This window comes from Oncorhynchus gorbuscha, linkage group LG21 (assembly GCF_021184085.1).
Source record: "Oncorhynchus gorbuscha isolate QuinsamMale2020 ecotype Even-year linkage group LG21, OgorEven_v1.0, whole genome shotgun sequence".
Classification (NCBI taxonomy): Eukaryota; Metazoa; Chordata; class Actinopteri; order Salmoniformes; family Salmonidae; genus Oncorhynchus; species Oncorhynchus gorbuscha.
Window position 1 is genome coordinate 40853258 of NC_060193.1, and position 144179 is coordinate 40997436.

The 144179-nt window shown below is 43.2% G+C and overlaps 2 protein-coding genes across 2 annotated transcripts; both read left to right on the forward strand.

Annotated features, from left to right (window-relative positions):
- The first annotated feature begins 3528 nt into the window (after positions 1-3528).
- On the forward strand, positions 3529-7887 carry lig4 (ligase IV, DNA, ATP-dependent). The gene is made up of 3 exons (XM_046320094.1): positions 3529-3688; positions 4038-4153; positions 4556-7887. The coding sequence occupies exon 3, from the start codon at positions 4574-4576 to the stop codon at positions 7316-7318; it is 2745 nt and encodes a 914-aa protein (XP_046176050.1). The 5' UTR covers positions 3529-3688; positions 4038-4153; positions 4556-4573; the 3' UTR covers positions 7319-7887.
- An 11295-nt stretch (positions 7888-19182) lies between these two features.
- nalf1 (NALCN channel auxiliary factor 1) lies at positions 19183-105259 on the forward strand. Its single transcript, XM_046318380.1, has 3 exons — positions 19183-20613; positions 99716-99887; positions 101891-105259. Exons 1-3 carry the CDS (start codon positions 19909-19911, stop codon positions 102217-102219), a joined length of 1206 nt encoding a protein of 401 aa, XP_046174336.1. The 5' UTR covers positions 19183-19908; the 3' UTR covers positions 102220-105259.
- Positions 105260-144179: the final 38920 nt, after the last annotated feature.

Consider the following 144179-nt stretch of genomic DNA (forward strand, 5'->3'; position numbering starts at 1 on the left):
GTGAATTATTATGTTGATTATAATTAATGTACAGTTTTGTAGGGGTTGATACATTTCTTGTAAGGGAACATTTTAAAGTGGAAATTGCAAACTTCAGAAGCCTTTTTAAACCTCAAATACACTGCATTGCAGAACAGTTATCCTGCAACAGGGTGCTCAAATTAAGATCCTACATCTGTAGATGATCTGGTGGAATGACAAGGAGATCAAAAGTGATGCTGACACGCATGGGCAAACACACACACAGAAAGAGAGATTGTGTGGAGGTCAGTCTAAATTTAGTAGAAGTATGCTCTGCACTGTCTGGCTCTCGCTGCCAGTAGAATAAAGCAAATGTAACAGTATAACTTTAGACCATCCCCTCACCCATACCCGGGCCCGAACCAGGGACCCTCTGCACACATCAACAACAGTCACCCACGAAGCATCGTTACCACAAAAGCCACGGCCCTTGCAAGGCAAGGGGAACCACTACTTCAAGGTCTCAGAGCAAGTGACGTCACCGATTGAAACGCTATTTAGTGCACACCACCGCTAACTAGCTAGCCGTTTCACATCTGTTGCACAAACACAGAAGGACTACACACACTACTGGCATACCACACACCCTCACAATACACTATACACTCACTATGACCTCTTGGGAGCCTCCAACCCAATAATGTTTTTAGGGGGTTGGGGTCCAGGGGCCCTTTCCCTCCAGATAGCATATGAACACCTCATAAGCCATGTTCCTTGCTCAGACCTTGCAAGGGGGCCTCACAAAACTGTAGCATGCCAATGACACACACACAAACGGTATAATGTGTGTATTACATGAACTGACCCTGCCCGTTGTATAATGTGAGACAGAATAAATCAAACCTGCCTTGGCACTATGTTTGTTTACACAACTACTGCCAGCAGCACATACCTGTAGGTGTCTCATTCTGAGAACTGGGAGCCTCCATCTGTGAGGCTTGGTATTTTTGCCGTAGTCAACACAATTTTGTACCAGACCATATTTAAGCCCCAAATAAGGCTAGAAGAAAATACGCCCGAAAGTGGGCCCCAAAATGTCATTCTTAGATGCTACTGTGAAAATAATGCCATGTGGTTTGATGGGATTTTTGTCTTAGGACTTTTGTGTTTGTCTGTGACTTTGCTTTGTTTAACTTGCCTGTGGCACTTGTTTCCTGCAACCGTTTTAATGAGGGATGGATCATCATCACTGTTTCTGGGATATAATTACTGCAGCAGGGCCGTATTCATAAAGTGTCTAAGAGTAGGAGTGCTGATCTACAATTAATAAATACCGCCCCTGGTATTGGAACCATAACAGTCACAGTAGAAGCTTAATTACAGTTAAGTTAAAATCCAAATATGTTCCATATCCATACACTGTACCTCTATGAAGGATGAGCAGTACAAACCTGCCAGTCCCAGATGATACTACTACCCCCCCCCCTCCAAATCCTATCCTGCATTCTCCCCTCTCACCCTGAAGCGAGCAGAAGCAGGCCACGACATCGGCAGCAGCAGCTGACGTCACTTGTTTACCATCTTCTAGGTCGGCGCTCGCTCTACCTCGCTCTCTGACTGTGGCACATAGAGCACTGTTACGCAACCGCTGTTATGAACCTGGCTAACTCTGCAGTCCTACTGTGTAAAGTGAGACCTATGCTATGGCTGACTGTGGATGTTGGTTTGACTTTTCATGACAGCAGACCATTGTATAGGCCTTTATCCCTGTCAGGCATCTGCTCTACTGTATAAATGAACCATGTGCCCCTACGATAAACCAGCGTGGAGTGTGTGTTTGTGTTCTCTGTCCTGCGGGCTCCATCTCTTCCTGGCTTTCTCCACTACTGCAGCAGCAGAACTGGATTTAAACAACTCTGGCTGTGAGGTGACTCAGGATGTGCGGATCTCTCTCTCTCTCTCTCTCTCTCTCTCTCTCTCTCTCTCTCTCTCTCTCTCTCTCTCTCTCTCTCTCTCTCTCTCTCTCTCTCTCCCTCTCTCCTCTCTTCCTCTCTCTCTCTCTCTCTCTCTCTCTCTCTCTCTCTCTCTCTCTCTCTCTCCCCCCCTCTCTTCCTCTCTCGAGCATGTAGAGGGAGAGGAGGCCCCCTAGTGGGCAAAGATTATAGCAAACCGGACGACCTACTTCAGAGGTAGACGTTGCCCCCTAAGCACAGGTCTAGGACCAGATTGCCCTACCCTGAATAATCATCTTAACCATTAGGAGTATCTGACTTTCTATCAGTGGCAGGGTATTTTACCTACGAGTGCCTCTGCATCCACTGCAAGCCCTATAATTATTATTATATTATAATTAAAAGAGGTGAAGACCATGTTCGTCTCTTTATAGATATATTGGTCGCTGGTTAAACTACAGTACCAGTCAAAAGTTTGGACACACCTACTCATTCAAGGGTTTTTCTTACTTTTTTACTATTTTCTACATTGTAGAATAATAATGAAGACATCAAAACTATGAAATAACACATATGGAATCATGTAGTAACCAAAAACGTGTTAAACAAACCAAAATATATTTTCTATTTTAGATTCTTCAAAGTAGCCACCCTTTGCCTTACTGACAGCTTTGCACACTCTTGGCATTACAGTACTTGACTAGCATGGCTGGAGTCTTTGACAATTTTTAGGGCCTTCTTCTGACACTTTCTGGTATAGAGGTCCTGGATGGCAGGAACTTGTCCCTAGTGATGTACTGGGCCGTACGCACTGCCCTCTATAAAAAGAAAAAACTTGAATGAGTAGATATGTCCAAACCTTTGACTGGTACTGTATATAGAATTCACTGTAAAGAGTAAGCAAGAAAAAAACGTTTTTTTGGTGTGCACACAATTTTCAGTCTACAATACTTTCATTGATCTGTGGTGTACAATACTTTCTTGAGGAACTAAAGCACCACAGTTCATATACATCTTTATCTTCATGTTTTGCTTGGTGCAGGGACTCTTGACCTCGAGTAAATCTGTTGGTTGACATGTGGCAAGGTTGTTTGTAGGCCTACATTGTGTGTTATGTTTAGGGCAGTCAGGGCAGTGCACAGTGAGGAATTTGTATGAATTTCCAGACTATAAAGTTTAATACAGCCGTGAGGCATGTGTGTGTGTGTTGCATACTGTGTCAAGACTTAAATGACTTAACCCATTCTTATGGACATTGGAACATGAATTTGATCAAATTCAAAGCTATTATAGAGGTGTGTTTACAAAATGAATATTGCTTAATGATAATTTTTCTGCATGCAACCTAAGGTATTGTGACCATGTGCTGTATATGCATCAATTAATATGTATCGAAATTACATGTTTTACAGAAACATTGATAAAATGAATGTTATCCTATCACCTTTTTATATATATATAAAAAAAGTTGGACACAAAATAAAGGGCATTCTAATTAGCAGTGCGCTAACATCTAATTTATGCCACTCTTTCATCCAGCTGTGGTTTGACACAGTATTATTATTATTTTTACATGTATCTGCCGCCCTCTCCTGACGTATGAAAGAATTGCTTTTCCATTATGTCTCTTATTTAGTTTCCGACTGGATGTTTTACGCGGCTGACGGTTTCCGCTTTGTGAACAAGGAAGTGTTTTTTTAGAAACTCATATAACAGTTTGTAAATAATAATAAAAAAAGGCTGTTTATGTTTTGAGACCGAAAAGAAGTAATCAGGTAATTTGACACGTTATTTGTTGAATTTGAAATCGCATCATACAACATTAATGTATCTAACGTTAGTATCTGAGCTGAGGTAAAAATCTGTCGTTCTGCCCCTGAACAAGGCAGTTAAACCACTGTTCCTAGGCCGTCATTGAAAATAAGAATTTGTTCTTAACTGACTTGCCTAGGTAAATAAATGTATAATAAAACAGCTGTGCCTATAGATTGCATGCTAGCTAGCATAGCTTACCGAAGTGGCCCCAACTGCATAACCATGCACCATTGTACAACCTCTGGCACAACAACGCTAATTAGCTGTGTTTAGCATTCTAGTGCTCAACTACTGTCTGGTTTGTTTCAGTTTCGTCAGGACACGTATGATGGATGCAGTCATAACCCGGGCATGTCACAGCATGTTGTAGAGGAGCGATCCCCAAAGAGTTGCAAGACACTGACGAGTTGGCTGGTTGCTTTGAGGTAAGATAGTTAGCTAACTTGAGATGTTGTTTTCAATAAGTATTCAGGCTATGCATTGTAAAGTGTACATTCTCTAGTTTCTAAACATGTGGCTGATGTGATGGATTAGGTCATACAGATTTTTTAAAAACACGTTCTCAAGTTATGTTTTGTTTATTGAGTAGTCATTAGCTACGGAACTGTGAGTAATTTGGGAAATGTTGTTATACTCAATGTACTGTGCTGCATATAATGGACAGGCTCCAGCCCTGCATGTTGCAAATGAAGTAGTCACTGTAGAACACTACTTACTAAAGTACAGGATCATATTTTTCTATCAATACAGCAATTACATAAACACCTGGATGAAAACTAAGAGCATCCCTTAGAATCTATGGGTCATTAACGTTTGTTCTTTTTTAGTTTTTTTTAGCTTTTACAATGGAGGGAACCTCAAAAAGCGAATCTGCTGCTCCCCAGAGCTCTGTCGCTGCTCAAGTTCCATTTCTTCACCTGTGCACCACGCTTGAAAAAATACAGAAGACCAAACTCCGACCAGACAAATCAAAGTTTCTCCGTGACTTCATAGACTCCTGGAGGAAGTTCCATGCGGCCCTCCACAAAGACAACCCTACCACCACAGACTCCTTCTACCCGGCCATGCGTCTCATAGTCCCCTCGTTCGAAAGGGAGCGTGTGGCCTATGGCATTAAAGAGAGTATGTTAGCCAAGCTCTACATAGACGTCTTGGGTCTCCCCAAGAATGGACCGGAAGCCAACAAACTGTTGAATTACCGCACCCCCACCACATCTCAGGGGGAGGCGGGAGACTTCGCTCTTATGACCTACTTTGTGTTAAAGAAACGCTGCACAAGCCAGGGAAACCTCACCATCAGAGAAGTCAACGACTTTCTGGACTCGGTGGCCATCAACAATGCTGGTAAGCAGAAGGACCTGGTGAAGAAGAGCCTGCTGCACCTTATCACCCAGAGCACGGCACTGGAGCAGAAGTGGCTTATCCGCATGATCCTGAAGGACATGAAGCTGGGGGTCAGCAAAGAGACCGTGCTCCAGGTGTTCCACTTAGATGCGGCCGAGCTCTACAACGTCACCACAGACCTAAACAAGGTGTGCCGGCAGCTCCACGACCCCTTTATGTCCCTCAGCGAAGTGTCCATTGGCCTCTTCTTTGCCTTCAAACCTATGCTGGCCGCCGTGGCCAACATGCGCCAGGTGGAGAAGCAGATGGGCAACAGCACCTTCTTCATAGAGACCAAGCTGGATGGAGAGCGCATCCAGCTGCACAAGGATGGCGACGTCTACAAGTACTTCACACGGAACTCCTTCGAGTACACCCAGCAGTTTGGTGCATCGCCGCTAGAGGGCTCCCTGACGCCTTTCATCCACAATGTCTTCAAGCCCCATGTAGTCAAATGCATCCTGGATGGGGAGATGATGGCGTACAACCCCACTACCGACACCTTCATGCAAAAAGGAAGCAAGTTTGACATCAAGAGGCTAGTGGATGACTCTGAGCTGCAGACGTGCTTTTGCGTTTTCGATGTACTTCTTGTGAACGACCACAAGTTTGGCAACGAGACGTTGAAGGTGCGCCACGACAACCTTCAGACTGTCTTCACTCCTGTTAAAGGGAGGATACACGTGGTGCCGAAAACGGAGGCCAAAACTATGCAAGAGGTGGTAAACGCCCTCAACGAAGCCATTGACAACAGGGAAGAGGGCATCATGGTGAAAGATCCCTCATCCGTCTACAAGCCCGATAAGCGAGGTGAGGGCTGGCTCAAGATAAAGCCGGAGTACGTTGATGGCTTGATGGATGAGCTCGACCTGTTGATTGTCGGAGGCTACTGGGGAAAAGGAAGGCGAGGTGGCATGATGTCTCATTTCCTCGTCGCGGTGGCCGAAGCTCCGAAGCCTGGAGAGAAACCCTCCGTTTTCCACACGCTCTGTCGCATCGGTTCCGGCTACACCATGAAGGAGCTGTATGACTTGGGGTTGAAGCTGGCCAAGCACTGGAAAGTCTACCGGAAGAACGACCCTCCGGCCTCTATTCTGTGTGGGACGGAGAGACCGGAAGTCTTCATTGACCCGTGCAACTCGGTCATCATCCAGGTGAAGGCAGCAGAAATAGTCAGTAGTGAAATGTACAAAACCAACTGCACGCTACGCTTCCCCAGGATCGAGAAGATCCGGGAGGACAAAGAGTGGCACCAGTGCATGACCCTAGCTGAGCTCGATCAGTTTCGCAACAAGGCGTCCGGGAAGTTGTTCTCGCGCCACCTCCGCATCAATGACAATGACGAGCCTGAAAAGAAGAAGCGCAAGTCGCCGGCAGCGGCCAAGCCCAAGAAAGCTGTCGGCATCATCGACCACTTCAAGTCCCAGGACCTATCTGGCGTTACCAAGGAGACGGACATGTTCGAGGACGTGGAGTTTTGCGTTATGAATGGCAATGAGGCTCACCCCAAGGCGGAGCTGGAGAAAGCAGTGGCCCGATGTGGCGGTATTGTAGTCCAGAACCCGGGACCGGACACTTACTGTGTGATCGCCGCTGTGGAGAACATGCGCGTGAAGAACCTGATCTCTTCAGACCAGCACGACGTAGTGTGGGCTCCCTGGCTGCTGGAGTGCCTAGACAGGAAGCAGGTGGTGCCATGGCAACCGCGTCACATGATACACATTTCACCCTCCACCAAGGAGCACTTTGCCAAGGAATACGACTGCTACGGAGACAGCTACTTTGTGGACACAGACGAGCAGCAGCTGAGGGAAGTCTTTGGTCGGATTGGTAGAGTGGACACTTTGACGGCACAGTGCATCGCTAAGTTGGAGGAACGCTTCAGCTGGGACGACCTCCCCACTAGCATGTTCAGACCTTTCAGGGTCTACATGGACAGATACGCAGACATAGGAGACCCTAAAAGCATCGTACCGGCAACTTGTCTGGACACGCGGGCTCTGGAATTCCGCTTCTACGGAGGGACAGTAGTGCAGAAGCTTGAGGAAGGGGTCTCTCATGTCATAGTGGTGGAGGAAACAAGAGTGTTGGCTTTAAGAACCCTCAGACGACTCTTTACCAAAAAGTTTAAGATTGTTAGAGAGTCATGGGTAACAGAATCTATCAAAGCAGGGTTTTTGCGGAATGACAATGACTACCTAGTGTAATGCAAGCACTGGACAATAAGCACGTTATGATTGACATATCTCTGGGATTGTAATATTTTGTTTTAATCCATTTTAGAGTGTAAATAAATGTTTGTTTTAAAGGATTTTCTGAATCAGAAGGTAAAGTTATCCAGTGTTTTAATACACATTTCAATATGGATATAGTGTAGGCCTATATGTAATGGTGTATCTACTTTAATTGAGGTAAGCTATTTTAATGTCCTTACCAATGCAGACTATTGTGTTGAGATATTTGAGACTGTCTATCCCATAATTTCCCAAACTGTCAGTGAGACACCAAAGGGTGAATGTTTTGGTTTTTGCCTTAACAATACACAGCTTGATGATTAGTTGATTATTTGAATCAGCTGTGTAGTGCTAAGGCAAAAAACAAAAGTTTTACCCTTGGGGTCCCGAGGCTGAGGTTGGGAAACCCTGGTCTATCCACTAAACTATTTGTTTCATTTAATGCAAATTATATTATATTGTATGTTTTTCTTTTAATCTTTTCAATTCTCATGTTTTGGAACTGAAATAAATATTTTGAATAAATATGGGAATTGGTATTAGAAGATTGTCTTCATGTATTGTCCAGGTATCGAAATATTTAAACTGTTGTTGCAATGTTAACTTCAGTAGATTAATTGACTTTAATGAAAGAAAAAGTGACTTTATAAAGCTTTTAATTTGAGATAAAAAAATAAGAAACCTGCACACTGCTCTTCCTATTATCACTGCGCTTTATTAAGCTTTAAGCCTTCTTCAGAGTTGGTAATTAAATTACATCTATGCCAAACAAAAATATAAACACAACAATTTCTACCATTTTGCGTAGTAACATATCATATAAGAAAATGAGTCAATTGAAATAAATTCATTAGGCCCTAATCTATGGATTTTGCATGAGGTGATGGGGTGGATGAATGGGCCTCAGGATCTCGTCACCTTATCTCTGCATTCAAATAGCCATCAATAAAATGCAATTGTGTTCTTTGTCCATCGCTTATGCCTGCTCATACCATAACCCCACCGCCACCATGGAGCACTCTGTTCACAACTTTGACAGTTGACATCAGCAAACCGCTCGCCAAAATGATGTCAAACACGTGGTCTGCGGTTGTGAGGCTGGTTGGACGTACTGACAAAGTCTCCTAAATGACGATGAGGGTGGGTTATGGTAGAAAAATTACCATTAAATTATTTGGCAACAGCTCTGGTGTACATTCCTGCAGTCAGCATGCCAATAGCATGCTCCATCAACATTTGAAGCATCAGTGGCATTGTGTTGCGTGACAAAACAGCAGTCTTTTATTGTACTCAGCACAAGGTGCACCTGTGTAATGATCATGCGGTTTAATCAGCGTCTTGATATGCCACACCTGTCAGGTGGCTGGATTATTTTGGCCAAGGAGAAATGCTCACTAACAGATGGAAAATAAAATTGTGCAGAACATTTTAAAGAAATACGTTTTTTGTGTGTGTGAAACATTTCTGCGATCTTTTATTTCAGCTCATGAAACATGGGACCAACACTTTACATTTACATGTTGTTGTTTATATTTTTGTTCAGTAAAAGTCAAACGTTTGGACACACCTACTCATTCAAGGGTTTTTATTTATTTGTACTGTTTTCTACATTATAAAATAATAGTGAAGACATCAAAACTATGAAATAACGCATGGAATCATGTAGTAACCAAAAAAGTGTTAAACAAATCACAATATATTTTATATTTCATATTCTTCATAGCCACCCTTTGCCTTGATGACAGCTTTGCACATCCTTGGCATTCTCTCAACCAGCTTCATGAGGTAGTCACCTGGAATGCATTTCAATTAACAGGTGTGCCTTGTTAAAAGTTAATTTGTGGAATTTGTTTCCGTCTTAATGGATTTCAACCAATCAGTTGTGTTGTGACAAGGTAGGGGTGGTATACAGAACATAGCCCTATTTGGTCAAATATCAAGTTCACATTATGGCAAGAACAGCTCAAATAAGCAAAGAGAAATGACAGTCCATCATTACTTTAAGACATAAAGGGTAGTGAGGCAAGAGAATTTCAAGAACTTTGAAAGTTTCTTCAAGTGCAGTCGCAAAAACCATCAAGCGCTATGATGAAACTGGCTCTCAGGAGGACTGCCACAGGAAAGAATGAACCAGAGTTACCTCTGCTGCAGAGAATAAGTTCATTAGAGTTACAAGCTTCAGAAATTGCAGCCCAAATAAATGCGTAACAGACACATCTCAACATCAACTGTTCAGAGGAGACTGTGTGAATCAAGCCTTTATGGTCAAATTGCTGCAAAGAAACCACTACTATAGTATACCAATAAGAAGAACAGACTTGCTTGGGCCAAGACAAACAAGAAATGGACATTAGACCGGTGGAAATCTGTCCTTTGGTCTGATGAGGAGAATGACCCAACACACCTCCAGGCTGTGTAAGGGCTATTTGACCAAGAAGGAGAGTGATGGAGTGCTGCATCAGATGACCTGGCCTCCACAATCACCCGACCTCAACCCAATTTAAATAGTTTGGGATGAATTGGACCGCAGCGTGAAGGTAAAGCAGCCCACAAGTGCTCAGCATATGTGGGAACTCCTTCAAGACTGTTGGAAAAGCATTCCAGGTGAAGCTGGTTGAGAGAATGCCACGAGTGTGCAAAGCTGTCATCTAGGTAAAGGGTGGCTACATTGAAGAATCTCAAATCTAACATATTTTGATTTATAAAAAAATAAAATAAAAATTGTACATGATTCCATGTGTTATTTCATAGTTTTGATGTCTTCACTATTATTCTACAATGTAGAAAATAGTTTTAAAAAATTAAGAAAAACCCTGGAATGAGTAGGTGTGTCCAAACTGATTGGTACAGTACATAACATGAAACAGCACATTAGTAAGGCAACCAAATGACCCTGAACGAAGCCAAGAATGGTTGTCTGTCTTTGCTGGTAAGCTGTTTTTTTTCCATGTTTGTACCTTCCAATCCACCTCCAGTTGCCATGCCTGTTGAGTGAGAGGAGAAAGAGTGCACTGCCTGGCCCTGCTTTGAGTAGAGTGAATCAGTGAGCAGTGGGGGGTTATTGATGGGTCCAGAAGGGAACGATGTGTCTGTCAGAGAGATGGGCAAGCCACAGGAGTCCTCCAAAACAGGATCCTCCTGGGGCTCTCTGCAAAGATGTTCCCTCTTGAGAAAAGGTCATAGAGGTACCGTGGGACTGAATGTCTGTTGTTGTTCCCTTCCCAACCAGTCCCTGTTGAGTGTATGGATTTGTCTCAAATGGCACTCTACTCCATATAAAGTGCACTGCTTTTGACCAGGACCCAGAAGGCTCTGGTCAAAAGTAGTGCACTATATAGGAAATAAGGTTCCATTTGAGATGCAGGCCATGTGTTTCTTTTTTTTTTCTCAACCAAGTAAACAGTGTGGTGGGATTAAATTGAGTCTTATTTGGGGGTCCACATCGACAGCAAACAGTAAACTAGTTGGAACATTTTATTTGAATAAGTGCCACATACAGTGCCTTCGGAAAGTATTCAGACCCCTTGACTTTTTTCACATTTTGTTACATTACAGCCTTATTCTAAAATTGATTAAATCGTTTTCCCCCCTCATCAATCTACACACAATACCCCACAATGACAAAGCAAAAACAGGTTTTAGAAAATTTAGCCCCCCCAAAAAATAATGAAGTATTAAATATACATAAGTATTCAGACCCGTTATTCAGTACTTTGTTGAAGCACCTTTGGCAGTGATTACAGCATCGAGTCTTCTTGGGTATGATGCTACAAGCTTGACACCTGTATTTGTGGAGATACTCCCATTCTCTGCAGATCCTCTCAAGCTCTGTCAGGTTGGATGGGCTATATTATGGATGAGCTATTTTCAGGTCTCTCGAGAGATGTTTGATCGAGTTCAAGTCCGAGCTCTGGCTGGGCTACTCAAGGACATTCAGAGACTTGTCCCGAAGCCACTCCTGCTTTGTCTTGGCTGTGCTTAGGGTCGTTGTCCTGTTGGAAGGTGAACCTCCACCCCAGTCTGAGGTCCTGAGCGCTCTGGAGCAGGTTTTCATCAAGGATCTCTCTGTACTTTGCTCTGTTTATCTTTGCATTTATCCTGACTAGTCTCCCATTCCCTGCTGCTGAAAAACATCCCCAAGCATGATGCTGCCACCACCATTTTCCACCGTAGGGATGGTGCCAGGTTTCCTCCAGATGTGATGCTTGGCATTGGGCCAAATAGTTAAATCTTGGTATCATCTGACCAGAAAATCTTGTTTCTCATGGTCTGAGAGTCTTAAACTGCGGCAAATTCCAAGTGGAGAAACTCTAGAGCTCTGTCAGTGACCAACAGGTTCTTGGTCACCTCCCTGACCAAGGCCCTTCTCCCCCGATTGCTCAGTTTGGCCGGACGGTCAGCTCTAGGAAGAGTCTTGGTGGTTCCAAACTTCTTCCATTTAAGAATGATGGAGGCCACTGTGTTCTTGAGGACCTTCAATGCTGCAGAAATATTTTGGTACCCTTCCCCAGATCTGTGCCTCGACACAATCCTGTCTCAGCGCTCTACAGATAATTTCTTCAACCTCATGGCTTGTTTTTCTTCTCTGACATGCACAGTCAACTATAGACTGGTGTTTGCCTTTCTAAATCATGTCCAATCAATGGAATTTACCACAGGTGGACTCTAATCACGCTGTAGAAACATCTCAAGGATGATCAATGGAAACAGGATGCACCTGAGCTCATTTATGAATCTCATAGCAAAGGGTCTGAATACTTACAGTACCAGTTAAACGTTTGGACACACCTAATCATTGAAGGGTTTTTCTTTATTTTTACTATTTTCTACATTGTAAAAATAATAGTGAAGACATCAAAACTACAAAATAACACATATGGAATCATGTAGTAACCAATAAAGTGTTAAACAAATCAAAATGTTTTATATTTGAGATGCTTCAAAGTAGCTACCCTTTGCCTTGATAAGAAATTTGCACACTCTTGGCATTCTCTCAAGCAATTTCACCTGGAATGCTTTTCCAACAGTCTTGAAGGAGTTCCCACATATGCTGAGCACTTGTTGGCTGCTTTTCCGGTCCAACTCATCCCAAACCATCTCAATTGGGTTGAGGTCAGGTGATTGTGGAGGCCAGGTCATCTTATGCAGCCTGGAGGTGTGTTGGGTCATTGTCCTGTTGAAAAACAAATGATAGTCCCACTAAGCGCAAAGCAGATCTGATTGCAATATTGCTGCAGAATGCTGTGGTAGCCATGCTAGTTACGTGTGTTTTAGTAGTGTAGTTCTTAAATGACCTGATTTGTAACTTTGAAAATCATTTAGTCAAACAGATAGTGAACTGAAACATTTAAATTTGATTCTAGAGGAGGGACAATAAAAATACATATAATTTGTTTAGGGTGTAGGGGCAGATTTCTGTAATCTTGTCTTTTGATTGTCCATTTACTTCAGTGGAACAATCAGTGGAACAATTCTCATTATTAACATTGGTCTAAAATAAACAGTAATTAGTGTGCTTGTCATCAAGAACACTACCGTTATTCCTCACACTTATTTTATTATTCCACTTCTTCCCAACTTTGCCAGTGTAATCTGATATGCCTACTTGTATCTTTTAAAATGTATTATATGAAGCTATGTAATATTGCAGCCATTCATGGACAGTTTTGAATGTCATACAAATAAGCATTGGATATTAAATGCGCCAAGAATCAAATGTAATTTTTCACATTTTAGTATTGTGTCCATGCTTGGCAGAGATGGTAAGGGGACTCACAACTCATCAACACATATTTTGTCTATCTAGAGTAAGATGATGGCAAGGATCTTCAACTAATAGACATAAACCACCTGAATAGTGATATTTATTATGTTTTTCTAGAAGGTTGGGTGATTGAGAAATTATTGTTACAACAAGAACATTTTCAAACACCCAGCACTTGGGAAACATAGATCAGGGATGGCCAACCCTCCTGGGGAGCAAGCAGGACCTTCTTCGAGACCTATTTTGAAGATAGAGTTCACCCAAATTACAAAATGTTTGTGTCCTTACCTTGAAAGCAGTCTATGGACAAGGAGACTGCAATCTATGATTTGGTTACCCACTACCATCAACCATTACTATTATTATTTCCTGTGCAGAGCCTTGGTGTAGTGGTAACACACCCCTGCACATACAACTTTCCACCTGAGAACAGAATCAATCCCTGTTTCCAACTGTTTCTAGCATTTGCCTTTCTCCCCACGTCATTACTGTCTGAAATAAAGTGTCAAACCACCTAAAGGAATATGTTAGCATTCTTAAAGTTTCATCCCACCAGTCTCAACATCAACAGTGAAGAGGCGACTGCGGGATGCTGGCCTTCTACGCAGAGTTGCAAACAAAAAGCCATATCTCAGACTGGCCAATAAAAATAAAAGATTAAGATGGACAAAAGAGCACAGACACTGGACAGAGGAACTCTGCCTAGATGGTCAGCATCCCAGAGTAGCCTCTTCACTGTTGACGTTGAGACTGGTGTTTTGTGGGTACTATTTAATGAAGCTGCCAGTTGAGGACTTGTGAGGCGTCTGTTTCTCAATCTAGACACTCTAATTTACTTGTCCTCTTGCTCAGTTGTGCACCGGGGCCTCCCAATCCTCTTTCTAGTCTGGTTAGGGCCAGTTTGCACTACTCTGTGAAGGGAGTAGTACACGGCGCTGTACGCAATCTTCAATTTCTCACATAGAATAGCCTTCATTTCTCAGAACAAGAATAGAATGATGAGTTTCAGAAGAAAGTTCTTTGTTTCTGGCCACTTTGAGCATGTACTCGAACCCACAAATGCTGATGCTCCAGATACTGAACTAGTCTAATACTCAACTAGCTTCTTTAAATCAGCACAACAGTTTTCAGCTGTGCTAACATAATTGCGAAAGGGTTTTCTAATGATCAATTAGCCTTTTTAAATTATAAACTTGGATTATCTAACACAACGTGCAATTGGAACACAGGAGTGATGGTTGCTGATAATGGGCCTCTGTATGCCTATGTAGAAATTCCATTAAAAAATCTGCCGTTTCCAGCTACAATAGTCATTTACAACATTAACAATGTCTACACTGTATTTCTGATAAATTTGAAGTTATTTTAATTGACCAATATATTGCTTTTCTTTCAAACACAAGGACATTTCTTAGTGAACCCAAACATTTGAACGGTAGTGTAAGTAGGACACGTGACATCCGGACAACTTTGAGAAAAAACACTTTATATCGGAGTTGTCTCGAGATGGCTTTGGATATTCATTGAATGAGGCTTGTAGCATAGAATCTCTCTCCATTGAATACAGGCGGTGGACGTCAACAACCCTAATCTAATATTCAAAAAGAGATTACAATAAATACATATTTCCACCAATCCAAAGAAAGGATAGGTGGGAGGTAGTCTTGCTGCATTGTGGACAACGACTCCCATTGTTGGAGCGGAGAGACATGTACCTTGTCAGTATATACATCATCTTTGACTGCACTCACCTATTCCGCATGTGTTTCTTCTGGTGCTCATTAAGAAATGCAGCAGCCATTACTGAAGCCCAAATAAGAGTTGTCTTTGGGGTGTGGTTTAATGTGGGTATTTCTTAGGTGTGTCTTTGCCATTTAATCACAGCAAACAAACAAGAGCAGTAGTGAGTAAGTAACTTTGTGACAGCGAGGCTAGCTTTGCTACCAAGAGAAGTTTTGAAGTTGAGGACTTCTCCCCTCCTGAATTCTGACTGACTCTCCATCTCAAGATGATCTGCTAATTGAGTTCTATGTGTGGGCTAAAGCCTGAGCTGACCTTTAGCCAACTTGACAGCAGCTAGCTAGCTTAGCTTGGAGATAGCTACAGCTGTCAAATCACAGTTATGCCAAGATAGCAAGAAGTACCAGTGTCTGGAATGTATTTCATGAGCTTGCATTATCACGTAAAGACATGTTACCATGGAAACTATATCAACAACTGGTAGTTGAATGCCTAGTCTTCAGTCAGCTCAGCATGATATTCTATAACTGGCTAGTTTTGTCTTGTCTCGTCATTCTTTATGTCTGCTGGCTAGATCTTCCCTGAGGGACAAATCCTAGAACTACAGGTGTAGCTACATGTGGATATTGCACAAACACAGCCAGCTTGATTGTAGATAAATTGCAGTACATGTCCAGGCCCGTCTGAAGTTTGCTAGAGAGCTTTTGGATGATCCAGAAGAAGATTGGGAGAATGTCATATGGTCAGATGAAACCAAAATATAACTTTTTGGTAAAAACTCAACTCGTCGTGTTTGGAGGACAAAGAATGCTGAGTTGCATCCAAAGAACACCATATCTACTGTGAAGCATGGGGGTGGAAACATCATGCTATGGGGCTGTTTTTCTGCAAAGGGACCAGGACGACTGATCCATGTAAAGGAAAGAATGAATGGGGTCATGTATCGTGAGATTTTGAGTGAAAACCTCCTTCCAGCAACAAGGGCATTGAAGATGAAACGTGGCTGGGTCTTTCAGCATGACAATGATCCCAAACACACCGCACGGGCAACGAAGGAGTGGCTTCGTAAGAAGCATTTCAAGGTCCTGGAGTGGCCTAGCCAGTCTCCAGATCTCAACCCCATAGAAAATCTTTGGAGGGAGTTGAAAGTCTGTGTTGCCTAGCAACAGCCCCAAAACATCACTGCTCTAGAGGAGATCTGCATGGAGGAATGGTCCAAAATACCAGCAACAGTGTGTGAAAACCTTGTGAAGACTTACAGAAAACGTTTGACCTCTGTCATTGCCAACAAAGGTTATATAACAAAGTATTGAGATAAACTTTTGTCATTGACCAAATACTTACTTTTCACCATAATTTGCAAATATATTCATTAAAAATCCTACAACGTGATTTCTTTTCTCATTTTGTCTGTAATAGTTGAAGTGTACCTATGATGAAAATTACAGGCCTCTCATCTTTTTAAGTGGGAGAACTTGCACAATTGGTGGCTAACTAAATACTTTTTTTGCCCCTGTTATGCTGGTGAATGAGGACCCAAAAGCGACTTAACGAAAACAGAGTCTTTATTCCAGTATATGACAAAAGTAATAATCCTGGATATATCAAGGAGAAAACAAAACAGGAAAAACTGAAATCCACTCGTAGTTGCGAGGACTGACTGGAGACTCGACCATAGACTGCAGGTTGCTTCGGGAAGGCACCGACCGTAGCAGACTAAGACACCTGCTCATACACAGCATCTGAAGAAGATAAAACACGACAGGGCGAGACAAGGACACAGAACAGCGAACATCATACAAGGATCCGACAAGGACAGAAGCGGAAAACAGAGGGAGAAATAGTGGCTCTAATCAGAGGGCAAAATAGGGGACAGGTGTGAAAAGAGTAAATGAGGAACAGCTGGGAGCAGGAACGGATCGATAAGGAGAGAGAGCAAGAGAGGAAGAGAGGGAGGGGAAGAGAGGGATAGAAAGAGGGAAAGAACCTAATAAGACCAGCAGAGGGAAACGAATAGAAGGGAAGCACAGAGACAAGACATGATAACCAATGACAAAACATGACAGCCCCACTGTACATATTCTTATTCATCCCTTTACATTTGTGTGTATAAGGTAGTTGTTGTGAATTTGTTAGATTACTTGTTAGATTTTACTCCGTAGTCGAAACTAGAAGCACAAGCATTTCGCTACACTCTCATTAACATCTGCTAACAATGTGTATGTGACCAATAAAATGTGGGACATTTCCATCAAAGTGTGTTGGTTTCACTTCCTTGTCAAACCACCACTAGGAAAACTGGTTTGCGATATAAATGAATAGCTCAGATTTGCTTTGGATTGCAAAATCATTTTTCTACAGGCAAGTCAAAAGTGCACCTGTCCATTTAATATTCAAGCAGTCCACATGCACTGCAAACAAAGGTGGCTGCCAGATCTCACAACGCTTGGGTAGGTGTCAAGTCAGTTGTATTTGTCACATGCGCAAAATACAACACTGAAATGCTAACTTTACAAGCCCTTAACGAACAATGCAGATTCAAGAAAAATGCGTGTTAAGTGAAAAATAGATGAGTAAAACGTTTAAATAAAAACAACAAATAGTTTGTATTTGTTTATATTGTGGATCCCCATTAGCTGCTTCCAAAGCAGCAGCTACTCTTCCTGGGTTCCAGCAAATTAAGACAGTCTACACAATTTTAAAAACATTACAATACATGCACAGATTTCACAACACACTGTGTGCCCTCAGGCTCCACCTCCACCACATATCTACAGTACTAAATCCATGTGTATGTATAGTGCGTATGATTGTGTGTGTGTGTGTGTGTGCGCGTGCTTGTGTGTGTGTGTGACAATGTTTGTGTTGCTTCACAGTCCCCGTTGTTCCCCGCTGTTTTTTAAAATATTTTAAAAAAAAATCTAATTTTACTGCTTGCGTCAATTACTTGATGTGGAATAGAGTTCCATGTAGTCATGGCTCTATGTAGTACTGTGTACCTTCCATAGTCTGTTCTGGACTGTTCTGACCCCTGACCTCAGTTCAGTTTCTCGTCTGTGGTAAATTACCTTTAGATTGCAGTCATCAATGTCAAGGACACAAAGTGATGCGGAAGACTACCAAATTTGTATTTCTTTCTTTTATTTTATTTCACCTTTATTTAACCAGGTAGGCTAGTTGAGAACAAGTTCTCATTTGCAACTGCGACCTGGCCAAGATAAAGCATAGCAGTGTGAACAGACAACACAGAGTTACACATGGAGTAAACAATTAACAAGTCAATAACACAGTAGAAAAAAAGGGGAGTCTATATACATTGTGTGCAAAAGGCATGAGGAGGTAGGCGAATAATTACAATTTTGCAGCTTAACACTGGAGTGATAAATGATCAGATGGTCATGTACAGGTGGAGATATTGGTGCATGATGGGTTGTTTCTTTCCACTGATCTTCTCTCATGCTTTACTTTGTGTCAACTGGGTATTTACAACAACAAAGAAACAAAGCATTTGTGAATGAGTAATAAACTAATTTGTGTGGAGAATAGAGAAGGAACTAAGAAGTATTCTACAGGAGAGAAGAGAGCGAGTGCATTGGTGGACAGCACCTGGTGCTGAAATTAGTTCAAGGAGATTTGTTTCCAGGAATCTTTACCAAAGCTCATCTAGTTATTCACCTGTTTTATGCAACCTACACCACTCTGGAGTGTCAGTTATTTAACTGTGTAAATGAGAAAGAAAAACTTTTTTTTTTTAATGGTGTATTTCAAATGTATATTTGGTTTTATTGTAGTTGTTTAGGCTACACTAGTGATGTCTTTGAAGGACTGCTGAAAGATACGCCTGTGGGATAAAAGAGAAACAAACCAACACAAAAACAAACACTATGCCACTCTGAAAAAACAGGTCCACAGCCAAACAAACCACACAATACATGATCAGTTTCCTTGGATACAATCCTGAACCCATATCACCCTGAATGATTGATTGTGTTCTATCTTTGTGCTAGAACATGACAACACCCTGGATGTTTTATGCCATGATTAAATGTTATGTTGTTATGATGATTGTAATAATGAGGTGCACCTGATGAACATGACAAAGCAAATGAAAGGAGTCTGTGTATTTTTCTTCCTTTAGACCTTGATGGTATTTACATGGCCATAATGCGGTAATATTTCTAAAATAATGCATGCATGCTTTACATACAGATCACACATCAACCCCTATGGGTCACATCAACTAAGCCTTTACACCAGGTGCAACGTTTGAATCGTTAATTTGATTTTTTTTGCATTCAACTCCACTAGTGGGGGAACGCTTACAGAAATGAAACCATTCCCGGTTTCAGGGTCATGGACAGCTATCACTCGAACGCTATGGCTGCGTTTTGTGACTGAGGTTAAATATTTCATATTCTATTTTGTCATCCATTAGGCTACTTGTTGAGCTGATCCTACTGATCCTGCACCTTCTGAAAACAGACCATTCAGGTGCGTCAGAATGGAACGGTCGCAACTCTAAAGATGTCGCGCACGACACAGCACCTCAAAAAAGTGTTCCAAGAAGAACACGATGGCGACAACTAACCCAGGACCAAGATGACAGTGGACATCAAAAGATAACATCTCTGGCACTTTGCCGCCTAGCAGACACGTAAGCGAAAATCACTGGGCTGACATAGAACCCAGCACTCATCCGAGAGCCACCACCGGCGGATTCAAGGCGAACGTATGCAGCTTGCCGTAAAACGGGTCTACACAAAGGACCAGTGAGCGCAGGCTAGAGCAGAGGAGGGGGAAGCGAGACATGTTGCTACAGAAAACTAGCATCTTCATCGGAGAGCCATGGAGAACGCGGCCCCATCAAATCACGGCTTAATCTCCTCCAACACATTAATTGAATGTGAATTACAGATAATCGCGGAGGTAAACCAGCAGCACCACCCACGACACAACATTTAAGAGGTGAAAAACGCAAATTAGACCCCAAGTCAATGCATGTTGTGGCAGAGAAACCCTCACGGTGGAGTCGGCCGGTGAAGAAGCGCGTTACCAAAATATGACCAGGGGTGCTTGGACGTGTCTGCAGCAAGAAGACGGCTTCAAAATCTGGCTAGAACCCCGCGAGAACGAAAAGCCATTCACCGACTCAGAGCGGGCCCAGAGATGGCGACTGTCCTTGGCTTCACTCTTGTTTGTAACCATTCTGCTCTCTGATCACTTATGGTTCTGCGCCGAGGCGAAATTGACAAGGACCCGTGATAAGTTTGCATTGACGGACATGGGAGTTTACCCATCTGCAAACCCAATCCCATCATCCAACCTCCATTTAGCACACAGCAGCCTCCGAGAAAACGAATATGCTATTTTTGTAGGGAATTCTACCAAACCTTTGTGGCGAATTGAAACTTGCCATCGCGATAGTTTATCTAAAAACTGCTTTACTTTTGATGACGCCGACCATTTGTGCAAGGACCTTTCGGGAAAAGAAGGGACACGGACTGTAAATATAAGTGATTTGTACCTTTCCTTTTGTAATTCTTATTCCCTTTTGGATTTGTTTTACGGGTCTACGAGTCCGGACAATTTGAACTGCAGTCTTGACGTGATTATTGATGGCGATGTGGCGAGGTGCAGCCTGTGCGTCCAGGCGTACCAGCGCTACGACCAACACGCCCTGGAGAAATATGAGGAATTTGAGCTTATGACTCAGAAATATGAAACGGATGCATATTCAGTGAGAACATGCATGGATGAATGTAAGGTAGGCTGACGGGGATCGTCCCCCAATCTGTTGGTTTTGCCTAAATAGATGCAGTTTGGTCTCATACAGTCGTCGATCGTCATGGTAACTGATGTCAGATTCAAGGAGATCCTCTGCTCTCTTACCCGAAGGCTCAAACAGGATGAGAAGCATATGGCCTTATAGTCTAAGGTCTTGCATGTGTGTCTTTGGTGGCTTTTTCCACAATCGAGGAGTTTTAAATCGGTTGTGGAATGGGAAAAGTGCAAGGCCATGAGGTGTCCTAACTTTTCTTCCACAGGCTCCACAATTTCACTAGAAATAGGCTATTATTTCCAAGCAAATATCAGCCAGATTTACATGTTAATTATTTCTGTAAAATATTGATTTCGATATTTTATTTTGTGCTAGGCTAGTATATGGCAAAGATTACAATAGCTACTACTATTTTCCTATGCATGCATCATCCCGCACCGCACCACACGCAGGTGGTGGTCTTTTTTCAGTATTGAGCTGCGCATGCGGTGTAGCGGCCACTCGGTGCCAGGTGTTCCGCCATGGCCACCCCACTCCACATTGAGTACATTTCAATAACGTTAACAGGGCACCGGTGGCTTCCATTCCTAATCCGCTGGAAGGGCCTTTCCCCCCGTCGCATTTGGCACAGCTCGTAATTCGCCTGCTGTATGTAGCCCAGGGCAGTCTTATCAGTCGTAAACTCGACAATGGCGTTGAGACAGAATTACGACAGCTGCTCTCTTTTTTATCACATAATTTATACCTCAAATATGACTATGTGGCCTGGAGGAAGCTCCGAACCTGTAGTATTGTTTTACACTCCACCGACTGGTTGGTCAAGGGCCATTAAAATTAGAGGTCTATGTTTCAGTGTGCCTTTGCCATCTCTATCCGGTAATTGTATGCAAGATTCACGAGTAGCCTGCTTGGAAAACATCGTTTATAGTGCATTCAGGGTTTTTGGTGTGAGACTTCCTGTGCCTTTAGAGTTTCAGTATAGAATTGTTGTTTAGTTTTAATCTTATTTTTTTAATAGTCGACAGCCAGACAGCCACCATGGACGTGTGTGAGAGCTGTCCATGGTGCTGAGATCCATCTATAGAAAGGCGAGCTCCAAGCGAATGGCAGCCAGGCGGTCAGTATTCATGAATCAGTCAGTGACAACAAACAAACAAATCATGATACATCATCAATTAAATAAATGCATTTGCTTGAATATGACTAGGATTCTGTATGCACAAATAGGCTACAGTAGCGCACCTCATCTTATTCATTCACGTGAAAGATCAACACAACAGAGGGAGATCGATTCAAAATGTTTTATTCAGCATTGTGGAAATCGTAAAGTAGGCCTATATTGTTGTTGGTTGACTGTTGAAGTGTAATGCTCTTTATACTGATGATGCACCAGTAGATTAGATAGGCCTAGCCTACATGATATCCAAAGCCACACAGAGAGGGGGGGGGGCACAGTGTGGGATCGAGCTTCTCCTAGACACTGATCTTGGGTCAGTTTCACCTGAAGTGCTCTATGAAAACAGGTGTCTGTAAACCCAACATATGAGTAATGATAATAGTGTGTGTGTGTGTGTGTGTGTGTGTGTGTGTGTGTGTGTGTGTGTGTGTGTGTGTGTGTGTGTGTGTGTGTGTGTGTGTGTGTGTGTGTGTGTGTGGTGCTGAAAAGACAGCTCCCAGCCCCCCACCAATAGGCCAGGAATCACTGTGATGAGGATGCAGTAACAGCCACACTATTTATGATGATTTTGGCAGGTTACTTTTGGCAGGATGCTTTCGTCCTTGTGGAGCTTACTGTGGTTCGACAATGATGAGGTAACACAACCAAAACATTGGCCTACATGCTCATATTTGTTTGATAATTATCAAGGGGTATCTCCATCACTACCAAATGTTGGTTAAGATTAGTTCTCTCTTATCAGTATTTTCAGTTAATTTGGAAAAAAATATATTTTGAATTTCATCCTCTTTTTCTCTCTCATGGTGTCTCAACCACTCCTCCAGTACTACCTTCATTCCTGGTTTTGACAGGCAGATGATGGATGTTGAGGACATCACTCTAAACCCCAAAGCATTTTTAACTCAAATACATCTAGTAAGTTGTACTCAAAGTCAATGAAAAGTCATTATCACTTAAAAATGTTAATGTGGCACTGACTCAAAACTAAATGAGAAGTCACACCAGGATTTTTTTTAAAGATACAGTATGATAACAAATTAACTTTTTTTCCCAGCATACTCTACTGCAGGTAGATTGTTTGGAATTGTTTTTAATATCTGTGTTTATGCATGTACATTGATTGATTGATTCAATCATTGAATTTTTGCATCGATAAGGGAAATGGTTCTTAACCCTAGCAGTCATTATGATTGCAGGTTGTGGGTGAATACAATTCTCAACCAGCATAATGTCATTTACAGTTAGTGTTTCAAAATTCTAGTAAATTTCCCAGGTTTTCCAGAAATCCTGGTTAGAAGAGTACTGGAAAAATGTTTGCGAAAGTTTGCAACCCTACTTGTAAACTATGAGTTTCAGGCCACTATATAAGGCCTTCTGATATATGTAGTGGTTCAATTACAATGATAATATTCACCTAGGAACTCAGTCCAAAGGACTGAAAATGGATGAATTCAACAACCATGTCTCAGTCACTAACAAATACAGTCATGGGTGGAAACTATACAAATGGATCAAAAAAAGGCAAGGCACACTGGGAAATTGTTCAAATCAAATCAAACTGTATTTGTCGACTACAACAAGTGTAGACATTACTGTGAAATGCTTACTTACAAGCGCTTCACCAACAGTAAAGTTCAAGAAGAGAAGAAAATATTTACCAAGTAGACTAAAATAAAAAGTAATAATAAAAAGTAACACAATATCGAGGCTATAAACAGGGGGCAGGGTACCGAGTTAGTGTGTGGGGTACAAGTTAGTTGAGGTAATCTGTACATGTAGGTGGGGGTGAAGTGACTTTGCATAGATAATAAACAGTGAGTAGCAGCAGTGCCCCCCACTGCTGCTACTCACTGTTTATTATATATGCATATTCAATGTCAATTGTCTTGTGGCTATTTTATTCATTGTTCCGCAGTCTCATGGCTTGGGGGTAGAAGCTGTTGAGGAGTCATTTGGTCCTAGACTTGATGCTCTGGTACCGCTTGCCGTGCGGTAGCAGAAAAAACATTTCTATAACTTGGGTAACTGGAGTCTCTGACAATTTTATGGGCTTTGCTCTGACACCGCCTATTATATAGGTCCTGGATGGCAGGAAGCTTGGCCCCAGTGATGTATCGGGCCGTTCTCACTACCCTCTGTAGCGCCTTATAGTCAGATGCCGAGCAGTTGCCATACCAGGCGGTGATGCAGCCGTTCAGGATGCTCTCGACGGTGCAGCTGTAGAACCTTTTGATGATCTGGGGACCCATGCCAAATATTTTCAGTCTCCTGAGGGGGAAAGGTTTGGTATGTTTGGACCATGATAGTTCATTGGGGATGTGGAAACCAAGGAACTTGAAACTCTCGACCCACTCCACTACAGACCCGTCGATGTTAATGGGGGCCTGTTGGGCCCACCTTTTCCTGTAGTCCACGATCATCACCTTTGTCTTGCTCACACTGAGAGAGAGGTTGTTGTCCTGGCATCACACTGCCAGTTCTCTGACCTCCTCCCTATAGGCCGTCTCATAGTTGTCAGTGATCAGGCCTACCACTGTTGTGTCATCAGCTAACTTAATGATGGGAGGATGCTGTTGATGTGAGCCATGACCTGCCTATCAAAGCACTTCATGGCTATTGATGTGAGTGCCACGGGGTGGTAATCATGTAGGCAGGTTACCTTTGCTTCCTTGGGCACAGGGACTATGGTGGTCTGCTTGAAACATGTAGGTATTACAGACTCGGTCAGGGGCAGGTTGAAAATGTCAGTGAAGTTACTTGACAGTTGGTCCGCACATGCTTTGAGTACACGTCCTGGTAATCCGTCTCACCCAGCGGCTTTGTGAATGTTGACCTATTAAAAGATTTTGTTCACATCAGCTACCGAAAGCGTTATCACACAGTCATCCAAAACAGCTGGTGCTCTTATGCATGCTTCAGTGTTGCTTGCCTTGAAGCGAGCATAAAAGGCTGGTAAGCTTGCATCACTGGGGAGCTCGCGTCTGGGTTTCCCGTGGTAGTCCGTTATAGTTTTCAAGCCCTGCCACATGTGATGAGCGTCAGAGCCGGTGTAGTAGGATTCAATCTTTATCCTGTGTTGATGCTTTGCTTGTTTGATGGGTCATCTGAGGGCATAGTAGGATTTCTTATAAGTGTACGGATTAGTCTCTCGCTCCTTGAAAGCAGCAGCTCTAGCCTTTAGCTCGATGAGAATGTTGCCTGTAATCCATGGCTTCTGGTTTAGATATGTACGTACAGTCACTGTGGGGACAATGTCGTCAATGCAGTTATTGATGAAGCCAATGCCATTGGATGAAATCCGGAACATATTCCTGTCTGTGCTAGCAAAATGGTCCTGTAGCCCATTATCCGCGTCATCTGACCACTTCTGTGTTGAGCAAGTCACTGGTACTTCCTGCTTTAGTTTTTGCTTGTAAGCAGGAATCAGGAATATATAATTATGGTCAGATGTGCCAAATGGAAGGTGGGGGAGAGCTTTGTGTGCATCTCTGTGTGTGGAGTAAAGGTGGTCTAGGATTTATTTTTCTCTGGTTGCATGTGACATGTTGGTAAAAATTTGGTAAAACTGATTTAAGTTTTCCTGCATAAAAGTCCCCTTCCTCCACTAGGAGTGCCATTTCTGGGTGAGCATTTTCTTCTTTGCTTATGGCCTTACAGAGTTGGTTGAGAGCAGTCTTAGTGCCAGATTCATTCTGTGGTGGTAAATAGATGGCTACGATGAGAACTCTCTTGGTAGATAGTGTGGTCTATAGCTTATCATAAAGTTACTTTACCTCAGGCTAGCAATACCTCGAGACTTCTTTAATATTAGACATCGCGCACCAGCTGTTATTGACAAATAGACACACACCCCCACCCCTCGTCTTACCAGAGGTAGCGTTTCTGTTCTGCCGGTGCATGGAAAATCCTGCTAGCTCTATATTGTCCATATCGTCGTTCAGGCACGTCTCGATGAAACATAAGATGTTACAGTTTTTGATGTCCCATTGGTAGGATAATCTTAATCGTAGGTCATCAATTTTATTTTCCAATGATTGCACGTTAGCAAGAAAAGCAGATGTCAGTGGGAGTTTACTCGCCTACGGATTCTCAGAAGGCAGCCCGATCTGCGGCGCCTTGTCCTGCATCTTTTCTTCACGCAAAAGGCAGGTACCTTGGCCGGTTCCAGTGAAAGCATGATATCCTTCTCGTCGGACTCGTTAAAGGAAAAAGTTTCTTCCAGTCCACGGTGAGTAATCGCTGTTTTGATGTCCAGAAGTTATTTTCGGCCATAAGAGACGGTAGCAGCAACATTATGTACACAATAAGTTTTAAAAATTGTTATACAAAACACACCATTTAAAAAAAAATAGCACGTTTGAGTAGCCAGCACTTATCCGGTTTTAAAGTGTAAAGGGTGTGTTTCTCTCTCTCTCATTGATGAGACATGGACAGGGAGTCTTGTCCCAGTGGTGTGTATATGAACTCAGAGGTGTTAGCACGGTCACACACACTTTATTAACTTCGGCATATATCTCACTGTCCAATTACTGTAAAGTATTACAGAGCTTCAGTATTGGAACAGTTATTCCAACCCCAACAATCATGCTTGCATTCCAAATGGCATCCTATTCCATATATAGTGCACTGCTTTTGATCAGAGCCCTCAAAAGTAGTGCACTAATAGGGTGATGTTTGTGTTGTTTCTATCTTTACTACATGCTTTTGCCATAGATTCACTATGTCAGGCTGGTCCTATATCTGTTTGTGCTGGCTTGCCAATTCCTATTGTCAATGTTTGGTGTGACAATGAGAATAGGAGTTGACAAGATAGAGCAAATAGATCGTGCCTGATGCAGTGCGTTCTGTTGGCCAATTGACTGCTGTCACAAGGGGCAGGTTCAAAGAGAGGTCACTCTTCAGGTCACTCTTCAGAGAGTTGTATGGAAACATCTGGACATAGATACTTGTGGCACAGTTGGTAGAGCATGGCGCTTGTGGGTGTGTGTGTCTGTGTGTGCATGTGTATGTGTGTATTTAAGTAGTGGCTGGAACAGAATTAATGGAATGGTATCAGCCATTACTATGAATCATCCTTCCCTCACCACAAGTGAGTGAGTGATCCCTCTGGATTCCCCCCCTTGTCAGACAAACAGGTCATGTACAATCAGGGTTGGGTAGGTTACTTTCTAAATGTAATCGATTACAGTTACTAGTTACCTGTCCGATATTGTAATCAGTAATGTAACTTTTGGATTACCCAAACTCAGTAACATAATCTGAATACATTCCGTTACTTTTAGATTACTTTCCCTTTTAGAGGCATTAGAAGAACACAAACATCTATGTTACCAATTGAACGACATCTATTGCAGGATAAATCAGTGTTAAAGTTTACATAACTGGCCATATATGAATGTTACATTTTACTTTATGGATTGGTGATATAGGCTTCTTCTAACCCATCGCTTTCTACTTGCGAAAGTATTCACCCCTTTTGGCATTTTTCCTATTTTGTTGCCTCACTTCCTGGAATTAAAATAGATTTTTGGGGGGGTTGTATCATTTGATTTACACAACATGTCTACCACTTTGAAGATGCAAAATAAATTTTGTTGTGAAACAAACAAGAAATACAACAAAGAAACAGAAATCTTGAGCGTGCATAACTATTCACCCTCCAAGTTAATACTTTCTCCTGGGGTATGTCTCTATAAGCTTGGCACATCTAGCCACTGATATTTTTGCCCATTCTTCAAGGCAGAACTGCTCCAGCTCCTTCAAGTTGGATGGGTTCTGCTGGTGTACCGCAATCTTTAAGTCATACCACACATTTTCAATTGGATTGAGGTCTGGGCTTTGACTAGGCCATTCCAAGACATTTACATGTTTCACCTTAAACCACTCAAGTGTTGCTTTAGCAATATGCATTGTCCTGCTGGAAGGTGAACCTCCATCCCAGTCTCAAATCTCTGGAAGACTGAAACAGGTTTCCCTTAAAAAAATCCTTGTATTTAGCACCATCCATCATTCCTTTAATTCTGACCGGTTTCCCAGTCCCTGGCGATGAAACACATCCCCACAGCATGATGCTGCCGCTATCATGCTTCACTATGGGGATGTTGTTCTCGGGGTGATGAGAAGTGTTGGGTTTGCGCCAGACATAGCGTTTTCCTTAATGGCCAAAAAGCTCAATTTTAGTCACATCTGACCTTCTTCCATATGTTTGGGGAGTCTCCCACATGCCTTTTGGCGGAAATTTGTTTTGCTTATTATTTTCTGGCCACTCTTCCGCGAAGCCCATCTCTGTGGATTGTACAGCTTAAAGTGGTCCTATGGACAGATACTCCAATCTCTGCTGTGGAGCTTTGCAGCTCCTTCAGGGTTATCTTTGGTCTCTTTGTTGCCTCTCTAACGCCCTCCATTTTAAATATTTTTTTATTTCACCTTTATTTAGCCAGGTAGGAAAGTTGAGAACAAGAGAGGGTTCAGATTGTCTAGTCTGGCTATTTTGTAGGGGTCCAGATTTTGCAGCTCTTTCAGAACATCAGCTATCTGGATTTCGGTGAAGGAGAAATAATAATAATAACTCCTGACCCCTTCTGTCTCAGCCTCCAGTATTTATGCTGCAGTAGTTTATGTGTCGGGGGGCTAGGGTCAGTTTGTTATATCTGGAGTACTTCTCCTGTCCCATTCGGTGTCCTGTATGAATTCAAGTGTGCTCTCTCTTTTTCTTTTTCTTTCTCTCTCTCGGAGGACCTGAGCCCTAGGACCATGCCTCAGGACTACCTGACATGATGACTCCTTGCTGTCCCCAGTCCACCTGGCCATGCTGCTGCTCCAGTTTCAACTGTTCTGCCTTATTATTTATGAACATTTGAACATATTGACCATGTTCTGTTATAATCTCCACCCGGCACAGCCAGAAGAGGACTGGCCACCCCACATAGCCTGGTTCCTCTCTAGGTTTCTTCCTAGGTTTTGGCCTTTCTAGGGAGTTTTTCCTAGCCACCGTGCTTCTACACCTGCATTGCTTGCTGTTTGGGGTTTTAAGCTGAGTTTCTGTACAGCACTTTGAGATATCAGCTGATGTAAGAAGGGCTATATAAATACATTTGATTTGATTCGATTTGATTTGCTTGGGCGGGTTGCTGTGGAGGGTGCCGGGCAGTTGACCGGGTTAGGGGTAGACAGGTGGAAAGCATAGCCAGCCTTCGAAAAATGCTTATTGAAATTCTCAATTATCGCAGATTTATCGGTGGTGACAGTGTTTCCTAGCCTCGGTGCAGTGGGCAGCTGGGAGGAGGTGCTGTTATTCTCCATGGACTTTACAGTGTCACATAACTTTTTTGAGTTTGTGCTACAGGATGCAAAATGCAGATCCTTGTCTGGTCTATGAGTTTTGGTAGGCGGCCCTCTCTTGGCAGGTTTGTTGTGGTGCCATATTCTTTCCATTTTTTAATAATGGATATAATGGTGCTCCGTGGGATGCTCAAAGTTGAGGACATTTTTTTATAACCCAACCCTGATCTGTACTTCTCCACATATTTGTCCCTGACCTGTTTAGAAAGCTCATTGGTCTTCATAGTGCCCCTTGCTTAGTGGTGTTGCAGACTCTGGGGCCTTTCAGAACAGGTGTATATATACTGAGATCATGTGACAGATCATATGACACTTAAATAATGTCCACCTGTGTGCAATGTAACTAATTATGTGTCTTCTGAAGGTAATTGGTTGCACCAGATCTTACTTTGGGGCTTCACAGCAAAGGGGGTGAATTCATATGCACGCACCACTTTTCCATTAAAAAAAAAGTTAAACAAGTAATTCTTTCATTTCACTGAAACCAATGCAACAAAATAGGAAAAACGCCAAGGGGGTGAATACTTTTGCAAGGAACAGTATATGGCTCCTATTGCAGGCTGGTCACTAGAAACACACAACAATTTCAGATATTTGAAAAGGTCCCGAGGACTTCCGATATATGCCGTCCTCGGCGCTCACCATAAAAATAACCCTTCAATTATTTTTTGTTTATTATTTAGTTTGATACTTTCACCAAACCATAGCCCTAACCTTAACCATTCTGAATTAATACCTAAACGTAACCCTTTGAGATGTTTCTGTTTTGACCCTGTAACCACGCGGAATTAATGGGTCAAAAAACGACGTTCATCCAAATACGTCAAATCCTGAAGTGAAACTATGAGATCAAGTTGACTACTCACTCTTATAGGCCCCGTTCACACTCAAATTGTACAACTGACGTACAAAATGTTTGACAAAATAGTTAAAACAAAGATCTTCTCTGTAACGGTTTCCTCCAGCATCTTCACAAGGTCCTTTGCTGTTCTGGGATTGATTTGCACTTTTCTCTCCAAAGTACGTTCATCTTTAGGAGACAGAACACGTCTCCTTCCTGAGCGGTATGATGGCTGCGTGGTCCCATGGTGTTTATACTTGCATAATATTGTTTGTACAGATGAACGTGGTACATTCAGGCGTTTGGAAATTGCTCCCAAGGATGAACCAGACTTGTGGAGGTCTACAATATATTTTCTGAGGTCTTGGCTGATTTCTTTTGATTTTCCCATGATGTCAAGCAAAGAAGCACTGAGTTTGAAGATAAGCCTTGAAATACATCCACATATGGCATATTAAATATATTGTGCTATTGTTATCATATAGAAACATAATGGAATTGTTATGCAGGTGAATGAGGACCCAAAAGCGACTTAGCGAAAACAGAGTCTTTATTCCAGTAACTGGCAAAAGTATACTCCTGGACAATATAAGAAGAAAACAAAACATGAAAAACTAAAATCCACTCGTAGTGACGAGGACAGACTGGAGACTCGACCATTGACTGCAGGTTGCCTCGGGAAGGCACCGACCGTAGCAGACTTAGACACCTGCTCACACGCAGCATCTGAAGGAGACAAGACACGACAGGGCGAGACAATGACACAGCACAGCGAACATCATATAAGGATCCGACAAGGACAGAAGCGGAAAACAAGGGGAGAAATAGGGACTCTAATCAGACGACAAAATAGGGGACAGGTGTGAAAAGACTAAATGAGTGAGTTAGGAGAATGAGGAACAGCTGGGAGCAGGAACGGAACGATAGAGAGAGGAGAGAGAGGGAGGGGGAGAGAGAGGGATAGAAAAAGGGAACGAACCTAATAAGACCAGCAGGGGGAAACGAACAGAAGGGAAAGCATAATGACAAGACAATATAAGACAAAACATGACAGTACACCCCCACTCACCGAGCGCCTCCTGGCGCACTCGAGGAGGAATCCTGGCGGCAACGGAGGAAATCATCAATCAGCGAACGGTCCAGCACGTCCCGAGATGGAACCCAACTCCTCTCCTCAGGACCGTAACCCTCGCAATCCACTAAGTACTGGTGACCACGTCCCCGAGAACGCATGTCCATGATTCTACGTACCTTGTAAATAGGTGCGCCCTCGACAAGGACGGGGGGGGGCGAACGGGGGTGCGAAGAAAGGGCTTGACACAGGAGACATGGAAGACAGGATGGACGCGACGAATATGTCGCGGAAGAAGCAGTCGCACAGCGACAGGATTGACGACCTGGGAGACACGGAACGGACCAATGAACCGCGGAGTCAACTTACGAGAAGCTGTCGTAAGGGGAAGGGTACGAGTGGAAAGCCACACTCTCTGGCCGCGACAATACCTAGGACTCTTTAATCCTACGTTTATTGGCGGCTCTCACAGTCTGCGCCCTGTAACGGCAAAGTGCAGACCTCACCCTCCTCCAGGTGCGCTCACAACGTTGGACAAACGCCTGAGCGGAGGGAACGCTGGACTCGGCGAGCTGGGACGAGAACAGAGGAGGCTAGTAACCCAGACTACTCTGAAACGGAGATAGCCTGGTAGCAGACGAAGGAAGCGAGTTGTGAGCGTATTCTGCCCAGGGGAGCTGTTCTGCCCAAGACGCAGGGTTTCTAAAAGAAAGGCTGTGTAGTATGCGACCAATCGTCTGATTGGCCCTTTCTGCTTGACCGTTAGACTGGGGATGAAAACCGGAAGAGAGACTGACGGAAGCACCAATCAAACGACAGAACTCCCTCCAAAACTGTGACGTGAATTGCGGACCTCTGTCTGAAACGGCATCTAACGGGAGGCCATGAATTCTGAACACATTCTCGATGATGATTTGTGCCGTCTCCTTAGCGGAAGGAAGCTTAGCGAGGGGAATGAAATGTGCCGCCTTAGAGAACCTATCGACAACCGTAAGAATCACAGTCTTCCCCGCAGACGAAGGCAGACCGGTAATGAAGTCTAAGGCGATGTGAGACCATGGTCGAGAAGGAATGGGAAGCGGTCTGAGACGACCGGCAGGAGGAGAGTTACCTGACTTAGTCTGCGCGCAGTCCGAACAAGCAGCCACGAAACGGCGCGTGTCACGCTCCTGAGTAGGCCACCAAAAGCGCTGGCGAATAGAAGCAAGAGTACCTCGAACGCCGGGATGGCCAGCTAACTTGGCAGAGTGAGCCCACTGAAGAACAGCCAGACGAGTAGAAACAGGAACGAAAAGAAGGTTACTAGGACAAGCGCGGAGACGCAGTGTGAGTGAGTGCTTGCTTAACCTGTCTCTCAATTCCCCAGACTGTCAACCCGACAACACGCCCATAAGGAAGAATCCCCTCGGGATCAGTAGAAGCCACAGAAGAACTAAAGAGACGGGATAAGGCATCAGGCTTGGTGTTCTTATTACCCGGGCGATAAGAAATCACAAACTCGAAACGAGCGAAAAACAACGCCCAACGAGCTTGACGTGCATTAAGTCGTTTGGCAGAACGGATGTACTCAAGGTTCTTATGGTCAGTCCAAACGACAAAGGAACGGTCGCCCCCTCCAACCACTGTCGCCATTCGCCTAGGGCTAAGCGGATGGCGAGCAGTTCGCGGTTACCCACATCATAGTTGCGTTCCGATGGCGACAGGCGATGAGAAAAATAAGCGCAAGGATGAACCTTATCGTCAGACTGGAAGCGCTGGGATAGAATGGCTCCCACGCCCACCTCTGAAGCGTCAACCTCGACAATGAATTGTTTAGTGACGTCAGGAGTAACGAGGATAGGAGCGGACGTAAAACGCTTCTTGAGGAGATCAAAAGCTCCCTGGGCGGAACCGGACCACTTAAAGCACGTCTTGACAGAAGTAAGAGCTGTGAGAGGGGCAGCAACTTGACCGAAATTACGAATGAAACGCCGATAGAAATTAGCGAAACCTAGAAAGCGCTGCAACTCGACACGTGACCTTGGAACGGGCCAATCACTGACAGCCTGGACCTTAGCGGGATCCATCTGAATGCCTTCAGCGGAAATAACAGAACCGAGAAAAGTGACGGAGGAGACATGAAAGGCGCACTTCTCAGCCTTCACGTAGAGACAATTCTCTAAAAGGCGCTGGAGTACACGTCGAACGTGCTGAACATGAATCTCGAGTGACGGTGAAAAAATCAGGATATCGTCAAGGTAGACAAAAACAAAGATGTTCAGCATGTCTCTCAGTACATCATTAACTAATGCCTGAAAAACAGCTGGAGCATTAGCGAGACCAAACGGCAGAACCCGGTACTCAAAATGCCCTAACGGAGTGTTAAACGCCGTTTTCCACTCGTCCCCCTCTCTGATGCGCACGAGATGGTAAGCATTACGAAGGTCCAACTTAGTAAAGAACCTGGCTCCCTGCAGAATCTCGAAGGCTGATGACATAAGGGGAAGCGGATAACGATTCTTAACCGTTATGTCATTCAGCCCTCGATAATCCACGCAGGGGCGCAGAGTACCGTCTTTCTTCTTAACAAAAAAAAACCCGCCCCGGCAGGAGAGGAAGAAGGCACTACGGTGCCGGCGTCAAGAGAAACAGACAAATAATCCTCGAGAGCCTTACGTTCGGGAGCCGACAGAGAGTATAGTCTACCCCGAGGGGGAGTGGTCCCCGGAAGGAGATCAATACTACAATCATACGACCGGTGAGGAGGAAGGGAGTTGGCTCTGGACCGACTGAAGACCGTGCGCAGATCATGATATTCCTCCGGCACTCCTGTCAAATCACCAGGTTCCTCCTGAGAAGAGGGGACAGAATAAACAGGAGGGATAGCAGACATTAAACACTTCACATGACAAGAAACGTTCCAGGATAGGATAGAATTACTAGACCAATTAATAGAAGGATTATGACATACTAGCCAGGGATGACCCAAAACAACAGGTGTAAAAGGTGAACGAAAAATCAAAAAGGAAATAGTCTCACTGTGGTTACCAGATACTGTGAGGGTTAAAGGTAGTGTCTCATCTCTGATACTGGGGAGATGACTACCATCTAAGGCAAACATAGGCGTGGGCTTCCCTAACTGTCTGAGAGGAATGTCATGTTTCCGAGCCCATGCTTCGTCCATAAAACAACCCTCAGCCCCAGAGTCTATCAAGGCACTGCATGAAGCAGCCGAACCGGTCCAGCGTAGATGGACCGACATAGTAGTACAGGATCTTGATGGAGAGACCTGAGTAGTAGCGCTCACCAGTAGCCCTCCGCTTACTGATGAGCTCTCTTTTACTGGACATGAATTGACAAAATGTCCAGCAATACCGCAATAGAGGCACAGGCGGTTGGTGATCCTCCGTTCCCTCTCCTTAGTCGAGATGCGAATACCTCCCAGCTGCATGGGCTCAGTCTCTGAGCCGGAGGAAGGAGATGGTTGCGATGCGGAGAGGGGAAACACCGTTAACGCGAGCTCTCTTCCACGAGCTCGGTGACGAAGATCTACCCGTCGTTCTATGCGGATGGCGAGTGCAATCAAAGAGTCCACACTGGAAGGAACCTCCCGGGAGAGAATCTCATCCTTAACCTCTGCGTGGAGTCCCTCCAGAAAACGAGCGAGCAGCGCCGGCTCGTTCCAGTCACTAGAGGCAGCAAGAGAGCGAAACTCTATAGAGTAATCCGTTATGGATCGATCACCTTGACATAGGGAAGCCAGGGCCCTAGAAGCCTCCCTACCAAAAACTGAACGATCAAAAACCCGTATCATCTCCTCTTTAAAGTTCAGGTAATTGTTAGAACAATCAGCCCTTGCCTCCCAGATAGCTGTGCCCCACTCTCGAGCCCGGCCAGTAAGGAGTGATATGACGTAAGCAACCCGAGCTCTCTCTCTTGAGTATGTGTTGGGTTGGAGAGAGAACACAATATCACACTGGGTGAGAAAGGAGCGGCACTCAGTGGGCTGCCCGGAGTAACAAGGTGGGTTATTAACCCTAGGTTCCGGAGACTCGGCAGACCAGGAAGTAGCTGGTGGCACGAGACGAAGACTCTGGAACTGTCCAGAGAGGTCGGAAACCTGAGCGGCCAGGGTCTCAACGGCATGACGAGCAGCAGACAATTCCTGCTCGTGTCTGCCGAGCATAGCTCCCTGGATCTCGACGGCAGTGTTACGAGAATCCGTAGTCGCTGGGTCCATTCTTGGTCGGATCCTTCTGTTATGCAGGTGAATGAGGACCCAAAAGCGACTTAGCGAAAACAGAGTCTTTATTCCAGTAACTGGCAAAAGTATACTCCTGGACAATATAAGAAGAAAACAAAACATGAAAAACTAAAATCCACTCGTAGTGACGAGGACAGACTGGAGACTCGACCATTGACTGCAGGTTGCCTCGGGAAGGCACCGACCGTAGCAGACTTAGACACCTGCTCACACGCAGCATCTGAAGGAGACAAGACACGACAGGGCGAGACAATGACACAGCACAGCGAACATCATATAAGGATCCGACAAGGACAGAAGCGGAAAACAAGGGGAGAAATAGGGACTCTAATCAGACGACAAAATAGGGGACAGGTGTGAAAAGACTAAATGAGTGAGTTAGGAGAATGAGGAACAGCTGGGAGCAGGAACGGAACGATAGAGAGAGGAGAGAGAGGGAGGGGGAGAGAGAGGGATAGAAAAAGGGAACGAACCTAATAAGAGCAGCAGGGGGAAACGAACAGAAGGGAAAGCATAATGACAAGACAATATAAGACAAAACATGACAGGAATATTGTACATCATGTTAGCATCAACATACATTATTGTTTCATTCAATTTCACGTAATTTCGTATTTCATTTTTTATACATGTGATATTGGTTCAACCTTTATATATAATGATCATCATCAACAGGGGGAACATATCAGGTGTACGCTAATAAGCTGGAAAAAAATATTTTTTAATTTATAAGACAGTCAATATTCAGACCACTAGCGGTCAATGTTTTTAGATAGGATATCCAGTAACCCTCTCTTTGTAGTAGTAGGATCTCAATGTTACCTCCTCTCCTTGGTAGAGCAACATGCTCAATGCCTGTGTATTTGAGGGAGGAGATGGAATAGTTAGCTTCAACAAGGTGAGCTGCTACTGGATAGTCAATGTTCTTACACCTGATTGAGCTGCAGTGTTCAGCTATGCATTGTTTTAATTGTCTTTTCCACATGAACAGGTGAGGAGATAGATTACTCCCTTGGTCTTGCATGAGATGATACCCCTAACAGGGATCTTTCGACCTGTATGTGGGTGTCTGAAGAAAGACATTTCTATGGTGTTATTACGCTGTGCGCATGAGCCACATTTGCAGTTTCCTTTGGGATAGGTGTCAAGAGTGTCTGAGTGGGCTCAGGGGGTATGTATGTCTGATCTCACCAAGCTATCTCCAATATTGCGACCACGCTTATAGACCACCAGTAGGGGTTCCTTGAAGAGGTGAGCAATTTTTTTCTTGTCTGATTGCAGAATATGCCAGTGCTTTCTCAGGATTGCTTTCATTTTCTCCGAACCCTTGGTGCACTTACGACAAAGGACAGTTGCAATGTTTTTCTTCTTTGGTTGAGTTTTTAGTAATCTTGGTTTTGAGATATTTTCATCATTGCCGCGTCAAGAGGTTTGTCCTTGTAGCCTATCATTTTGAATGTATCTGTCATTTCTTACGACTTGTATATATATTTCCCTTGATTCTTGAAGAATATAACTTAATGGTTTAGGGGGAAACATTTAAACGTCTTGGAATGGCCTAGTCAAAGCCCAGACCTCAATCCAATTGAGAATATGTGGTATGACTTAAAGATTTCTGTACACCAACAGAACCCATCCAATTTGAAGGAGCTGGAGCAGTTTGCCTTGAAGAATAGCAAAAATCCCAGTGGCTAGATGTGCCAAGCTATTAGAGACTTACCCCAAGAGACTTGCAGCTGTAATTGCTGCAAAAGGTGGCTCTACAAAGTATTGACTATGGGGGGTAGCTATGCACGCTAGAAGAAGTTCGAAGAAGTTTTCTGAAAATCAAATGATACAAACCCTCCAAAAATCCATTTTAATTCCAGGGTGTAAGGCAACAACATAGGAAAAATGCAAAGGGGATGAATACTTCTGCAAGCCACTGTTGCTACAGTTCGGTTCCCAGGGCTGAGGGCTGGTTCCTGAATCGACTGGCCGCTGATTGAGTTAGCATGGCACCGCCACTAGTCACCGTGACTCTGGCCTTCCCTTACCCCTCCCCTCCCGATGGAACAGCATTGTGGCTGTGTGTGATTGTCTCCTTGGAGGATAAGGCTCTCCTTTCCTCTACTGTTGTATGTGTGTGTGTGTGTGTGTGTGTGTGTGTGTGTGTGTGTGTGTGTGTGTGTGTGTGTGTGTGTGTGTGTGTGTGTGTGTGTGTGTGTGTGTGTGTGTGTGTGTGTGTGTGTGTGTGTGTGTGTGTGTGTGTGTGTGTGTGTGTGTGTGTTGCGCTATACTACATGCTGTGGGTACACCCTGCGGGTACACCACCCCACCGCCACTCCCTCTTTCCTTTCCTCCCACCATCCCTGAATGAGATACAGCCCAATTCAATCACAGCTACATTATGCTTGTTTTCCTGAATGAGGGAGGAAAGAGGGACGAGAGACAAGGGGAAAGATTCTGCATGTGTTTCTGTGTATGTGTGTATAAAGAGAGGGAAAGGGAATGATCCCTCATTCTCTTTCCCTCTCTTTATACACACATACACAGAAACACAGGAAAAAAGATGGATTATGAGGGAAAAAAGATAGATTATGAATGTGTTTGTGTGTGAGATATATTATTATATTACAGAGGGGAGAGAGAGAGAGAGAGAGACAGAACGACAACAGCCAAAAGTGATGAGTGAGAGGGAAACTCAGGAGGAGGAGAAGGAGTAGGAGGACTTGACAGGTGTCTCCTTCGAGGGTGGCGGATAAAGATACTGTGACATAGTGAAAGGCAATGAATGATGTCTCAGGATATGTGTGTGTGGTTGTGTAGGATTTACAACAGGAAACAAAAAGGACTAAACAAAGTTGTCAGCTGTGTCTTCATTGTCAGTGTGGTGTACTGTATAAGGTGTGTATTCAGTGCCTTTGGAAAGTATTCATTACTCCTGGACTTTTTTCCAAATTTTGTTTTTCGATACAGCCTTATTCTATAATGGATTAAATAAACAATTCCCCCCAGTAATCTACACACAACACCCCATAATTACCAAGCTAGAACAGGTTTTTAGAAAGTTTAGCAACCCCCCCCCCATTCAAACAGAAATACCTTAATTACGTAAGTATTCGGTAAGCGGTACCGGAGCGCCTAGTTTAGGTCCAAAAGGCTTCTTAACAGCTTGTACCCCCAAGCCACAAGACTCCTGAATAGCTAATCAAAGGGCTACCCAAACTATTTGTATTGCACCCCCCCTCTCTTTTACACTGCTGCTACTCTCTGTTTATTATCTATGTATAGTCACTTTAATTCTACCTACATGTACATATTAGCTCAATTACCTGGACTAACCGGTGCCCCCGCACATTGACTCTGTACCGGTACCCCCGTATATAGCCTCACTATTGTTATTTTACTGCTGCTCTTTAATTACTTGTTAATTTTATTTGACATATTTTACTTATCTATTTTTTACTTAACGCTTATTTTTCAGAACTTCATGGTTGGTTAAGGGCTTGTAAGTAGGCATTTCACTGTAAGGTCTACAGCAGTTGTAGTCGGCGAATGTGACAAATACAATTTGATTTGATATTCAGCCCATTTGCTATGAGAAGCGAAATTGAGCTCAGGAGCATCCTCTTTCCATTGATCATCCTTGAGATGTTTCTACAACATGATTGGAGTCCAACTGTGGCTAATTCAATTGATTGGACATGATTTAGAAAGGCACACACCTGTCTATGTAAGGTCCCACAGTTGACGGTGCATGTCAGAGAAAAAACAAGTCATGAGGTCAAAGGAATTGAGCGTAGAGCTCCGAGACAGGATTGTGTTGAGGGACATATCTGGGGAAGGGTACCAAAACAGTTCTGTAGCATTGAAGTTCCCCAAGAACAAAGTGGCCCCTACCATTCTTAAATAGAAGAAGTTTGGAAACACCAAGACTCTTCCTAGAGCTGGCCGGACGGTTAATCTGAGCAATCGAGAGAGAAGGACCTTGGTCATGCAGGTGACCAGGAAAATAATGGTCACTCTGACAGAGCTCTAGAGTTCCTCTGTGGAGATGGGATAACATTCCAGAAGAACAACCATCTCTGCAGCACTCCACCAATCAGGCTTTTATGGTGGAGTGGCCAGTTGGAAGCCACCCCTCAGTAAAAGGCACATGACAGCTCGCTTGGAGTTTACTAAAAGGCACCCAAAGACTCTCGGAGATGAGAAACAAGATTCTCTGGTCTGATGAAACCAAGATTGAACACTTTGGCATGAATGCCAAGCGTCACATCTGGAGGAAACCTGGCACCATCCCTACGGTGAAGCATGGTGATGGCAGCATCATGCTGTGGGGATGTTTTTCAGCGGCGTTGACTTTGAGACTAGTCATGATTAAAGCAAAGATGAACGGAGCAAAGTACAGAGAGATCCTTGTTGAAAACCTGTTACCGAGCACTCAGGACCTCAGGCTGGGGCGAAGGTTCAACTTCCAACAGGACAATGACCCTAAGCACACTGCCAAGCCAATGCAGGAGTGGCTTCGGGACATTTCTCTGAATGTCCTTGAGTGACCCAGCTAGAGCCCGGACTTGCACCCGATCATACATCTCTGGAGAAACCTGAAAATAGCCATGCAGCAATGCTCCCCTTCCAACTTGACAGAGCTTGAGAAGATCTGCAGAGAAGAATCAGAGAAACACCCTAAATACATGTTTGCCAAGCGTGTAGCATCATACCCAAGAAGGACTCATGGCTGTAATTGCTGACAAAGATGCTTCAACAATGCACTGAGTAAAGGATCTGTAAATAAGTATTCCAACATTTCTAAAAACCTGTGTTTTCTTTGTCATTAAGGGGTATTGCGTGTAGATTGGTGAAGGGAAAAACAAATAATTTAATCAATTTTAGAGTAAGGCTTTAACATAACAAAATGTGGAAAATGTCAAGTGGTCTGAGAACTTTCCAAACGCCAGTCAAATGATTAGACACACCTACTCATTAAAGTGTTTTTCTTTATTGGTACTATTTTCTACATTGTAGAATACTAGTGAAGACTATGACAAACTATGAAATATTACTTATGGAATCATGTAGTAACCATCAAAGTGTTAAACAAATCAAAATATATTTTAGTTTTTAGATTCTTAGCCACCATTTGCCTTGATGACAGCTTTGCACACTCTTGGTATTCTCTCAACCAGCTTCATGAGGAATGCTTTTCCAGCAGTCTTGGATTTCCCACATATGCTGAGCCCTTGTTGGCTGCTTTTCCTACACTCTGCGGTCCAACTCACCCCAAACCATCTCAATCGTGTCGAGGTTGGGTGATTGTGGAGGCCAGGTCATCTGATGCAGCACTTCATCACTCTCCAAATAGCCCTTACACAGCCTGGAGGTGTGTTTTGGTCATTGTCCTGTTGAAAAACAAATGATAGCCCCACTTAGTGCAAACCAGATGGGATAGTGTATCACTGCAGAATGCTGTGGTAGCCATGCTGGTTAAGTGTGCCTTGAATTCAAATAAATCACAGACAGTGTCACCAGTAAAGCACTCCCACACCATCACACATCCTCCTCCATGCTTCACGGCGGGGACCACACATGCGGAGATCATCCCTTCACTTACTCTGCGACTCACAAAGACACAGCGATTGGAACCAAAAATCTCAAATTTGGACTCATCAGACCCAATGACAGATTTTTATTGTTTGTGTTTCTTGGCCCAAGCAAGTCTGGTCCTATTATTGGTGCCCTATAGTTGTGGTTTGATTCCAGCAATTCGACCATGAAGGCCTGATTCACACAGTCGCCTCTGAACAGTTGATGTTGAGATGTGTCTGTTACTTGAACTCTGTGAAGCATTTATTTGGGCTGTATTCTAAGGTGCAGTTTACTTTAATGAACTTATCCCCTGCAGCAGAGGTAACTCTGGGTCTTCCATTCCTGTGGTGGTCCTCATGAGAGCCAGTTTCATCATAATGCTTGATGGCTCTTGCGACTGTTCTTGAAACTTTCAAAGTTCTTGACATTTTTCACATTGACTGACTTTCATGTCTTAAAGTAATGATGGACTGTTGTTTCTCTTTGCTTATTTGAGCTGTTCTTGCCATAATATGGACTTGGTCTTTTACCAAATAGGCTATCTTCTGTATACCACCCTTACCTTGTCACAACACAACTGATTGGCTCAAACGCAAATTAACTTTTAAGGCACACCTGTTAATTGAATTGCATTCCAGGTGACTACCTTCATGAAGCTGGTTGATATAATGCCAAGAGCTGTGCAAAGCTGTCATCAAGGCAAAGGGTGGCTACTTTAAAGAATCTCAAAAATCAAATATATTTGGATTTGTTTAACATTTTTTGGGGTTACTTCATGATTCCATGTATGTTATTTCATAGTTTCGATGTCTTCACGACTATTCGACAATGTAGAAAATAGTCGAAATACGGAAAAAAACCTTGAATGAGTAGGTGTGGCCAAACTTTTGACTGGTACTGTACATCACATAAATGTATGTCGTGTAAGTAATTTGTGAGCTGTTGCCATATTTTCCTCTTGAAAGATAGTAAACATGATCAGTCAGTCCATCCATCCATCCACCCATCCATCCATCTATCCTTCCATTCATTAGAATATCTTCCCTCTGAAGGTTTATTATAGCTTTACTGTAAGTATTGTTATTGTAAAGTTACAATAAGTAATGCCGAAATTCAAGTTACTCAGTGGTTGGACCACATCATCATTGTGAATGGTAAATCATAAAGATGAAATACTTGAGTGAATGTATTTCAGGGTTTCACCGTTACAGTTTTCTTTTCAATTGCTGACAAAGCATCGGTCAATACTGAAGCCACTTTATAAAATCTCTTCACACAGTCTGCATTGCCAACATGCATCTTGGCCGAACAGTTCATCTCACCTCCAAAACTCACTCAAACCACCAAAACACTTCATACATATCTCAAAATAAGCTCGTTCGACCATAACACTGGCAACAATTCTCACTCAGAAAGCATTTATTGTCACCCATAACACACTGACCTAAAAATACACTAACAACAGGGACCATTACATAAATGATTAACTTTTTTCATTGAAGTTTGAATGATTTTTCACATAAATAAATATTTCATGATAGAATAAGAATTAACACCTTTTCACTTTATTGACTGTACTAAAGTATACGTACAATAATTAATCAATTAGTTTCAGTAGCCTTTATTTCTTTCTATAATAATAATTGTAAACAAAATTACATCAACAACATAGTCTAGTCTAACCACCTATACTGTAAAGTACTGTGGGTGTTCTAGTTCTCCCTCTCCTGCATCTGGCCACAAGTTCTCATCAACATCACATCTTATGTCTTCTCTGGCGATGCATCTTGGAAAGTATCTTCTGGGATGTCTAATCCAACCTTTGGAGAAGTGTCTCCACACCCTGGCAGTCTTCAGGAGAAGTGTCTCCACACCCTGCCAGTCTTCAGGAGAAGTGTCTCCACACCCTGCATCCATGGCATCCAGTAAGGACATCTGGTCATGTGGATGGTGGTCATAAACCTTCCACCTCCACACAGAGAAAAACTCCTCTACGGGGTTTAGGAAGGGGGAGAATGGAGGCAGGAATAGGACTGACATCCTGGGATGTGCAGCAAACCAGTCTGTGACTGCAGCAGAGTGGTGGAATGCCACATTATCCCACACAACAACGATGGTAGGGAGTTTCTTGCCCCTCTCTCCTCCGCTGGCACAAGTCGATTATGCAGGTCATCTAGGAAGTAAATGAGCCTCTCTGTATTTTAGGGGCCAATGAGTGGTTTGTGTAACAGCAAACCATCATTGGACAGTGCTGCACACATGTTAGCTCCTCTCTGGCCTGGAACATCTACGGTTGCTCTCTGTCCAATCACATTTCTTCCCCTGCAGTTTTTTTTTGCCAGGTTGAATCCAGCTTCATCCACAAAGATGAATGTATGTGCAGATTGCCTGGCTTCCATCTCCATTATTCTCCAAAATAGAGTAAATATACAGTTTTACAGTACATTACATTACGCATAGCTGTGTATGTACCCTGTTTGGCAACGAGACTATAAACAGGACACTTGGGTAGGCTTTCAGCTGAGATTTTCTATATGTTTCAATATGGTTACTGCAGAAATGCACATTTGCCATCATTCTGTTTTGAATGTGTTTTTAACAGTTTTGGAAACAGTGTGTTAGCATTTGAAAAACATGTGCTACAAATATATAGTTTTGAAGGGGGTGGAGTATGAATGAGAAAATAGTTAATGGATTTCGAAGAATGTGGTCAATGAATGCGTTTTGTGTGAAAGCAATGAAAAATGATTCAAAGTTTGGTCCACATACACTTCTGTTTCCGCTGACTGTTGTGAAGAGTTTTGACAATGTGACTTCAGTTTTAACCAATGCATGTTAGCAATTGATTTTTTTTTATTTTTATAATTAATGCTTCTACACCTGCATTGCTTGCTGTTTGGGGTTTTAGGCTGGGTTTCTGTACAGCACTTTGAGATATCAGCTGATGTACGAAGGGCTATATAAATCAAATTTGATTGATTGATTGATTGATTGAAGATTCTTTTGACGGACCTGTGTGACAATCGAAGTAACATAATAAAAAAATCCCCTTCAAAATCAAATTTAAACCACAGATCATAGGTTCCATCTCAATCCACCACATCCGTCTATGTCGGCCTTTCGCATCTGCGGTGGAAGGTGGCCGATCTACAGCGGTGTTTGTCAGACTAGGACACATCCCGAAAATCGGTCTTCTCATGAAAACGACTGTAACGTCCCAACGGTTTGGTATACAAATATGACCACTCTATAGAAACATGAGACTCTCATGAACATGACGCTGTTCTCCCCTTTGCCTTACGAACCCAAAAAGTGTCACAGGACTCGTAAGAAGGTAACCTTTACAAATGAATGGAAGAATGCATGTAGCTTTGTGCAACCAAAAATAAGGGGTTAAATATATGTCCAAAAAAAAATAAAAAATAAAAATCCTGCTCTTTCTTATATCTCCTCGACAAAGGACAGATACTTCAAAACCTTATTCATTATTATGTATTTTTTACTGTTCTTTTTTTTGCTATTTATGAATATGTAATTCAGTATGTTTCTATGGGCTACAGTAGTGAAGACCAAATTCAATATTTTATCAAATAAAAAATACAAAAGATACCCAAAGCGTTCCAAAAATTCAAAATCATAAACAGTAGCTAAATGATCCATGGTCAGACCATCTTAAAACAATTCCATACATTAGCTTAGTAGAACCCCCCCTTTCCAGGCTTGTAAGACACATGGCAAATAATTAACCTTTTTATGTTTAATGAAACATATCGACATCATGAATGGACATAAATGGAACGTTATGAGTATTCATGACTGTGTGTGTTTGTGTGGGCATGACTGTGTGTGTCTGTGTGTATGTTCATGACTGTGTGTGTGCATTTTCATGATGTGTGTGTGCATGTTCATGATGTGTGTGTGTGTGTGTATATTGTCTGTGTGTGAGCAAGTTTATGACTCTCTGTGTGTGTGTGTGTGGGGGGGGGGGTTCTATCTGTCTGCCCCCTCATGAAATTGTATCTGCATGTTGGAGGGCCTGGACATTATGAGTGAGTATTAGCAGTGAGAGGGGGAGCGAGAAAGAGTGAGAGAGAGAAAATTCAAATGCTAGTTAGCGTTGTGCGACATTTCTAATTATGTTCATGAATGGAGGGGTCTCTGTTTCACAGGTGTGAACAGGGGCCTTTGTATCTCTCATTAGCACCAATGCTATCATCTTCTAGGGCCTGGTGGGAGGAGCACAGAGCTCTCTCTCTTAGTCTCTCTTTCTTTGCTCCCACTTTCTCTCTCTCTCTCTCTGGTTCACTCAAAAAAATACCGGGTTAAAAACAACCCAATTTGGGTAAATATTGGACAGAACACACGTTGGGTTATTTTGACCCAGCCAGTTGGGTCACTTAGTTGGGTTGTTGGGTAATTGAGCAATGGGTATCCTACGAAACAGATTTTAGGAGGTAGAGAGGTAACTTTGGCCAACTCTGAGTTCAACTCAGGGTAACTGGTCATACAAAAGTGGCAAACCTTTTCGCCAGGCAACGAATCCTTCATACCTACCCTGCTTTAGGGAAGGCTAACTCACGTCTAACTCCACTTACCCTGAATTAAATTTGACATGTATTCATGGCTGCCAAAGGAAGCCAGGCTTCTCCCAAAAATAGACCAAGAAAAAAAAACATTAAAAAAAATAAGTAATTTATCTTTCAACTCTGTGTTTCATAACTTTCTTTCAGTTCGCAAGAGGCTGAATATATCTCGCCCTAGAAAGAATCAGAGCGACCTAAACAGTAGCCCCGTATCTCGGTATGTGTAGTGTATCTATCTGATGCTTTCTGGTCAGAAAGAGTATGACATTCTTGCCGCCCATACCATTGAATGCAAGGAAAGCCAACTAGCATTTGGCCTCCCTTGATAGAAACAAATATAACATAATAGCCAATCAGCTTTGAGCTAAACTGAGCAAGCTCAGCTGTGAATGCTACTATTGCACCAAAACAAAGTATCAAGGGAAGCCAGTTTGAATTTGGCTTCAGACTAATCACATCACAAGGCAAACAGCAACATTGACAGAATTCTTTTTCAATTGTTGCATCTTGTTCTGTTGTTGTCCACCAGGGGCTAGGTAGGTAGCTAAAACCGCCCCTTTCCTAAATTAGCAATGGATGGAGATAGGGATTTGGACTTGTGGTTTTATTTAATTCTCCAAACCATAAATCCATACATTGTTCCCCATATGTTTTGTGAACTTCACGGGTCAGATGTTGATCTCCGGTTTTGTAATGAAACAAATATATGGTTGAATACAGATCACACTGTCAAGGCATATGAACTAACAGGTTATAAAGCAAACAACACAATTCTCACAACACACAGGTTGTTACATTTATTATTTGTTTATTTGTTATTTGGCTTTTTTTCTTGATTGACTTCCCCAGTGATTTTACCCACGCACTGTTACTGCTGGGCCACAAGTTGAGGACCAATGTAATTAGATTTCCTCCCTCTTGCGAAGATTGCATCATCATCCCCTTCATTTGTGAAAGATGACAGAGCCAGTATTTTATTAATCAAATGTTTATTTGTGTTTAATTTTTAAAAATGTTAAAGACATCACATTACAAATTTAGTGATGACAAAAAGCATTTTAAACTTCAGAAAATTTGATAAAACTTAATACAATTATTTTATCAACAGAAGTGGGATTGATGAGCACACCAAAGTCAGCATTAATGATAAGTAATAAAGACATCACTTCTAAAAGCCTATTTCACACTATAGCTTGCTGAATTTGCTAAATAACATTTTTTTCATTTTGATTTTGGCACAAATGAAAAGGTGGCACTGACTCGCACATGGATCGATGTTTTAGCATTGTCTCAATCAAGAGTTTGGCATTTAACTAGCCATGTGCGAAAAGCATGTACAGTTACAAGCCCGCAAGAGTTAGTGGCAGGCGGACGAGCAATATCTACCATAGCAGAACAAATGAAGCCAGAGCTTGAATGTGAAGCTAACTGTAGCTGGTTAGCTTTAGAAAACCCTGAGTAGATCTACAATGAACAAAAATATAAACGCAACATGTAAAGTGTTGGTCCCATGTTTCACGAGCTGAAATAAAAGATCCCATATGCACAAAAAGCGTATTTCTCTCAAATGTTTTGCACAAATTTGTTTACATCCCTGTTTGTGAGCATTTCTCTTTTTGCCAAGATAATCCTTCCACCTCACATGTGTGACATATTAAGAAGCTGATTAAACAGCATAATTATTACAACTTGTGATGGGGACAATTAAAGGTCCCTCTAAAATGTGCAGTTTTGTCACACAACACAATGCCACAGATGTCTCAAGTTTTGAGGGAGTGTGCAATTGTCATGCTGACAGCAGGAATGTCCACCAGAGCTGTTGCCTGAGAATTGAATGCTCATTTCTGTACTTTAAGCTGCCTCCATTGTCATTTTAGAGAATTTGGCAGTACGTCCAAATGGCCTCACAACTGCAGACCAACTGTAACCACGCCAGCCCAGGACCTCCACATCCGGCTTCTTCATCTGCAGGATTGTCTGAGACCAGCCACCTGGACAGCTGATGAAACTGGGCTTGCACAACCAAAGAAATTGTCTCAGAGAAGCTCATCTGCGTGCTCGTCGTCCTCACCAGGGTCTTGACTTGGCTCCAGTTTGGCGTCATACCTGACTTCAGTGGGCAAATGCTTACCTTGGATGGACACTGGCACACTGGAGAAGTGTGCTCTTCGTGGATGAATCCCGGTTTCTACTGTACTGGGCAGATGGCAGACAGCGTGTATGGAATGGCGTGGGCGAGCAGTTTGCTGTTGTCAACGTTGTGAACAGAGTGCCCCATGGTGGCAGTGGGGTTAAGGTATGGGCAGGCATAAGCTATGGACAACAAACAAAATAGCATTTTATCGATGGCAATTTGAAAGCACAGCAACAGCATTTTCCAGTTACCGCCAATATCAAGCAATTCCGCGCATCTATTGAAGAGGAGTGGGACATAATTCAAAAGGACTCAATCAACATCCTGAGCAACTATAAACATCCTGATCAACTCTATGCGAAGGAGATGTGTCGCACTGTATGAGGTAAATCGTGGTCGACTGGTTGTCTGATCTACTCCCCTACCTGCATTGTTCACAAGGGCTGACCATGTCCGGTGTTAATTCGTTTCAGGTACACACCTGAAGCTTTTGGAGAGAGGATATTTTGGCTCCGTTCCGAATCCTCAATCATTTTACAGATGTGTAAATAGCATTGTCTGAGATCCTGGGGCCTATTGTCATGCTATTCATCCACCGCTTTCCTTATCTTTCCATATATTTAAAAGTACCTGACTTGTGAAGGCGAAGTGAGTTTCCAATATTGTTAAACCCATGTGGAAAAAATGTACAAATTATACAACTAGAATCCCTCAAGCAAACCCGGAAAACAATAGTTAACCTTAGATTTCCCTAGATTTTAGGTACACAGGCTGTGGGCTGGCATGATTCATTACAATATGGCTCAATTCAATCAGTCGCAAAAAAGATCAGAGTTATAGCACGATTAACATCAAATGGTCATGTTTACATGTTATGTTAGTATTGTGGAGTAAATACAATGTTGTTGATTCATCATCAATTTCCTCCTATCACAGCCATTAAACTCTGTAACTGTTTTAAAGTCACCATTCTCCTCATGGTGAAATCCCTGTGCGGTTTCCTCCCTCTCCGGAAACTGAGTCAGGAAGTATGCCTGTACCTCTATAGTGACTTGGTGTATTGATACACCACTCTTCGGGTTGGTACAGTCATACTGTTGACACTTAGGTGTTGTGTCTATTTTGGATCTCTTGAAACATGATCCCTGTGAGAGGCCATGTACAAAACTGATGTACAATAAAATACGTTTGTGATAGACTGAGTTTCTTTCAAAAATGTTGTGCAGACAAACTTTCAATTTTATCACAAAAATGTCTGTTTATTGTCTTGTTACTTCAATGTTGTATTTACTAAAAGGCATTCAAAAATGTGTCGTATCACAACCATTCTGTCAAATGTGTTGTACATCAGTTATACAGCCTGAGTGTATATGGGTCCAGAGAGTGACTAGTCACCCTGCATGAGAGAGACAAACTAATGTTAAGTATAAGCAGGTCAGCAGGTCAGATCTTGGGGCAAAACTATAAGTCAGTGGCAATGGTTGTTATATAAATCTTATATGCCTTTTAACCATTCTAATAATTGTGTAACAAAGGTCATTAAACGTGGGACAGTGGTCAGCATTGGGCTATTAATGACCGAAAGTCATGCAGTTGTGTAGATTTGCCTGTATGCTCAATAATACACTGGAGGCTATTACTAAGCGAAGACATATATTCTCAGTCTTTCTCATTCTCATTGTCTTTCTATGTTTCTTCATTGCTCAAACTGCTGTAGATGCTGTGTTGCATGTGTGTGTGAAAGAATTTGAGTTTAAATACACCTTTACAACCACATGTTATGTGGGGAGAACAAGTATTTGATACACTGCCGATTTTGCAGGTTTTCCTACTTACAAAGCATGTAATATGTCATTTTTTTATCATAGGTACACTTCAACTGTGAGAGACGTAATCTAAAACAAAAATCCAGAAAATCAATTAGCATTTTATTGCATGCAATAAGTATTTGATACATCAGAAAAGCAGAACTTAATATTTGGTATAGAAACCTTTGTTTGCAAATACAGAGATCATACGTTTCCTGTAGTTCTTGACCAGGTTTGCACACACTGCAGCAGGGATTTTGGCCCACTCCTCCATACAGACCTTCTCCAGATCCTTCAGGTTTCGGGGCTGTCACTGGGCAATACGGACTTTCAGCTCCCTCCAAATATTTTCTATTGGGTTCAGGTCTGGAGACTTGCTAGACCACTCCAGGACCTTGAGATGCTTCTTACAGAGCCCCTCCTTAGTTGCCCTGGCTGTGTGTTTCTGGTCGTTGTCATGCTGGAAGACCCAGCCACGACCCATCTTCAATACTCTTACTGAGGAAACAAGGTTGTTGGCCAAGATACATGACCCCATCCATCCTCCCCTCAATACGGTGCAGTCGTCCTGTCCCCTTTGCAGAACAGCATCCCCAAAGAATGATGTTACCACCTCCATGCTTCATGGTTGGGATGGTGTTCTTGGGGTTGTATTCATCCTTCTTCTTCCTCCAAACACGGCGAGTGGAGTTTAGAACAAAAAGCTCTATTTTTGTCTCATCAGACCACATGACCTTTTCCCATTCCTCCTCTGGATCACCCAGATGGTCATTGACAAACTTCAGACGGGCCTGGGCATGCGCTGGCTTGAGCAGGGGGACCTTGCGTGCGCTGCAGGATTTTAATCCATGACGGCGTAGTGTGTTACTAATGGTTTTCTTTGAGACTGTGGTCCCAGCTCTCTTCAGGTCATTGACCAGGTCCTGCCGTGTAGTTCTGGGCTGATCCCTCACCTTCCTCATGATCATTGATGCCCCATGAGGTGAGATCTTGCATGGAGCCCCAGACCGAGGGTGATTGACCGTCATCTTGAACTTCTTCCATTTTCTAATAATTGCGCCAACAGTTGTTGCCTTCTCACCAAGCTGCTTGCCCATTGTCCTGTAGCCCATCCCAGCCTTGTGCAGGTCTACAATTGTATCCCTGATGTCCTTACACAGCTGTCTGGTCTTGGCCATTGTGGAGAGGTTGAAGTCTGTTCGATTGAGTGTGTGGACAGGTGTCTTTTATACAGGTAAGGAGTTCAAACAGGTGCAGTTAATACAGGTAATGAGTGGAGAACAGGAGGGCTTCTTAAAGAAAAACTAACAGGTCTGTGGGAGCCGGAATTCTTACTGGTTGGTAAGTGATCAAATACTTATTGCATGCAATAAATTGCTAATTAATTAATGCACATATTCTGGGTAGCCATTTGATTAGCTGCTCAGGAGTCTTATGGCTTGGAGGTAGAAGCTGTTTAGAAGCCTCTTGGAACTAGACTTGGCGCTCTGGTAAAGCTTACCGTGCGGTAGCAGAGAGAACAGCCTATGACTAGGGTGGCTGGAGTCTTTGACCTTTTTTAGGGCCTTCATCTGACACCACCTGGTATAGAGGTCCTGGATGGCAGGACGCTTGGCCCCATTGATGTACTGGGCTTTTCACACTACCCTCTGTAGTGCCTTGCGGTCGGAGGCCGAGCAGTTGTCATTCCAGTGATGCAACCAGTGCAGTGCAGCTGTAGAAACTTTTGAGGATCTGAGGATCCATGCCAAATCTTTTCAGTATCCTGAAGGGGAACAGGTTTTATCATGCCGTCTTCACGACTGTCTTAGTGTGCTTCGACCATGTTTGTTTGTTGGTAATGTGGACACCAAGGAGCTTGAAGCTCTCAATCTACTCCACATCCCTGTCGATGAGAATAGGGGCGCGCTCTGTCCTCTTTTTCCTATAGTCCACAATCATCTCCTTTGTCTTGGTCACGTTGAGGGAGAGGGTGTTGTACTGGCACCACATGGCCAGATCTCTGACCTCCTCCCTATAGGCTGTCTCGATGTTGTCGGTCATCAGGCCTACCACTGTTGTGTCATCGGCAAACTTAATGATGGAGTCCAGGTGGGAAAGGGTAGTGTGGAGCGCAATAGAGATTGCATCATCTGTGGATCTGTTGGGGCGGTATGCAAATTGGAATGGGTATAGGGTTTCTTGGATAATGGTGTTGATGTGAGCCATGACTAGCCTTTCAAAGCACTTTATGGCTTCAGAAGTGAGTGCTACGGGTCAGTAGTCATTTAGGCAGGTTACCTTCGTGTCCTTAGGCACATCCACTTTGGTGGTCTGCTTAAAACATGTTGGTATTACAGACTCTGACAGAGAGAGGTTGAAAATGTCAGTGAAGACACTTTTGCTAGTTGGTCAGCGCATGCTCGCAGTACATGTCCTGGTAATCCATCTGGCCCTGCGGCCTTGTGAATGTTGACCTGTTTAAAAGGTCTTACTCATATCTGCTGCGGAGAGCGTGATCACACAGTCTTCCAGAACAGGACAATATATATTGGTCATGTGGGTCATGGCTCCAACGTGGCACACAATGGAACTGCCTAGCAGTTCTCCAGCTGTATCCACTGAAAGTGCGCAAGGTTCAAGGCATGAGGGCAGGGGGCACGGGATGGGCCACAGAGCCGCACACAGAAGACCGAACTAGCCCATGGGAAAGGGAGGAGGAGGAAGGGGGAGGGGGTGGACCCCCACCCCGCCACACTGGCAACATTTGAAGGGCATTGCACTAATAATGGCGCTGCCTAGGGAAACGTTCCCTCTGTTCTATTCTTAGTGCCAGTCTGCACATTCAAACTAAAACACTGTAAGTAATAATGGCATATTTATGCATTCATTATAAACATATATTATAAAATTAGGGTGTAGAAATGTTATGATCTTAGTGTAACCTTTATTTAACTAGGAAAGTCAGTTAACAACAAATTCTTAATTACAAGGACAGCCTACTCCTTCCTCCCTGTCTGAGAATTGAACCCCGGTCTCTCACACTGGATTCTTTAGCTAAATAGCCCAGTACTGTACTCCCGACCATCACGTTTTACAGTGCCATATTTTCTGTTCCATCCTAATGGAAACCCAGAGGGTTTGTTGTTTCCCTTGGAATAGAAACACCATCATATTAATCAAATGAATTAAGCAAGTACCAGTCAAAAGTTTGGACACACCTACTCATTCCAGGATTTTTCTTTATTTTTACCATTTTCTACATTGTAGAATAATAGTGAAGATATCACAACTATGAAAAAACACATATGGAATCAGTTAAGAACAAATTGTTATTTACAAGGACAGCCTACTCCTTCCTCCCCATCAAGAAATTGAACCCTGGTCTCCCGTGTGCCCGCATTCTCTAGTACAGCCATTATTGAAAGCTATCAAATGCTTCTCAAATATGCCCTCTGGTGGTCGAACGAGCACTAACTAGCATTAATGGCTCCAGTGGTTCACACTTAAATAACGTGCCATAGAATTCTGTGGCACCATGCAAGCTGCGCCGCAGTACGCTGCAACTTTTAAAGGAGGAACTACTGTATGTATGTATGTATGTATGTATGTATGTATGTATGTATGTATGTATGTATGTATGTATGTATGTATGTATGTATGTATGTATGTATGTATGTATGTATGTATGTATGTATGTATGTATGTATGTATGTATGTATGTATGTATGTATGTATGTATGTATGTATGTATGTATGTATGTGTGTGTAAACATGTATGTAAGGGTAGAGTGTGTGTGTGTGTGTTGATGAAAGTATCCCCTCCCTCCACTTGCATCTTGATATCAACTATGCCTCTATCTCTCTATCCACAGTCAAGTCCCTCACTCCACTGACATATTCAATTCATTTAGCAGGTTGGCTTGGCCATGTCATCATCCTGACCATTTTAATCATCCTGATGGGATGCATGAGGCTTAGCCAAGAGTGCACTCTAAGGCTGCATCCCAAATAGAACCTTATTCCCTATATAGTGGACTATTTTTGACCATGACCCAAAAAGCTCTGGTCAAAAGTAATGCACTATGTAAATAATTGGGTGCCATTTGGGACACAAACTAACTCATCCCTACCAGAGAGCAGATACTAACCCACACTGAGGTGTTCAATTTAATTCTGCATAATGGCCTCATACGCTCCAGATTTCTATAGTTCGAGCTAATGTTCGAAACATTATTACCTAACAATCTAAAATAATACAGGCAAATTAAGAAAGGAATTAAGAAATATAGAAATATTAGAATGAGCAAAATCAGAATCCCATAATAGAAATATACACTGAGTATACCAAATATTAGGAACACCCTCCTAATATTGATTTGCACCCCCACTCCCCTTTTGTGCTCAGAGCAGCCTCAATTCATCAGGACTCTACAAGATTTGGAAAGCGTACCACAGAAATTCTGGCCCATGTTGACTCCAATGCTTTCCAAGGTTGTGTCAAGTTGCTGGATGTCTTTTGGTTGGTGGACCATTCTTGAGGGGGGGTATCAAAACATTTCTGCAGCATTGAAGGTCCCCAAGAACAGTTGCTGCCTTCATTCTTAAGTGGAAGAAGTTTGAAACCACCAAGACTCTTCCTAGAGCTGGCCGCCCAGCAAAACTGAGCAATTGGAGGATAATGGCCTTGGTTAGGGAGTTGACCAAGAACCCAATGGTCACTGAAAGAGCTCCAGAGTTCCTCTGTAGAGATGGGAGAACCCTCCAGAAGGACAACCATCTCTGCAGCACTTCACCAATCAGGCCTTTATGGTAGAGCGGCCAGATGAAAGCCACTCCTCAGTAAAAGGCACATGACAGCCCGCTTGGAGTTTGCCAAAAGGCACCTAAAGGACTCTCAGACCATGAAAAACAAGATGCTCTGGTCTGATGAAACCAAGATTGAACTCTTTGGCCTGAATGCCAAGTGTCAGGTCTGGAGGAAACCTGGCACCATCCCTACAGTGAAGCTTGATGGTGGCAGCAGTTTTTCAGCGGCAGAGACTGGGAGACTAGTCAGAATAGAAGGAAAGATGAACGGAGCAAAGTACAGAGAGTTCCTTGATGAAAACCTGCTCCCGAGCGCTCAGGACCTCAGACTGGAGCGATGATTCACCTTCCAACAGGACAACGACCCTAAGCACACTGCCAAGACAATGCAGGAATGGCTTCGGGGCAAGTCTCTGAATGTCCTTGGATGGCCCAGCCAGAGCCCTTATCGAACATCTCTGGAGAGACCTGAAAATATCTGAGCAGTGACGATTCCCAACCAACCTGACAGAGCTTGAGAGGATTTGCAGAGATGAATGGGAGAAACTCCCCAAATACAGGTGTGACTCATCCCAAACCATCTCAATTTGGTTTAGGTTGGGTGATTGTGGAGGCCAGGTCATCTGATGCAGCACTCCATCACTCCTTCTTGGTAAAATAGCCCTTATTGTCCTGTTTAAAACCAATGATAGTCCCACTAAGCCCAAACCAGATGGGATGGTGTATCGCTGCAGTAGCCATGCTGGTTAAGTGTGCCTTGAATTCTAATTAATTCACAGACCGTGTCACCAGCAAAGCACCCCCACACCATAACACCTCTCCTCCATGTTTTATAGTGGGAAATACACACGCAGAGATGATCTCACAAAGACACGGCGGTTGGAACCAAAAATCTCCAATTTGGAATCCAGACCAAAGGACACATTTGCACAGGTATAATGTCCATTGTTCATGTTTCTTGGCCCAAGCAGGTCTCTTCTTATTGGTGACCTTTAGTAGTGGTTTCTTTGCAGCAATTTGACCAATTAGGCCTGATTCACACAGTCTCCTCTGAACAGTTGATGTTGTGTGTGTCTGTTACTTGAAAAGTTATTGACATGTTCCGTATAGACTGATCTTCATGTCTTAAAGTAATGATGGACTGTCATTTATCTTTGCTCATTTGAGCTGTTCTTGTCATTACATGGACGGGATCTTTTACCAAATGGGTTAGGGTCCCCTAACCCTATCTTCTGTATATCTTCCTACCTTGTCACAACACAACTGATTGGCTCAAATGCATTCAGAAGGAAAGACATTCCACAAATCAACTTTTAAGAAGGCACATTGAAATGCATTCCAGGTGACTACCTGATGAAGCTGGTTGAGAGAATGCCAAAAGTGTGCAAAGCTGTCATCAAGGCAAAGGGTGGCTATTTAAAGAATCTCTCACACTTTTTTTGTTACTACATGATTCCATATGTGTTATTTCGTAGTTTTGATGTCTTCACTATTATTCTACAATGTAGAAAATAGTACAAAATATTGAAAAAAAACAGTGAATGCGTAGGTGTCCTAAAAACGTTTTAAAGGTTTAATACATTTTTGTTTTTGCTTTGTAAATTATGGGTATTGTGTTTAGATAGATGAGGGAAAAAAAACCAATTTAATACGTTTTAGAATAAGGCTACAGTATAACGTAACAAAATGTGGGAAAGGTCAAGGGGTCTGAATACTTTCCAAATGCACTGTACATACCACGGCTAAGGGCTGTTCTTAAGCACGACACAACATGCTATTGCTATTACAAACTGGTTACCAATGTAATTAGAACACAAAAAATATACCCGTGGTTTGTGATCTGATATTCACTATATACAGTACCACGGCTTTCATCCATTCAGCATTCAGGATTCAGCATTCAGGTATTGATCCACCCAGTTTATAACACAGTTTGTAAACATTATTAATGTGACCAGTGTTCAATGACTATATACACAGGGCAGAAGCCTCTAAGGTGCAGGGTTAAGTACCACTAGTAGCTGGCTGGTAACAGTTACTACAATTGAGGGCAGGGTACTGGGCGGAGGCTAGCTAGTGGTGACTATTTAACAGTCTGATAATCTGGAGATGAAAGCTATTTTTCAGTCTCTTTGTCCCAGTTTTGATGCACCTGTACTGTCTCCGTCTTCTAGATGGTAGCGGGGTGAACAGGCCGTGGCTCGGGTGGCTGGGGTCCTTGATACTCATCTTGGCCTTCCTGTAACACCAGGTGTTGTAGATGTCCTGGAGGACAGGCAGTGTGCCTTGGTGATGTGTTGGACTGACCGCACCACCCTCTGGAGAGTTGCGAGGGTGCAGTTGCCGTACCAGGCTGTGATACATTCCTACAGGATGCTCTCAATGGTGAATCTGTAGAAGATACACCATTGTACTGAGCACTGTGAAGCTGCATGCCACCGGACTATCAGCTATACTCATCTGGATTTATTTATGAACAGTTTTTAACTGAACTGTAGCGAGTACAGGAATAGATATATTCTGAACAAAAATATAAACGCAACATGTGAAGTGTTGGTCTCATGTTTCATGAGCTGAAAAAAACAGAGCTGTTCCATATGCACAAGGCCCACCCATGACTGCACCCCTGCTCATTCATGTGAAATCCATAGATTAGGGCCTAATTAATGAATACAAATGTTTTTTTTCCTTATATGAACTGTTACTCTGTAAAAACATTTAAATTGTTTAATTTCTTTCTTAGTCTACATGGACCCTGATAAAAGTCATGTCCTATAGAGGCCTCCTGAGTGGCGCAGCTGTCTAAGGCACTGCTTCACAATGCTTGAGGCATCACTACAGACCCAGGTTCGATCCCAGGCTGTGTCACAACCGGCCGTGATCAGGAGTCCCATAGGGCGGTGCACAATTGGCCAAGCGTCGCCCAGGTTAGGGGATGGTTTGGTTAGCCAGGCACATGCAGGCTGACCTTAAAGTCAGTTGAACAGTATTTCCTCCGACACAATGGTGTGGCTGGCTTCTGGGTTAAGCGGGTGGGTGTTAAGGAGTGCAGTTTGGCAGGTCATGTTTCAGAGGACGCATGACTCGACCTTTGCCTCTCCCAAGACTGTTGGGTAGTTGGGGGATAAAATACAACAAAATATATATCGTAAAGGTAGAAAGGTCACTTTATTTGGATTTCCATACTATCTTTTGATAAGTAACTCTTTGCTAAGGTTAGGGTTAGGTTTAGAATAACAGTTAAGGTTAGGATTAGAACTAGGGTAAGGTTTAAGGTTAGTAGGTAGTTAGTTGAAATGTTGCTGATAGTGTTACGTGAAGGAAAGTGTGCCATTTGGGACACAGGCAATCATGTAGAGTGCAATAAGTCCGTTTTTCCTCGGCATTATGTTTCTATCGTCAACAATTTGAATGTTACACTCTGTTGTAGGCAACTTATCGCATGAGGTTCCCGGGACAGATAATAAAATAGGAAGTGACATCAGGAGGACTGATACGATACTTCCTATGAAGGCTATTGCAGCCTAAAGTCTAAGGGAGGAAGCCTGTAAGGCCGCCACTGGTCCAAAGGAATATTCCCTCACATTTAAATTATCTACTGCGTGTGCTGCTAGTTAAGACACGGGAATGTGTCTAAGTAACAGCATACGTTCAGTTCATTGTCATTGAACTAATTCCAGCACACTGTTCGGTATTTATTGTACAGTATAGCCTTAGGAGTTTGAACGATGGTGTTAAACTGTAACATCAAGACCAGGATTCATCCTGTAAATCACCATAGATTGCCATGCAAATGTCACACAACAACATTTAACCTTTGTTGGTATAGATGGGTTTGTCAGCTAATGGGGCCAAAATAACTCTTATTAAAACTAGTTGGTCAAGGTCTTAAAACTGCTGTACTGAGACCTACTCGTAAGACTTTTAAAGGCCTACTTTGAGTCCACCTCTGAGATTGACATGAAACACCTGCAGTACCCTTGATCATTGCGGCCTAATGCAGAGAATCAAACAGTGTAGGAGGACCATGTGACGTTCCTCCAATGCCTTGAAATCGGATCCTTTCCAATAAATCAATCGATCAATCAAATGTATATTTATAAAGCCCTTTTACGTCAGCAGATATCAATGACTCCTCGGACCTCTGCTTCACAATCAAAGGTGTTTACAGAATCCCCCTCGAACCTTTACATCTAACTTCTCTGTCTGCAGTTTGAAAACTGTGTGTGTGTGTGTGTGTTACCTAGCTGTGGCTGGTGTCCTGTGTGTAATTCTGTAAAATCGTTGTCTAGGGTCTTTTTGCCCTATAGCTCTTTGTATGTAATGTGAAGAATCAAGACCTGTATGCACAAAGCGTCTCAGAATAGGAGTGCTAATCTAGGATCAGTATTTGGGCTTGTGTATGTTTACTGTATATGAGACCTGCACGTCTCTTGACACCCGCGCCAGGCGTTCTTGCTAAGAGTAGTGCTAATATTAGGTTTCTGCCTTAAAGCGGAAAAGAAAAGAGGCGTGTGTCTTTCTCCTCCATTGTTGGTCTTATCAGCCCAGCGGGACCTTTCACACGTAATCTCTGCGGCTTGGTTCAGCTGATCAACCGATCAGCCGGTAGGGAGGTGAAGATGACTGTCATTGAGAGCTCCTGCCGTTGTGCAATGGAAGGGTGAATTAGCCTAGCACAGAGGGACGCTACTCACGCTGGACTCGCTCACAGTACCGTTTCCTCTCCATCTCACTGTCTGTGGCAATAGAAGCCTGTGTGACATGCATGACACTGAATTTTGATAGTGTGTGATAATCTGTTTATGATGTTTGTTAATGTTAATCTGTTTATGCTGCTCCACCATTAGAGGAGCTTTCACAACTGACCTTCCCTCGATCGAGTGCGTCCATCCGTGTGTGTGTGTGTGCGCGTGCCTGTGTGTGCATGTGTCTCACACACCCCACTCATGCATTCATACATGTGTGTGCGTGTATGTCTTTGTTATGCTTGTGTTTGTGCAAGCGTTTCTCACACACCCCCCACTCATGACCCTGCTGTGATGCCTCTCTGCAGTGCTTGAGGACATTGACCTTGGCAAGGCTTTGACCCACACAGCGAGCCTGGCAGCCTAGAACGAAAACCAGTGCTGCAATGAACAACCTGGAACACAGACACAATTCAACCCTGCTTCCATATGGATACATGGGAATGGAGGGAGAACAGGGAAGTCATATTATACAGTCCAGCAGTTAATAAAATGGTTTTGTGTTCAGATATTTACTGGAGGTTAAGGTGAACAACCCATCTGTATTTTACAATCTTGTTTATTATTTTTTTTCAAGCATTCCAGCTCTTGTATTTGGAGTCATAATCAGTGCTTAGTTACAATAAGAGGGTTGAATAATAAGAATCGCATAGACACCGCATAGATACCGCATAGACACCGCATAGACACCGCATAGATACCGCATAGACACGGCATAGATACGAATTGTGGCTATTACCACCTAGGTGCTGTATTTGAGGTGTTTCATCGGTCGGTATGTTGAAGACCTTAAGCATTTCGCATATCTGGCTGTCTAGGCACATGGTGTGTGTGTGTGTGTGTTTGTGTGTAGGACCGGGGGGTTGCTGCTGTGTTTGCTTTGTGATGTTGGTCCCTGCAGGCTCTCTACAGAGACCCAACAGGGAGGCCTCGACTGTCGATCACTCACTGGGGCGCCCCCCGTGCCCCGTTGAGAGACGAACGCAACCCCACACAGACACACATGCATATGTTACTGACTGTTTCAAGCCAAGGTTTTCTGTGTGCAACGAAACAGTTTAAGCCCACTGAGCTAAAGCCTAGACATTAGCTCAGGGAGTTAACGTGATTCTTCAGGTCTCAAGAAAGGGTACTCATCAAGTGAGCGTGGTTCAACCGCTGTTATACTTTACCTGCCTTTGACCTCCTTTGCAAAGATCCATCAGGGTCACGGCACCAAAGTGAGCAACTGGGTTTCAAACCCGGGTCTCCTCTACCTTCTGAGCCTATATAACAAACAGTCTGCTCTTGTGCTCGATGTCCCAGCTCTCTCCCCTCTCATTCGCCTTGCTTAGACAAAGAATTGCAATTCTGTAATTATGGCAGTAGACCGAGCATTTTGGGCTCTGGAGTGAATGGCTGACCGATTAAATGCAGCGCTCTGGTGGATGAATAGCAAGCTCACTCAGGATGCCATCTCTCAAAACAGACATGAGATGGGCTGTTTCAAAGAGTTAAATGGGCAATCTGTTTGCCAAAAATGTGGGGGGCTGCACTTTGTTGTTGTTTGAATCCCAGATTGACCATTTACGGTAAGTGCTGGAGAGTCATCGTGCAAAGTCGTGACATGTCTGTAGTCTGTGACTGCGAGGAGCAAGTGGGAAATGGATGTGAAAGGGAGAGGGCTGCTATTCTTAGCGTGGTGAATTCAGTTGAGACACATTTTGACTACTGCATACAGGGTGGCAACAGAGATATGTGTTAAGGGAAAATATTTAATTGACCTTACCAGCCAGCTGCCTGTACTTGCAACATGGAGTGTCATTGCCTACCTGTGAGAACATACAGTATATGCTGTGTTTGACTTGGCACTATGGCTTTTAAACAGTTTATATGGAGATAACAGCCCACACAGCTCAAAAATATAAATATAAGACTCCTGCTAAAAGGTCAACGTGAGAATACCCCCCCCACACACACACACACTCTCCCTCTCTCTGCTCGGCAATTGAGATGCTCTCTGGCTGTTGAATGGGTTTTATGAACAAATCTGAAAAGTCAACAGACGACTGGCGACTTGACAGTCTTGTGATCTACAGTAGGGGCTTGGCCGTCTGGCTGTCTCCCTCAGCTCTGAGCAACACTCTTGGGTTGTTGTGATATAAGACTGTTGGCACTGCTGAAGTCAAATCAGCTCCCATTCCCCCAATCCTAACCTTAACCATTAGTGTGGGAGAAAAAAAAACTTGACCCAAGATTAGCGTTTCGAGGACAACTTCACCAAAACAAATCAAAGTTTATTTGTCACGTGCGCCGAATACAAGAGGTGTAGACCTTACAGTGAAATGCTTACTTACAGGCTCTAACCAATAGTGCAAAAAATGTGTTAGGTGAACAATAGGTAAGTAAAGAAATAAAACAACATTAAAAAGACAGGCTATATACAGTAGCAAGGCTATATACAGACACCGGTTAGTCAGGCTGATTGAGGTAGTATGTACATGTAGATATGGTTAAAGTAACTATGCATATATGATGAACAGAGAGTAGCAGTATAGTAAAAGAGGGGTACCGCTTCTCATGCGGTAGTAGAGAGAACAGTCTATGACTGGGGTGGCTGGGGTCTTTGACAATTTTTAGGGCCTTCCTCTGACACCGCCTGGTGTAGAGGTCCTGGATGGCAGGCAGTTTAGCCCCAGTGATGTACTGGGCCGTACCCACTAGCCTCTGTAGTGCCTTGCGGTCAGAGGCCGAGCAGTTGCCTTACCTACCAGGCAGTGATGCAACCAGTCAGGATGCTCTCGATGTTGCAGCTGTAGAACCCTTTGAGGATCTCAAGACCCATGCCAAATCTTTTTAGTTTCCTGGCTTTGTCGTGCCCTCTTCACGACTGTCTTGGTGTTTGGACCATTCTAGTTTGTTGTTGATGTGGACACCAAGGAACTTGAAGCTCTCAACCTACTCCACTACAGCCCGTCGATGAGAATGGGGGCGTGTTCGGTCCTCCTTTTCCTGTAGTCCACAATCATCTCCTTAGTCTTGGTTACGTTGAGGAATAGGTTGTTATTCTGGCACCACCAGGCCAGGTCTCTGACCTCCTCCCTATAGGCTGTCTCGTTGTTGTCGTCTGCAAACTTAATGATGGTGTTGGAGTCGTGCCTGGCCATGCAGTTGTAGGTGAACAGGGAGTACAGGAGGGGACTGAGCACGCATCCCTGTGGGGCCCCAGTGTTGAGGATCAGCATGGCAGATGTGTTGCTCCCTACCCCCATCACCTGGGGGCGGCCCGTCAGGAAGTCCAGGATCCAGTTGCAGAGGGATGTGTTTAGCCCCAGGATCCTTAGCTTAGTGATGAGCTTTGAGGGTACTATTGTGTTGAAAGCTGAGCTGTAGTTAATGAATAGCATTCTCACATAAGTGAGAATAAGTTCCTTTTGTCCAGGTGGGAAAGGGCAGTGTGGAGTGCAATAGAGATTGCATCATCTGTGGATCCGTTTGAGTGGTATGCAAATTCGAGTAGGTCTAGCGTTTCTGGGATAATGGTGTAGATGTGAGCCATTACCAACCTTTCAAAGCACTGCATGGCTACGGACGTGAGTACCATGGGTCTGTAGTCATTTAGGCAGGTTGCCTTTGTGTTCTTGGGCACAGGGACTATGCTAGTCTGCTTGAAACATGTTGGTTTTACAGACTCAATCAGGGACATGTTGAAAATGATCAGCACATGCCTGGAACACACGTCCTGGTAATCCATCTGGCTCCGCAGCCTTGTGTATGTTGATCTGTTTAACCTCTAGTGACACCCCATCCCGTGAACAGGACCGTTGTCATCATCTGACACTAATTAGCATAACGCAACGGACATAAATATTCCTAGAAAATATTCCTATTCATGAAAATCACAAATTAAATATATTGAGACACAGCTTAGCATTTTGTTAATCACCCTGTCATCTCAGATTTTCAAAATATGCTTTACAGCCAAAGCTAGACAAGCATTTGTGTAAGTTTATCGATAGCCTAGCATAGCATTTTGTCCAGCTAGCAGCAGGTAACTTGGTCACGGAAATCAGAAAAGCAATCAAATTAAATCGTTTACCTTTGAGCTTCGGATGTTTTCACTCACGAGACTCCCAGTTAGATAGCAAAGGTTCCTTTTTTCCAAAAATATTATTTTTGTAGGCGAAATAGCTCCGTTTGTTCTTCACGTTTGGCTGAGAAATCTCCCGGAAATTGCAGTCACGCTAACGGCGAAGAATTTTCAAAATTAGCTACATAATATTGACAGAAACATGGCAAACGTTATTTATAATCCATCCTCAATGTGTTTTTCAAATATCTATTCGATAATATATCCATCGGGACAATTCGTTTTTCAGTAGGACCGATTGGAGTAATGGCTACCTCTGTATTTTACGCGAGAGTCACCCTGGGAGCCATCAGGTGACCACTTGCGCAATGTAGACGCCTACGGGTATTCTTCAACATAAATGCGTAAAACTACCTCACAATGCTGTAGACACCTTCGGGAATACGGAGAAAGAGTAATCTGGTTGATAGCCCATTCACTGCTCAATAGGGATGCATTGGAACGCAGCGCTTTCAAAACACAAGGCACTTCCGGATTGGATTTTTCTCAGGCTTTCGCCTGCAACATCAGTTCTGATATACTCACAGACAATATTTTTACAGTTTTGGAAACTTTAGAGTGTTTTCTATCCTAAGCTGTCAATTATATGCATATTCTAGCATCTTGCCCTGACAAAATATCCTGTTTACTACGGGAACGTTTTTCCCAAAAATGAAAATACTGCCCCCTAGTCACAATTAAAGGTCTTACTCAAGTCGGCTACGGAGAGCGTGATCAAACAGTCGTCCGGAACAGCTCTCATGCATGCCTCAGTGTTGCTTGCCTCGATGCAAGCATAGAAGTGATTTATCTCGTCTGGTAGGCTCGTGTCACTGGGCAGCTCACGGCTGTGCTTCCCTTTGCAGTCTGTAATAGTTTGCATGCCCTGCCACATAAGACGAGAGTCGGAGCCGGTGTAGTATGATTCAATCTTAGCCCTGTTTTGACGCTTTGCCTGTTTGATGGTTTGTCGCAGGGCATAGCAGGATTTCTTGTAAGCTTCCGGGTTAGAGTCCCACACCTCGAAAGTGACAGCTCTACCCTTTAGCTCAGTGCAAATGTTACCTGTAATCCATGGCTTCTGGTTGGGGTATGTACGTACAGTCACTGTGGGGATGACGTCCTCGAAGCACTTGTTCATAAAGCCAGTGACTGATGTGGTGTACTCCTCAATGCCATCGGAAGAATCCCGGAACATGTTCCAGTCTGTGATAGCAAAACAGTCCTGTAGTTTACCATCTGCTTCATCTGACCATTTTGTTATAGACCGAGTCACTGGTGCTTCCTGCTTTAATTTTTGCTTGTAAGCAGGAATCAGGAGGATAGTTGTGGTCGGATTTACCAAATGGAGGGGCGAGGGAGAGCTTTGTACGCGTCTCTATGTGTGGAGTACAGGTGATCTAGAATCCCTCTGGTTGCACATTTAACATGTTGATAGAAATTTGGTAGAACTGATTTAAGTTTCCCTGCATTAAAGTCTCTGGCCACTAGGAGCGCCGCCTGTGGGTGTGTGCCATATACCTTTGGCAATGGTCATAGACGGGGTGGCCCTACACACACACATAGACAGGGTGGCTACAAAGTGACAACAGTAAGTCCATACATTTTGACCCCATTGAGAATCAACATCCATAGTGTTGCTAGAGCCATGTACTTAACAACTGAGCCACAAAGGACCATTACAATACATAAGTACAATACTGTAAAAAACAATACATGATTGTGGAAGAGGTATCCAATGACCACACCTTCGACCACACATGGGATAGAAAATATGTAAATTAGATGTTCAGTCAATATTGATTGGTAGTGCCTAATGTGAAACAGTGCAATGTCCTGTGATTTACAGTACTGTAGCATATAACTTTCAGCACTTATAAAAGGGCAATTTTGAAACACGTAGGACTGTCTTTCATGTTTTTGCTAATGGTTTAACTGGTTAAAAGAGCTCAATTGAGAATTTATCATTATGATGTGTTTTGGTGATTTAAACCAATGTTTTCATTATATTTCACAGTAAACTTATATTTTGGATCAACGATTGTGTAGGTAAAGATGTCTCCAAACAAAATGATTGCACAATGAAAGGTTTTGAATGTAAGACCGGCTGTGTTACCAGTTTGGAGTTTTGTACTAAGATTTTATAAAATTCACCACATACCACATAGCACCAAAGCAATAAAAAAAACTGTAAACCAGGGAGCAAAAGTGTTTGCAATGACATCTTGTTGACGTCTATTGTGACATGGTCTGGTTATAGAAGGATGCTATTTCTTTGAAAAAAAAAAAATGTTTTCACATGGTTGTAATCACCCCCATACAGTATGTGCCTTTTGGTGTATTCAACCAACTGAATTTCACAATGTTCCCTGCACAATTTGTTTTGCTGACTGCCACATTTCCTCTCTTCCTTTCATTTATTTTCCACCAGTCAGGCAGACAACAGGTATGTGAAAGGAGTTGAGGCTGAATGAGAGTGTTAAACAGGATGTGGTAAGAGGTTGCTTTTGAAGAGACGGTGGCACTCAAGGCACCTCAGCTCTAGGAGCTGTCACTCAAAGTCAGCAGGCTTCTTTTGAAGTGTGGTTCTCTGTAGGAAAAGGACCTAACTCTCTTGGCCGTGTGCGCTGATGGAGTGGAGACCTGTGTTTTGTTTGGAAGAGAGGGATTTTTAAAAGGAGATCAAAAAAAGAGAGGGATTTCCCATTTCTTTATGGAAGAGAGGAGGAATGTCAAGTTGTCTTTTCCAGAGAAGAGTTGCTCAACTGATGATGCTCTGTTCAATGGACTGTTTTTCATTTTGATTTTTAAAATAATTTTTACAGCTGGATTCCTTTGAGATTAAAGCTACATTTTATTACAAGAGAGACCTATTCCCAAAAGGCAGCAGTCAAGAGACTACAGTAAAATAACAATATGACTTACTGGCATCATGATCTCAGTTTTCCTAGTAGATTCATCCTTCCCCAGATGTGTATGGTTGCAGGATGTATATTTTCACTCTTTCATTCTCACTTCATGATGTAATGCTGAAATTAGTTATGAAGGCCATGTTCCAGGCTAACTACATTGCAGACGCATGCCAAATCTCACAATGTCTACATATGTGTTTAAAATCAAATAATATAGCCATCTGATGCCCGACTGCGCAGACGATGTGACAACCGATGGCTGGCGCAATGTAATGTCTGCAATGTATTCGGCCTGGTATGTGTGTGTGCTCGCGCGTGTTCCCTGTAACAAGAGAGAAAGCCGGCACATTTACACTGACTGATCTAATCTGTCTGAGAGGTCTGCTTCCTGCAGCCATACACATAACTCAATTAACCCTCGGACACATTTCTCTTTCTGCACACAGACACAAGACACACAGCACAGTCAGTCATAGACACAGCTTGGATGCACACACACACACACACACACACACACACACACACACACACACACACACACACACACACACACACACACACACACACACACACACACACACACACACACACACACACACACACACACACACACACACACACACACACACACACACACACACACACACACACACACAATACTCACCTACAAAGACAAATGTGTTGTTTTCTCTATTGCCTTGGCTTTTCAACATACAGTGCCTTCAGAAAGTATTCAAACCTCTTGACTTTTTCCCCACATTTGCTTACTGCCTGAATTTACAATTGATTAAATGTAGATTGTTTGACACTGACCTACACACAATACCCCATAATGTTGAAGTGGAATTATGTTTTTCACATTTTTTACAAATTAATTTAAAAAATGGAAAGCTCAAATGTCTTGAGTCAATAAGTATTCAACCCTTTTGTTATGGCCATAATAAGTTCAGGAGTAAAGATTTTCTTAACAAGTCACATAATAAGTTGCATGGACTCTGCTCTTTGTATGCAATAATAGTGTTTCACATGATTTTTGAATGACTATGTCACGGCTGGCTGAAGGACTGGACCAAGGTGCAGCATGGTACATTTTCTCTTTATTAAAAACGACGCCGACAAAACAAAGAACAAAACCAAACCGTGAAGCTTTGGGCTATGTGCCCTGAACAAAGTCAAAGTTAACTTCCCACAAAACAGGTGGGGGGAAAAGGGTACCGAAGTATGGTTCTCAATCAGAGACAATGATAGACAGCTGCCTCTGATTGAGAACCACACCTGGCCAAACACATAGGAATAGAAAATCATAGAACATAGACTGCCCACCCAAATCACACCCTGACCAAACCAAAATAGAGACATAAAACACTCTCTACAGTCAGGGCGTGACAGACTACCTATACCCCACACATACAATTATCTGTAAGGTCCCTCAATCAAGCAGTGCATTACAAGATAGAACTGCCAAAGGGGGTGGAGTTGCAATCTACTGCAGTGATAGCCTGAAGAGTTATGTCATGCTATCCAGGTCCCAAACAGTTCGAGCCCAAACAATTCGAGCTTCTACTTTTAAAATCCACCTTTCCAGAAATAAGTCTCTCACCGTTGCCGCTTGTTATAGACCCCCCTCAGACCCCACCTGTGCCCTGGACACCATATGTGAATGAATTGCCCCCTATTTATCTTCAGAGTTTGTACTGTTAGGTGACCTAAACTGGGATATGCTTAACACCCCGGCCGTCCTACAATCTAAGCTAGATGCCCTCAATCTCACACAAATTATCATGGAACCTACCAGGTACAACCCTAAATCCGGAAAGATAGGCACCCACCCTCATAGATATCATCCTGACCAACCTGCCCTCCAAATACACCTCTGCTGTCTTCAACCAGGGTCTCAGCGATCACCGTCTCATTGCCTGCGTCCGTAATGGGTCTGCGGTCAAACGACCACCCCTCATCACTGTCAAACGCACCCTAAAACACTTCAGCGAGCAGTCCTTTCTAATCGACCTGGCCTGGGTAGGACCTCATTCCGTCAGTAGAGGATGCCTGGTTATTCTTTAAAAGTGCTTTCCTCACCATCTTAAATAAGCATGCCCCATTCAAAAAATGTAGAACTAAGAACAGATATAGCCCTTGGTTCACTCCAGACCTCACTGCCCTTGACCAGCACAAAAGCATCCTGCATTAGCATCGAATAGCCCCCGCGATATGCAACTTTTCAGGGAAGTTAGGAAAGCAAAGGCTAGATTTTTCAAACAGACATTTGCATCCTGTAGCACAAACTCCAAAAAGTTCTGGGACACTGTAGTCCATGAGAATAAGAGCACCTCCTACCAGCTGCCCACTGCACTGAGGCTAGGAAACACTGTCATCATCAATAAATCTACGATAATCGAGAATTTGAATAAATATTGTTCTACGGCTGGCCATGCTTTCCACCTGGCTACCCTACCCCGGTCAACAGCTCTGCACCCCCCACAGCAACTTGCCCAAAGTTACCGCCATTTCTCCTTCACCCAAATCCCGATAGCTGATGTTTTGAAAGAGCTACAAAATCTGGACCCCTACAAATCAGCTGGGCTAGACAATCTGGACCCTCTCTTTCTAAAATTATCTGCTGCAATTGTTGCAACCCTTATTACCAGCCTGTTCTACCTCTTTTGTACCGTCCAAGGTCCCCAAAGATTGGAAAGCTGCCGCGGTCATCCCCCACTTCAAAGGGGAGACACTCTAGACCCAAATTGTTACAGACCTATATATATCCTACCCTGTCATTCTAAAGTCTTCAAAAGCCAAGTTAACAAGCAGATCACCAACCATTTAGAATCCCACCGTACCTTTTCTGCTATGCAATCTGGTGTCAGAGCTGGTCATGGGTACACCTCAGCCACGCTCAAGGTCCTAAACGATATCATAACCGCCATCAATAAAAGACATTGCGGTGCAGCCATCTTCATCGACCTGGCCAAAGCTTTCGACTCTGTCAATCATCGGCAGACTCAACAGCCTTGGTTTCTCAAATAACTGCCTCACCTGGTTCACTAACTACTTCTCAGATAGAGTTCAGTGTGTCAAAGCCGAGGGCCTGTTTTCTGGACCGCTGGCAGTCTCTATGGGATTGCCACAGGTTTCAATTCTCGGGCCGACTCTTTTCTCTGTATACATAAATGATGTCACTCTTGCTGCTGGTGATTCTCTGATCCACCTCAACACAGACGGCACCATTCTGTATACTTCTGGCCCTTCTTTGGACACTGTGTTAACAAACCACCAGACGAGGTTCAATGCCGTGAAACACTCCTTCCGTGGCCTCCAACTGCTCTTAAATGCAAGTAAAACTAAATGCACTCTTGTCAACCGATCGCTGCCCGTTCTCGCCCACCCGTCTTGCATCACTACTCTGGACGGTTCTGATTTAGAATATGTGGGCACCTACAAATACCTAGATCTTTGGTTAAACTGTAAACTCTCCTTCCTGACTCACATTAATCTCCAATCCAAAATTAAATCTAGAATCGGCTTCCTATTTAGCAACAAAGCATCCTTCACTCATGCTACCAAACATACCCTCGTAAAACTGACTATCCTTCCGATCCTTTACTTCTGCGATGTCATTTACAAAATAGCCTTCAACACTCTACTCATCAAATTGGATGTAGTCTATCACAGTGCCACCCGTTTTGTCACCAAAGCTCCATATACTGTCCACCACTGAATGCTCTCGTTGGCTGGCCCCCACTACATATTCGTCGCCAAACCCACTGGCTCCAGGTCATTTGTAAGTCTTCGCTAGGTAAAGCCCCGCCTTATCTCAGCTCACTGGTCACCATAGCAGCACCAGTAGCATGCGCTCCAGCAGGTATATTTCACTGGTCATCCCCAAAGCCAACTCCTCCTTTGGCCGCCTTTCGTTCCAGTTCTCTGCTGCCAATTACTGGAACGAATTGCAAAAATCACTGAAGCTGGAGTCTTATATCTCCCTCACTGACTTTAAGCATCAGCTGTAAGAGCAGCTTACCGATCATTGCACCTGTACTCAGCCTATCTATAAATAGCCCACCCAACAAGCTCATCCCCATATTGTTATTACATTTTTTCTCCTTTGCACCCCAGTATCTCTACTTGCACATTCATTTTCTGCACATCTATCACTCCATTGTATAATTGCTAAATTGTCATTATTTCACCACTATGGCCTATTTATTCCCTTACCTCCCTAATCTTACTACATTTGCACACACTGTATATATACTTTTCTATTGTGTTATTGACTGTACATATGTTTAACCCATATGTAACTCTGTGTTGTTTGTGTCTCACTGCTTTGCTTTATCTTGGCCAGGTTGCAGTTGCAAAATAACTTGTTCTCAACTGGCATAAGTGTTTAAAAAAAGGCGAAATAAAAATATTTTATTTAAAATTTCAAACACAGATTCAACCACAAAGACCAAAGAGGTTTTCCAAGAAGGGCACCTATTCGTAGATGGATACAAATAAAAAAATAGACTTTGAATATTCATTTGAACATGGTGACGTTATTAATTACACTTTGGATGGTGCATCAATACACCCAGTCACTACAGAGATGGAGGATAACCTGGTTCAGTGTGCTTTCCACCAGACAATGTGAGATTAATTCACCTTTCAGCAAGACAATAACCTTAGACACAAGGCCAAATCTACACTGGACTTGCTTACCAAGAAGACCAATGAATGTTTCTGAGTGGCCAATTTACAGTTTCAACTTAAATCTACTTTAAAATATATGGCAAGGCCTGAAAATGGTTGTTTTGCAATGATCAACAACCCATTTGACAGAGTTTGAATAATTTTTAAAAGAATAATGGGCAAATGTTGCGAAATCCAGTTGTGGAAAGCTCTTAGAAAGACTCAAAGGTGTAATCACTGCCAAAAGTGTTTCTACAAAGTCTTGACTCAAGAGTGTGAATACTTATAGTATGTTAATTAGATTTCTGTATTTAATTTTCAATACATTTGCAAGAAATTCCAAAAACACATTTTTTCTTTGTCCATATGGGATATTGTGTGTAGATGTGTGAGAAAAAATATATTAAATCCATATTGAATTCAGGTTGTAACACAACGAAATGTGAAATAAGTCAAGGGGTATGAATACTTTCTGAAGGCACTGTAAGCCTATTTGTCACATAATTTATACCTCATTCAGAGGACTTGAACTTGAAATTAGTGCACTACTTTGGACCAGGGCTCAGTGCATTATATACAGATGTATGATCTTAATTTGAATCAATTTTCTACAGCAGGAAACAAATACTGCAGCAGCAGGAAATGTGAATTATTAAGTGGATGATAATTAATGGACATTTGTTGTAGGGGTTGATATATTTTTTGTTATGGAAAATCAAGTCACATTTTAAAGTGAAAATTACAAACTTCAAGAATCCTTTTAAAACCTCGAATGCACTACACGTTTGCATTTCGTGTTGTGCAGGAAATTTCTCAGCAACAAAGAGTGATAGAATTAAGATCCTACATCTGTAGAGAACAGTGTGTAATTTGTGATGCTCCACATCTTTCCTCCAGTGAAAGCTCCAGTGGGCTTCCAGGATGTGTAGACTGAAGAGATGGGGGAAGGGAGCATGAGCAGGGCAGGATGTGCACAAGGACAGGTCAAGCTAACGGAGGGGAGAGAGGCACTTCATGACTCTGCACCATAATGAAAATCATCCTGACAATAACCGACAATGTGATTTGTATTTTATGCTTTTTGTTTGTTTGTGGCGGGTGGCATTACCACGAAGGAGCCGACAGATTTAAGGCTAGCAGCTGGTGGCAGGGAATTTTGGCTGCTTCCCCAAATAAGGGGTATAGGATTTGCTTTGCTACACCACCCCACAGCCTCAGACTGAAGTGAAGCTCATTTGATTCAGTTGTGCCTTTATTGGGGGGAACAAATTGACTTGCCACCATGAAGTACATACCTCAGCTTGCTGGAGAGATAATTACAAACATACGTGCTGTGCTGCCAAGGCATGAAACTACCCCTTCTGCCCAATCCAAAATCAGCCGCTATCTCCTAGGCAGTGGTGTAAATTTGAGAGGATTGTGTGGGTATAGGCAATATGGAAGTAGCTCCACCTTGCGATCGATAGGTTAGGTTAAGTATGTTTTCAAATCAAATGTTATTTGTCACATGCACCGAATACAACAGGTGTAGACTTTCCACCATATTGCGCATGTCTATCCAGTCCTCACAGATCTACACACATGGTTAGGGGATATAGGGATATGGGTTCAATTGGGATTGCATGTTACTGTGTGTGACGCCAGCTTCCAACTTACACCCTCAAACACATAGATCCCCTGAATGCAGCTCACTTTCCAACCACTTTCCGGCTCACACTCTCAAACACCTACCATCCTCTGAACGTAACTCACTCTCCAGATCCCAATCACCTGAATTCTAATCACCTGTTCACACACCTGTATGTCATTATCAAACCATTTAGTTCAGTTCTTTGCACCACATCACTGTGAGGTATTGTTTGTTTGTGGCACATGTCTGTCGGAGCGTTGGTGTTCCCGTGATGATAGCTTTTGCCTGCCTCACTAACGACGCCTTTAGCCTATTCCCTACCTGTACTTTAGCCTATCGATTTTCCTGTTGTCTGTCTATTGCCTGATCTCCCGGACTACGTTACTAGCCTTTTCCCTGTGTGTACTGTTGGCCTTTTGGACCCCCTGTGTATGACCTTCTGCCTGCTCCTGGACCCAGCTAACTGCCTCCTCCTGTGTATGACCTTCTGCCTGCTCCTGGACCCAGCTACCTGACTCCTCCTGTGTATGACCTTCTGCCTGCTCCTGGACCCAGCTACCTGCCTCCTCCTGTGTATGACCTTCTGCCTGCTCCTGGACCCAGCTACCTGCCCCTCTCCTGTGTATGACCTTCTGCCTGCTCCTGGACCCAGCTACCTGCCTCCTCCTGTGTATGACCTTCTGCCTGCTCCTGGACCCAGCTACCTGCCTCCTCCTGTGTATGACCTTCTGCCTGCTCCTGGACCCAGCTACCTGCCTCCTCCTGTGTATGACCTTCTGCCTGCTCCTGGACCCAGCTACCTGCCCCTCTCCTGTGTATAACCTTCTGCCTGCTCCTGGACCCAGCTACCTGCCTCCTCCTGTGTATGACCATCTGCCTGCTCCTGGACCCAGCTACCTGCCTCCTCCTGTGTATGACCTTCTGCCTGCTCCTGGACCCAGCTACCTGCCGCCTCCTGTGTATGACCTTCTGCCTGCTCCTGGACCCAGCTACCTGCCTCCTCCTGTGTATGACCTTCTGCCTGCTCCTGGACCCAGCTACCTGCTTCCTCCTGTGTATGACCTTCTGCCTGCTCCTGGACCCAGCTACCTGCCTCCTCCTGTGTATGACCTTCTGCCTGCTCCTGGACCCAGCTACCTACCTCCTCCTGTGTATGACCTTCTGCCTGCTCCTGGACCCAGCTACCTGCCTCCTCCTGTGTATGACCTTCTGCCTGCTCCTGGACCCAGCTACCTGCCTCCTCATGTGGTCCTTTGCAATAAACACCTGCTGTGCTCTGCGCTTCAAACCAGCTCTCTGTCTCCCCTCGAGTTCATTACACTGTGGTGTTAGGATGGGGATTGGGGAATGGCGATGATGTACGGTATAGCAGATCACAGCTTTTGACTCATTCTTTATTTATATCAGGCAACAGATTTGGGCCTAATTTCTACAAAAACTAGCTCAATCCTTTTACTTGCTGAACTGTGAACACCAACTCAGCCAACCTACCCAGAGCTAAACTTCATGCCACAGTTAGCATAGCATTAGCCAGTGCCTTGCAACAGTCACTTTGCACTAGTATTATTTAGCAAATGACAGCGTTAGCTTCCACATCAAACTTATGCAATATCTCGTGTCATTGGGTGATCTATTCGCCTTATTGGATTCTGCATCACTGCCTGTATTCTCTAGCTTGTTTTACACGTTTTTGTAGGATTTCACGTCAACATGTTCTTACACCTAGGCCTATAGTGCATAGCTTAGCCATGCATATCCGCCTAACAAATCATAATTACCAAGCTTATAAAGCCAGACTCTGTTGTGTAGTAATTGTCCTCTCTTCAGACACTTTTAGTCAAAAGACGAGGACCAACATGTTACATTGACATAGTGTGTGTAGTGTATTCCTCAATAGTATTCGTGGCATTCACACGATAGATGTCAGTGAGCAACTCTCCATTCCCTCCCCCTGATGTGCTGTGCGCTCTTCCCCTCTTACCCCCGTGCAGAGAACGGAACAGGAGAGCAGCGTTGCATGTGAAAGGATCTCCGGGGATACACGTTAGGTCCAGGCAGAAAGGAGAGGAAGGCATGCACGCGAGATGGAGAGGAGGGAGAGGAGGATGGAGAGGAGGAGGGGGAGGAGGAGGGAGAGCAGGATGGAGAGGAGGATGGAGAGAGAGGCAGAGTGAGAGGCAGAGAGAGTTCTTCTTTGTCATCAGTTCTTCTTTATAATCTAAATGCAAATGTGTGGAGTAGTAAAATAGAATGTAATCTCCAAAAACACTTGTGTCTACTATTGTGTATAGTGTTTGTGTCCTGTGTGTGTTCTTCATTGATCAAACTGATTTATCAACACAATGGGTTGCCTGTAGGATAGAGTTTGAGTTTAAACATCACTTTACAATAACGTGTTGTGTGTAAGTACACTGGATTTAATGACATAAACCGACCAGGTGAATCCAGGTGAAAGCTATGATCCCTTATTGATGGCACTTGTTAAATCCACTCCAATTACTGTAGATGAAGGAGAGGACAGGTTAAGGAAGGATTTTTAACCTCTTTGATGTAAATCCCATGGTTTATGGGACCTGCGCTGTTCTGGTACCCGGTTTTGACCTACATTTTAATTTATAAGTCAATCTGTTTACACCGTAGATCGAAATTTGACACCACTTGAAGCTGGGATGTCTCTTCTACCATATAATTTGCTCTTCTGAATGTCCATCAACTCCTACTTCACAGCCACTAACAACACATATGCCTGGAATCCATACATCACAACCCAGCAGGAGAGAGTGGCTTCATCGCTGTACCACATTCAGAGATCAATTTATAGCCAGTATTCAAAAAAGAATTAATACATAAAAAAATAAGGATATAAACTTTCTGTTTGTCATAGATGGACAACATTAATATGAGATGAAAGGCAAGTTCCTAATGAGTTCAAGAAGCCAAGTTGCAGCTCTATGAGACGTTCACATCGATGGGAGCAGATGTGTTGATCAAGAGAGACCTTTAAAAAAATTCACATTTTCTGTAACACTAAATATACAAATATGTATTTTACAGTTTTAAGGAAGGTGAAATCTTATAGTTATTGATTATACAAATATTTAGAAAAATAGAAGTCATTTAAAGCCTTACATAGTTTTGTTGAAAAAGAAATACATCATACAAAAAAACAAACATATTTTCATACTTGTATATTTGTACTGTCTACTGTACTTGAGCTTCTGTCCTCAAAAGTGACGACACCTTAGCAATTTATAACTATCTTTACCAGAAAGGTGAGATTTTAACCTTTCTTGGAGTATGTAGCATTACTAGTTATTGTTTATGGCCCTCGTGATAAATAATTACTTGTGGGTAATTATTTTAGTTACATTTGAAGCCTTGTTACTTTTGACACATGGGTAATTGTGTATGCGTGCCGTTCAGAGAGTGAATGGGCAAGAAAACATATTTTAATGCCTTTGAATGGGATATGGTAGTTGGTGCCAGGCTCACCGGTTTGTGTCAAGAACTGCAACTCTGCTGGGTCGTCCACACTCAACAGTTACCCATGTGTATCAAGAACAGTCCACCACCCAAAGGACATCCAGCCAACTTGACATGACTGTGGGAAGCATTGGCGTCAACATGGGCCAGCATCCCTGTGGAACACTTTTGATGAAAAAAAGGGTGAGGAGGGGGGGGGTACAACTCAATATCTGTGTATGTGTTTGTATACTGTATGCAAGAATGCTGTTAATTGACTACAGCTCAGCATTCAACACCATAGTACCCTCCAAGCTCATCACCAAGCTTGAGGCCCTGGGTCTCAACCCCGCCCTGTGCTTTTGGGTCCTGGACTTTCTGACGGGCCGCCCCCAGGTGGTGAAGGTAGGAAACAACATTTCCACTTAGTTGACCCTGAACACTGGGGCTCCACAAGGGTGGGTGCTCAGCCCACTCCTGTACTCCCTGTTCATCCACAACTGCATGGCCATGCACACCTCCAACTCAGTCGTCAAGTTTGCAGACGACACAACAGTCGTGGGCTTGATTACCAACAACGACAAGACAGCCTATAGGGAGGAGGTGAGGGCACTCTGAGTGTAGTGTCAGGAAAACAACCTCCCACTCAATGCCAACAAAACAAAAGAGATGATCATGGACTTCACAACCAGCAAAGGCAACACCCCCCTATCCACATTGAAGGGACAGCACTGGAGAAGGTGGAAAGTTTTAAGTTCCTCTGCGTACACATCACAGACGCACTGAAATGGTCCACCCACACAGACAGTGTGGTGAAGAAATGTGGCTTGTCACCCAAAACCCTTACTAACGTTTACAGATGCACAATCGAGAGCATCCTGTCGGGCTGTATCACAGCATGGTACGGCAACTGCACCACCCTCAACCGCAAGGCTCTCCAGAGGGTGGTGCGGTCTGCACAACGCATCACCGGGGGAAAACTGCCTGCCCTCCAAGGCACCTATAGCACCCGATGTCACAGGAAGGCCAAAAAGATCATTAAGGACAACCACCATCCGAGCCACTGCCTGTTCACACCGCTACCATCTAGGAGGCGAGGTCAGTACAGGTGCATCAAAGCTGGGACCGAGAGACAGAAGAACAGCTTCTATCTCAAGGCCATCAGGCTGCTCCACAGCAATCACTAACTCAGAGAGGCTGCTGCCTACATTGAGACCCAATCTCTAGCCCCTTTAACAAATGGATCACTAGTCACTTTAAACAATGCCACTTTAATAATGCCACTGTAATAATGTTTACATATCTTACATTACTCATATCAAATGTATATACTGTATTCTATGTCATCTATTGCACCGTGCCTATCCCGCTCGCTAATCGCTCATCCGTACATATTCTCATTCACCCCTCATAGATTTGTGAGTATTAGGTAGTTGTTGGGGAATTATTTGATTACTTGTTAGATATTACTTCACAGTCAGAACTATAAGCACAAACGTCTCGCTAAACTCGCATTAACATCTGCTAACCATGTGTATGTGACCAATAAAATTAGATTTGATTTACAGTTTTAAGGACTCCGGTCACAACTTGCAGGCTTGTTTTCGAATTGCTGTGCGTTTTGTTGCCAACCTATTTTGCTACCTGACAACTTTACGGGTTTCACTTTTTAATTACCGTTCATATATTTATTTTTTCCTCGACTTTTCTTTCCTCGACTTTTTCACTCCGGACGCTTTATCTGGACACGATTCGTCAGGACCTCCAACAGCCGAAGCTAAGTAGTAACATTAACATGATGCCTTCTAATTGCAGCCGCTGTGCTCGCCTTACGGCGAGGATAGCTGTACTGCAAGCCCAGCTTCAGACGCAATCGTTAGGCAAGGGTAATTTCAGTGTAGGAAAGGATGAAACAGCGTCTGTGCCACCAGTAAGTACAGATAGTAGTATAAATCCCCTGGCACAGTCCCCGCAGCCGGACAACTTTCTCACGGTTTCTGGAAGGAAATGCTGTAGGAACGCTCAACCGGTGTCGCTCATTCAGCAGACAGAAACTTTCAACCGGTTTTCCCCATTAAGCAGCGGGTCGGTGTCAGAGGCCGAGTCTTCTCTGGTCTCTACTCCTCCCGTTACGGGGTCTGAGACGCCGAAGCTTCCCACCATTAGCTCTGACAAATTGAAAACTCTAGTCATTGGCGACTCCATTACCCGCAGTATTAGACTTAAAGCGAATCATCCAGCGATCATACACTGTTTACCCGGGGGCAGGGCTACCGACGTTAAGGCTAATCTGAAGATGGTGCTGGCTAAAGCTAAAACTGGCGAGTGTAGAGAGTATAGAGATATTGTTATCCACGTCGGCACCAACGATGTTAGGATGAAACAGTCAGAGATCACCAAGCGCAACATAGCTTCTGCGTGCATATCAGCTAGAAAGATGTGTCGGCATCGAGTAATTGTCTCTGGCCCCCTCCCAGTTAGGGGAGTGATGAGCTCTACAGCAGAGTCTCACAACTCAATCGCTGGTTGAAAACTGTTTTCTGCCCCTCCCAAAAGATAGAATTTGTAGATAATTGGCCCTCTTTCTGGGACTCACCCACAAACAGGACCAAGCCTGACCTGCTGAGGAGTGACGGACTCCATCCTAGCTGGAGGGGTGCTCTCATCTTATCTGCCAACATAGACAGGGCTCTAACTCCTCTAGCTCCACAATGAAATAGGGTGCAGGCCAGGCAGCAGGCTATTAGCCAGCCTGCCAGCATAGTGGAGTCTGCCACTAGCATAGTTAGTGTAGTCAGCTCAGCTATCACCATTGAGACCGTGTCTGTGCCTCGACCTAGGTTGGGCAAAACTAAACATGGCGGTGTTCGCCTTAGCAATCTCACTAGGATAATGACCACCTCCATTCCTGTCATTACTGAAAGAGATCATGATATCTCACATCTCAAAATAGGGCTACTTAATGTTAGATCCCTTACTTCAAAGGCAATTATAGTCAATGAACTAATCACTGATCATAATCTTGATGTGATTGGCCTGACTGAAACATGGCTTAAGCCTGATGAATTTACTGTGTTAAATGAGGCCTCACCTCCTGGCTACACTAGTGACCATATCCCCCGTGCATCCCGCAAAGGCGGAGGTGTTGCTAACATTTACGATAGCAAATTTCAATTGACAAAAAAAAAAATGACGTTTTCGTCTTTTGAGCTTCTAGTCATGAAATCTATGCAGCCTACTCAATCACTTTTTATAGCTACTGTTTACAGGCCTCCTGGGCCATATACAGCGTTTCTCACTGAGTTCCCTGAATTCCTATCAGACCTTGTAGTCATTGCAGATAATATTCTAATCTTTGGTGACTTTAATATTCACATGGAAAAGTCCACAGACCCACTCCAAAAGGCTTTTGGAGCCATCATCGACTCAATGGGTTTTGTCCAACATGTCTCTGGACCCACTCACTCTCACAGTCATACGCTGGACCTAGTTTTGTCCCATGGAATAAATGTTGTGGATCTTAATGTTTTTCCTCATAATCCTGGACTATCGGACCACCATTTTATTACGTTTACAATTGCAACAAATAATCTGCTCAGACCCCAACCAAGGAACATCAAAAGTCGTGCTATAAATTCACAGACAACACAAAGATTCCTTGATGCCCTTCCAGACTCCCTCTGCCTACCCAAGGACGCCAGAGGACAAAAATCCGTTAACCACCTAACTGAGGATCTCAATTTAACCTTGCACAATACCCTAGATGCAGTTGCACCCCTAAAAACTAAAAAAATGTCTCATAAGAAACTAGCTCCCTGGTACACAGAAAATACCCGAGCTCTGAAGCAAGCTTCCAGAAAATTGGAACGGAAATGGCGCCACACCAAACTGGAAGTCTTCCGACTAGCTTGGAAGGACGGTACCGTGCAGTACCGAAGAGCCCTTACTGCTGCTCGATCGTCCTATATTTCTAACTTAATTGAGGAAAATAAGAACAATCCGAAATTCCTTTTTGATACTGTGGCAAAGCTAACTAAAAAGCAGCATTCCCCAAGAGAGGATGACTTGCACTTTAGCAGTGATAAATTCATGAACTTCTTTGAGGAAAAGATTATGATTATTAGAAAGCAAATTACGGACTCCTCTTTAAACCTGCGTATTCCTCCAAACCTCAGTTGTCCTGAGTCTGCACAACTCTGCCAGGACCTAGGATCAAGAGAGACGCTCAAGTGTTTTAGTACTATATCTCTTGACAAAATGATGAAAATAATCATGGCCTCTAAACCTTCAAGCTGTATACTGGACCCTATTCCAACTAAACTACTGAAAGAGCTGCTTCCTGTGCTTGGCCCTCCTATGTTGAACATAATAAACGGCTCTCTATCCACTGGATGTGTACCAAACTCACTAAAAGTGGCAGTAATAAAGCCTCTCTTGAAAAAGCCAAACCTTGACCCAGAAAATATAAAAAACTATCGGCCTATATCGAATCTTCCATTCCTCTCAAAGATTTTAGAGAAGGCTGTTGCGCAGCAACTCACTGCCTTCCTGAAGACAAACAATGTATACGAAATGCTTCAGTCTGGTTTTAGACCCCATCATAGCACTGAGACGGCACTTGTGAAGGTGGTAAATGACATTTTGATGGCATCGGACCGAGGCTCTGCATCTGTCCTCGTGCTCCTAGACCTTAGTGCTGCTTTTGATACCATCGATCACCACATTCTTTTGGAGAGATTGGAAACCCAAATTGGTCTACACGGACATGTTCTGGCCTGGTTTAGGTCTTATCTGTCGGAAAGATATCAGTTTGTCTCTGTGAATGGTTTGTCCTCTGACAAATCAACTGTACATTTCGGTGTTCCTCAAGGTTCTGCTTTAGGACCACTATTGTTTTCACTATATATTTTACCTCTTGGGGATGTTATTCGAAAACATAATGTAAACTTTCACTGCTATGCGGATGACACACAGCTGTACATTTCAATGAAACATGGTGAAGCCCCAAAATTGCCCTCGCTAGAAGCATGTGTTTCAGACATAAGGAAGTGGATGGCTGCAAACTTTCTACTATTAAACTCGGACAAAACAGAGATGCTTGTTCTAGGTCCCAAGAAACAAAGAGATCTTCTGTTGAATCTGACAATTAATCTTAATGGTTGTACAGTCGTCTCAAATAAAACTGTGAAGGACCTCGGCGTTACTCTGGACCCTGATCTCTCTTTTGAAGAACATATCAAGACCATTTCAAGGACAGCTTTTTCCATCTACGTAACATTGCAAAAATCAGAAACTTTCTGTCCAAAAATGATGCAGAAAAATTAATCCATGCTTTTGTCACTTCTAGGTTAGACTACTGCAATGCTCTATTTTCCGGCTACCCGGATAAAGCACTAAATAAACTTCAGTTAGTGCTAAATACGGCTGCTAGAATCCTGACTAGAACCAAAACATTTGATCATATTACTCCAGTGCTAGCCTCTCTACACTGGCTTCCTGTCAAAGCAAGGGCTGATTTCAAGGTTTTACTGCTAACCTACAAAGCATTACATGGGCTTGCTCCTACCTACCTCTCTGATTTGGTCCTGCCGTACATACCTACACGTACGCTACGGTCACAAGACGCAGGCCTCCTAATTGTCCCTAGAATTTCTAAGCAAACAGCTGGAGGCAGGGCTTTCTCCTATAGAGCTCCATTTTTATGGAACGGTCTGCCTACCCATGTCAGAGACGCAAACTCGGTCTCAACCTTTAAGTCTTTACTGAAGACTCATCTCTTCAGTGGGTCATATGATTGAGTGTAGTCTGGCCCAGGAGTGGGAAGGTGAACGGAAAGGCTCTGGAGCAACGAACCGCCCTTGCTGTCTCTGCCTGGCCGGTTCCCCTCTTTTCACTGGGATTCTTTGCCTCTAACCCTGTTACGGGGCTGAGTCACTGGCTTGCTGGGGCTCTCTCGTGCCGTCCCTGGGGGGTGCGTCACCTGGGTGGGTTGATTCACTGTTGTGGTCGGCCTGTCTGGGTCCCCCCTTGGGTTGTACCGTGTCGGAGATCTTTGTGGGCTATACTCGGCCTTGTCTCACGATGGTAAGTTGGTGGTTGAAGATTTCCCTCTAGTGGTGTGGGGGCTGTGCTTTGGCAAAGTGGGTGGGGTTATATCCTTCCTGTTTGGCCCTGTCCGGGGTGTCCTCGGATGGGGCCACAGTGTCTCCTGACCCCTCCTGTCTCAGCCTCCAGTATTTATGCTGCAGTAGTTTATGTGTCGGGGGGCTAGGGTCAGTTTGTTTATCTGGAGTACTTCTCCTGTCCTATTCAGGTGTCCTGTGTGAATCTAAGTGTGCGTTCTCTAATTCTCTCCTTCTCTCTTTCTTTCTCTCTCTCGGAGGACCTGAGCCCTAGGACCATGCCCCAGGACTACCTGACATGATGACTCCTTGCTGTCCCCAGTCCACCTGGCCATGCTGCTGCTCCAGTTTCAACTGGCCTGGGCCCTAGGACCATGTCCCAGGACTACCTGACATGAGGACTCCTTGCTGTCCCCAGTCCACCTGGCCATGCTCCTGCTCCAGTTTCAACTGTTCTGCCTTACTATTATTCAACCATGCTGGTCATTTATGAACATTTGAACATCTTGGCCACGTTCTGTTATAATCTCCACCCGGCACAGCCAGAAGAGGACTGGCCACCCCACATATGCTCTCTCTAATTCTCTCTTTCTTTCTCTCTCTCGGAGGACCTGAGCCCTAGGACCGTGCCCCAGGACTACCTGACATGATGGCTCCTTGCTGTCCCCAGTCCACCTGACTGTGCTGCTGCTCCAGTTTCAACTGTTCTGCCTTATTATTATTTGACCATGCTGGTCATTTATGAACATTTGAACATCTTGGTCATGTTCTGTTATAATCTCTACCTGGCACAGCCAGAAGAGGACTGGCCACCCCACATAGCCCGGTTCCTCTCTAGGTTTCTTCCTAGGTTTTGGCCTTTCTAGGGAGTTTTTCCTAGCCACCATGCTTTTACACCTGCATTGTTTGCTGTTTGGGGTTTTAGGCTGGGTTTCTGTACAGCACTTTGAGATATCAGCTGATGTACGAAGGGCTATATAAATAAATTTGATTTGATTTGATTTGATTTGAAAAACAGTCCCAGACCACTATTCCTCCTCCACCAAACTTTAGTTGGCACTATGCATTTGGGCAGGTAGCGTTCTCCTGTCCTCCGTGAAACCCAGATCAGTCCCTCAGACTATCGAGAACAGACGGCTGAGCCGCTACACTGGCCATGTCTTAACCCCCCCCACTCTCTCCTTTCTTTCTCTCCCTCTCTCTGGCCGTTAAAGCAGTGGATATAGTGACTAATCCCATCTGGATCCTGATTGGTCAGAATGTGTATTGGTGATGGTCATCAATGCATGGAAAAGGTCGCTTGAAACGATACTGAAACCCATTGAAGGCACTAGGCTATTCATTCCATTATACAATCAAGCACACACACAGGTGCACCGACAAGAGTTATTTGTCCACATTAATGAATGGGAACCATATAAATATAATTGTATGGGGAAATCCCCTCACTCCATGGCAATTTGACTGCACTCTCATGGGTATCCACCCATGTATTTCTATGCTGGGAACATGACCGAGGTGTTGTCTTTCACACTGCGAGACCTTGGGAATATAAGGTTCTATCTGCACAAAGTATAGTTCTGAGATATGCGCAAGCATAGTTCTGAGATATTGAGCATTAACGTTTTCACGTCCCAGGTCTCAGAACTGTATTTTTTTGTGAATTCTCGTTTCGTAACCCATTTTGAAATGGGCTCCCGAGTGCCGCAGCGGTCTAAGGCAGTGCAAGATGCGTCACTAAAGTCCCTGGTTCAAATCCATAGGACAGTGCACTACTAGCAATTGAAAACTCAAGTCACGTGCAAACGCCAGACCCCCTCTTCAATCCCTGAAATGTAAATCTGGGTTCAACCTTAAGGTTCTTTTTTTTTTTTTTTTTAAGTTCATTTGGAAAAGTAAAGACATTTAATGATGAAATAAAGAGAATACCCTGCCTTATTTCTAATCACATCAAATATATGAATTCATGTTCATCACACATTTGTTAAAGCGATAGTTACCGAAAATGACAAATAGATTATATCCTATGGATAAGTAGCAACATTGCTAAAGCTTAGCACTGGATTAGTAAACTGACACATTCTTCTGGTCTCTGTCACACAAAGACAGAAAACTACTTGCTCGTTAAACCTCCATGGAGGATTTGGTATTGATATACATAGGACAAGACAAAAAAGCAATGCCTCTCCCAAGGGCCTTAAACATGCTCTAAGGCACTTGTATTTATTAGTTTTTACCGTAAAGAGCTTACGTTATGGCCATCCTTCTGAAAAAGCGGTGAAAAACAATTTGAAGTAAAAAGAAAAAGAGGACCAAAACCTATTATACGAATTATCAAGGACATAAGGTTCTCTCTGCAAAATGTATAGCTTTGAGATAATTAGTATTTTTCCAAGTCCCAGATTTCATAACTGTTTTGTGAAGTCTTCCTCTTTCATGACTCAATAAGCATGTCGCCGAACCGTATAGCAGCAAGTTAAAAGGTATTTGCGCAGATAGAGCTTACAGGTTTGAAACATTTTTCATCGTAAATGTACCTTTTTTCTGTTGTTGACACATCTCACATGTAAAGGACCACATAAAGAGCAACTCGTTGCACATTTGTGGCCCTTTTGAACCTTACCTCTTGCCATCCTAGCGTTGGGTGACTACAGTGAAAGAAGCAGAGATTTCATAATCACATAGTGCTTCTCAATATGGCTCCCTATTTCCTATATATATATATATATATATTTTGACCTGGGCCCCAAAATAGTGCACTATATAGGGAGCAGTCCATATGGTGCCATTAGGAAAACCCCTGACTACTGTATCCACTGATCTGTAAGGACGGTAGCCTAATCTAGCCTAGCCTAGTGTATCACCTACTGAGTAAGATGAGGGCTTTATGAAAGAAAGATGCACACACAACCTATGTTTTGACTCAGGTCAACAATCCACCCACTTCAGATCCAAAGTTGTTTCTAGTCGGGTCAAGATGTTATTTTTGTTGTGCTGGAACAGCTTGACCTAATGTCTGTGCTATTTCTGGTGCTGTAACTGATCCTGGACAAGTGCAAAAAGCAGCAGTGAGATCCTTGAAATAGCATTGATCCGGAAGCCATTAATCTCTCCCAATGGCAATGTATCTGACTGCAGACACGCTCTCAAGTGCAAGTTTCATGACTATACTCAAAATCAAATCAAATTGTATTGGTAATATGCACCGAATTACAGCAGGCGCAGACTTCACAGTGAAATGCTTAGTTACGAGCCCATTCCCAACAGTGCAGAGTTAAAAAGTAAGACAAATATTTGCTTCATTAATTAATTTATACGTCGGAATTCGGGCACTATCTAATTCTTAAGAGTCAAAGGGGAAGGGGGGGATCTAAGTTGACAAATGTAATTGTTTTAAGAACATACCATGGATAATTTAGCTTTTTTATGTTTAGGGTTTAGAAAGCTTTAATTTTGAAGATAGATTGTGGCTTCTATCAATGTAATTGTCTGCATAATTTTCAATCCCCCATATATTTTTGAGGTAAATAGATATACCAGTCAAAAGTTTAGACACACCTAGTCATTCAAGGGTTTTTCTTTATTTTTACTATTTTCTACATTGTAGAATAATAGTGAAGACATCAAAACTATGTAATAACACATATGTAATCATGTAGTAACCAAAAAGTGTTAAACAAATCAAAATATGTTTGCCTTGTTGACAGCTTTGCATTCTGTCAACCAGCTTCATGAGGTAGTCACTTGGAATGCTTTTCCAACAGCCTTGAAATAGTTCCCACATATGACGGCTGCTTTTCCTTCACTTTGCGGTCTAACTCATCCCAAACCATCTCAATTTGGTTGAGGTCAGGTGATTGTGGAGGTCAGGTCGTCTGATGCAGCACTCCATCACTCTCCTTCTTGGTCAAATAGCCCTTACAGACACTGGAGGTGTGTTTGGGTCATTGTCCTGTTGAAAAACAAATGATAGTCCCACTAAGCCCAAACCAGATGGGATGGTTTATCGCTGCAGAATGCTGTGTTAGCCATGCTGGTTACGTGTGCCTTGAATTCTAAATAAATCACTGACAGTGTCACCATCACCACCACACCTCCTCCTCCATGCTTCACGGTGAGAACAACGTAGAGATCATCCGCTCACCTACTCTGTGTCTCACAAAGACAGTGATTGGCAAATTTGGACTCATCAGACCAAAGGACAGATTTCCGCCGGTCTAATGTCCATTGCTTGTGTTTCTTGGCACAAGCAAGTCTCTTCTTATTATTGGTGTTCTTTAGTAGTGGTTTCTTCACAGTAATTCGACCATGAAGGCCTGATTCATGCAGTCTCCTCTGAACAATTGATGTTGAGATGTGTCTGTTACTTGAACTCGGTGAAGCATTTATTTGAGCTACAATTAACTGAGGCTGGTAACTCTAAATAACTTATCCTCTGCAGCAGAGGTAACTCTGGGTCTTCCTTTCCTGTGGCGGTCCTCATGAGAGCCAGTTTCCTGATAGGGCTTGATGGTTTTTACCCCCTTTACCCCCCTTACTTTGTCACAACAGAACCTATTGGCTCAAACGCATTAAGAAGGAAATACATTTTACAATGAACTTTTAACAAGGCACACCTGTTAATTGAAGTGCATTCCTCACTAATTTGCTTTTGAGAGAATGCCAAGAGCGTGCAAAGCTGTCATCAAGGCAAATGGTGGCTACTTCGAAGAATCTCAAATATATAGATATATATTTAGATTTGTTTAACACTTTTCTGGTTACTACATGATTCCAATTGTAATATTTCACAGTTTTGATGTCTTAACTATTATTCTATATTGTAGAAAATAGTAAAATAAAGAAAAACCCTTTAATGAGTAGGTGTGTCCAAACTTTTGACTGGTACTGTAATATAAATATACACTACTCAAAAAATAAAGGGAATCAAACTGTCCACTTAGGAAGCAACACTGATTGACAATAATTTTCACATGCTGTTGTGCAAATGGAATAGACAACAGGTGGAAATTATAGGCAATTAGCAAGACACCCCCAATAAAGGAGTGATTCTGCAGGTGGTGACCACAGACCACTTCTCAGTTCCTATGCTTCCTGGCTGATGTTTTGGTCACTTTTGAATGCTGGCGGTGCTTTTACTCTAGTGGTAGCATGAGACGGAGTCTACAACCCACACACGTGGCTCAGGTAGTGCAGCTCATCCAGGATGACACATCAATGCGAGCTGTGGCAAGGTTTGCTGTGTCTGTCAGCGTAGTGTCCAGAGCATGGAGGCGCTACCAGGAGACAGGCCAGTACATCAGGAGACGTGGAGGAGGCTGTAGGAGGGCAACAACCCAGCAGCAGGACCGCTACCTCCGCCTTTGTGCAAGGAGGAGCACTGCCAGAGCCCTGCAAAATGACCTCCAGCAGGCCACAAATGTGCATGTGTCTGTTCAAACGGTCAGAAACAGACTCCATGAGGATGGTATGAGGGCCCGACGTCCACAGTTGGGGGTTGTGCTTACAGCCCAACACCGTGCAGGACGTTTGTCATTTGCCAGAGAACACCAAGATTGGCAAATTCGCCACTGGCGCCCTGTGCAGAGTCTGGAGACACCGTGGAGAATGTTCTGCTGCCTGCAACATCCTCCAGCATGACCGGTTTGGCGGTGGGTCAGTCATGGTGTGGAGTTGCACCACAGACTGTCCAGGAGTTGGCGAATGCTTGAGTCCAAGTCTGGGAGGAGATCTCTCAGGAGACCATCCGCCACCTCATCAGGAGCATGCCCAGGCATTGTAGGGAGGTCATACAGGCACGTGGAGGCCACACACACTACTGAGCCTCATTTTGACTTGTTTTAAGGACATTACATCAAAGTTGGATCAGCCTGTAGTGTGGTTTTCCACTTTAATTTTGAGTGTGACTCCAAATCCAGACCTCCATGGGTTGATAAATTTGATTTCCATTGATAATTTTTGTGTGATTTTGTTGTCAGCACATTCAACTATGTAAATAAAAAAGTATTCAATAAGAATATTTCATTCATTCAGATCTAGGATGTGTTATTTTAGTGTTCCCTTTATTCTTTTGAGCAGTGTATATATATATATATATATATATATATATATATATATATATATATTATTTTAAACTCTACCACCCTTCCCCTAATTTCAGTAACCTATTGGAAAACAACACTTAGGCTTATACTTCCAGCTTATACATACTATATACATTTTACGGACACAGAATATTTTACATTAGTTTTGTTTTGTTTTTAGTCCCATCGTTCAGCTACTCAGCTGTTTGATTTATAATGTTAGGACCCAAAAATATATATATTTATAAAAAATTGATAAAATATCGAATTTACCCCCCCAAAAGCATTGATAAATGGCAGATTCATAAATGGCAAAAAAGACAGTCAAAAAATAAATAAGGAAAAAGGTTTTGAAGTTTCTGTCCTATATCTTGCAGATATAAAAAAGCTCAGGAAATATGCGTTGAACAAAAATATAAACGCAACATGTAAAGTGTCGGTCCCATGTTTCATGAGCTGAAATAAAACATCCAAGGAATTGTCCATAAAACGCACAAAAAGCTTATTTCTCACAAATGATGTGCACAAATTTGTTTACATACCTGTTAGTGGACATTTATCCGTTGCCAAGATAATCCATCCACCTGACAGGTGTGGCATATCAAGAAGCTTAAGATTAAACAGCATTATCATTACACAGGTGCATCTTGTGTTGGTGTCAGACTGTGTGCGCAACTGGTCAACTGGAGTCAGGTGCAGGAGAGCAGAGATGAGTGAACAGGCACACTTTAATTGGCAGAAGCAAATCAGTCGGACGCAACCGCGTCACAGCACTCCAGCCAAAGGCAAAAGCGAATAGCGCACTGGTCACACAAAATAATGTACAACAATACAATACCACGGGTTCAAAACAATATCTGGAAAAAAACAGCCTGACGCGTCACACAATAAACGTAACGAACAATTAAACACACAGATATGGGGGGGAACAGAGGAAAATATACACATAGAGTGATGAGGCGCTGTAAACCAGGTGTGCGGGAAAACAAGATAAAACAAATGGAAAATGGAAGGTGGAGCGGCGATGGCTCGAAAACCGGTGACGTTGACCGCCGAGCGCCGCCCGAACAAGGAGAGGAGCCAACTTTGGCGGGAGTCGTGACGGTTGGGGACAATTAAAGGCCACTCTGAAATGTGCAGTTTTGTCATACAACACAATGCCACAGATGAAGTTTTGAGGTAATGTACAATTGTCATGCTGACTGCAGGAATGTCCACCACAGCTGTTGCCAGATAACTGAATGTTAATTTCTCTACTTGTTTTAGAGAATTTGGCAGTATGTCCCAGCCGGCCTCATAACCGCACATCATGTGTAACCACGCCAGCCCAGGACCTCCAAATCTGGCTTCTTCAACTGCAGGATCATCTGAGACCAGCCACCCAGACAGCTGATGAAACTTTGGATTTGCACAAACAAAGAATTTCTGCACAAGAACCCATCAGAAACCATCTTAGGGAAGGTCTTCTGTGTGCTTGCTGTCCTCACTGGGGTCTTGACCTGACTGCAATTCCGCGTCGTAAGTGACTTCAGTGGGCAAATTGTCACCTTTGATGGCATGCTGGAGAAGTGTGCTCTTCATGGATGAATCACAGTATTAACTGTACCGGGCGAGCTGTTTGCTGATGTCAACGTCATGAACAGAGTGCCCGTGGTGGTTGTGGGATTATGGTATAGGCAGGCATAAGCTTTGGACAATGAACACAATTGCATTTTATTGATGGCAATTTGAATGCACATAGATACCATGACGAGATCCTGAGGCCCATTCTCGTGTCATTCCTCCACCGCCATCACCTCAAGTTTCAGTATGATCATGCACGGCCCCATGTAGCAAGGATCTGTACACAATTCCTAGAAACTGAAAATGTCCCATGTTCTTCAATGCCTGCACTCTCACCATATACAGTGCCTTGCGAAAGTATTCGGCCCCCTTGAACTCTGCGACCTTTTGCCACATTTCAGGCTTCAAACATAAAGATATAAAACTGTATTTGTTTGTGAAGAATCAACAACAAGTGGGACACAATCATGAAGTGGAACGACATTTTTTGGATATTTCAAACTTTTTTAACAAATCAAAAACTGAAAAATTGGGCGTGCAAAATTATTAGAGGTTTGGCACAATCCACTCACAAGTCCTCCGGATCTTGTTGGCAGGTGCAATGTCTTTCTTTGGTGGCTTAACGTTCAATATTTGAACTGTATTAAGAGGTTTTGACTGCAGACCTGACATATGTGTGGGAACGTGCCATGTTTGAGGCAAGGACGATTTGCTCTCTGTTGGTGGAAAAGACGGGTAGCCCATTTTAATGTAATGCGCCACGGTGTACAGTAAACCGATGGCATGGTTGCACTGTCCCTGGCCCGCTCTCCAGTTCTACTTAGTTTCCATGATGAATGGACTTTCAGGAGAGAACTCTACCTGGAAACAAAGTAAAAACAGAGTTGGGTTAGACAAGACAACCTAATATTTATTTTAATACACCATAAGGGACACACAAATAAGAACATATAATGATATGGATTATCCATACAATTTTATAATGCATTAACTTATGCTATAACAAAGCAGAAAACAAAAGCAGAACAATGCAGAAAAGGCTACTTACCTGAAATTGAAAACAACGTGTTTGATTATTGAATAGATTTCAGGGTTTTCAGTAGTGATAGGTTTATAAAAAAATGTTTTTCATTGTAACTGGTAGGGCCAAAATGATTCAATTTGGGTCTACTAAATCTAATTGAAGATCCATAAACCATTTGCATTTCAGCAGCGTGTTTAGCAAGCAGATTTGAAATCGTGTTGGAACTGAAACAGGCTGAATATAAAGTTGGTGTCATTTTCAGCGACATTTTGAGCATGGCAGAATGGCAATTGATTATTTAATATAGCATTTTTCTGGATTAAAATGAAAATGGGAATTGGGTAGGTTTTTACACACATGCAGTACCTTCTATATGTGGATTCCGTGGTTCATGGCATCCCAGCGCACGACTAGAATGCATACTACCACACTTTCTTAATTTGCAAGAAGAAATCGCCATACTCAATTGACACCCCTACTGACCTGACTGACCAGCAAACTATCTGGATTATGTAAAGCTCATTCTTTCGCACCTGACTGACTCCTCCTGACTGTGAAACCATTGAATGAGTCAAGATGACAAGCACAACAACAACAACAGGGAACATTAACTACTTAGCTACAATGGTTGTAAGTAGCAATAGCTGAAAGTATTCTGTAATATTGTCAATGAAGTTATGTTAATATATAAACTTTCGTTTCAAAATGGCGGCTGCGTGACTAAAGCGTATGGCTTTAAGCTATGTTACCATCATAATATAAGAATACATGGCATTTAGCAGACACTTTTATCCAAAGCGACTTATAGTCATGTGTGTATACATTTGACATATTGTTGCCCTCAGGAATCAAACCCACTATCCTGGCATTGCAAGCACCATGCTCCACCTAATGGGCTACAAAGGACCACCATCAAATGGCCACAAGAATTGAATGACACACTATAGGCTCCTGTGAATCACCAATATTAGCTTTATGCTTTTTTCAAACACAAAATAATAAATAAATAAATGGACTACCTTAAAATGAAAATAGCCACAGATGCCATAATGGCACAGATACTATTTCTATGAGGTCTACAGACAGTTTTGTGGGAGGCCTGGTCGAAGCTGAAGATGGTGCTGAAATAGACAATGCCGCTTTGCAGTCACTGGTGGAAGGCTGATGTAAACCTGATAGATGCTGTCCATGGTTCTGAAACAGTGATGTCCTTGGGAAAGCTGATGTATATTTATTCACAGTTTATACAGACATAGCTTTATCTAACCGTGTTCCTGAGGGTGTTTGTGAACAGATGAGGGTGTGTGAACAGATGAGTGAGTGAGTGAGTGTGTGTCTGTGTGTGTGTGTGTGAGAGTGCGTGGGTGGGTCGATGCCTGTGTGCATGTGCTCCAAAACCCCTGTGTTTGGTAATGTAAAAGAGTGGTGTATGGTTTGCGTCCCAGATGGAGAATGAGTGATTATGTTTTCTTCTTCGGTAAAGTTGTGTTCAGGTTACTCCAGGGTGGCATTCAGCACTGCACAATGTTATGGAACGTTCAGTTAGAAATACATTATGAGAACTGACATGCCTCTCATACAGTATATGTAGGGTAAGGAATAATATCTGCTTTATTCGTGGAATTTCTACCTGCAACATTTAGTGTTTTGCACACTCCTGAACATGACCAATATTATTGCACCAGTTGTTAATCACTTGCCTTTTTTCACTCTTTATTGATGCTCCTCGGATTGGAGCATGGCCATGCTGAAGCCATTGGAAAAAGTGACACTTAAATTCTGACCTTGGCTCTCAGCCAATAACACGGGCCGTTCGGGTCGATATCATCATTATCGCTGTTTAGCATGCTCTAAGACTAATTTACACTACAACTCTAGGAAGCTTTGCCAGCTCTGATCCCCTGACCTTTACTATTGTGTGGGCCTAGATAGACTGATCCGTTGAACCACTAACTAAACAGTCTGATTACCAACAATGACGAGACAGCCCACAGGGAGGAGGTGAGGGCCCTGGCAGAGTGGTGCCAGGAAAATAACCTCTCCCTCAACGTCAACAAAGCGAAGGAGCTTATCCTGGACTTTACATTCTGCTTTGCTAATTTAATATGTATATACTTTGTTCTACTGTATTTTAGTCAATGCCACTCCAACAATCCTCTTCCTAATAATTATATATTTCTTAATTCCATTCTTTTTTAATGAGATTTTTTTAAATGTCAACTTTATTTAACGAGGCAAGTCAGTCAAGAACAAATTCTTATTTACAATGACGGCCTTGTCATGCAGGTGAAAGAGGACCCAAAAGCGACTTAACAGAAACAGAGTTTATTTAAATCCAAACAGGGAATAACAAAAATCCTCTAGTCTGTAGAGGGGAATAACTAGAGAAGCGGCCACAGACTGCAGGTCGCTTCGGGTAGGCGCAGGCCGTAGTTGATAGAGCCACCTGCTCACACGCAGCATCTGATGAAGGCAAAAAACACGACAGGACAGGGCGAAACACAATCACAGCATGGTGAATACAAAACAAGGAACCGACGGGACAGGAACGGATCACAAAGGAATAAATAGGGACTCTAATCAGGGGAAAGGATCGGGAACAGGTGTGGGAAGACTAAATGATGATTAGGGGAATAGGAACAGCTGGGAGCAGGAACGGAACGATAGAGAGAAGAGAGAGCGAGAGAGTGAGAGAGGGAGGGGGAGAGAGAGGGATAGAAGGAGGGAAAGAACCAAATAAGACCAGCAGAGGGAAACGAATAGCATGGGGAGCACAGGGACAAGACATGATAATAAATGACAAACATGACAGTACCCCCCACTCACCGAGCGCCTCCTGGCGCACTCGAGGAGGAATCCTGGCGGCAACGGAGGAAATCATCGATGAGTGAACGGTCCAGCACGTCCCGAGACGGAACCCAACTCCTCTCCTCAGGACCGTAACCTCCCAATCCACTAGGTATTGGTGACCCCGTCCCCGAGAACGCATGTCCATGATCTTATGTACCTTGTAAATAGGTGCGCTCTCGACAAGGACGGGAGGGGGAGGGAAGACGAACGGGGTGCGAAGAAAGGGCTTAACACAGGAGACATGGAAGACAGGATGGACGCGACGAAGATGTCGCGGAAGAAGCAGTCGCACAGCGACAGGATTGACGACCTGGGAGACACGGAACGGACCAATGAACCGCGGAGTCAACTTACGAGAAGCTGTCGTAAGAGGAAGGTTGCGAGTGGAAAGCCACACTCTCTGGCCGCAACAATACCTTGGACTCTTAATCCTGCGTTTATTGGCGGCTCTCACCGTCTGTGCCCTGTAACGGCAAAGTGCAGACCTCACCCTCCTCCAGGTGCGCTCACAACGTTGGACAAACGCTTGAGCGGAGGGAACGCTGGACTCGGCAAGCTGGGATGAGAACAGAGGAGGCTGGTAACCCAGACTACTCTGAAACGGAGATAACCCGGTAGCAGACGAAGGAAGCGAATTGTGAGCGTATTCTGCCCAGGGAGCTGTTCTGCCCAAGACGCAGGGTTTCTGAAAGAAAGGCTGCGTAGTATGCGACCAATCGTCTGATTGGCCCTCTCTGCTTGACCGTTAGACTGGGGATGAAACCCGGAAGAGAGACTGACGGACGCACCAATCAAACGACAGAACTCCCTCCAAAACTGTGACGTGAATTGCGGGCCTCTGTCTGAAACGGCGTCTAACGGGAGGCCATGAATTCTGAATACATTCTCAATAATGATTTGTGCCGTCTCCTTAGCGGAAGGAAGTTTAGCGAGGGGAATGAAATGTGCCGCCTTAGAGAACCTATCGACAACCGTCAGAATCACAGTCTTCCCCGCAGACAAAGGCAGACCGGTAATGAAGTCTAAGGCAATGTGAGACCATGGTCGAGAAGGAATGGGGAGCGGTCTGAGACGACCGGCAGGAGGAGAGTTACCCGACTTAGTCTGCGCGCAGTCCGAACAAGCAGCCACGAAACGGCGCGTGTCACGCTCCTGAGTCGGCCACCAAAAGCGCTGGCGAATAGACGCAAGAGTGCCTCGAACACCGGGATGACCAGCTAACTTGGCAGAGTGAGCCCACTGAAGAACAGCCAGACGAGTGGAAACAGGAACGAAAAGGAGGTTACTAGGACAAGCGCGCGGCGACGCAGTGTGCGTGAGTGCTTGCTTAACCTGTCTTTCAATTCCCCAGACTGTTAACCCGACAACACGCCCATAAGGAAGAATCCCCTCGGGATCAGTAGAAGCCACAGAAGAACTAAACAGACGGGATAAGGCATCAGGCTTGGTGTTCTTGCTACCCGGACGGTAAGAAATCACAAACTCGAAACGAGCGAAAAACAACGCCCAACGAGCTTGACGGGCATTAAGTCGTTTGGCAGAACGGATGTACTCAAGGTTCTTATGGTCTGTCCAAACGACAAAAGGAACGGTCGCCCCCTCCAACCACTGTCGCCATTCGCCTAGGGCTAAGCGGATGGCGAGCAGTTCACGGTTACCCACATCATAGTTGCGCTCAGATGGCGACAGGCGATGAGAAAAATAAGCGCAAGGATGAACCTTATCGTCAGACTGGAAGCGCTGGGATAGAATGGCTCCCACGCCTACCTCTGAAGCGTCAACCTCGACAATGAATTGTCTAGTGACGTCAGGAGTAACGAGGATAGGAGCGGACGTAAAACGTTCTTTTAGAAGATCAAAAGCTCCCTGGGCGGAACCGGACCACTTAAAACACGTCTTGACAGAAGTAAGAGCTGTGAGAGGGGCAGCAACTTGACCGAAATTACGAATGAAACGCCGATAGAAATTAGCGAAACCTAAAAAGCGCTGCAACTCGACACGTGACCTTGGAACGGGCCAATCACTGACAGCTTGGACCTTAGCGGAATCCATCTGAATGCCTTCAGCGGAAATAACGGAACCGAGAAAAGTAACGGAGGAGACATGAAAAGAGCACTTCTCAGCCTTTACGTAGAGACAATTCTCTAAAAGGCGCTGTAGAACACGTCGAACGTGCTGAACATGAATCTCGAGTGACGGAGAAAAAATCAGGATATCGTCAAGATAGACAAAAACAAAAATGTTCAGCATGTCTCTCAGAACATCATTAACTAATGCCTGAAAAACAGCTGGCGCATTGGCGAGACCGAACGGCAGAACCCGGTACTCAAAATGCCCTAACGGAGTGTTAAACGCCGTTTTCCACTCGTCCCCCTCTCTGATGCGCACGAGATGGTAAGCGTTACGAAGGTCCAACTTAGTAAAGCACCTGGCTCCCTGCAGAATCTCGAAGGCTGATGACATAAGGGGAAGCGGATAACGATTCTTAACCGTTATGTCATTCAGCCCTCGATAATCCACGCAGGGGCGCAGAGTACCGTCCTTCTTCTTAACAAAAAAGAACCCCGCCCGGCCGGAGAAGAAGAAGGCACTATGGTACCGGCGTCAAGAGACACAGACAAATAATCCTCGAGAGCCTTACGTTCGGGAGCCGACAGAGAGTATAGTCTACCTCGAGGAGGAGTGGTCCCCGGAAGGAGATCAATACTACAATCATACGACCGGTGAGGAGGAAGGGAGTTGGCTCGGGACCGACTGAAGACCGTGCGCAGATCATGATATTCCTCCGGCACTCCTGTCAAATCGCCAGGTTCCTCCTGAGAAGTAGGGACAGAAGAAACGGGAGGGATGGCAGACATTAAACACTTCACATGACAAGAAACGTTCCAGGATAGGATAGAATTACTAGACCAATTAATAGAAGGATTATGACATACTAGCCAGGGATGACCCAAAACAACAGGTGTAAACGGTGAACGGAAAATCAAAAAGAAATAGTCTCACTGTGGTTACCAGATACTGTGAGGGTTAAAGGTAGTGTCTCAAATCTGATACTGAGAAGATGACTACCATCTAAGGCGAACATGGGCGTAGGCTTATCTAACTCTCTGAAAGGAATGTCATGTTTCCGAACCCATGCTTCGTCCATGAAACAACCCTCAGCCCCAGAGTCTATCAAGGCACTACATGTAGCACCCGAACCGGTCCAGCGTAGGTGGACCGACAAAGTAGTACAGGACCTTGATGGAGAGACTTGAGTAGTTGCGCTCACCTGTAGCCCTCCGCTTACAGATGAGCTCTGGCTTTACTGGACATGAATTAACAAAATGTCCAGCAACTCCGCAATAGAGGCACAGGCGGTTGGTGATCCTCCGTTCCCTCTCCTTATTCGAGATGCGAATCCCTCCCAGCTGCATGGGCTCAGTCTCAAAGCCAGAGGAGGGAGATGGTTGCGATGCGGAGCAGGGAAACACCGTTGATGCGAGCTCTCTTCCACGAGCCCGGTGACGAAGATCTACCCGTCGTTCTATGCGGATGGCGAGAGCAATCAAAGAGTCCACATCTGAAGGAACCTCCCGGGAGAGAATCTCATCCTTAACCACTGCGTGGAGTCCCTCCAGAAAACGAGCGAGCAGCGCCGGCTCGTTCCACTCACTAGAGGCAGCAAGAGTGCGAAACTCAATGGAATAATCCGTTATGGACCGTTCACCTTGGCATAAGGAAGCCAGGGCCCTAGAAGCCTCCCCACCAAAAACTGAACGGTCAAAAACCCGAATCATCTCCTCTTTAAAGTTCTGGAATTTGTTAGAGCAATCAGCCCTTGCCTCCCAGATAGCTGTGCCCCATTCTCGAGCCCGGCCAGTAAGGAGTGAAATGACGTAAGCAACCCGAGCTCTCTCTCTAGAGTATGTGTTGGGTTGGAGAGAGAACACAATCTCACACTGCGTGAGAAAGGAGCGGCACTCAGTGGGCTGCCCGGAGTAGCAAGGTGGGTTATTAACCCTAGGTTCTGGAGGCTCGGCAGGCCAGGAAGTAACAGGTGGCACGAGACGTAGACTCTGGAACTGTCCAGAGAGGTCGGAAACCTGAGCGGCCAGGTTCTCCACGGCATGGCGAGCAGCAGACAATTCCTGCTCGTGTCTGCCGAGCATGGCTCCTTGGATCTCGACGGCAGTGTAACGAGCGTCTGAAGTCGCTGGGTCCATTCCTTGGTCGGTTCCTTCTGTCATGCAGGTGAAAGAGGACCCAAAAGCGACTTAACAGAAACAGAGTTTATTTAAATCCAAACAGGGAATAACAAAAATCCTCTAGTCTGTAGAGGGGAATAACTAGAGAAGCGGCCACAGACTGCAGGTCGCTTCGGGTAGGCGCAGGCCGTAGTTGATAGAGCCACCTGCTCACACGCAGCATCTGATGAAGGCAAAAAACACGACAGGACAGGGCGAAACACAATCACAGCATGGTGAATACAAAACAAGGAACCGACGGGACAGGAACGGATCACAAAGGAATAAATAGGGACTCTAATCAGGGGAAAGGATCGGGAACAGGTGTGGGAAGACTAAATGATGATTAGGGGAATAGGAACAGCTGGGAGCAGGAACGGAACGATAGAGAGAAGAGAGAGCGAGAGAGTGAGAGAGGGAGGGGGAGAGAGAGGGATAGAAGGAGGGAAAGAACCAAATAAGACCAGCAGAGGGAAACGAATAGCATGGGGAACACAGGGACAAGACATGATAATAAATGACAAACATGACAGGCCTACCCCGGCCAAACCCAGAAGATGCTGGGCCGGTCGTGCGATGCCATATGGGACTGCCATATGGGACTCCTAACCACGGCTTGATGTGACACTTTTAGATGTTTGTGTATTGCTGTGAATTGTTAGATACTACTGCACTGTTTGAACTAGGAACACAAGCATTTCGCTACACACGCAATAACATAAATGTGTATGTGATTTCATTTTTTTGTTTTTAACAGTCAAACCCTGATAGGTACATTATGCATTTTTGTGTGAAGGTAGTGTCGTCTACTGGGAGAAAGGGAGATTGCACTGGGGGATGGGGGCCATCGATTTGTTTAAGGGCAGAGTCAATTGTACAGTAGATTGGCAGTAGCAGCACTATGAATGGTATTGTGTGGCTCAGTTATAGTGAATGGTACTTGTAACGCCAGGGTTGTGGGTTTGATTCCCACTGGGACTACCAATATGAAAATGTATGTACTAAGGTAAATGTCATACGTTATGGGGCTTGGCTGGGTATTAGAGAACCTTATCCTGAGGATGAATTAGGAGAAGACATTCCCCTCTGCTGGTCGTATATAGGTCATAGTAGCAAGAGTAGGAGTTTTATTTTAACCTTTTTTAAACTAGGCAAGTCAATTGAGAACACATTTGTATTTACAATGAAGGCCTAGGTTGAAAAGGTTGAGCTTTCGGTTACTGGCCCAATGCACTAGGCTACCTGCTGCCTCAGGAGTGCTGAAGTACTGAAAGCTTTATGAATACAGGCCCAGTACAGGCCCAGGTGATTCCAAATACAATGTACTAAACAGTAATTAGTAGAGCCATTGAATTCAAAATCCTTTTCAAAATTCCAGTAACTTTCCAAAAATGTCCCAGTTTTCCAGAAGTCCCGGTTGGAGGATTGCCATAGGCTACTTCCTGTTTATTTCCTCCCAACCAGGATTATGGGAAAGTTACTGGAATTTTGCAATTCTATACCTTCTGCTATTCTTTTCATATTGTTTTCATATACTCCTTTTACGTATCAGGTAAGTATGAAAGTACTATAAGTATAAAAGGCAGGACATAAGCACAAGTACTGTAGTATGAGAGGAAACTTGCCTCAGCTAGGGCAGACTGCCACAAATCCTTATTCTCCTCGAGATACTTTAATTTAATCAAAGCATTCCTAATCACAACAAATATGATTTAGTCACATGTCATGGGTGGTTTACATTGACAAATGGTGATTGGCATCTGGTTGTATTTTATAGTCATGTATCTCTCACACATATCAACTTATAAGGCTGAATCACATCGAATGGGATTTTGCAAGATCTGTGAGAAATGGTTGAATCTCTGTTTCTGAATAATGCCTATAGTATTTTCTGGAAACATGTGTACTGAAAAATCTCTCGTTTTGAAGATGGGATGGATGTTATTTACTAACATTCAGAGCCATACAGACCACTGAGACCTTTGCTATTGAACAGACTTCGCTTAGTCTTGATGTCAAAATAATAGTTTGCTTATTTATGATGGCTAAAACTGAACTTCCCCTTTAAGTTGTTTTCATTTACATATGGGTTTCATTTGGTTTAACTAACATGCTCTATCTTCTACCTCTAAGGTTGCCTACAAACCGTGGCTGTGTGCACAGTATTTCCCCACCACACAGAGGCATTGTGGGAGGACAGTACCGTGTCTCCAGTACTGCTTGGAGGTTCAGCAGAGGTGTCCCTTCATACTGCCGGACAACGATGATCTCATCCATGGAGGAAGCCCCAGCTTCATATGTACAGGTGGGTGTGGTGGTGTGGACTGATCAATCAGTCAGTCAATCAATCAATCAAGTGTGATTTGTAGCCACAGCTTATACAGGTGGGTGTATATCCACTCTGGTGCTATGCTGTTTAGCTGAGATGCGCCATAGATCTAGGATAGATTGGTTTGGGTAAATTAATTTAGCAATATACTCAATTTAGGAATTTAGATGGAATTTGGATGGAATTGTATGTTGGAGGTTATATGTAATAGTGCTGTTGTGCCCCTGATGATGCCTTGAATTATTACTTTTCAGTGGTATCGATAAAGTTCTATGGTTTTGAACTCTGGGAACATAGCCAATAATGAATTATAGTACTTGTCACTGGTGACATCTAGCTGCCACATAAGGCAGTGATAGTAAAATCAATGACACTTCCCTCTAAGTGTAAAGTGTATAGCTGAGATATCACTGTGATGGGTTACAGCTACAGGGTAGTATTTTAATACTCCACAAGGATCAGAGCAGAACCAGAATAACATGACCTACCCTGTCCTGATTTGATCTCAGTGGGGTGCTCGGTCATTTCTTCCCCCAGCCCTCAAAGTTTGAAGTATTTCAATACCGTAATTAGAATAGCCTTTGATTTTTTTTTATTACTTGTGCATCGGCGATTAAAATGGTAGGCTTTGCCTTTTGAGATCCCTGTTTTTCTGCCACTTATTTGATGTCTTCCTTTAGTGTGAACTGGCAGTTGCTTTGAAAAGAGATTACACAAGGCGTGACATCAAATCAAACCACATTTCATTGGTCTCATACACACGGTTAGCAGATGTTATTGCGAGTGTAGCGAAATGCTTGTTCTTCTAGTTCTGACTGTGCGGTAAAATCTAACATGTAATCTAACAATTCCACAACAACCACCTAATACACACAAATCTAAGTAAAGGGATGGAATAAGAATATGTACATATATATAAATATACACATTTTGGAGTTCCCGAGTGGTGCAGTGGTCTAAGGCAATGCATTGCAGTGCAAGAAGCATCTCTACAGTACCTGGTTCAAATCCAGGCTGCATCACATCCAGCTTTGATTGGGAGTCCCATAGGGTGGTACACAATTGGCCCAGTGTTGTCTGGGGTAGTCTGTCATTGTAAATACGACTTTGTTCTTCACTGACTTGCCTGGTTAAACAACTAAAAAAATATATGGATGAGTGATTACTGAGTGCCATAGGCAAGGTGAAACAGATGGGATGAGTAATGCAAGATATATGAACATTATTAAAGTGAGTAGTGATCTATTTATTAAAGTGGCCAATGATTTCAGGTCTGTATGTTGGCAGCAGCCTCTCTGTGTTAATGACGGCTGTTTAACAGTCTGATGTCCTTGAGATAGAAGCTATTTTTCAGTCTCTCGGTCCCTGCTGTGATGCACCTGTACTGACCTCGCCTTCTGGATGGTAGCGGGGTGAACAGGCAGTGGCTCGGGTGGTTGTTGTCCTTGATGATCTTTTTGGCCTTCCAGTGACATCAGGTGCTATAGGTGTTCTGGTGGGCAACGGTGTAGATTATATTTACTGTGCTGCAGTATGGGGTCGGTACTAAATGTGACTTTTTTTCATTTTGAGTTCAGTATAGGGTCATTATTGTTAGGTTATGATACAACATGATGACATAATGATACTGATAGTTGAGTCGTATGAAGACTATGGTTTAAATCGTGCATACTGGCTGGTATTTATGCTCTTATGCACATGGTAATATGTATTTTTTTGGTGATACATTTCAACAAAACACTGCGTTAGCACACTGCTAGTAAGGCTGGAACTAGGCTGGGTCATTTAATTAGCTTATTGTGGGTCATCTGAATGAATTAATACACTTTATTGGTATTGGGGAAATTGAGTTTGTCATCATCATCAGCCACAGGCATGGATGATACAGACACACAGGGATGCATGAGAGGGATGCACAGTGACATTTGCATTTATGGCTTATATCAGTGTTTACCCACTACTCTCTTCATCCCCCACAGGGCTACTGGGGAGCCATGGGCAGCCCAACAGCCAGGCAGAGTGCTGCGACGTCCGGTGGGACTCTAAACCGGACAACCGCTCCCGTGGGACACTGAAAAGGACTCCAACACCCTCCTGCCATCACCAACAGGGGGTGTCGACATCAGTCACCTCGGCCGCCACACCCACCAGACTGTGCAGCAGCAGCGGCCGGCTGAAGCTGTGCCTGCTGGTCTTTGTTCTCCTGCACACTGTCGTCACCATCACCACCGCATCCCACAATTCCACTGGGGTTGTCGGTGTGGCGGCCATTTTCCCCCTGGAGGAAAGTTCCTCCAGTGAGGAATAATGGATAAAAATTGCAAAAAAACGTCAGGGTTTTATCTGGGTGAGTGAGTTGAAAAACCGGTTCTGACCAGTTCTGGCTGCTGCGTCTCTGTTCAGAGAGAACCCTGGAAGGTCCCTGGTATGTGCTGTCAAAGCCTCATTGGGCCACAGGAAGTGAGAGCAATTTACCAGGAGCAAAGGATGCTGGTAATTGTAGTCATGTGGAGAGGCGACAACATGGGCGGAACCAACACACCTCAGACCAAAGGATCAATATCATATCACCGTGTCAATCTAAACCTGAGTTCACCTTTTCTGTCTCTTGTTTCATCAGAATGTACAATATCATTGTCTCTCTCCTCCTTGTTCAGTTGTTTGTGGAGTTTATTGGAATGTGAATTGGTTGTCTTAGAACATATAAGAGGCAGAGAATATTGAAAAAGGTATCACCAACCTGTGTATTTCTATCCACCCCTCTCATCACCAGTAACCTTTAGCTTCTTTTGAGGTAACAGACAGTGGATATGCTAACAATATTCTTAACTCAAACACTCACAAACAGAAAGAGCAAACACGTATAGATCCCCGCCTGTCCTGGTGGGTACATTGAAAATATCAGTCATAACAGGGTACTCTCATGGCAGTACATATAACTCTAATCCAGAGCCAGTGAAGAGCAGGTGTAGTATGCCTTTTTGCACTATTTTGCCGACCTGAACCGTATTGTGCTCGCTTGGATTATTTTCTTTACACGGTTGCATGGTTCCAGCAAATATGCTGAATGTGTAATCAGGCCAGTGCAGTACAGTACAGTACAGCTCTGCTCATCTTAGCTTGGCTCAGTAGTGTGAATAGGGTAGCAGTGGAGGTCTTGTCACTTGGATTCAAAACTGTCCCACCAATTGGCTTCAGTGTACGTCGGAGTTCATAGTATTTGAGCCAATACGTTTCTCTCTCATTGTACTGTGTCCATGTGTTTGTATGTGATGGACCCAAAGGGGACGTCAGATCAACAAAGCTCAATTTACCTCAAATCAAGTCATCTGTTGGCTTAGATAGACTCTGTTTTTCTAAAGCAGTACGTCCTAGAACTGTACGTCTGGCTTTTATATTTGACTCATATATTTCTCAATATAAGTCTCTGGTACGTCATACCAGTGCATTACAGCCAGTTCTCTTCACACAGTGGGACAGGTGTCACAAGGGGAGACACAGGAACACATCGAAACAAAATATATCTCTTACTGAGTTGTTTTTACATGTGAAAGTGCTCGTCGAGTGGCAATGAAAAGATCAACCATACCCAGACCTGGGTTCAAATAGTATTTGTTCTCTTTGAAATATTTTAGCTGCACTCGATTGAGTTTGCCTGGTGCAATGTACCCAATGGGATTGTCCCAAAAGTATAAATGAAAATCCTGCCCATGTGGCATCTCCAGACAAGCTCAATCAAATGCTCAACACATTTGACAGAAAACGGACACCATTTGAACCCAGGATGGATCATACATACCCTCTCCTCTTTGTCTCTATTTGACCTTATTATCATCGTGACCAAGATATTTACCTTGTATCTTTACACAGAGCTAAGGCCTTAGCTAGTAGGCATTTTTGTAAGGAGATTTCAAGGGCTGGCTCTACATACTGTATTTACTTCCGTTGGTGTGACTGCTGCTAACCGGTACTCATTGATATGGCATGTAGGGGAAGACATCTGATAGGCTCCTTATGCTTTCACTTTTGACCTTGTCATCCCTGTCTTATCCTTTCCATTCAACTGAGTAGTGCATATTATGGCAACTTTGTTTTTTCTACGCGTACATATAATCAGTACTGCCGGAATAACTCTGAAGTCAACCGTACTCAGGCATGAAGAAGTCAATCTGAGGATTAGGGTGAAGTTTCTTCAATACGCTGATCTTGGGTCAGTTTAGCATTTTACCCACTAATGGTTAGGTGTTAGAATTGGGGGAGGGAAACTGATCCTAAATCTTTATCTAGGGAAAACTTCACCCTGAAAGGCTATGTGCTTTAGCCTTTTCACATTATACTGTTTCCCCCTTAGGTTCTCGTAACAGTTGATTTTCTCACAGACACTCATCGAGGTGAGCTGTTCTTTGTAACCATCAATCAACAACATGACTTTATTGTTTCCCTCACATTTACTTTATTCCCCCAAAAGACAGCAGCGGATGTAACCGCCTCTCTGTAGAAATAACCTTCAACAAACTCCCTCAAACATTCATGATCTGAATTTTGTGGATCTATGCAGATGTCCTACCCCTGTCTGGCCCCATATATACAGCACTCAAGTTGCACAAATGATGTACAACACATTTGGCACAATGGTTGTGATACAACTGATGTTTTTGTGATTCAACAGATTTTTTTTCTGCACAATGGTTGTGTAATAATTTTTCTGAAGAAAAAAAACGATGTTGAATGACATGTTATGTCATATGCATTGTACTTCAGTTGAACAACTGGAGTGTTAACTGGTGTAAATATGTCGTAGAGAAGTGAGATATTCAAGTTTTTTCTGTTTTTCTTTTTAGGGAAAGCTTCTTGTGTTTGTTTTTGGTTGCATTTTCTGTTAATGGTCTCCCTTCAAACAAACGACAACCTTTAAAGGCTTTATAAGCATCTGCAGTATGTAGTGCTTATGAAGACTTTATGCATGCTTTATAAAGCCTTTTAATGTTGTACTTCGTTTGAAGTTGGACCTTGTTAAGAACTACAGCATTGTAAGTCAGATCAGTAGGAGAGAGGATTGGGAAAAGGTGTGATTGGTGTGTGCAAGGAAAACAATGAAGAAAAAGGTGGGAATTATGATGAAAATTGTAAAAAATATATAAAAAAATTAACACAGATACCTTATTTATCTTACTATTGTCATATTATCATAAGATAGATGCTTTAGTTTGCAATTATCTTTTCTTTTTCTACAGAAGAGTTTGATGAAATAATTTATAATGCGTCTCGAAAGTCATCTTTTTTGAACGTAAGAGAAATGCAGAAACATTTATTAAAATTTTGTTCAAAATAAAATAAAAATGATGTTAAATATGATTGTTGTCTGCTTTCTTTTGGATTGTATTTTATTTTGTACCACTGACAGCGGTTACCTGACTGAAAGCCTATAGCCAGACTGTCAAGGTTTACCAGAATTGGACCCAGAAGCAGACCAGGACAAGGTGAGTATAAAGATGGTGAGTATTTATTAATCAATGAGAACGTGGAGATAGATAGTTCCGGGTGGAGGAGCGGGCAGCGGAGGTGGGTTGATGGGAGTGGATAGGCAGATCCAATGGATAACAACACACTGGCGACGAGCAGACAGGGTTGGGGTATGGGTTCTGGGTGGAGGAGCGGGCAGCGGAGGCAGATCCAATGGATAACAACACACTGGTAACGAGCAGACAGGGATGGGGTATGGGTTCTGGGTGGAGGAGCGGGCAGCGGAGGCAGATCCAATGGATAACAACACACTGGCGACGAGCAGACAGGGATGGGGTATGGGTTCCGGGTGAATGGTGTTCATGGCTAACGATCCGGCAGGGAATGGATGTCAGGTCAGAGCTTTTGAAGGGGAAAGGTGATGATCAGGACAGGTGTGCAGATTACTGATGGGATACAGGTGCGGGTGAACATCGATCTCCCAACAAGCTAATTCGCCCGGCAACCAGACAGGGTGCGTTCCAGGACACCGGAAACACACTTCAGGACAGAAAAACAGGCAAACACAGACTCAGGAAGCGGGATTCGTGACACAGACCAATTGAATTTGGCCAACATTATGTGGTAAGTGGGCAATCTGGGATTCAAACAATAGCAAAAAAGCGGCACTTTTTTTGGTGAACAAGTAAACTTTCAGGGCCAGTTTTACTCTCCATCTGCACCAGGTGCAACATTTTGCAGCTTTTTTTCAGAAAGGCATAAAACCTAAACAATTCAGCTAAAACATGAAACAGTCTTCATTCATTTATACTTTATATGCTTCATTCTTTCTCTTTATTTGACCTCTTTGATTTGGTCTTCATTGTTTAATCCCCTTTTGATAAATAAAAAAGGCATCAGTCCAGTGCAAAAATTTAGGAAATCTGGACATCAGATTGTTGACGTGTTTGAGTGGTATGGCTTAAGCAACCGATTAGATGAAAGTCGAGGAGTGAAGTCAGGGAGGTGCATCTGCCACAGCCGAAATTCAGAAACTCATGTGGTTTTCCAACTGCAAGGCTCAGATCAACATGGCAAAGTTGCCATGGTTTATAAAAGGTTTTTATAATGTTGAAAAAAAGTCAACCAGTCACAAACTGAAATAATATGTGTGTAAATTATACAGTGAATATATAAAGTATTTAGACCCCTTGACTTTTTCCAAATTTTCTTATGTTACAGCCTTATTCAAAACTTGATTAAATCGTTTCCCCCCCTCATCAATCTACACACAATGCCCCGTAATGACAAAGCAAAAGTTATTTTTTTGCAAACATAAAAAAGAAAAAATATTACATTTACATAACTATTCAGACCCTTTACTCAGTACTTTGCTGAATCAAATCAAATCACATTCTATTGGTCACGTATACATGGTTATCAGATGTTATTGCGAGTGTAGCGAAATGCTGGTGCTTCCAGTTGAGCTTCTAGTTCCAACAGTGCAGCAATATCTAACAAGTAATCTAACAAGAACGTTGCTGAAGTACCTTTGGCGGCGATTAAGTCTTCTTGGGTATGACGCTACAAGCTTGGCACACCTGTATTTGGGGAATATCTCCCATTCTTCTCTACAGATCCTCTCAAGCTCTGTCAGGTTGGATGATGAGCGTCGCTGCACAGCTATTTTCAGGTCTCTCCAGAGATGTTTGATCGGTTTCAAGTCCGGGCTCTTGCTGGGCCAATCAAGGAGATTCAGAGACTTGTCCCAAAGCCACCCCTGTGTTGTCTTGGCTGTGCTTAGGGTCATTGTCCTGTTGGAAGGTAAACCTTTACCCCAGTCTGAGGTCCTGAACACTCTGGAGCAGGTTTTCATCATGGATATCTATGTACTTATCTCCATTCATCTTTCCGTCGATCATGACTTCACTGTAGGGATGGTGCCAGGTTTCCTCTAGAATTGACGCTTGGTATTCAGGCCAAAGAGTTCAGTGTCATCAGATCATAGAATCTGGGGTTGTCGTGTGCCTTTTACTGAGGAGTAGCTTCCATCTAGCCACTCTAAGAAAAAGGCCTGATTGGTGGAGTGCTGCAGAGATGGTTGTTCTTCTGGAAGGTTCTCCCATCTCAGAGGAACTCTGGGTTCTTGGTCACCTCCCTGACCAAGGCCCATCTCCCCCGATTGCTCAGTTTGGCCTGGCGACCAGCCCTAGCAAGTCTTGGTGGTTCCACATTTATTTCATTTAAGAATGATGGAGGCCACTGTATTCTTGGGGACCTTCAATGCCGCAGAATGTTTTTGGTACCCTTCCCCAGATCTGTGCCTCGACACAATCCTGTCTCGGAGCTCTACAGACGAATTAATGAAATTAATGAAATGTTATTTTTGTGTCAAATCGCCAATTGGCAACCCATCCCTTATGGTATTAATTGACACATAAACAAACATTACAATCATTTACTATGGTAATTAAATAATAATTATTCTTATGCTTTTCTCTGCATTGCGCATCACATAAAGAGTGAAAGAATGTAAGGTAAAAATACTTAGCAGTAAATAAGGTTATTCAAACAATAATTATATCCCTGGAGTAGTAAAATAACATACATACATACATACATACATACATACATACATACATACATACATACATACATACATACATACATACATACATACATACATACATACATACATACATACATACATACATACATACATACATACATACATACATACATACATACATACATACATACATACATACATACATACATACAACAATGGCCGGACATACGTACGTACATATACAGATAAATAAATACAGAAAAAAAACAGAAAGCATTTGAACCATCTGGCACAAAAATAAGATACATATGGAACAATCTATACACAATCTATATACACACACGGGCCATTTACTACATAGAAGCTAAATATTTTTATCATTGAATTATAGGTAGCCATTTTTCTTTTATTCCAGGCTTTATCTAAATATTCTGCAAATGGAAATACACAATGGACAAAAAAACAATATGCATAGGCAATATCCCTGATCTTACCTGTGATATCTTGCTTTTAGGTAGGTTATACTTAATATATCTCTCACACACAAATTCACCCTTAATCAAACAAAAGGTTCTCAATTAGGGTTTATGATTCATCTCCTCCACCCATTTATTTTCATATTGCATCAACGGTTGTTTTTAATCATATCTATGTCTCCCTTATGTCACACCTTGGTCATTGTATTTTGTGTTTTGTTATATGTTTGGGTAGGCCAGGGTGTGACATGGGTTTATGTTGTTTTTCGTATTGGGGTTTGTAGTATTTGGGATCGCGGCTAATTAGGGCTAGTGTTGTATAGGCTTGGCTGCCTGAGGCGATTCTCAATTGGAGTCAGGTGCTTTTCGTTGTCTCTGATTGGGAACCGTATTTAGGTAGCCTGAGTTCGCTTTGTATTTTGTGGGTGTTTGTTCCAGTCTCTGTGTATTTTTCACCAGATAGGCTGTAATAAGTTTCACGTTCCGTTTGTTGTTTTTTGTATTTAGTTCAGTTATTTCATGTACCGCGATACTTTCATTAAAGTTATGAGTAACCTACACGCTGCATTTCGGTCTGACTCTCTTCATTCAACAGACGAACGCCGTTACACCTTAATTTGTTTTTAGGACAGATGTTCCCAGTCAGACTGTTGAAAAAGGTCAGACATTTCAGTTGCCCAGGCTCCCCCTATAGATCCGAATTCCTTTGACCTCATGGCTTGTTTTTTGCTCTGACATGCACTGTCAACTGTGGGACCTTATATAGATAGGTGTGTGCCTTTCCAAATCATGTCCAATCAATTGATTTTACCACTGGTGGACTCCAATCAAGTTGTAGAAACATCTCATGGATGATCAATGGAAACAGGATGCACCTGAGCTTCCTTTCGAGTCTCATAGCAAAGGGTCTGAATACTTAAGTAAATAAGGTATTTCTGTTTTATTTTTTAAAATAAATTTGCACAAATGTCAAAGAAACTGTTTTCAGATTGATTAGGGGTAAAATGATTCAATCCATTTTAGAATAAGGCTGAAATGTAACAAAATGTGGACAAAGTCAAGGGGTCTGAATACTTTCTGAATGCACAGTACAATCATTTAGTGAGAGTGAGCCTCAATTACATTTATTTCTTCACTGTATTATACACATGAATGGTGATAAATTAGTTTCTCTCAGTCACGTCTTTGGTCACGTTCGCATGGGTAAAACAAAAACACCGGAAAGATTAGTTGACAATAGAGCCTCCCACAATGCATGGATGAAGTTGATGAAAATCAACTGCAGAAACGTGCAGTCATATGCAGTCAAAACTTCATGATTTTTGTAAAGTTCATGCAGTCGACATGTAGATGCAAGTCAGACAATTTTTATCTCCAGAAAGCAAAACACTTTGAAAAGTGTGACCTTTGACTTGACAAAAAGTGATCAGCTCGAAAGTGCCCATCGGTTCCAGGCCGACGACATTGCAGATCTTGCAAAGCATCAACCAATGGATCACATTCCTAAATCATATGATGTGATTAGCTGAAATGTTAAACACTTATCCAGCCATTGTGAGATCTGGCAGGCACCTGCAATGTTGTTAGCGTAGAATGCAGCCAATATTTGTAAACGTGTCCTAGGAAAAATACCGCCACAATATCCTCACTGGCATTGCAGGTGTGAAGCCACTAGAGGAGTGTTACTCCAGGGTCATAACTTTGTAGTACACATACTGATACCCACATGTAGTAAGCAGTAATGCTCTCCTGCACCACAAGATGTCATTACATAGCCACTATATAGCCAGAGCTTCATCCAGTGTGGACATCAAATCAAATTATATAACAGTGAGTAGCAGCAGAGTAAAATCAAAGGGTGGGGCGGGGGCAATGTAAATAGTCCGGGTGGCCATTTGATTAATTGTAGTCTTATGACTTGGGAGTAGAAGCTGTTAAAGAGCCCTTTGGACCTAGACTTGACGCTCCGGTACAGCTTGCCGTGCAGTAGCAGAGAGAACAGTCTATGACTTGGGTGACTGGAGTCTGACAATTGTTTGGGCCTTCCTCTGACACCGCCTAGTATATAAGTCCTGGATGGCAGGAAGCTTGTCCCCAGTGATGTACTGGGCCGTACGCACTACTCTGTAGAGCTTTATGGTCAGATGCAGAGCAATTTCCATGTAACCGGTCAGGATGCTCTCGATGGTGATGCTATAGAAATCTTTGAGGATGTGGGGACACATGCCAAATCTTTTAAGTCTCCTGAGGGGGAAAAGGTGTTGCCGTGCACTCTTCACGACTGTCTTGGTGTGTTTGGACCATGATAGTTTGTTGGTAATGTGGACACCAAGGAACTTGAGACTCTCAACCCGCTCCAAGGCCCTCCTTTTCCTACAGGAAGTCCATGCTCATCTCCTTTGTCTTGTTCACATTCAGGGAGAGGTTGTTGTCCTGGCACCACACTGCCAGGTCTCTGAACTCCTCCCAATAGTCTGTCTCATCGTTGTTGGTTATCAGGCCTACCACTGTTGTGTCGTTAGCAAACTTAATGATAGTGTTGGAGTCATGGTTGGCAACGCGGGTGAGCAGGGAATACAGGAGGGGACTAAGTACGCACCCCTGAGGGGCCCCCGTGTAGAGGATCAGCGTGGCAGATGTGTTGTTGCCTACCCTTACCACCTGGGGGCGGCCCGTCAGGAAGTCCAGGATGTGTTTAGTCCCAGGGTCCTTAGCTTAGTGATGAGCTTTGTGGATATTATGGTATTGAACGCTGAGCTGTAGTCAGTGAACAGCATTCTCACATAGGTGTTCCTTTTGTCCAGGTGGGAAAGGTCAGTGTGGAGTGCGATTGAGATTGCGTCATCTGTGGATCTGTTGGGGTGGTATGCGAATTGGAGTGGACCTTGTGTTTCCGGGATGATGGTGCTGATGTAAGTGGTCCTAAAAGTATAGGTTCATTTTCTGACAATGTATTCCCAGGGATTTTATATCCCTGGTAGCATTTGCTAATCATAATATGTTGTTTATGCTTAGCAGTTATATGTATAAACAGTTTAGAGGTTTAAGGGCTACGTGCCTTGTTCAGGGGTACAACAGCAGGAGATGGCATCTCAGATGCTGATGCCAGCAACCCTCCAGTTGCCAGCCCACTTCTGACCAGATTTTTCCGTTTCAGACATGGGATTTGCGTAACCTGTAGGCCAGTGCTTCTCAAGCAGGGGTACTAGGCCCAGTGGGGTAACTTAGCCTATCCACAGGGGGAACATGAGAGTACTCATGAGACCATAAGCTTGCTGGTAAAATGTACATGAGGTGGTATTTCATGGGGACTCTGGGCAGAGCAAAATTCAGTTGGAAACCACTGCTCTAGGCTACCTGTCAATCCCAATGTAGTAATGTAATGTATGTTAACCATTATAATATTATGCCTTCTGTATGGATAGTCATCTCTAGGTGTAAGTTATCTAATCGGTAACACTGTAACACTAATGAGTCACATCAGCACCACTGAGTGTGAAACCAAAGGTGTTGTTAGGCAGAACAGTGCTGTGTAAAAGTATTGGTCTGGTGTCAGTTGCTGCCCCCATCTATGGTGAAGTTACACTGCAAACATTGTGTTTCATTTCATGTCCATTAATAATTGTGTGACTGTTGATAGGCTGAAATCCCGTTTATACCTAGTTCTAACATGTGTCCTTTGTACTGATCTCATTTCACATTCTGATTGTACCCACATGTTTAACAAATGTAGACAATTAAAAGACACATTTTCATCCGATTGTGATTAGATCTTCCTTACCAGATGATCTTCCGGAGGTAGTCAGACACATTTAAAAAAATGTGGGAACAATCAGAATGTGGACAAGATCAGGACACGTGATTTAGTGCCAGGTATAAAAAGGGTTATTGTCTGCATCCAAAATGGCACCCTATTATCTACATAGTTCAGTAAATATAGAATAGGGTGCCTTTTTGGATGCAACCGTAGTTATTTCTGCTCAGGCATTCTTTTCTCTGCATAAACCTTTCTCTCCACTTATGGGCACTTCATGTGTATGTGAATACAACTAAGATTGTACCCTTAGGGCTAACAGAGCAAGGATGTAGGGCAAGATTCAACCAGATTGACATCCGCATAGTGGCTCATTGTGTTGGATGCAACGAAACCACATCCAAGCTCAAACACTCAAATTAGACTGATAGGCATAAAATCCTCCATCCAAATGAACATGAAAACATGCATTAGCCTAACATCACTAGTTAGACATTTGAGAGCCTACACTTTCTAGCGCCGTTTTGAACTTCTAACACGGTATTGATAATAAGGAAGGGAGTTGTTTGTGATACAGAAGAGCAGCCACTCACCGATATGACAGTTCATACCGCAGTTACACCGCCAACACTGCTATGCGGATGTCGGCCAATGCTGGTTAACGCTCAATCTGATTGAATCCAGGACTTAGTCACGTCAGGTGATCTGGGATGCTTCCTTTTAGCAGCTGTGTACTATTATGAGCAAGGCCTTATTTCTATTACAGTATATTGGATGACTGTCATTCATATTCCATTCACCTAGCTCAAGGTCACATCGATAGGTCTAGGCTACTATGTTGATCAAAAATATAAACACAACATGTAAAGTGTTGGTCCCATTTTTATTGAGCTGAAATAAAAGATCCCAGAAGTGTTCCATATGCACAAAAAGCTTATTTCTATAAGCCTATTTCTATTTCTACTAACACTGTTAGTGAGAATTTCTCCTTTGCCAATATAATCTATCCAACAGGTGTGGCAGGTGGGGCATATCAATAATCTGATTATACAACATGGTCATTACACAGGTGCACCTTGTGCCCGGGACAATAAAAGGCCACTCTAAAATGTCCAGTTTTGTCACACAACAGAATGCCACATATATCTCAAGCTTTGAGGGAGCGTGAAAGAATTTGAGAATTTGGCAGTACATCCAAACTGCCTCACAACCACAGACCACATGTGACCATGGAGTATGTATGTATTTAATAAAGCGCTTTTGTGGGAAAAACTCATTCTGATTGGCTGGAACTGACTCCTCATTGGGTTAACCTGGCTCCCAAATAATGTGCAATCCATAGATTAGAGTCAAATGAATTTATTTAATTTGACTGATTTCCATCTATGAACTGTAATTCTATGAACTGTAATACATTTTAGCTAACGTCATAGTCAATATAGCTACTAGAACAAACGCGTTAGTAAACCCACAATCCAATCCATGTGTACTATGATGGAGTAATGTACAGCAAGCAGTTTAGCAGTTACACCGCTGGGCCCGGGTGACAAAAGATTAATAAAACCAAAAGCTTACCTTGAATTGGAAGCGTTGGAGTGTTGGATAGCCTCAGCCAGCTAGCTAACAAAAATGGAATTCCTCTCTATTTGAGTCAGGTTGTTGAGTAGGCTAAATGATCTGCATTGGCTAGAGTAAGTGAAACTGAAAAAATAAATACAACAGCATATCTCTCGGTCTCCCTCTCTCTGCTGGTTCTCCTTCATTTTTGAAGAAATGTATTTGTTCAAAACTATTCAACTATTGTCTTTCTCTCTCTTTGTGTCAACTACTCACCACATTTTATGCACTGCAGTTCTACAGTAGCTAGCTGTAGCTTATTCCTTCAGTACTAGATTCATTCTCTGATCCTTTGATTGGAGAGACAACATGTCTGTTCATGCTGCAAGTGCTTTGATAGGTTGGAGGACGTCCTCCAGACGTCGTCATAATTAGTATGTAAGTGTAGGTGAGAACTATGAGCCTACTAGGTTTTGTATTGAAGTCAATGCACCCAGAGGAGGACAGAAAATAGCTGTCCTCCATCTACACCATGTCACGACTTCCTCCGAAGTCGCTCCCTCTCCTTGTTCGGGCGACGTACGGCGGTTGACGTCACCGGTCTTCTAGCCATTGCCGAGCCACCTTTCATTTTCCATTTGTTTTGTCTTGTCTTCCCACACACCTGGTTTCAATTCCATCAATTACATGTTGTGTATTTAACCCTCTGTTCCCCACATGTCCTTGTCTGGTATTGTAAGTGCTTGTGCACATTATGTTTGGGGTTTTGTCCCATTGTATATATTGTTATTGTTCAGGGTGATATTTATCATTAAACTGCACCGTTTTAACACAATCTTTGCTCTCCTAAGCCTGACTTTTCTACCACCAGTACGCACGCCTTACACACACACCATGGTTCTACCCTACACTGATGTGTAGGCTACTGTAGACCTTCATTGCAAAACAGTGTGTTTGAATCAGCTATTTGGGGACATATTAATAGTATATTTAGTAAATGTTTATCTAAAGAGGATACATTTTTTAATGATTCACTATTTTTATTTTTATGAAATTCACTGATTAGGATGGTCCTCCCCTTCCTCTTCTGAGATGCCTCCTCTGTCGCTGGCCACTCCAGAACAGTCCAAAAGCCAACAACCTTTAACGGAGACCCAGTTTTGGGACACTGGGTTGAACATTGCACTCCGAAACACCTTGATAAGCTACTGATTTTATGATGTCCCTATGTATGATTGTAAGGAGGGTTATTTTCATTGAATACTTCATTTGGTCGTAGGTCAAGCAGTCAGAGAAAAGAAGACCCTCCCTACAATCAAACATGGGGGAGGTTCGATAACTTTGTGGGGTTGCTTTTCTGCCCCTGGTAGTGGGGGCCTTGAATGTGTACAAGGCATCATGAAATCAGCAGAAATTGTGAATTATTTAAGAAAAGTGCTGGGCGATATGGACAAAAATCCATATCACAAAAAATTGCCTGAATTGATGCGATAACGATAAATAGAACAATACATTTAGAACATTAATGTGCTGTACAGTTTGATTTCATTATTTGTTAATTAAACTACTACGAGTAGTTTGATGGTTGTAGCCCATTAACAATCCCCCATATTAGAAAACGTATTCCATTTCAATCTTCACATTTCTCTAGTATAGGCTTCTTATTGTAATGAACAATATCAGCAAAATTCCTGCGCTAAGCGTTCCATACGGTTTATCTTCCTCGCTCTATGCATGGGTGCCAATATATTCGACCGCAACTGCTGCCATGCTGTGCTGTGCTGCCAATGCCAACACTGTATTCTTACCACATCCCCTCTCCAGTCTCTTATCACCATACACCCTGTGCCTGAGGGATGAGTCGTGTGTATTAGTGTAGAACACAATGTCTCTCTCTCTCCAGGGCAGACTGTTAACTTCAAGGTATTGCAAGGGAAAATGATGCTCTCAACCCTGGTATACAGTGTTGGTTCCCAGAATATTTGGTTTCAAAGATTTGCTCCACGGGTACTGTATGAAAATCAATGAGAAATCCAAACATGCTGTTAGCGTGTGTGTGTGTGTGTGTGTGTGTGTGTGTGTGTGTGTGTGTGCGTGTGTGTGTGTGTGTGTGAGCGTGAATGTGCGTTCATCCATATGAGCTCGTGTTCTGTGTATGTGAGCATATGTTTGTCTGTGCATTTGTGCGTCAGTCGGTTTGTGAAAGAGTGTGTGTGTGAGAGAAATAATTCATCATAACACATGTCGTTCCCATAGCAACGATTAAAACATTCCCAAACTAGAAACCGTGGATTGATGGCAGCATTCGCGTGAAACTGAAAGCCCGAACCACCATCAGGGCAAGGTGACCGGAAACATGACCAAATACAAACAGTGTAACTATTCCCTCCGCGATGCAATCAAACAAGCTAAGCGTCAGTATAGAGACAAAGTAGAATCTCAATTCAATGGCTCAGACACAAGAGGAATGTGGCAGGGTCTACAGTCAATCACGGATTACAAAAAGAAAACCAGCCCAGTCACGGACCAGGATGTCTTGCTCCCAGGCAGACTAATTAACTTTTTTGCCCGCTTTGAGGACAATACAGTGCCACTGACACGGCCCGCAACTAAAACATGCGGACTCTCCTTCACTGCAGCCAATGATGTGAGGAAAACATTTGAACGTGTCAACCCTCGCAAGGCTGCAAGCCCAGACGGCATCCTTAGCCGAGCCCTCAGAGCATGCGCAGACCAGCTGGCCGGTGTGTTTACGGACATATTCAATCAATCCCTATCCCAGTCTGTTGTTCCCACATGCTTCAAGAGGGCCACCATTGTTCCTGTTCCCAAGAAAGCTAAGGTAACTGAGCTAAACGACTACCGCCTCGTAGCACTCACTTCCGTCATCATGAAGTGCTTTGAGAGACTAGTCAAGGACCATATCACCTCCACCCTACCTGACACCCTAGACCCACTCCAATTTGCTTACCGCCCAAATAGGTCCACAGACGATGCAATCTCAACCACACTGCACACTGCCCTAACCCATCTGGACAAGAGGAATACCTATGTGAGAATGCTGTTCATCGACTACAGCTCGGCATTTAACACCATAGTGCCCTCCAAGCTCGTCATCAAGCTCGAGACCCTGGGTCTCGACCCCGCCCTGTGCAACTGGGTACTGGACTTCCTGATGGGCCGCCCCCAGGTGGTGAGGGTAGGCAACAACCTTTCCACCCCGCTGATCCTCAACACTGGGGCCCCACAAGGGTGCGTTCTGAGCCCTCTTCTGTACTCCCTGTTCACCCATGACTGCGTGGCCACGCACGCCTCCAACTCAATCATCAAGTTTGCGGACGACACAACAGCGGTATGCTTGATTACCAACAATGACGAGACGGCCTATAGGGAGGAGGTGAGGGCCCTCGGAGTGTGGTGTCAGGAAAGTAACCTCACACTCAACGTCATCAAAACTAAGGAGATGATTGTGGACTTCAGGAAACAGCAGAGGGAACACCCCCCTATCCACATTGATGGAACAGTAGTGGAGAGGGTAGTAAGTTTTAAGTTTCTCGGCGTACACATCACAGACAAACTGAATTGGTCCACCCACACAGACAGCATCGTGAAGAAGGCGCAGCAGCGCCTCTTCAACCTCAGGAGGCTGAAGAAATTTGGCTTGTCACCAAAAGCACTCACAAACCTCTACAGATGCACAATCGAGAGCATCCTGTCGGGCTGTATCACCGCCTGGTACGGCAACTGCTCAGCCCACAACCGTAAGGCTCTCCAGAGGGTAGTGAGGTCTGCACAACGCATCACCGGGGGCAAACTACCTGCCCTCCAGGACACCTACACCACCCGATGTCACAAGAAGGCCATAAAGATCATCAAGGACAACAACCAAAGAAGGCGAGGTCAGTACAGGTGCATCAAAGCTGGGACCGAGAGACTGAAAAACAACTTCTATCTCAAGGCCATCAGACTGTTAAACAGCCACCACTAACATTGAGTGGCTGCTGCCAACACACTGACTCAACTCCAGCCACTTTAATAATGGGAATTGATGGGAAATTATGTAAAATATATCACTAGCCACTTTAAACAATGCTACCTAATATAATGTTTACATACCCTACATTATTAATCTCATATGTATATGTATATACTGTACTCTATATTATCTACTGCATCTTTATGTAATACATGTATCACTAGCCACTTTAACTATGCCACTTTGTTTACATACTCATCTCATATGTATATACTGCACTCAATACCATCTACTGTATCTTGCCTATGCCGCTCTGTACCATCACTCACTCATATCTTTATGTACATATTCTTATCCCCTTACACTTGTGTCCATAAGGTAGTAGTTTTGGAATTGTTAGCTAGATTACTTGTTGGTTATTACTGCATTGTCGGAACTAGAAGCACAAGCATTTCGCTACACTCGCATTAACATCTGCTAACCATGTGTGTCTGACAAATAAAATTTGATTTGATTTTGATTTGATAGCAACAGAACTCTGGATTTAGTTTAGAGTCAGAGAGAAGTGTGGGGCAAATTCTAGAATTCTGCATGAAGATGGATATACTGTATTTTATTAATTTAAAAATCCCTCTTCTGCTAATGTCTAACTGCTCTACAGCAGTGGTAAGCTCTAACAAGATAATAGGAGTATTACCCAGATAATCTCATAACCTTTCTGATATACTGTATTTCAAATCAAATCAAATGTTATTTGTCACATGCTTCGTAAACAAGAGGTGTACACTAACAGTGAAATGCTTACCTATGGGTCCTTTTCCAACAATGCAGAGTTAAAGATAAAAAAATAAAAAAGATAATAAAAAATGTAAATATTGACACAAGGAATAAATACATAGTGAATAACGAACAACAATTACGAGTACAAATAACATGGCAGTATTCCTTATATCAACAGCATTTCTGCTGGGTGGTTCAGAAAAGTACATGTTGAGTGTGTTTTTCCATTCTGGAAACACAGCTTTATGTGATGGGGCAGCTTAACTAATCTACTCCATACAATTTTTTTTACTGCATTTGTTGTATCAATATTGTGTTACAGTGCAGATTAACACATTGGTGTTTCAACAACACAAACGAAGATGGTAAAGGTGTTATGACTCATAAAGGTGCAGGTGAGGTGAAGTGGGCACTATCTATTATCAAAGCCAGATTTACTCACAAATAAACCCTGATGCAGCCCAAGTTCTTGGTTCTCTGTGCATTTTGAAGAATTGATCCTTTGATTGGGTGGACAACATGTCAGTTCATGCTGCAAGAGCTCTGATAGGTTGGAGGACATCCTCCCGGAGTGGTCGTAATTATTGTGTATGTCTATGGAAGGGGGTGAGAACCACGAGCCTGCTAGCTTTGCTACTGAAGTCAATGTTCCCTGAGGAGGGCAGAAACTAGCTGTCCTCTGGCTACACCATGGTGCTACCCTACAGAGTGCTGTTGAGGCTACTGTAGACCTTTATTGCAAAACAGTGTGTTTTAATCAATCATTTGGTGACATTAATATATTTTGTATAGTTTTATCTATTTGTATGAAATGTACTGAGGAGGATGGTCCTCTCCTTTTTCCTCTAAGGAGCCTCCACTGCTAGACATGCCTAAATACTCAAATGCGCTGTGTTTCTCCCCCACAACATTATTAAGCCTGTACATATGACGCATACCCTGGAAACCATCTCAGCCTTTGATGCAGTATTAGCAATTTGCATAAAAACCACTAGAATCATTGAGAGAAAATATATATAGGGTTACAGTGTGTGTTTAAATGTTAACATTTAAACACTTTTGATGGTGTGCAATATACACACTTCACAAAATGAACACTACAGTAAGTTAGCTTAACATTTCAAATGTTGCTGTATTGACCAAAAGGGAGACAAATTGATATTCACTCACTTTGTCAAAGAGAGTTCTCAGCTTGACATGACACTGTTGTGTTTTAAAATGGGTGAGAAGTCACAATGGAAGTGGCTGCTGTTTTAAAAAGCTTTGATTTCCCAATTGATTTAAAAATGAACTCAAAATGACAATATCTGCAACCACATCAAATGTATTTGTCACATACACATGGTTAGCAGATGTTAATGCGAGTGTAGCGAAAGGCTTGTGCTTCTAGTTCCGACAATGCAGTAATAACCAACGAGTAATCTAACCTAACAATTCCAAAACTACTACCTTATGCACACAATTGTAAAGGGATAAAGAATATGTACATAAAGATATATGAATGAGTGATGGTACAGAACGGCATAGACATGATGCAGTAGATGGTATCGAGTACAGTATATACATACGAGATGAGTAATGTACAGTATGTAAACAAAGTGGCATAGTTTAAAGTGGCTAGTGATACATGGATTACATAAAGATGCAGTAGATGATATAGGGTACAGTATGTACATATACATATGAGATGAGCAATGTAGGGTATGTAAACATTATATTAAGTAGCATTGTTAAAAGTGGCTAGTGATATATTTTACATCAATTTCCATGAATTCCCATCATTAAAGTGGCTGGAGTTGAGTCAGTGTGTTGGCAGCAGCCCCTCAATGTTAGTGGTGGCTGTTTAACCATCTGTAAGGTCCATCAGTCGAACAGTTCATTTCAAACACAGATTCAATCACAAAAATGAGAGAGATTTTCAATGCCTCGCAAAGAAGGGCACTTATTGGTAGATTGATAAAAATACAAAGCAGACATTGAATATTCCTTTGAGCATGGTGAAGTTATTCATTTCACTTTGGATGGTGTATAAATACATCCAGTCACTACAACGATACAGACATCCTTCCTAACTCAGTTGCTGGAGAGGAAGGAAACTGCTCAGGGATTTCACCATGAGGCCAATGGTGACTTTAAAACAGTTACAGAGTTTATTGGCTGTGATAGGAGAAAACTGATGATAAATCAACAACATTGCAGTTACTCCACAATACTTACCTAATTGACAGTGTCACGACTTCCACCGAAGTCAGCTCACCTCCTTGTTCGGGTGGCGTTCGGCAGATCGACGTCACCGGCTTTCTAGCCATCGCCTCTCCATTTTTCATATATCCATTTGTCTTGTCTGGTTTCCATACACACCTGGTTTTCATTTCCCCAATCAATCTAATTGTATTTAACCCTCTGTTTCCCATTATGTTTTGTGTGTAATTGTTTTCATGTCATACAATGTTCTTTAGTGCTTTACTTTATTGTTTTCGTGTTTTTGAGCGCGTTTTGGATCTTTAATAAAGTGCGCTTTATTTATCATACTCTACTCTCCTGCACCTGACTTCACCTTTTGACACACCTTGACAGGCTGACTGAAAATATTCCAAAACATGCATCTTGTTTGCAACAAGGCACTAAATGTCACGCCCTGGTCGAAGTATTTTGTGTTTTTCTTTATGTATTTGGTCAGGCCAGGGTGTGACATGGGTTTTTGTATGTGGTGGGTAGCTTAGTGGGATTGTAGCTTACTGGGGTGTTCTAGGAGAGTCTATGGCTGTCTGAAGTGGTTCTCAATCAGAGGCAGATGTTTATCGTTGTCTCTGATTGGGAGCCATATTTAGGCAGCCATATTCTTTGGTTGTATTGTGGGTGATTGTCCTGAGTGTCTTGATGTCCTTAGGCTGTGTTAGTTTGCACCAGTTAAGGCTGTTTCGGTTTTCACGATGTTTATTGTTTTGTAGAGTTTGTGTTTATTCGTGTTTATGTTGTTTAAATAAACATGAATCACAATTGACACGCTGCAGTTTGGTCCGACTCTCCTTCACCATATGAAAACCGTGACACTAAAGTAATTCTGCAAACAATTTGGTAAAGCAATTAACTTCTTGTCCTGAATACAAAGTGATATGTTTGGGGCAAATCCAATACAACACATTACTGAGTACAATTCTATGTTCAAGCATAGTGGTAGCTGCATCACGTTATGGGTATACTTGTAATTGTTAAGAACTGGGGAGTTTTTCAGGATAAAAAATAAACGGAATGGATTTAAGCACAGGCAAAATACCAGAGAAAAACCTGGTTCAGTCTGCTTCCACCAGAAAATGGGAGGACAATAACCCAAAACACTAGGCCAAATCTACATTAGAGTTGCTTAACAAGAAGACAGTGAGTTTTCCTGAGAGGCAGAGTTAAAGTTTTATCTTAAATCTCATTTAAATTTGTGGCAAAACCCGAAAATGATTCTCTAGAAATTATCAACAACCAATTTGACAGATTGATGCAGGTTTGGAGAGATCTTAGAGACTTACCCAGAAAGACTCACAGCTGTAATTGCTGACAAAAGGGACTTCTACAAAGTATTGACTCAGGGGTGTGAATGCTTACTGATAGCACATCATTAAATTCCATTCTGTGGAACTTTCTGTCCATTGATGAACAAAGGGTGTCCATCAACTCTGTCAACTATGTCCTGTGGTTACATTTGCTTCTCTCTGGCGGCTCGCTGCAAACCCTTACACGGGAGTATCATATTTGAGGCTGTCACATAGCTGAAAAGAGAGAACATTAGTTCAGGTTCATGTTTTGTCTACTTATACTACATTCTCATCTACTGCTCATATACATATATAATACTGGTTTAAGTTATAATATAGTAATATCCGCTTACTGTTCCTCTCTCCGCTGATCTCCACAGTGACCTGCTCAAAGGGTTCCAGGACTCTGCACACCTCCTCAACCACCTCCCATTCCTCTTGGGTCAGAGCATCAACAGGTGCATTGACAATGACCAGGGTAGAGATGATGGCATTCTTTGACTCAAGAAACTGCTTCAACATATAAAATGTTGAATTCCACCTTGTAGTGCAGTCTTCTTTAAGCCTCAGCTCAAGCATCTTCATCTGGCATTGTGTAGACTTTAGTTTTTCAGGACCTACTGTGCTCCTGTGGAAATATTCCACAGCTGCTTTCACTTTGTCCACAGTGGGCTTCATCACCTTCAGAGCATCTCTTACAATCAGGTTGATTGTGTGGGCAAGACATGGATGATAGGTCCATTTAAAAATGTTCATGGCTTTGGTTATGTTAGCTGCATTGTTGCTAACACAACATACCACTTTTCCATCTACTTGCCATTCTCTGGCCACTCTCAACAGTTCCTCTTCCAAGTTCTCTGAGTTGTGTCTGTCGCTGAACCCAAAAGAGTCCAGAAGAGAGCTAGACATCAAAAAATCTTCAATAAAGTGACATGTAACCGACATGTAATGGTTACCCTTGATGTCCAGCAGTCAGTGGTACAGCAAACTGAAGTAGCTTTTTGGACTCTTTCCCACCTGTGTGCTTTCATACAGTTGTGGAAGAAGTGATTTTGAAGAGGTTTTCCTGCTTGGAATTGTAAACATTGGATTTAGACTATCGCTATAATTTCTAAAACCTCTGTCCTCCACGATAGAAAATTGCTGGAAGTCAGTGGCAATCATTTTAGCCAATGCAATATCAATTTGGCCTTGTTTCGCTAGACAAAGACTTTGGCATAAACTGGTCCATAGAAGACTGCGTTGCTGTGGATCGCGGAGTAGGCCTACTTGACTGACATCTCCACGTGTGGCGGTGCTTGCGCCTCCATTATCACTAGCAGGCCCTCTAGTTTCTCGAAGCTCCCCCTACAGCTAGCTTCACAGTTGGGTGCACAGTTAGCATATTCCGGTGTACGTTGTGTGTAGAAATAGCTTTATATGAGATTTTGTTTTGGCAAATTCTACACTGTGCTCTAACATTGTCTACCTTATTAAAATGCATCCAAATGCTACTGTGCTTCCGATGCATTTTCCAGCAGTTGTTTTCACAGCTGTCCTTCCTATCTCTCCTCGGCTGCTAAGTGTGTGACTGTGAGTGAGTTGGCTCGGCCCTCCCTCACGCATCTTTAGTTCATTGGTTGACACAGCATGTCTGATTGACATGAACAACAGGTGAGGCTGTTTGTCTGAGCAGACAGTCAGAATGAATGTGTGCGCTTGAGCATTTAGGCCTATCATTTTATTTCTTTATTCGTTCTTTGAATTAATTAATTCTATTCACATCTTTATTTTTTAAAATGTTTTTATAAATAGATTCGGCTCTTCTGATATGCGAGCCGGCTCCCAAAGTTAATCTACAAGAATCGGCTCTTAGATCTTAATGATAAGGTTGTAGCCTCAATGAGGCTAACAGGGATATTTGAGTTCCTGAAGAGCAAATGCAAATCCTAACGTTGGAAAGTTACCACTTTATTACTGTGTGTAATCAGCACTGGTAATATTATATTAGAATATGTAATATGCATAAATATTCCATGTAAATTTTCAGTGTACACACTTAAAATGATGAACAGGAATGACATTAATGCTAACGAGTGACAAAAAATAACTATCTGAAAGCTGCGCCTCCAATAAGCCACACCTCCAATCTGTTAGTGTGCCGCCTCTAAAATATATGATTAAAATGGTTCAAAATTGAAGTCCTCCCATCACATAAAGATTTGTGTTCGAACCATTACTCAGGGGTTCCTTGAATACTCTTTTCATAGGGGTTCCTAGAGGAACCTTATTCAACTGGAAAGGTTCCGATGGTGTGGAAACCCAAAAGGTTCTTCTCCTGTCCCCATAGGAGAACCTTTTTTGGGTTCAGGTAGGACCCTTTATTTTTCCAGCTAGAACCCTTTTGGGTTCTCTAAGGTTGTACATGGAAGCGAAAAGGGTTCATCTGGAACCGAAAAGGGTTCTCCTATGGGGACAGCTTAAGAACTGTTTTCAGTTCTAAATAGTACCTTTTTTTCAAAGACCCACACATGCAAGCAGGGACACACATACAGTCCTTTCATCAATGCCACTCATGCTGCCCCCTAGTAGGCTAGTAATGGAGCCGCCTTGTTTCCAGCCTGGAAAGGGTGCCCAGACAGAGGAGGCCTTGGCTGATTACCTGAGAGGTGAAGAGAAGAGGGGTGGCGGTCAGAGGGAATTACTGCATGGAGGATTTGGAGGGGGAAAACGTGTGTGTGTGTGTGTGTGTGTAACTCCTAATCACCTCTTGTGTCTTCACCCCAACCTACAGCTGCAGGAACCCAAAAACGACATGCTGTCACTCAAACGAGGGGTTACCAAAGGGAATTCATGCCCTTTAATCATCCACACATCTTCATCTTCACGCTAACATGCTGACCAGACCACACGCGCATATATTGATTTTGTCCCCACACACCAGACGTGATCAGAACACACAGGTTGAAATATCAAAACAAACTAAGAACCAACTATATTAATTTGGGGGCAGGTCGAAAAGCATGAAACATTTATGTCAATTTAGCTAGCTAGCTTGCTGTTGCTAATTAATCCACAGATAAAAGGGTAAAAGTTTGTTTTCTAGTATTCTCTCCTCCTTCAGGCTTCTTCTTCTTTTTGGGACTTTATATGGCAGTTGGCAACCAACTTTAAGGTGCATTACCACCTGGACTGGAGTGTGGACCTCAGTTCATCTTTCAATATGCTCCTAAAAATCAATGAGGAGATGGTAGAGGCGGGACTTGCAGCGCATTAAGCATCACAAATAGAACCAGGTTCTATTTTAGTGCTTGGCTACGCAGACTCTCGTTGACGCGCACATGACGTGAGCGGTGTGGTCAGCATGTCAGTTAAAGGTTTTGCAAAACCCAAAACGCATCATACCCTGACACTTTCTGTATATTAAACGTTCTATATCTTGAAAACTTGATTGCTTTAGCGCAAAATATATCAACAGTGGACTAATGAAACAAATACCCAAATATTGTTTTTGAGTGGCGTTTTCCTTTAAGTCTAATGACAAATTTAATTAGACTCACATTTATGGAGTCAGAATCGCAAAGCCTCAGTCTTGAGGGTTAACGGGTGTATTATATTAAACCTACGTGTTGCTTAGGAACCATTATCTCTCTTCAATGTGAAATCATGGTGACATTCAGACAGTGTTATTATGGTGAGAACTAAGGAGATAGACATGCTTCATTCCACCACCACACTAATGTAGCATCTGAGGACATTAGGCCGTTTATTGGCTCAGACCTATAGATCCTTCAGTATTCCAGATTTTCCTGACTCAGTGTTTTATGTCATGTACAGTCCCTTACAATTCAATATAACAGCATTTAGATCCACTATGTGTCAAATGGAAATGTCACAGGGTGTTGGTTAGTCAAGATCATTCAAAGGCCTGAAATGTTGTGCCAGAGTCTGGTCGAGTGGTAATGTAATCTCAACCCTGGGGGTTTGATCCCTGTGTCTGCAATTTTTCTATGCCCAAACTTTACGTCTGTTTCGTCTAGATGCAGTACAGCTTATATAAAAATTGACCTTTCGTAGCAGGTTTGCAGAACTTACCAGCAGCGTTAATTTGACATAAGCTGTATCCCATCTAGACATGACCCTTTCTGTCAACCCCCTCCGCTTTCCCTGAAATTCTGAAATGCCAAAGAAAATGTGTTCCCCAAAGAAATTTGCCTGAACACGTCGAGAGGATGTTCACGTCATGGTCTGTTTGGCCTGCCTTTGGCTGAATTAAGATTTTCCATATTCCATACAGTTTGGGTATCAGGGTTGGGGTCAAAATCTGTAAATTCAGATAGTAAATTGATATTAAATTGAATGGAAAATAGCCCATCTTTTCCAGTGAGGATTTTTCCAAATTCATGGAAAAATTATTCATTGAAAAACCTTCCTCCTCAGCTCTTCTAGCATACTTTGCATTTTGATCATTTCACAAAAATAGATGGTAAGTTTGTCACAAGGCAGAGTGCCTGATTGTGTATCTTTAGAACGGACATGCAGAGCAGAAAAACCATGGAGTCACGTTGTGAGACCAGTTTGCATCCTTTGATCTGGATTTTCTATACGTGCCTGTACCTACATTTGAAGTAGGAAGTTTACATACACCTTACACCATACAGCCAAATGGGTCTTCCAAATCGACAATGATCCCAAGCATATTTCCAAAGTGGTGGCAAAATGGCTTAAAGACAACAAAGTCAAGGTATTGGAGTGGCCATCACAAAGCCCTGACCTCAATTATATAGAACATTTGTGGGCAGGACTGAAAAAGCATGTGCGAGCAAGAAGGCCTACAAACCTGACTCAATTACACCAGCTCTGTCAGGAGGAATGGGCCAAAATTCACCCAACTTATTGTAGGAAGCTTGTGGAAGGCTACCAAAAACATTTGACTCAAGATAAACAATTTAAAGGAATTGCTACCAAATACTAATTGAGTGTATGTAAACTTCTGACCCACTGGGAATGTGATGAAAGAAATAAAAGCTGAAATAAATCATTCTATCCACTATTATTCTGATATTTCACATTCTTAAAATAAAGTGGTGATCCTAACTGACCCAAGACAGGGACGTTTTTATTAGGATTAAATGTCAGGAATTGTGAAAACTGAGTTTAAATGTATATGGCTAAGGTGTATGTAAACATCCGACTTCAAATGTACTTTGGGATAGAAGCAGTCAGCTGGTGTTCTATCTATAATGGAGTGGCCAGCACAGTCACCAGATCTCAACACTATTGAGCTGTTGTGGGAGCAGTTTGACTGTATGGCACGTAAGAAGTGCCCATCAAGTCAATCCAACTTGTGAGAGGTGCTTCAGGAAACATGGGGTGAAATATCTTCATATTACCTCAACAAATTGTCAACTAGAGTGGCAAATGTCTGCAAGGCTGTAATTGCTGCAAATGGAGGAATCTTTGACGAAAGCAAAGGACACTATTATTTCAATTAAAATCATTATTTATAACCTTGTCAATTTATTGACTGTATTCACTATTCATTTTGCAACTCATTTCATGTATGTTTTCATGTATGTTTTCATGGAAAACAAGGACATTTCTAAGTAACCCCAAACTTTTGAACGGCAGTGTACATATAGGTAGAGTTAAAGTGACTGCATATTTACGAAACAGAGAGTAGCAGCAGCGTGAAAGCGCAGGGGGGGGGGGGGGGTGACACAATGCAAACAGTCTGGGTAGCCAATGGATGAGCTGTTCAGGACTCTTATGGCGGGGGGATAGAAGCTGTTAGGCAACCTTTTGGACTTAGACTTGGCACGCCGGTACTGCTTGCTTTGAACAGTCTATGACTATGGTGGCTGGAGTCTTTGACAATGTTTAGGGCCTTCCTCTGACACCACCTAGTATAGAGATCCTGGATGGCAGGAAGCTTGGCCCCAGTGATGTACTGGGCCGTACGCACTGCCCTCTGTAATACCTTGCGGTCGGAGGCTGAGCAGTTGCCATATCAGGCAGTGATGCAACCAGTCAGGATGCTCTTGGTGGTGCGGAGCTGTTGAACTTTTTGAGGATCTGAGGACCCATACCAAATGTTTTCAGTCTCCTGAGGGGAATAGGCTTTGCCGTGCCCTCTTCACGACTGTCTTGGTGTGTTTGAACCATGATAGTTTGTTAGTAATATGGACACCAAGGAACTTCAAGCTCTCAACATGCTCCAGTACAACACAGTCGATGAGAATGGGGGAGTGCTCGGTCTTCCTTTTCCCTTAGTCCACAATCATCTCCTTTGCCTTGATCACGTTGAGGGAGAGTTTGTTATCCTGGCACCACATGGCCAGGTCTCTTACCTCCTCCCTATAGGCTGTCTCATCGTTGTCTGTGATCAGGCCTACCATTGTTGTGTCGTCGGCAAACTTAATGATGGTGTTGGAGTCTTGACTGGCCATGCAGTCGTGGGTGAACAGGGAGTACAGAAGTGGGCTGAGCACACAACCCTGAGGGGCCGCCGTGTTGAGGATCAGCGTGGCAGATGTGTTGTTACCTACACTTACCAGCTGGAGGCGGCACATCAGGAAGTCCATGATCCTGTTGCAGAGGGAGGTGTTTAGTCCCAGGGTCCTTAGCTTAGTGATGAGCTTTGAGGGCACTATGGTGTTGAATGCTGAGCTGTAGTCAGTGAATAGCATTCTCACGTAGGTGTTCCTTTTGCCCACGTGGGAAAGGGCCGTGTGGAGTGCAATAGAGATTGCATCATCTGTGGATCTGTTGGGGTGGTATGCAAATTGTAGTGGGTCTAGGTCTTCTAGGATAATGGTGTTGAGAACAATTTCTCATTTATAACTGCAACATGGCCAAGATAAAGCAATGCAGTGCAAAAAAAAGTATAGCGCGTGAACATATCCACATAACAATAGACAATTACACACAAAGACATGGAGGGGAACAGAGGACTAAATACATGCAGTATGATTAGATAATGAAAACCAGGTGTGTACGGAAACAAGACAAAACAAATAGAAATCTCAAAAATGGAGCGGCGATGGCTAGAAAGCTGGTGACTACGATCGCTGAACACCGCCAGAACAAGGGTAGGAGCCGACTTTGGTGGAAGTCGTGACAGTTACACTGTAACAGTTTTCCTCCCCCTCTTCGTCTGAGGAGGAGAGGCGAGAAGGATCGGAGGACCAATATGCGGCGTGGTAAGTGTCCATGGTTCTTTTAATAAGAAATACTCAACATGAACACAACTGATACAAAAACAATAAACGTGAAACTAACGAAAACCAAAACACTACCGTGTGGTGAAAAACACAGACACGGAAACAAACACCCACAAACAAACAGTGAAACCCAGGCTACCTAAGTATGATTCTCAATCAGAGACAACTAATGACACCTGCCTCTGATTGAGAACCATAGTAGGCCGAAACATAGAAATCCCAAAATCATAGAACAAACAGACTGCCCACCTCAACTCACGCCTTGACCATACTAAATAATGACAAAACAAAGGAAATAAAGGTCAGAACGTGACATACACATGGGATAAACAAGCGTATAGTCAATAACACAATAGAAAAACTGTAAACAGTGTGTGCAAATGAAGTAGGGAGGTAAAGGCAATAAATAGGCCAATACTTGCAAAGTAATTTGGGAATGAGGTAGGTAGTTGGTTGCATGGGCTATTTGCAGATGGGCTGTGTACAGCTGCATCGATCGGTAAGCTGCTCTGACAGCTGACACTTAAAGTTAGTGAGGGAGATATAAGTCTCCAACTTCAGTGATTTTTGCAATTTGTTCATTGGCAGCAGAGAACTGGAAGGAAAGGCAGCCAAAAGTGGAGGGGCTTTGGGGATGACCAGTGAAATATACCTGCTGGAGTGCATGCTATGGGTGGGTGTTGCTATGGTGATCATTGAGCTGAGATAAGGCGGAGCTTTACCTAGCAAAGACTTATAGATGACCTGGAGCCAGTGGGTTTGGCGAGGAATATGTAGCGAGGACCAGCCAAAAGAGTATGCAGGTCACAGAGGTAGTATATGGGGCTTTGGTGACCACACGGATGGCACTATGATAGACTGCATCCAACTTGCTGAGTAGAGTGTTGGAGGTTATTTTGTAAATGACATCGCTGAAGTCAAGGATCAGTAGTATAGTCAGTTTTACAAGGGTATGTATGGCAGCATTTGTTGCGAAATAGGAAGCCGATTCTATAATTAACTTTGGATTGGAGATGCATAATGTGAGTCTGGAAGGAGAGTTTACAGTCTAGCCAGACACCTAGGTATGTATAGTTGTCCACATATTCTAGGTCAGAACTGTCCAGAGTAGTGTGGCTAGTCAGGCGGGTGGGTGCGGGCAGCGATCGGTTGAAGAGCATGCATTTAGTTTTACTTGCATTTAAGAACAGCTGGAAGGCCACGGAAGGAGTGTTGTATGGCGTTGAAGCTCGTTTGGAGCTCATTTGGAGGTCTGTTAACACAGTGTCCAAAGAGGGGCCAGATGTATACAGAATGGTGTCGTCTGCGTAGAGTTGGATCAAAGAATTACCCACAGCAAGAGCGACATCATTGATATATACAAAGAAAATAGTCTGCCCGGGAATTGAACCCTGTGGCACCCTCAAAGAGCCTGCCAGAGGTCCGGACAACAGGCCCTCTGATTTGACACAATGAACTCTATCTGAGAAGTAGTTAGAGAACCCGGCGAGGCAGTCATTAGAGAAACCACGGCTGTTGAGTTTGCCGATAAGAATACGGTGATTGACAGAGTCGAATGCCTTGGCCAGGTCGATGAAGATGGCTGCACAGTACTCTTATTTTCCATGGACTTTACAGTGTCCCAAAACTTTTGGGAATTAGTGCTGCAGGACGCAAATTTCTGTTTGAAAAAGTTATCCTTTGTAATCCTAACTGACTGTGTGTATTGGTTCCTGACTTCCCTGAAAAGTTGCATATCGCGGGGACTATTCAATACTAATGCGGTATGCCACAGGGTGTTTTTGTGCTCGTCAAGAGCAGTCAAGTCTGGAGTGAACCAAGGGCTATATCTGTTCTTAGTTCTACATTTTTTGAAAGGGGTATGCTTATTTAAGATGTGAGCCATGACCTGCCTTTCAAAGCACTTCATTGGTACAGACGGATGTAATTCAGGCAGGTTGCCTTAGTGTTCTTGGGCACAAGGACTATGGTGGTCTGCTTGAAATATGTTGGTGTTACAGACTCAGTCAGGAACAGGTTGAAAATGTCAGTGAAGATACTTGCCAGTTGGTCAGAACATGCTCGGAGTACACGTCCTGGTAATCCGTCTGGCCCCGCAGCTTTGTGAATGTTGACCTGTTTAAAGAGCTTACTCGGCTACAGAGAGCGTGATCACACAGTCATCCGGAACAGCTGATGCTCTCATGCATGCTTCAGTGTTGCTTTCCTTGAAGCGAGCATCAATGTAATTTAGCTTGTCTGGTAGGCTTGTGCCACTGGGCAGCTCGTGGCTGTGCTTCCCTTTGTAGTCTATAATAGTTTGCAAGCCCTGCCACATCTGACGAACGTAGGAGCTGGTGTAGTACGATTGAATCTTAGTCCTGTATTGACACTTTTGCTTTTTGATGGTTCGTCAGAGGGCATAGCGGGATTTCTTATATGTGTCCGGGTTAGAGTTCCGCTGCTTGAAAGCAGCAGCTCTACCCAGTATACAACAGGAGTTCCCTGATCCCGGTGCAGAATACACATCGTTTCTCCTTCCCCATATTGACCTATGCCATTCAATTCAATCATTTTAAATAAGATAATACAAGGAAATGTTGTTTCTAGTAAAATTGTTGTGCTGAGTACCAGCTTTCTCTCCATTCAGAGACATTCTCTCGATTCGCTGCGTTCACCTTTCTATTTTGCTTCAGATATCATAAAATGTGTGAAAAATAATGATGAACACAGTGATCAGGCTGGTTACATGAGGCTAGGTTATGCCCTGGACATTAGATGCATCAATGGTGGTCAGTGCCGTTTAATATATATTTTTTCTTCTCCTAATGAGCATGGCCTTATTTCTGTTACAGCATATTTGATGACTGTCATTCATATTCAATTCACCCAGTTCAATATAACAGTTATAGTTATAGGCTACTACATGACACTCTAATGTTCCCTATACATGTCATGAGGTTGCTATAACCTAGCCTATGAAAGAAAGTTTACAATGTAGGTGCAAACAGGTCAAGAGAGAAATTTGAGGTGACAGACAGTGACATTCACAAGCGTGCTTGCATCTAACTGATATAGGGTGTAATCCTTAGTCCAACAGTTGCAAAATAGTTTCTATTGTACAAATGCAGGTATGTTTATCCATGTTTTGTTGCGTTTGCTTCCGTTTAAGAAACTTTTTCAAAATAATTGGCGGAATGAATACACCCCTGATCATGCGTAAGCAGAGTTCACTCTGATAACAGCCATGTTGTATTCCTTCTCTTCCCTTCGCTTGTGGACTTCAATGCACAACAAATCAGCTGCATGTGACCAGGCAAAAAACCTTTCCAAGCCAAACCTCTACAAACAGCCTACATAATTGTCAACAATGTCATACTCAGCATTGCTAATAGAACTAACACATTAGTAAACCCGCTACAATCATGAAATAACATTAGTAAGCACTTACACAGGCTGGCCTCAGTGGCAATAAATTAATAATACTGTCCGGTCCTCTGGCAGTCTCTATGGGGGTGCCACAGGGTTCAATCCTCGGGCCGACTCTTTTCTCTGTATATATCAATGATGTTGCTCTTGCTGCGGGCGATTCCCTGATCCACCTCTACGCAGACGACACCATTCTATATACTTCCGCCCGTCCTTGGACACTGTGCTATCTAACCTCCAAACGAGCTTCACTGCCATACAACACTCCTTCCGTGGCCTCCAACTGCTCTTAAACGCTAGTAAAACCAAATGCATGCTTTTCAACCGTTCGCTGCCTGCACCCGCACGCCTGACCAGCATCACCACCCTGGATGGTTCCGACCTTGAATATGTGGACATCTATAAGTACCTAGGTGTCTGGCTAGACTGTAAACTCTCCTTCCAGACTCATATCAAACATCTCCAATCGAAAATCAAATCTAGAGTCGGTTTTCTATTCCGCAACAAAGCCTCCTTCACTCACGCTGCCAACCTTATCCTAGTAAAACTGACTATCCTACCGATCCTCAACTTCGGCGATGTCATCTACAAAATTGCTTCCAACACTCTACTCAGCAAACTGGATACAGTTTATCACAGTGCCATCCGTTTTGTCACTAAAGCACCTTACACCACCCACCACTGCGACCTGTATGCTCTAGTCGGCTGGCCCTCGCTACATATTCGTCGCCAGACCCACTGGCTCCAGGTCATCTACAAGTCCATGCTAGGTAAAGCTCGGCCTTATCTCAGTTCACTGGTCACGATGGCAACACCCATCCGTAGCACGCGCTCCAGCAGGTGTATCTCACTGATCATCCCTAAAGCCAGCACCTCATTTGGCCGCCTTTCGTTCCAGTTCTCTGCTGCCTGTGACTGGAACGAATTGCAAAAATCGCTGAAGTTGGAGACTTATCTCCCTCACCAACTTCAAACATCTGCTATCTGAGCACTGCAGCTGTACATAGTCTATCGCAAAATTGTAATTATTCGCCTACCTCCTCATGCCTTTTGCACACAATGTATATAGACGCCCCTTTTTTTCTACAGTGTTATTGACTTGTTAATTGTTTACTCCATGTGTAACTCTGTGTTGTCTGTTCACACTGCTATGCTTTATCTTGGCCAGGTCACAGTTGCAAATGAGAACTCGTTCTCAACTACCCTACCTGGTTAAATAAAAGTGAAATAAAAAATAAAAAATAAAAAAAATACCAAAAAAGCTTATATTGACTTAGAAGAGTTCCAGTGTTGAGTTCGAAAGTCATAGCCAGCTAGCTAACATAGCATCCCTCTGTTTGAGCAGGGTGTTTCAGTAGGCTAAACTAGACAGCTGCATTTGCTAGCTAAGTAAGTGAAACTGAAAAAAATATCAATCTCTCTTTCTCTATTTCTTTCTTACTTCTCCTTCATTCTCTTTGAGTCAACTACTCACCACATGTTATACACTGCAGTGCTATCTATCTGTAGTTTATGCTTTCAGTACTAGATTCATACTCTGATCCTAATACTCTTGCAGGACATCTTCCGTAAGTTGTCAGAATTACTTCGTAAATCTATGGAAGGGGGTGAGAACCATGAGTCAATGTACCCAGAGGAGGACGAAAGCTCGCTGTCCTCCGGCTACACTATGGTGCTACCTTACAGAGTGATGTTGAGGCTACTGTACACGTTCTTTGCAAAATAGTGTGTTTTAAGCAGTTATTTGGTGACGTGATTATATTTAGTATAGTTTTATCTAAAAAGGCTAACTTTTAAAATGTTTAAAAATATATATTTTTATGAAATTCACTTAGGAGGATTGTCCTCCCCTTCCTCCTCTGAGGAGCCTCCACTTATTTAAATCTAAGAAGTAGAAAATAAGCAAAAAAATGTCAGTTTACATAACTAATGTTTCACAATTGGGTTATCAAATATATCAAAGCAATGAAGTGGGTTACCTTCTGTATTTGTACAAATTATGCTCCTATGAAAGCTGTTGCCGCTGAGAGGTGTAGGTTGCTGGCTGGATACTTGCCAACATGTGTCTGACTGTTCCATTCCTAGGAATGCTCATAGCAAGGCCATGTCTGCATGCCGCTGGTGAAGGCCCCCTTGCTGGTCTACGCTGCATGTTCGGCTGCAAACTCTCGAACAACTGCAGCAGGCAATCGTATGAAGTGGTTGTTGACTGGGGGGGCCTGTGACAGACAGGGTGATATAATAGACAGCCAAGTGGTAAATTGCGTTTTGTTCTAAAGAAAGAAAAAAGCTTTTTGCTAATGCACTTCACAACCAAAATGCCTCTAGTAATTGTATCTGCTTTGCTGGAGAATTAGTCTACTAGTTTATCAAGCCAAGCATTTTTTTTATACAACTTTTCAGATTTCCTGTCATGTTGATAAAGCTGTCTCTGTCATCATGCCCTCTTTACGACTGTGTTGTTGTGTTTGGACTGTGTTGTTGTGACGACCCCATTTCATTGAGACACAATCCACGAGTAAGGCTGTACAATGCAATATGAATGTCCAATAAGCTACACATCGTAGGTTGACTGGTAAGCCAAATGTGGCTCATTTCACAGTGGTTTTAGAGTCCCGCAATATGAGGTACAATGCTAATATCTGTATAATCTCTTCACAGTTGTGTTCCGTGGATGTCACTAAGTAGACTGCGCGCATGAGCTTGGCAAAAGGGGGCATGATTTGTTGACATACTTGTAATACAAACCCAACCTTAATTCACTCGTTGTGACACGCTGAGGTCACTTAATTTCTGACGAGACTGACTTTATGACCAAAATGATCCTATTTACACTTTGTAATACATTTTGACATTAGAATGACATTTTTCAGTTTTCAAAGGGATTGGTTGGCTTTTAGGGGCAGTCACTCTTGATAATAATATAATATTAATAATATATGCCATTTAGCAGACGCTTTTATCCAAAGCGACTTACAGTCATGTGTGCATACAAATTCTTTTTTTGTAAGACACCCACAATGACACCCATTTTCAGCACACACATGAAGGCATGTGCAGGAAATGGCTTAATGATGCCCCACTGAGAATGCAGGTAAAAAAAACACATTTGCACTTCTCATAGCAACCTAGGCGTCACTGCGGAAGCACTGTACTGTTTGCTATCCACAAGTCTTACAGCTTTTATTGTCTGCCCCTATTACAGCAAAACCATGTCATATTGTGATTTCGGTATTCCTGTAGAAAGAAGCAAGGGTGCAGGTACAGGATTGCCGGAACTGGAGACAAATACTTGCATTAGATAATTAAAGTATACGAAAGCTGCAGACAAATGCGACCAAAATGATTAAAACATCTTAAGAAATACTCCAACTGTGAAATTGCCTGTGAATATGAGGTTTGGTTTGTGTATTGCAGGCTGATGCAAATTAAGCAAAAACAGCCACCGATACCTCAAACTTGCACATACATTGACAATGTTCAGAGAGGTAAGAAGGTTTAGGGAAGTGTTAGTTAAAAGCATTTTCCCCACAAAAATGTTTAATTCATTCTACCCGTTTGGTTCACAGACCATAGGCTTTCACGCTCTGGTGCAAAAATGACGGAGAAATGCAGACTGTCGCTCCTTGTGAAACTTATATTCGTTAGAAAAGTAGAGGATTGGAATAAAAGGAGGAGAATCAAATACAAACCAAACACTTCCCGAATTGGGCAAAGTAAGTGATGTGAAGTGGTGCAGAGATGAATGGAGAAAAATACCATTGTTGAAGTAATTTTTTCCCCTCAAATGAATAAGCACAAGTACAGTAATGGCACTTCTGGGAAATATTTTATACAAAAGGAGTATTTCCATGACAAGAATGTAGTGAGAGGGCCAGAGATACTGTACTATGACTGCACCCTATTACACTCTGTTTCTTCTCAGAGGACCAGAGCATTGTGATCAAGAAAGCTCAGACAATTAAGCTTTTCTTTCCTTGTCTGAGATTGGAGGATAAGAAAGGCACTTACACAGGTAAATCTACGTTGTTATTTATTTATAAAGCACCATTTTATTCACAAGTGATCCCATTGAAATTAAACAACTCCCTTTATAAGAAGGACCTGTCCGAAAACAGCAAAACGAAACTCACTAGGTAGCCATCTTTGACTAAGTAATACGTTCACTTCTCTGACATCATAGGCTATGATGCTGCTACTGTGTGCTTACACAGGAGCTGCTGAAGATGTGCATATCCTTGGTTTATTATTGAGTGGGTGATCTGCTCGCAGCAATTTCCTTTCGATGAAAAGCTCGCGTGCTTTTAAGCACTCCTTATTTTTAATTTTGCAATACCTTTTGAAACTCTTCATGTGTACACATATGAAGCAAACAGTAAGCCAATTTCTGAAAAAAGAATTCCATTAGAAGCTCCCCTGAGCAACGAAACATGAATGAATACAGTCTGTAAATATTTTATAGTGCCCTCTGGGTCTGTAATGAAACATTTATTTAATCTGATTGAAGACAAAAAATTAAGATAGAATCTAATTAAAAAGCGGAATTAAACCAAATGTTATCTTCTTCATATATGCACGCGTGCATGACTGTGTATACAGGTATTTGTCTGTACTATCCATCTACAATGTGATGAGACTGATACTGATGTTATCCCTGTTCAATATTTGAACATGACATTCAGGTATGTTTACTGAAATCTATTTCTTGGCTAAGGCAGAACAAGAAGACAGATATGCAAAGCCTGTGGCAGAGACTGTGCTGTTTGCTTGACTCCAAGTCAAATTCCTCTAGAGTACACAACAGGAGTCACGAGGAGACCGCGAGATGAACTGATGTGTGCACAGTTTCTGGATGGAAGAATTAAGTTAGATCTTTTAAGAAAACAGCCAGCCTATTTGAAAGGAATGAAAGACTTTACTGCCTGAAAGCATTGTTTTTCTACTGAATGAAGGAGGATTCGGCAACAGCAGGTGCATCGAAACACGATACAACATCGAAACATGGTACAAAGACTACAGATTGCTACGTATACAATTCGACACTATCAGACATGAATTTGAAGTACATTTTCACCACCATGTTGTTTCACCTGCACCCTGTGGTCAAATGCTTCGTGTACATCACATGCATAAAAAAGTCTTTGTAGGAACTGTGTGTGCGAAGTCGCAAAATCGGTAAAAGCCACTTTAGGGCCCCCTTAGAAGACACTCTAGTAGACATCCACATGTAAGAGAGATATTTAAACACTGCCAGGTGTCAAACACCATAAAGTACCACTTATTTGTCTGTCTTTACCACTGAAGTCAGCTCTGAATCCAGAGCATTGACAATTCTCATTATCAGCTACAGCTATAGGCCTTGGGGCAATGATTGAAACAGTCAGTTTCTAAGGCCTGGGGCGTGTGTCAACACTAATCGTTGTCTATGCAGGATGTGACATCCTTGAGAAAGGTAAACATATTATTCTCTCCTTCCAGCATTACTGTTAACTGAGTAATCCTTTCAATGTAGGCAGAAGCACACTCCTTATTCTCTTCTATTACAGTATTTACTACTGTCACACCCTGATCTGTTTCACGTTTTCCCCATTATCCCATTAGCATTTACACCTGTGTTTTCTGTTTGTCTGTTGCCCGTTTGTCTTGTCTCGTCAAGCCTACCAGCCGTGATTTTCCCGTATTTCTGTTTCTCTCTATCCCTTGTTTTTATATTTTTCACCGGTTTTGACCACTCTGTCTGCCCTAACCCTGAGCCTGCCTGCCTTTCTATACCTGTCTGACACTGCCCTGGATTATCAACCTCTGCCTGCCGTTCTGTACTTTACTGACTCTGCGCTTGTAACGCTCGTCTGTGGCGGAAGACGAGGAGGACCAATGTGCAGCATTGGTGTCCATATTCTTTAATAAAATAATTGAACACTGAAACAAAACAATAAAACGAAAAACGCACAGTCCTGTATGGTGCTGAAAAAACACTGAACAGAAAATAATCACCCACGATACACAGGTGGGAAAAGGCTACCTAAGTATGATTCTCAATCAGAGACAACTAACGACACCTGACTCTAATTGAGAACCATACCAGGCCAAACACAAAAACACCACATAGAAAAAGGAACATAGACAACCCACCCAACTCACGCCCTGACCATACTAAAAACAAAGACATAACAAAAGACCTCTGCCTGCCCTTGACCTGTCTTTTGGCTGCCCCTTGTTTGGTCAATAATCATCTGTGATTCGAACTGTCCGCATCTGGGTCTTCCGATCCATTGTCCTGGGTGGTGGGCAAAACAGAGGATCCGCTCCGGATTTCTTTCTGAGGGCTTGGCTGATTTCTTTTGAGTTTCCCATGATGTCAAGCAAAGAGGCCCATAATTTGAAGGTAGGACTTGAAATACATCCACAGGTACACCTCCAATTGATGCAAATGATGTCAATTAGCCTATCAGAAGCTTCTAAAGCCATGACATAATTTTCTGGAATTTTCCAAGCTGTTTAAAGGCACAGTCAACTTAGTGTATGTAAACTTCTGACCCACTGGAATTGTGATGCAGTGAATTATAAGTGAAATAATTTGTCGGAAAACAATTGTTGGAATAATGACTTTTGTCTTGCACACGGTAGATGTCCTAACCGACTTGCCAAAACTATAGTTTGTTAACAAGAAATTTGTGGAGTTATTGAAAATGAGTTTTAATGACTCCAACCTAAGTGTATGTAAACTTCCGACGTCAACTGTATAAACACCTTTTAAAGTAGTTAATAATGATTCATAAGGTCATTCCTAAGGTGTTTAATATAGGACTTTACAAACCATTTACTAATCATTAGTTGCCTTTTTGCATGGCCTCATCTAAAGTGTGGGCTTTTTATACCTTATAAATATTTTATTAATGTTTTGAGTGAACAGTGTAATTTATTACGTAGAATAGATGGGCATTCCAGTGGTAGGAATTCCAGCAGTACTATAGTGTAACGCCCTGACCTTAGTTATCTTTGTTTTCTTTATATTTTTGGTTCGGTCAGGGTGTGACATGGGTGATTATATGTTTTACCTGTCTAGGGGTTTTGTATGTTTATGGGATTGGGTCCAGTCTAGGGTTTTTTGTATGTCTATGGTTGCCTAGATTGGTTCTCAATTAGAGGCAGCTGTTTATTGTTGTCTCTTATTGGGAACCATATTTAGGCAGCCATATGCTTTGGGTATTTTGTGGGTGATTGTTTCCTGTTTCAGTGTTTGTGCCACACGGAACTGTTTCGTTTATATTCACTTTGTTATTTTGTATTCTGTCATGTTCAGTTTATACTATTAAAACATGGACACTTACCACACTGCGTATTGGTCCGATCATTGCTACTCCTCTTCAGACGAAGAGGACGATATCCGTTACATTTAGTCAAAATGACCCTCTAGAACATATCAATGACTAAACAATAAGCACATAAGAGGATTTTTAAGAAAATATTTTGAAAAATGAAAAATGTTTCCAAAACATTCACACTGTTGTAATAATGGGATCTCTAACTTTAGACACACTATAAGCTGTGTAAAATAATGTTTTTATTTTGAAAATAACAACAAAGCATTTCCTGGCAGTGACTTTTATACCAAAACTAAAGTTTGGATTGCAGTCACTCCTTGGAGCAGTCGAACCTTGATTAACCCAGAACTAAAATATTGCGTAATTTGGTCAGCTGCGTGATGAAGTTCTGGGTCCATACATGTTAGAAATTGGAAAGTTCCGTTTTGCGAAGATTCCACCCTTGCAAAAGGAAACTCTCAACCGAAGTGTGTGGTTAAAAGACTGATACACTGGAAGCAAATAAAGGTTATACATGTAACATTTCCAACTGCAATCACACATGGATGATTTTCAACTTCAATCCAATATCAGTAGTAATGTAACTAGTTGTATGTTTTATAATTATTTTGTCTTCGTGAGGTTGACGACATGAGCAAAACATTTCATTTGCATACGTTTTTGTGAATAAAATGTTTGATGTGTTTATTTTAGCATCCCGTGTGTGCTTATTCTTTTACCGTTCATATCTAGACTATTTCGAAACCTTAAGGAGCATCGGGTACTGCTGGAATGTCTACCCATGGCATGTTCATCCTTTTGTGAGGAATTACACTGGTCACTCAAAACATTTACAAAGTATTAATAAAGCATAAATAGCCCACGCTTTAGATGAGTATGTTCAGTAGGCACGAAACAGAAGAAAACGACCTTAAAATTATAATTTACACACTAAAGACTTTTGTTGTTATAGTTATAGTATTTTCTTTTACTAAACTAGGTCTTTGACAGCCCTGCGCTTGTTCATTTCACATCAGGAGCCAAAACTTTCTTGTCATCTTATTTTCAATGATACGTTCTTCCATCGTAACTGACTAGCCATCCTAGAGTGACAAATAAACAAAGCATTATTATACACAGGGGCAAAAAGGATACAGACAAATGGACACTGGTATAATTATAATTGTACACCAGAATGTTGTGATCAGAGCCATAGCAAGGTGCTCATTGTTTTTCTCAAAGCTCGCCTTGTTCACGCGGTTTCATTGATTCATGCCATTTAAGCCATTAAAAGAGCAATCTGTTGTTCAAACAAATACAAAGTTGCCACTTGTCAGCATTAACTTAAAGGTCCATAGAAGACTGTACCAACCCCAGATTGCCTCTTTAAATTGAATGCCTTATTTGTCATTTTCAAATCCCATTGTGAAACAATGAGTTGAGACACCAGAATTGTTACATATTCAGAGGACAGACAAATAACAACAAATGGGTCATTTCCCCAGAAGGTGATGTAGAAGATGCATAATAAATGATTGTTTTATTATTGGCCACAATGGCCAGTATAGGTCAAACAGTGACAGTGATAAAATATGAGAAAAGTGTTATGCAGGTGAATGAGGACCCAAAAGCGACTTAACGAAAACAGAGTCTTTATTCCAGTATTAGACAAAAGCGATAATCCTGGATATTATCTAGGTGAAAGCAAACACAGGAAAACTGAAATCCACTCGTCAGTAGAGAGGAATGACTGGAGACGCGACCACAGACTGCAGGTCGCTTCGGGAAGGCATCGGCCGTAGCTGACAATGACACCTGCTCACACGCAGCATCTGAAGAAGGCAAAACACGACAGGGCGGAACAAGGACACAGAACAGCGAACATTATACAAGGATCCGACAAGGACAGAAGCGGAAAACAGAGGGAGAAATAGGGACTCTAATCAGAGGGCAAAATAGGGGACAGGTGTGAAAAGAGTAAATGAGGTAGTTAGGAGAATGAGGAACAGCTGGGAGCAGGAACGGAACGATGGAGAGAGAGAGCGAGAGAGGGAGAGAGGGAGGGGGAGAGAGAGGGATAGAAAGAGGGAAAGAACCTAATAAGACCAGCAGAGGGAAACGAATAGAAGGAAAGCACAGAGACAAGACATGATAATCAATGACAAAACATGACAGTACCCCCCCACTCACCGAGCGCCTCCTGGCGCACTCGAGGAGGAACCCTGGCGGCAACGGAGGAAATCATCAATCAACGAACGGTCCAGCACGTCCCGAGATGGAACCCAACTCCTCTCCTCAGGACCGTAACCCTCCCAATCCACTAAGTACTGGTGACCACGTCCCCCCGAGAACGCATGTCCATGATCTTCCGTACCTTGTAAATAGGTGCGCCCTCGACAAGGACAGGGGGGGGGGGAAGACGAACAGGGGCGCGAAGAAAAGGCTTGACACAGGAGACATGGAAGACAGGGTGGACGCGACGAAGATGTCGCGGAAGAAGCAGTCGCACAGCGACAGGATTGACGACCTGAGAGACACGGAACGGACCAATGAACCGCGGAGTCAACTTGCGAGAAGCTGTCGTAAGGGGAAGGTTACGAGTGGAAAGCCACACTCTCTGACCGCGACAATACCTAGGACTCTTAATCCTACGTTTATTGGCGGCTCTCACAGTCTGCGCCCTGTAACGGCAAAGTGCAGACCTGACCCTCCTCCAGGTGCGCTCACAACGTTGGACAAAAGCCTGAGCGGAGGGAACGCTGGACTCGGCGAGCTGGGACGAGAACAGAGGAGGCTGGTACCCAAGACTACTCTGAAACGGAGATAGCCCGGTAGCAGACGAAGGAAGCGAGTTGTGAGCGTATTCTGCCCAGGGGCTGTTCTGCCCAAGACGCAGGGTTTCGAAAAGAAAGGCTGCGTAATATGCGACCAATCGTCTGATTGGCCCTTTCTGCTTGACCGTTAGACTGGGGATGAAAACCGGAAGAGAGACTGACGGAAGCACCAATCAAACGACAGAACTCCCTCCAAAACTGTGACGTGAATTGCAGGCCTCTGTCTGAAACGGCGTCTAACGGGAGGCCATGAATTCTGAACACATTCTCAATGATGATTTGTGCCGTCTCCTTAGCGGAAGGAAGCTTAGCGAGGGGAATGAAATGTGCCGCCTTAGAGAACCTATCGACAACCGTAAGAATCACAGTCTTCCCCGCAGACGAAGGCAGACCGGTAATAAAGTCTAAGGCGATGTGAGACCATGGTCGAGAAGGAATGGGAAGCGGTCTGAGACGACCGGCAGGAGGAGAGTTACCTGACTTAGTCTGCGCGCAGTCCGAACAAGCAGCCACGAAACGGCGCGTGTCACGCTCCTGAGTAGGCCACCAAAACCGCTGGCGAATAGAAGCAAGCGTACCCCGAACGCCGGGGTGGCCAGCTAACTTGGCAGAGTGAGCCCACTGAAGAACAGCCAGACGAGTAGAGACAGGAACGAAAAGAAGGTTAGTAGGACAAGCGCGCGGCGACGCAGTGTGAGTGAGTGCTTGCTTTACCTGTCTCTCAATTCCCCAGACAGTCAACCCGACAACACGCCCTTCAGGGAGAATCCCCTCGGGGTCGGTAGAAGCCACAGAAGAACTAAAGAGACGGGATAAGGCATCAGGCTTGGTGTTCTTATTACCCGGGCGATAAGAAATCACGAACTCGAAACGAGCGAAAAACAACGCCCAACGAGCTTGACGTGCATTAAGTCGTTTGGCAGAACGGATGTACTCAAGGTTCTTATGGTCAGTCCAAACGACAAAAGGAACGGTCGCCCCTCCAACCACTGTCGCCATTCGCCTAGGGCTAAGCGGATGGCGAGCAGTTCGCGGTTACCCACATCATAGTTGCGTTCCGATGGCGACAGGCGATGAGAAAAATAAGCGCAAGGATGGACCTTATCGTCAGAATGGAAGCGCTGGGATAGAATGGCTCCCACGCCCACCTCTGAAGCGTCAACCTCGACAATGAATTGTTTAGTGACGTCAGGAGTAACAAGGATAGGAGCGGATGTAAAACGCTTCTTGAGGAGATCAAAAGCTCCCTGGGCAGAACCGGACCACTTAAAGCACGTCTTACATTTACATTTACATTTAAGTCATTTAGCAGACGCTCTTATCCAGAGCGACTTACAAATTGGTGCATTCACCTTATGACATCCAGTGGAACAGCCACTTTACAATAGTGCATCTAAATATTTTAAGGGGGGTGAGAAGGATTACTTTATCCTATCCTA

Excerpts from the sequence above, each read along its gene's own strand:
- nalf1 (XM_046318380.1), top strand. The coding sequence starts at position 19,909 with ATGACCAGGGGTGCTTGGACGTGTCTGCAGCAAGAAGACGGCTTCAAA. Across the intron at positions 20,614-99,715 it reads CATGCATGGATGAATGTAAG|GTTGCCTACAAACCGTGGCT; the intron begins GTAGGCTGACGG and ends TCTACCTCTAAG. Across the intron at positions 99,888-101,890 it reads CCCCAGCTTCATATGTACAG|GGCTACTGGGGAGCCATGGG; the intron begins GTGGGTGTGGTG and ends CATCCCCCACAG.
- lig4 (XM_046320094.1), top strand. The coding sequence starts at position 4,574 with ATGGAGGGAACCTCAAAAAGCGAATCTGCTGCTCCCCAGAGCTCTGTC.